Genomic DNA, 144,179 nt, shown 5'->3' on the forward strand with positions numbered 1-144,179 from the left:
TGTCTTATGACACCTAGTACTAGTGGTACCACTAAGACACTATCCTAGGGTTCTTCTTTATTTTGTACTTTGTACTTTCATTTGTTAGTAGTTGATGTGACGGCTTTCAGCGTTATGCTCCACGTTTATACCTCCTTCCGCTTCCTTGAGCCTACAATGGTATCAGAGCACGTTCATTGCTCTAGGCACTTGCTACCCTTACTTTGCCTCGACCCCTGCTGCTCTTCAAGCTCACGCCATACATCCCTGTACGTACTCCATTTGCAACAGCAGTCATCCATACAGACGTACAACGTACCTGCATCAACCGTACCACAAAAGCTCGTACAACCCTGCGTACATATCTGTTGCAAATCTGCATCCTTGCGTGGACGTGTCATACAGATTCGTGGCTCAGCGTTGGTCATCCATACACATGCTTCTGGGGTACATTCCGTATAATAGGTGCCGTACAACACGTTCACTCTTGCCCGTACGGATTTGTTGCCAAGGTACGATCTGCGTTCACGCTGCCCAGTGCCACACACAAAGGAACTGCTCATTGACGCTTCTGTTGCCACCTAGCATGAGTTTCAACCATCTTTGTGCAAGCATCGATGCCATCTCTGTGCAAGTCACCATACAACAGCGTGTTGACGATTTCTACATGAAACATGTCATACAAGTATTATCCTTGCTTGCAAATCGTCATACTATGCAATCAACATAGCAACAATCATCAAATTTGGGGCTTTGCAATCAACACAGCAGAATTGTAAAATTTTGGGGCTTTTGGAGTATTTGCCCTTCGTTGGTTCAATTTCATTCCAAATTTGGGGCTTTTGAGTGCTTTGACGTCCTATTGCCAATTTGCAGCAATTTTTGGAGCCTTTTCCTCAATTTGCCCTATTTTACTGCAATTTGCCCTTTAGAAATTGGGGCTTTTTACATTGAGCTTTAACTTTGCAAAGGACAAGGCCTTTGGCAGATTTGCAGGTACTTTTTCCCTCAATTTGAGTGAGAGAATCTGACATTTCCTATCCCTAGCAGTCAGATTGGTCTATTTTGGCAGTTTTGCAAGACATTGCAGTCAGATTGCAGGATATTCTCAGATTTGCAGGTTATTTTTCCACATTTGCTCAAATAGCAATGACATTTACCTGCTTTGATCTGAAATTGGCGGTTTTCGACAAAATTGACAAGAAATTGCAGGACATTTGGTCACATTTGCAGTTGAAAGCCTTGAGGCTATTTTTGCATCACTTAGTCAGTGCACTTTTACTTGTGCTTTTTACAATGGCTGCCAACAACAATGATTTGTTTGGTGTTCTTCGTGAAGATGATAAGTTGGATGGCACCAAATATCCTAGGTGGTCCTACCTTATGAAGCATATCCTAGTTGTGCAACAAACTTTTGGAATATTGTTTCAGGTATTGATTTGAGGCCAGCCAATGCTCAAGTGGCTGCCTCTACTGCTGGCACTCCTCCAGGGGGGAATCTTCCTAACTCTTCTTCCTCTAGTACTCCTGTCACTACTACTACTCAGGATCAGATCAGATGGGACTCCAGAGATGCAAATGCACACTCATGTATTGCCTTATCATGCAAGAGAATCATTATTCCACACATCCGGTCATGCAGGACAGCAAAGGATGCTTGGGATAAGCTAGCTTCTCTTTATCAAGTTCGCAATGAGGCACGGGTTGCATATTTAAGAAGACAATTGCAGGAACTCAGCATGCAAGAAAGTGACTCAATGGATACATATTCAACAAAGGTCAAGGACGTCATGGAGCAACTTGCAAATATTGATGAAGTGGTGCCGAATTCTCAGCTTGTTAGCACTACATTGAATGGACTGCCATACACATATCACCGGAGAGTGGGAATGGATTGTTACAAGGAACCAAGAGAAGAGCCTTCCTGTTTTTGGTTACAAGATCAGTAGCGCCAAAATGTTCCACATCAGCTGTAGACGTTGTGAAGACCTTCCAGGGCCCCTCATTGGGGAGAGTTATCAAGTTTCCATTGATTTGTAGAGGGTCTTCTGGCGGAGGCTTTGGAGATCCCGAAGAAATAGAAAGGTCACTCTATTTTTTTTATTTCTATTCATGGAGGGATTGCAGTGAACATGTGGAGGTCTAGATTTGGGACGGACCCCACTAATCCTAGGTGCTCGTCTGCTGATGAGTCGATTCATCATTGTCTATGGGACTACAGGCATGCGAGAGCCTTGGATGGGAATTGCCATGGTCCTCAGTACTTTTGCTCCTCCTCGTTTCTTCATGACCTGTGGATCAGTGACTTGGCTCTCCCTATCAAGACCTCAGATCTTCTATGAGTGGCAGGATGCGTCTTGGGCCATATCGATTCAACCTCACCTAGTCGCTTTCTGGAGGATATGCCTATCTCCCGCTATAGACCGGTACATGCTGATGGGGATACCGCTTGGGAGATACTGGCTAGCATCACTGCTTGGCAGATTTGGAGGGCCAGATGCACAGAGGCCTTAGACGGATCTTGGGTCCATCCCTCGCACACCCTGGCCAGCATTTGGGCTGACACCATTCACACACTGATGGCCAGTTGGGCGAGCATGCAGGGTTCTTCCCGGGCAGCCTCAGCCAGATTCCTTAGGGAATGGAGGGGTTCCCCCTTTTTCTTAGAGACTACAGCAGGGTTGAGGTGGCACTGTCAGCCTCAACCTTGGTTTCTTTCCAGCTCATTTTGAGTTTTCGATTTCCTTTAGGGGGGGTTTCCTCATGCACAACATGATGTATTTCCGCTTTGAGCTTGCTCACGCAGGTATTTTTCATACTTAATAGAAGTCTTTTTCATGGAATATATATATATATATATATATATATATATACACCGAGTGCTCTTTACCCCTTAGACCTCTAATCCAGATGGCATTTCTTAACCTTAGCCTTCACCTTCCACCAGAGGTTAATAGCCTCACCCTCTAAGGTCTCCCCTAACCTTAGGGCTAGCTGCTCAGCAACCGATGGTTAGCCAAGGATGTAACACAAATGCAGATATGCAGCATGCCTATGTGCAAGGCCAGATGTCTGCATGTCCAAACCAAATATGCCTCCAAAAACATTCCACCTTGTTTCTTCCTATGCACCAGATTTTAAACAGACCATCCAACCACTATACGTGCCAAAGGAGCAGCTATTATAACTGGCTAAATGTTGTGATTGTGCTGGTTACAAGAGAAAATAAGCTCTCAAACCTGCAAAGGAGACAGTTTGCAGGGAAAAATACTCGAGAAAAACAAAGGAAGTCGAGATGGGTGACTAGAGAGACGCAAATTGTGCACGGACACATACATGTTATATCTACAAAACACATTAACACTATACATCTGCTAAATGCTGATTGCAATTTTGTGTAAATCCTTCAAACCAGTACCATGTTTCCAGAATACTTCCTCAAATACTCCATCCAGACCACAGGCAAGGAATGAGAATTATACCTGACAGGAGAATGAGCTGTGATGTTTCGTATGACTATGTTGTTAGACGACTGCCCATAAGCAATACCATATTGATCCCATCCACTCTTGATAGCTATACAATCATCCCCGACACTGATGTAGCAGTTCTCGATCAAAACGTTTTGGCAAGAATCTGACAATAAAAGCAATGCTAAAAACTATGAAAATTGAGCATTCCAAATGAGTTGCATCCTATCACGAATTGCAGTGTCAAACTAGAAAACCCCAGCGAAGAAATAAGTTATATTTTCAAAGCATCATCATCTTTGTCGTGAGAAAAACAAAATGTTGGCGACACTGGAAGCAAACAACCTTGAAACCAGTATGTCCAGCAGTGTTATGGACATTACCTGGGTCAATCCCATCAGTGTTTGGAGAATCGACAGGACTTAAGATCGTTACACCTCGAATAGTAACATTGCTGCAATCATAGGGGTGAAGTGTCCAGAATGGAGAGTTTTTAAGGGTTATATCTGAGATTTCTATATGCCTGCAAAACATTAACTGGACCAAGCGACCTCTTGTATACTGGAGCTTTTTTGACTTGTGCTTGCGCCACCAAATCCTTCCTTGACCATCAATGGTACCATTGTGCCCTGCCACAAACAATATCCTCAGTCTATAAGCAGTGCACATTTGATCTTCAAATATAGATATGCCCTGCAACTGCAAGTTGTCTGTCAGACAGGCACACCAATGGCTATCAATGAAAGTGACTTTGCACTCCCAAGCAGGAAGTGCTTCAAGTTTTCACCTCTTTGGAAGAGCACAGACAATTAATAATGCAAAGAACAAGAAACAAGGAGAGGGGAGTTGCGTGAATAGGCATTCAGGTGTCTCCCTAGGAGCATGATGCACATAGTCTTCAATAAGTATTTAGTACATACATACATGTCCCTGATAGCTTCAATTTACTTCGGATATTTTACTCTTTGTAAATTTATAAATGACTTCAAGAATTTCTATGATGACAAAGCCACAGGTTCGCACAAAAGAGCTTGGAATAAAAAACCAGCAAGGAAAGCGCCAAGTGCATGCAGTTCCAAGGAGACCTACATAGCTTTAGACAAAAAAACAGAGAGAGACAAAAACACAGAAAAAGCGTCAGAACATGCGAAAAACGTACTGAATATCTCACCTGTAATAACAACATCCTCGAGATGCTGTCCATGGAGAAGGCTCCCATACCGAGGACCTGGGTATTCTCTACCTCGCCCATAGGATGGCAATGGAGGCATCAATGGCCAGTAGGACTCGTCCTGCGCAACACATTTCTACTTTAAACAAAAGAAGGCTTTTGAACACTCTCCCTTAGTACACATGTAAAGTATTCAGCAATAACATCAAAGAACACCTCTCAGAAATTATATGACGCACCTGAACCCCCAGAATCACGGAGCCTTCAGCAAGGAACAAAGTCATGTAGCTGGTAAGATTAAAAGGGGCAGTAAGCCACACTCCAGCTGGTACATTCAGCTGGCCACCTCCATCTTCTGCTAATCCTGCGATCGCAGCTACAGCCCTCTCGAATGCTTGCGTGTTTAAGGTCTTTCCATCACCCACAGCTCCAAATTCAGTCAGATTAAACACATGTGGACGAAGTATAGGAATGCGTCTCAATTCACGAGGAGAACCGAGAGGAAGAAGCAGATTTCTCTGCCAAAGAGCGACGGAGATGAAAGCAAAGAGCCAAACTGCGAAGAAGGCGCTGCGGTGCGATGAGTACATGCTTGAAACCCATTTTCTAATTTCAGATTTCTGATGACTTAACCGTGCCATCAGTGGGTCGTTACGCATTCCTCTTTGTTATTCGAGTATGGCACAAACTAATATCATTGTGCCAACACTGGATACACGACAGGATGTTGTTGGATACACGACAGGATGAAAACACTTATGTTAAGCCATCGCAATGGTGATCGTGAGACAGAAAAAAAGCTAGCAACTCGAAGTGAAATACACCGTGCCCACTGCTGTTTGATCTTTCCAAAACTGGCCACCGGGAACGCTCCAACCATCCGATCAATGCAGAGCACACCGGTTATAAACAGCCAGTTTTCTTCATGAGCTCCACGTGCCCATTACTGCCTTGGCATTGAGATCCTTTGAGAACACAAGCTTCGACCTTTGAGCTGGCCATTAGGCATCGGTTCACTCAAAAGCTGCTCTAATGCTTCATTGCCTACATCTCGCTTCGGCAACTGAGCTTAGCTGTGTTGCATCTTGCTTTTCTTCGTAATGTTGCCATCATCTCCTGCTGACATTTTGCATAAGGGTTGTTGCTGAATCGAGGAAGAAGCTCTGGTTGTTGACATTTTCCATCGCCGTGTATTGAACGTCTCCTCGGGACCTAGCCCACAAACTGTGAAAAGCTTCAACAATTAGAGTGATTCGCAAGGAAGTGTCAGCATACGCATCGTCTCTCGTGACATATCTCGTGGATAACGAACACATGCACAGATAGATTGTCTGTGCTCAAAAGATTTATAACTTCCCCTATTCAAATTTGACACCTTCTCTTTCATTTGTTGTTGTGCTACGCAAAACCATTGTATTCCATGGAAGAAGTGCCCACATGTCTTCTACATGAGCTCCACTCGCATTGCAGGAAGGCAATGTAGAGGTGAAATAATTTCTAGTTGCCCATATCGAAATTCTACGTGATGAAAAGTTAGCTCTTAAAGGTGAGCAACGCCAAGAAGAAAATTGTCAGGTTGCTTCACGAGAGGGTAGTAGCTCTCTTTGGAGTGGACCTCAAAGCTAGGCAATGAGGACTCTTTTAAAAAATACAAATGTTAGCTGCAAGTAAGCTATTCGGATTCTAGAGGGTGCTAATTTGGCAATTGCTCGAAAGAAATCAATGACTCAAACCTACCAAGACACCTTGTGGTTGCATACACCCTCTTAGTGTCTCCTTTACAAAAAAAAAGCATTCACACCATCTTGTTAAATCTATGTGGTTTGCGTACATGCTCCTTTCTATATAGCACATATTGTGGTGGGCTTCCTCCCATAAGCATTCTCATCTAACATTTTTAGCCACCTCTTAAGAAGGGAAAATGCATCCACGTTGCCATGGTTAACTCCACATGGTCCCAACCTTAGGATTGGAGGATGGAAGAATTGTGCAAAATAATACAACAACCATGGGATATAGTAGAAAATTGAATCAACAATTGTGATCATCTAATGGAGATGAAATTGCCTACTAGAAGTATCATGATAACTTTTGCTCAAAAGAGGCATCTTATATTGCTTCATCAATGCAGAATGCTTAAAGATGTGCATGCCCATATGTGCATACAGGTCAAAATCTATCAATTAGAGTGCTCAACTCATTGAAATAAAATTTCTTGTTGAAATCTGATTGAAGCATAAGGATAGTAGCATTCAACTCCTGCTCTTGTGAACTAAAGTGCTCAATTTGTTGAAACAAAGTTCTTGCAATGCCAATTAGTACATTGACATTCAAAAAAAGAGGAGTTAAGCAAGTGAAGGGCATGAAGATTGAGGAACTTTGAAAATCAGCTATTACTACGAAATACAACAAAGAGGCAAAGTGCAAAATGAAAAAGTAAGGAGTAAGAGGTTGCATGTCTTATACCAAATCCAGGTACTTTCAACTCACAACAATCAATCATGCACAATAACATCTTACTAGATGTCTTGTTTTACAAAATCTCCATCTTCTTAAGAAATTTGCCCTCTACATGATCAAGCAAATCTTCTTACCTCTACATGACGCATCTTGAGAACAACAAGATTAACCACCAAGCACGTCTATCTAGCAAGGTAGCAAACATGATTCATTAACTAATAAAAACAAGACCATCTTAGACAAACAAAACAAGGAAGCGCAAAGCATCGACCAAATTTTAGTCAAGGTTTGTCGAACATAAGTGAATATGCATTTTCTTCTAAGGCAATAACATGATTGTATGGTGGACCCTCCTATTGTGATCATGACATTCATGAGCACTCCTCAAGGATCTAATGGCCATTGATCTATCATTATTATCCAAAATGGATATGTCTTTAGACTTTTCCTCTTCAAATCTTTTACCAAGATTTCAAAAAGAATGTTGACTCTTGATCCCTCATCTACTCTAACTCTTAGGCACTACCTTGTCTACATAGGGTTGTCAATCATTGGGGTAGGTGGCTAGTGAGTTAATCATGGGTGTGTTCTATGTTCAAGTGTAAACTAACCTACAAAAAACTCGTGGTAGTCTGGGCTAGCTGCAATAGTTGCTCCGCCATTATGTTGAATGTTAGGCCTTTGAATGCTTCCCTTGCATGCATCACTTCCTTGCTTGAGTCTTCACCTTGATTTAGCTCCATTTTTTTTGGAGTGCTTCATGACACACTTGGTGATTTTTGTTTCTTGGTTAGGGTGGGGGTTAGTGTTTGCTTGAGTGTAACCATTTTTGGTGAGGTACAAGGAATTTTTTGCTTATAGGTATCTTGCGTGACCAATAACTTATGCATTGCTCAATGGATTTCGGCAAAGTTTGTCTTCAACTTGTAGTATGCATTCCAATCTTGAACATGAGACAAACAAAAAATGGAATAAAGATCTATAATGAGACCATTCAAGCATTACAAGTGCTATGTTGCATGTGAAGCATGTATCCTAAAGAGTATAGGATATAATAATTTATTCAATTATTCTACACATACATGCAACCAAGTAATCATTCAAAATTACACTACATGAACTTCTCCTCAACCCAAGGACACACCTAATTGAGAACCTTAGGTATTGTTTAAGGGGCCTCCAATGTTGTGTTAAAACTATTCGAGGGAAGGCAAGCTTTATAACGTTTTCTTAATTTGTTGAAAACCAAAAGGACCAACATGGCCTCAACGATTATACGTAGAGTGGGAGCAATAGCCATGGCAAGGGGGACATGATGGATGTGGTGTTGTTATTATGTGAGCTCTATTCAAATGCCAACTAATGTGCCCTCAAGAAAAGATTAATGATGCCCATGATGTTGTAACATGGCTCACAAACCAACCTCTCCACAAGGGCACAATCAACATATAGTAAACAAAGCTAAGGAATAGTGTCGTGCATAGAGTGTTCCATGAAGTGAAAGTGAATGAAGTGCGAAAGAGAAACAGACATGATTGTGAGGCCATTAAAGGAACTCGTAGTTTGCACATCATATTGGGCTTTCAAACAATCACGTGGTCAAAATAAGAAGACTTCTTAATTTTGCAGTGCATGCATCACAAGGATCATGAAAATTGTGAGGACATTGCAACTATGAAGAGATGGAAGATAGTTCAAGTTGTCCCTTTACGTGAATATGGAGTAACAAATAGTGGAGAGGGATTTGCTAGCTGTATAGCCCACCACTGTGGTCTTTACCCCCTGTTACAGAGAATCCCTAGGCAGTGAGTTGGGATCTTTGGCAACAGGCAGGTTTTCTTTCAGCCTGTCTTTGTTTTTGGCCATGATTGGCACCTTTCCGGTTTTGCCAATTTGTATGGTTGGATTTTAAGCATTAATAGAAGTTCCTTTTCTCTATTTTAAAAAAAACACCACCAAATACATGATTTTCAAAATCTGCCACAAATGCTTTGCTCTAGTTGTTATACCCAGTGAAATGTTTCACAACTAATGAAGTTTTTTATAATCATTGGAATTTTCAAATATCAACATATTCAATATTGGCGAAATTCCCACAATCAATGAAGTTTTTCCAAATTTAATGAAACCTTTCCCAATTTTAACAGAATCCACCAAATTTCAAAATTCCCAGAATGCAACTTTTGTTCCACTTTATCTCTAATACAATGTTCTATGGACTGACAATGGTGGGGAGTATCTCTCTCATGACTTTCAGCATTTTTGTGATAATTGTGGGATCAAGAGGGAGCTCACATCCCCTCATACTCCAGAGTGAAATCCAATTGCAAAATAGATGAAGGGCACCATTTAGGAAAGGTTGTAGTGTATGCTTTCCAATGCAAGTCTTTCTGGTGATTTTTGGGCTGAGGCAATGAAGACTACAGTACATGTGATCAATATATCACCTAGTAAGAGTTTGGATGGTGGTTTTTCTGAAGAGGCATGGAGTGGCGAGAAGCCCTCTTACTCTCATTTACGTATATTTGGGTGTGAGGCATATGCACATGTGCCAAAAGAGCTTTAGAAGAAGCTAGATCCTAGGTCTAGGAAATGCATTTCTGGATTATGGTGAAGTGGAGAGATGGGATATTGGCTCTAGAATCTAGAAGCAAAGAAGATCATACGAAGCCATGATGTGGTCTTCAATGAGCAGAAGATGCATAAGACACCCATGAGGGATGTGGAAATGAGGAGAATCACATTCCAAGATGTCAATCCACCCATATATGTTGATAGAAAACAAGTTATCCATGCATCGAATGTGCAAGAAATGGTGCCACCAGGTACTCCCATAGGTACACAATCAAGGGCAGATGATGGATCATCTATCAGTGGCAATGATGAGCCAAATGTGACTAATATGTAGGCAAGACAACAAGCTGAAATGCCCCTCAGAAGATCTTCTAGAGTGTCTAGACCACTTGAGAGATTTGTTCCAAGGGTAGACTATGTGATGCTTGTTGATTGTGGGGAGCCTTCTTGCTGTAGAGAGGCTAACATGCACGAGGATCAGCGCAAGTGGGAGTATGCTATGCAATCAGAGATGAGTTCACTAATGAAATACTTGGGACTTGGTTTCTTTGCCACATGGAAAGAAAGCATTGCCATGTAAATGGGTCTACAAGATGAAGGTCATAGGTGATGATGTGCCTAAGTATAAGGCCCATTTGGTTGCTAAAGGGTTCAAACAAGAGAAAGGTGTGAACTTTGATGAGATCTTCTCTCCAGTTGTGAAGATGACCACTCTTAGATGTATACTTGAACTTGTGGTGGCAGCAGAGGATATGGAGCTTATGCAGATGGATGTCAAGACAACTTTCTTGCATGGGGATTTGCATGAGGAAATTTACATGGTACACTTTCTTTTGAATGAATATTTAATATTATGTCAATAGAATGTGAATGAATGATTTTTAATTTGAGGATACAGTGTCCTGGGCTCACACATGGCTTCTCCTCATATGGGAGCCTTACAACTTGAGCACCTTGGACCACTGGTGGTTACTAGGAGGGTGGGGCATTGAGCATATCTAACAGCCCCCTTCAATATCCACCTGTAGGTGAACTACCTTCTCGGCCAATGCCGAGTCTCTGAAGATGACCCTGAAGCTGATCCTTCCCGAGTGCCTTGGTGAAGATATCTGCTCCATTTTGCTCTGTTGGATAGTAGACCAATTCCACTATCCCGTCCTCGATCAAATCACGCACATAGTGATACTGAATCTCTATATGTTTTGTGCACGCATGAAACACTGGATTTTTAGCAATGGCCATGCAACTTTGATTGTTGCACCTCAGCACAGTTGCCTCATCCTCTTGGAGGATTACCAAAAAGCGAGCGAAGAAAAGCGAGCGAGGCCAAATAAGCGAGCGTGGACAAACAACAATGCAAGGTGTTATCTGTTTAATAACAGCCACATCATATTCATCCAGGACAGCCAATTACCACAATTTATGCTCTAAGAAAGCTTAACCACTCGCCTGCATCTTGGCTAGCATGTTTCCAGAAGTACATGTTCAAATCATGTTTCCTTTGTTGTGAAAAAGTAATGATAAAATAAAACATTGAATGCTTTCAATAATGAGAATAGTAACATATTACATTAACTGCTCTTCATGTTGTCAGAAGTCACCTTTTTTCTAAAAGTTATTAACTCCATAGCACAAAAAGCATATGTCATACAAAAAAAAGTTGATAGAAAAATTTGATGCTTTAAAATATCTTCCAACCAACCCTTGGAATGATTGTACAAAATGTTTTTTTGTGCATTGCCAAAACATGGAAGCACACCTATATATATCATCCGCTTCCAAAGGAAATATAAAAAAGGCATCTAGGCTGCCTACTAAATGCTTCATGGGTTTCTTCCACCTTCAAAAAATACAACTTAGTGTAGCATCATGCAAGGAAGCACACCTACATATATTATCCGATTCTGAAGGAATTGAAAAAAAAGGGCATCCAAGCCATACACTACATACTTGATGGGTTTCTTCTACCACCCAGAGCTTGAAACAATTCAACTTTTGTCAATGCAGCCTGATGCATAAACTGATGCACCATTTCAGTTAAGCCCAAGACAACAATAAACACGAAGTATATGTGCTTGCAAGGCATGTAGGGACTTTTTCTTGCTTCCCTTTCTGTGAAATCAAGGCATGTGCAACGTGGGAACTCTGAAATCAAGACACTATATGTTAGCCCCTTAGACATTGATCCTGTTGTACGAACATGGAATACATGCACCTCATGTGGAATAATGATGTTCTCTCTCAGAATCGAACTTGAGCATGGTTATCCTCCACCTTGAATTCACATATTGCTATAGTTAATAGTTCCCTTATGAATGGGTCATACACATGAGCACCCATTGTTGACCATCCCCTCACTCGATGCACATGGTCAAAATGAACCCATTGTGATCCCAAGCTCCCACCAGGCCGCATGCGATTCACTAGATCAACTCCTGATCCTGGACCAATGGTCGACATTTTGAAGATATGTGGTTGTTGTTCATCTTGCAATTGTTCAGGAAATAGGATACTTTGTAGGTATGGATATTTGCATCTCCTCTTTAAATCAAGTATTGAATCCATTCCACCATCCCCTCCTCTAGCCTCACTTCTTGCGCTCTGCACCACTCTCTGAAGCCTCCTTCTCTGGGTCATTGGTGTAATGGTTTCAAGCACTTCTTCGAACTTTTGATCATCTAGCGGCTCCACAACAACCCCATCCTTTGCTAGCATCATCTCCATCACAAGGTCTTGTGTCACAGACACCTCGATTTTTTTGCAAGAGGAATTTCCATTCAACCTTGCACGCATTGAAATGAGATCATCTACTTGCATTTCCTTTGCTCGACTTCTACCTTTTTCAACTGGATGGTCATGGAAACCCACATGCACTACACATCTCGTTGTCTTCACTCGTTCATGGGGAAAGCAATAATATATAATAGCACTGCATAGGTAAACACACTCTGGTATTGCATCACAATGCTTGCACACAAGTGACCCCAAGGCTGGATCAATGGGACCAGGTAGAGGAGGTCTCCTAAGCTTTCCTTTCCATTGTGTATCATTTAAAACTCCCATTCGTTCAAGGAAAGGACAATCCAAATTACAACATCTCAAATAACCTGAACATCTACTCATTCTCACAACACCATTGAAGCAGTCTTGCGAACATGTGGAATATTTTGTCCAAACATGACCATCAGTATTCTGTTCCATTCCAGACATTGGTGAACCCTTAGGCATAGGTGGAAGTTCGAAGACAATATATCCATCATAAGTTAGAGGAAGCTCAGTAACTTTCTCCACTCGAACTGCAGATTTGAGCGCAACATGAAGAGAACTATTCAAAGGCATCCTCTCTATCAGTGAAACCACACTATTTAGTTCATGATTCATAAAGTCACCATGAGAACCTCTTTTATAGGGCATGTGAACTCTTAAGGTTGATTGTTGGCTACCACTAATCTTGAACCCTTTCTGACCATCCTCTAAGTTTACCACTGGAAGTACAATGGCAAGCTCATCTATTCCGATTTCTTGATGCAGCTCAATGTCCTCGTTCTCAATGTGAAAGTGTTCCTTAAGCTCCACCAATGAAACCTCCAAGAAAGGAGTGTCAAAACGAATGGTCAATGATTCGTGTTCTCCAAAGCGAATGAAAACTGAGAAAGGCATGATTCAAATGCTAGAGCCAAGATGTAGCACCAGACGACACCAACCAAAGAACAAGAGAAAAGCTAGCTACAGAAAGGGTCCGGAAGCAGGGAGGCAAAAGAAGAAATGGCATAGATGTGTTGGAGACCGAAGAGAATGGAGCAAAGAGAAGTGTTGAAAGAGCCACTGAGAGGGATTATGGGAGAGAAGAGAAGAAGCAGGTTCGTCTCTGTAAGTGTCAAATGCAAATGGATGTCACTATTAGCATCCAAGGTGGTCATTTAACTGCAAGTCTTTATTTGAACAAGATGCCTTCATGCATTTCATTTAGTAAGGGTGTACATTTAATATAAATGAATAAAAAGAGAAGTAACTTTCAAATTTATATAATTGAACGACTAAAATATCAAGAAAAAAATTAAAGATTTATAATTACTATATTTTACTAGAGTAATAGTTAGAATGAGTAGTATCTTCAAATCCATATCTAAAATGAAAACTATCAAAACGTGTTAGTTTACTTCACATTTGCATGAACGAGCAATATTACTATTTCCATCATGAGTCATTACAAGGTGTTCTCCTCACTATTACAAGGGTTATGCGGTTTCTGGCGTTACCCATATCCACGTCTTCTCCTACCGTCTAATAATGACCAGGCCTGCAAAATCTGATAAAATCGTTTCTCTAAAGGCTAGGCCTGCCATTGACTGAGCGTTGGGCGGGATGACAGGTCCATTGGAATTCGAGTGGAGTAAATGCTGAGTAAATGCTCATAAAAGAAGGAAGCAGATGCGAGGCTTCCTTCTTCACTTCCGCCAACCAATGGCTCGTCCACTTCACCTTCTTCAATAGCCGCTCAGCCACTCCACTTCCGCCAACCAATGGCTCGTCCACTTCCGCCAACCAATGGCGCCCGAATCTTCTTCGTCTTCATCTGTGTGTGTGATAACTTCTACTTCCTCAACTCCCCCTCAACCCCTCGTCTCTGCTCCCCCTCATCCGTTCCCTCCTCCAAGCTTACCTCCCCCAGCTCGCCTTCCTTGCCCTCCTCCCTCCTTCGCCTCGTTCTGATTGTTCATGCTCTTTCTTGGAACTCCAGTAAAGCCAGTTCCACTGTAAAACTCCCTTTGCTAGAAGACTCAGGAAGCTGCGTAGGAATCGCACAGTGGCGCACTGCTCAAAGGAAGGTTCACTACATCATGGTGAAATATTGGAGTTCGTTGACACACTGGTAGCTACCACTGGGCATCGGATTCTTAGAGCAACTCTTTTGAGGAGCCTGGACACGACTGTAAGAGGGTTGCGGCAAAACGTATGGTCTATCTCGCTTCCTTTTCCCAAAATGAACCTTCTCTACCACTTGGGATACTATTCACGACTCGGCTGTTTTTCAACTTGATTGTGATTTTTTGATTCAAGGAATAGGGGGAAAGAGTTTCCTCTTTTTCTGCACGAAGCCTTCTACTTAGATCCTGTTGCCATACCTTTTACAAGCTCTATCTATCTCCCTCCGTTCTTTTGATTGTTTGCTTGAATTTACTACGTGTTGTATGATTGTCTATACATACTTTTTTGTAGGGAGCTACGCTTGGAGGCTCTGATGTGAGATTTTGGTTCTCGACTTTGTTGAGAAGTCATCTACTACCAACTACTTTATAGCTTGCAAGTAGAGACGCAACGCTTCTCAAAAACTCGAAGATCAACAAGAGTGCCCCAGGTACCTTCCCTTTCATGCGCTCATGTTTTGGCGAATTTTATTACATGTGTGTTTTGTTGTTGGGCAGCTCGGAAAGAAATACAGAAGAAGGGTTGTGTGTTGACGATGCATTGCTGGGATAGAACTGGACATGAGTCCTCCCCTTGTAGACGACGATAGTCGCTCAGAGTTCACGAATGATCATAGTACCTTCCTGCCCTCTCTTGGCTGTGGTGGCAGTTGGACTGCCTGGGGCAGCAAAAGCAGCGCGTTAACGCGCACGCGTTAACGCGCTGCCTCTTTTGCTGCCCCAGGCAGTCCAACTGCCACCACAGCATTTGGAGCGGATTAGATTCTTGATTTGCTAGATTGGCTAGAAGGTGCTTCTAAGGCCGAAGAGAATAGGGAATAGTTGGGTTTTCGGGTTCTCTATCTGTTTCATAAACAATGGCTAATGAGCCGAGCACCTCGAACCCGCTTGACGAGAGAGATCCTGGAAGATCGAAGATCGACCGACCCCTGATAGATTACGCGCGACATCGAAGGCTGTGGTGGCAGTTGGACTGCTCTCACAATGTGAATCACGAATCAGAAATTAGTCTGCATGTAATAGCAACTAATTTCCATCGTTCCCAGAGTTATACGATACTCACGGATCTGGGAGCAGGGCAACAAGAGGAGCAGCAAACGAGCACAGAGGGGTGGGGGTTTTCGTTCAGGCGGTTCAAAAGGCAAGCCTTAGACGTGGGAGAGACTTCTTCTTCGGAACCCTCGAGCAGCAAGGGTATGAACAGTGCACGGTCATCATCTCCATCTTCGATGCGGAGGACATTCAAGAGACTGGCAGGCATGGAGAGAAGTGCACAGTTTTCGGTTGAGCGCCACAGCGAGTTCGCGCGGCTTGCGTATGTGCTATAGGGGATCGTGAATTTTCAGGAGAAGCGACATAGCCAGTCTCTTGCATTTTCCGTTGATGCGGAGATTCCTTCCTTGCATTTTCCATCGATCATTTCCACTGTCCTCTCTCTCAAGCTTCCGGTTCGTGATTCAGCAGTTTCCTGCCCCGAGTTTTTTCATACTGTGGAGAAGCGCCATAATAACTGTCTTGCATTTTCCGTTGCGGAGAGTCGCCTCCGCTCCTTCCTTACGTTTTGCATTGACCGTTTCCACTGTCTTCACACAGGATCTCTGAAACTCTCAAGCTTCTGATTCGTGATTCACATTGTGAGAGCAGTTTCCTGTTCCGATAGCTTCTTTTGTGCTGTGGTGGCAGTTGGACTGCCTGGGGCAGCAAAAGAGGCAGCGCGTTAACGCGCTGCCTCTTTTGCTGCCCCAGGCAGTCCAACTGCCACCACAGCATTTGTTCTTTCCTTTCGTTCTTTCCTTTCGGCGCCTCGCTTTCATCTCCCTTTCTCTGGTGGCTTATATTGTAATGCCCATCGTTATGATGGATATTAGCTTGTGTGCCGAGTTTTCACTTCCAGCACGAACAATTCGTAAAACTCGCTTTATATTCAATGCTCTACACACTCTTCCCATCTCTTAAAACCCCCCCAAATCCCTTCTTTGTTATGCTCCTCTCTTCATCTTCAATATCTCCATCTCCATCTCCATCTCTATCTCTTTAGCTATGGCCGTCGAAACTGCTGTCTACTTCCCTGATGTCCGTGATAAGGCCGTCATCTTCCTCGGTGAAGAATGTGCTGATAAATCTGCTGAGCTTTTCGAGACTTTCCACCTCCCCGGTGGCCTCCTCCCCCTCCAGGATATCGTCGAAGGTGGCTGGGTCGAAGACACCGGCTTCGTCTGGATGGTCACCCGCCGTAGCCAGGAGCACCACTTCAAGAAGGCCGACCGCCATTGCGTGTACGATGAGCTCGTCACTTGCACCATCACGGAGAAGCGGATGAAGGATATCAGAGGCGTCAAAGCCAAGGATCTGCTGGTCTGGGTGCCTATGAACGAGATTTACATCGACGAGAAGAACCCGGATAAGATCACCTTCAAGAGCATTATGGGTCTCTCGCGCTCGTTCCCGACCGACTCCTTCGCCAGAGGGGCGTAAATGAGTGAGGCAGAGTATATCAGAAACGGGAGAACAGGAATAGGATTTTCTTCGTCCCCGACAGGCACGGCTTCATTATCTTGGGGCGATTCCTTCGCTGACAAATGCACCTATCGTATGTTGCACCTATAATTCCTGAAGGATTGGAACTAATGGAATCTACATCTCGGAGGTGGTGGCAGTTGGACTGCCTGGGGCAGCAAAAGAGGCAGCGCGTTAACGCGCTGCCTCTTTTGCTGCCCCAGGCAGTCCAACTGCCACCACAGCATTTGAACTGTGGGAAGTGTGGGAAGGCATACACACCATAGCCTGGGGCAGCAAAAGAGGTAGCGCGTTAACGCGCTGCCTCTTTTGCTGCCCCTGGCTATGGGATGTACGCCTTTCTGTATAGTCTAATTAGTCTGCATTTTGGCGTCGGATTTTATCTCCTCGGGCTCTTCACGACTTTTTCTTGCTCCATTTTGTTTCGTTACTCCATTTTGCTTGCATTGCTCGGTGGTTGTTGCTTAGGACTCGATGGTGTTCACAGGTTTTTTGTTGACTTGGTTGTGTAGCAGCCCGAGGTATCATTTCATTTTATAAGACTCGCCGTCAAAAATTTGTGCCCATATTCTACAAACCATATATACGAGGCATGTATGTGGTTGCTAGAGTTACCCAGAGTCATGCAAGGGAGGGGAACTTGGACTGTGAAGGGCAGTAAAAGAGGCAGCGCGTTAACGCACTGCCTCTTTTGTTGCCCCAGGCAGCCGCTCCCATGTGAGGCATTCAAGTGATATTCAACTCTTGAACGGATGAAAGAAGTTCACAAAAAAAAACAAATGAGCGAGTGCAAGTCCAATGTTCAAGTGTAGAGAGATAAGAGGAAAACTTTTAGAAAACCTTGTAGACCATCGGCATCTAGGTAGCATTTCGAAGACAGTCCTATTTATGCTCTAGAATTGCATGAGAGACCAAAAGAGACAGCGCGTTAACGCGTTGCCTATTTTGGTCCCTCGGGCAGTCCAATAGTCCCCTCCTTGCATAGCGATCAAAAGACCATGTGACCTATCCCTCCAAGAGTCCAATAGCATTCCAAAGACCATAAGACCTGTATACCAAAGCATACTTGGAGACAAAAGATGAAATAGTCGAAGCAACCTCTTGTGAGTATTGATACATGGAGGATTGAGTAGAAAAGCCTTGCTGAAAAGCGTTCATCAAAGACAGCTTGAGATGCCAAAAAGGACAGCACGTTAACGCGCTGTCCTTTTTCGCTTCTCAAGGTGTCTTTTCATGAGGGTAAGGGGTAGGCATAGAAGTGCATATTTGCCACTGCAATTCCATATATCTAAGTGTATAGATACCACTGCAAGTTGATATACTATGTGCATTGGAGATGAAACTTTTTCTTTTAGGACACAAGTGGGTGAATGTTCCCTAAACTGGAAATCAATTGCATTGGTAGATACATGTATTTTTGTCTAGATATGTAAAATGATATTTATTCATAAGTGCGAGTTTACACACCTTTGCATTCATATATGTCAGCAGTTTGAGATATTTGTCTGAAGCTTTTTCCTTATGAGGTGTACACACTTCATTATCTGTTTGGGGCTTTGCCCTCGTGATATGTATTACATATGTTTTCATAAACAAACCCTTTATCATATATATATGTAAAAAAGCTCTCATGTTTTTTTGAGCATATGGAAAGATTTGAGAAGACCTTTGAACCTGCCATAGGTTATACTCTATCTGTTGTTACATGTTGTTTCTTGTTTTTAGTTTTGGTTTTTATTGAAAAGGTTTTGAGAACTATGATTGGAAAAATGCCTTGTTTTTTGTCTTTTCAGGATGACAGGAAAAAAAGGCAGAAAAGTTCAAGTGGCACATTCTACAAAGGTGACAAGAGGAACAAAAGTAGATCACAATGTTGAATCATCAGTAGGTGGAACCGAAGAGCAAGAAAGTGTGGTGGGTCTAGAGGTTGAAGTATCATCAACTCAAAGAGATGAAGGTCCAAGAGTGGAGGAGGATGAGTTGGATGATAGTGAAGTTCAGGTGGAAGGAGGAGGTGATGTGATTGGCAAATGTAGGATGCTTGATTCAAACCAGTGTCCTCGCATTCCCTTGTGTAGGTTGATACCTTATGCAAGAGTGAGAGGACTTCGTGATGATGTATCTTCACTCAAAAGTACATTTCAAGTGGAGGGCTATCTCCCGGAGAAAGGGTCTTTCATTGTATCTGTCTGCAAGAGTGATGGAGGGGAGATAGTTGTGACAGATGATATGAGGAAGAGTTGGTCTCCCACCTGGAGAGAGGTCGATGAGGAGTTTGAGAAAGATGTGATGTCTAACACTGACTTTCATTTTATGTCGCAAAAGATGTTATTTGTTTGGGAGGGCAATCATAGGACCACTGCATGGATGAGTGTTATCAAGGAAATCTTTCCTACAAACAAGAAAAGACATGTACGAGTGGTATGCACAATAATTGACCCAAGGAAAATTAGTGAGATTGCTCTCTTGGCAGGGCTACAACGAATGAATTCGTAAGTACATGGACTCTTTGAATCTTCTCCACATTTGTATTTTATGCTACTTTGCATTTATTGATTGGGTTGTGTACTTTATTGTTTGTTTTCTAGCATGAATGAACATGCCATTATCAAACCCAGTCTAAGGGACATACTCATAAATGCACACAACATTTGTGAGTGTGACTCTATGGTGTTTATGAAAACATTTTCTTTGAGTGAGATCAAATCAATAGAGAATTGGAGGGCTCAAGAGAGTAAAGGGAAGAAGCCATGGTTTCCATTGACAAGAGGTTATCTGGCAAGGCTTGTCTTCCAGGTAGAATGTTGCATTTGTATTGATGCTTACTTCTTTATCACTCCTTTGCTTTCTCTAATTGGAACTTATGTATGTAGGTTGAGTACAATACAGAGCTTAAAAAAGCAATGGACAAAATATCTACAAAGCTACCTTTAGATCAAAGGGGAGAGGCAGAAGGAAAGCAGCGTACCATAATTCAAAAGAGAATTGCTGATAGGATGGGAAAGGTGTGAATTGAATTTTCTATACTTTGTTGCATTTATTTTGAAGTTAAGTGACTGACATGTCATCTTTGGATAGGTGTTGAATTGTATAGATCCTGGTCTTGGAGAGGCTTGGTTGGAAAAGTTGTTTGCCTTGCGCTTTGATGGTGCGGACTCTTGCGTGACATTGGAGAAGCTCCAACTCATTGCAAAGTCTGATTTGAGATTAGAAAAAAAAAATATTTTCCTTTCTTTGTTAGAAGCCACTAAACCTATGCGAGACATGTACTTCATGCCTGTGGGCGACCTTGAGTACAGAGGGTGTGTTTCTTCTACCAATACAAATCATCTTTCATGGTGTTTGTTTGTTTCTTGCCAATAACATGACTCTTATTTTTTTATTATAAAATTGCGTCAACTTTTACTGTTTAGGTGGATTAGTAGAGAGATATTTTTGGAGAAGGTGGAGAGACAGTCATTGAAAGTGCTTGAAGATTTGAGGGTAATCACAACAATGGGCATGCCTTTGGATACCCCTAAGGATTACACATTGCAGCAATACATGGAGGATATAAAACTGGAGGGGAGAAGACATATGTTTGTGGTGCTAAGATCAAAGGAAACAAAGATGGAGAGCAAGGGTGGAAAAAAAGGAGATGGACTATCTGAGTTGGACATGGCTGCCCATAGGGTGGTTTATAGGTATGTTGTCAATTCATTCGAAGGTTCATTTTTCATTTGTCTATTTTTGTGCTATTGATTCATGTACTTACACAATCATTGATGGTTGTTCCACTTGATTTTTTGACCTTTTGATGGTTTGGGACATCCAATTTTTTTGTGTTTCTTGGTTGATAGATATCTCTCCCACTTGGCAATAGAGAAAAGGATCTCTGACATTCCAAATTTGTGCAAGAGTTGGGTGGAGATTGGTCATGCTGCATGCATGTATCCACCTGGCATGCACCGTCTCTCTCAATGGGAATTAGCACATTGTCCCTGGTGGATAGATTTTCCTAAAGGACAAGTACTGGTGCGAGAAAGAGACTTGTACAATACTTATGCTTCACAAAAAGCCAATGAAGCAAGTAAGGACAAAGTGGAGGGAAGCTCAAGGAGAGATAAGAAAGAGAAAGAGAAACAAGAACATCCTCCAGAAAAAGGTAAGGAAGATACAATATGATTGTTTGTTGATGCTGTCTTCAATTTGTTTTGACATTGCATTAATAAGTTTATGATTGTTCTCTTTCTAGATGAGGGACCATCTAGTCCTATGCGGCATGAAATGGATCACATAGAGAGTGCAGGTAAGGGTGTTGTTGTGTTCTGCATATGTAGTTGTTCCTTTAACACTAGTTTTACTTGTAATTAATTTGCTTTTGCATATAGGTGGAGAATCAATCTCGGGACTTGTGAAGCAATACGTGTTCCATCGATCACAGTCACCTGACATTTCCTTGGCCCGTGGCATCACACCTTTGTTTGCTTGTACAGTTGGAGATTACATTGCAATGGGCAAAGACTTTGCTGACTCTAAAAGAAATGATAAGTATGCTATTTTGCATGAGTTTTTTATTACAGTGGCTAGTCGAGATCAGGACTACAAGAGGATGGGTAAGAAGGTGAAGTGGGCTTCAGATTTTATATTGCTCGATTTTCCATCTGGCTATCCACTTGATGAGAGAGGATCCACTCCTACTTGGAATGTCTTGCTCGAGGACCATGTGCGGCATGGGCTTGCAGTTGCATCAGCTTCTTTGTCTGATAGTGGTTGGTTGGCATGCATATGTCCTTTGGCAGGTAAGGCACAATACCACAATTGACATTTCACATTTTTGTTTCCATTCTACTAGTTTTAAATAAAATTAATTGCTTGTAGGACAATGTATTGGTTGGATGGAACGGTTTGCATATGTCCAGGGCTTGGAGGTTGTCAGACGTGTGATCATTCATGACAAGTTTCCATATGGATTTTGTAGAGAACATGATAAAAGTGTTAAGGTAAGCTACCATTCCATGCATTCTATGTTTGCATTCCATGATAAAAGTGTCTTTGACAAATGTCTCCTCGTTGGTCCTATGCATGCTATGTTTGGAAGGATAAGTCCTATGCATGCTATCTTTGCCATCTTTCATGCTATAATGCTTGCTAGTTGAAGTCAATATACTATACATGTTTTTCTCCATGTGGTTTCCAGATGCAATCTTCAGTATTAGCTCTAATACGTAGAGCAAAGAAGAATCCAATAGTTTTTTGGGAGGAGAGCTTTCCACTTTTCCAACAGCTTTTGATTGATCCACGTGAAGATGTCTGGACTCATTACATACCTCCCTCTGCAAGGACAATCGTGCCTATGTCTTCTCAGCTAGCACGAGGTGGACTAGAGAGGAGTAGTTTTTTTGTAGGTTGCATTATGTCTCTTCTCTGTGTTCCTGGAGGGCTGGTTCTAGAGATGGGTTGTGGTACAGCCCCTCTTATGCGTGCTTGTCAGGCCATTGGCAGGCCTTGTTTTTCATTTGATTCAGACAACAATATTATGGCTAGCATTGTTGAGCCACTTGTGGCAGATCGTTCTGGAAAATGGATCATGTCAGAGCATGATGGAGAGGGGGAAGAAGAGAGAGTGGAACCTGTCACAAACCCCTTTGATGACTAGTATGCTACTGGCCCTGAGTTTTTTTGTTATATATTTTGAATGCTAAAATTGAGGACTTTGAAAGTGTTATTTAGCATCTTTATAATATGGTAGATAGTGAACAATTACGGGTGCCTTTGAATCAAGAAAGTACAAATTTTGATGCTTTGGATAGTGTTTGTAAGGCCTTGATCTAGCAATTGATTTTTTTTGCTTTTTGTTGGTAGCGAATTGTCTTTTGTATAACACATAAGGATGAATGTCAGGGGGATTAGAACATGGTTTAAAACACCATTTTGTTCATAGACTGATAGTTGTTGTGGTGAACCATGGATACATTTGGAAAGTTTTGGTCTAGTGCATTTTGCGGGTGAAGTGGTATTTCAATAGTCATCTATGTTATGAGTTTGGTAATTAGTTTATGTTCTTCAAGTGAAAGATAGGGTGGATTGTAAGTCTGATTATTGGTATGCTTATTATGACAACATCTTGCTATAGTAAGTTCGGTTTCAAATTTGTTCTCATCGGAGGAATTGTAAAAAAACTCGCTCGCTTCATTGGGCCCGCTCGCTTTTTCTCGCTTGCTCTATTGACTACCCCATCCTCTTGCACTCCCATGTGCCATAAGGTCCTCCTCAGCCACACTGCTTCACATGCAGCAAAACATGCTGCCTTGTACTCAGCCTTGGTAGACGACAATGCCACTGTTGGTTGTTTCTTACTGATCCAAGAGAAGATACCTGAACCTAAAGAGAAACAATATCCAGAAACTGATTTCTTGGAATCAACATCTACTGAGTCACAATGACCAGCCAAGGAAGTGCCCGTACCATAGGTGATGCCATAATCAAGAGTGCCCTTCACATACTTGAGCACCTGCATCCCTGCATTCCAATGATTCTCCCAGGGCTTATTGGAGAACCTGCTCAAAACGCCAACACTAAAATTGATGTCCGGTCTGGTGTTGCACAAATAGATGAGACTGCCAACCAACTTCCTGTACCTCCTGATGTTTGCTAGTGGTGAGGCATCCTCCATAGACAACCTCACATTTACCTTCATAGGTGTAGCTATCTCCTTGCACTCGGACATACCAAATGCCTTCAAGATCTCCCTTGCATATTTTTGGTGAGAGATGAAGATCTTGCTTGGCTCTTGTCAGACTTCAATCCCCAAATAGTAGTGCATCAAGCCTAAGTCTGTCATCTCAAACTCTGTACTCAAAGCCTTTCTAGTCTGCTGGATCATGTCTTCATAGTCACCTATAATAAGGAGATCATCCACATATAGAACAATAATAGCAGTTTCTCCACCTTTCCTTTACACATACAAGTTAGCATCTGAGGCACATCTTTTGAAGTTTAATTTATGAAAGAATTTGCCTATCCATTGGTACCATGCTCTCGGGTCCTATTTTAGCCCGTATAGAGCCTTCTTGAGCTTACATACCTTGTTCTTAGAAGGGGGGGCCTCAAACCCAGGTGGCTAAGCCACGTACACCTCCTCCTTGACGTCACCATTCAAGAATGCTAATTTAACATCCATTTGATAAACTGGCCACTTTTTATGAGCAGCCACCAATAGTACTGTGCAAATAGTGGTCATTCTAGCAGTCAGAGTGAAAGATTCCTGAAAATCAAACCCTTCAACCTACAAAAATCCTTGTGCAACCAATCTGGCTTTGTACTTTCCAAAGTCCCATCGGCCTTATACTTTATCTTCCAAACCCACTTGGTGCCAATAACCTTTCTATTAGGTGGTTGATCTACCAGCTCCCAAGTTTCATTCTTCATGATGCTGTCATATTCCACTTGCATAGCATTTTTCCAATCTCGGTCTGCAAGTGCTTCCTCCAAACTTGCAGGCTCCTTTACTTCTGCAATAATCTCAGCCATCAAGGCCATATTGACTATGTGAGCAGAAGCCCTCCTTTGCTCCTCGATTCTCTGAGACCGCCTTGGTCCATCTGCATGCTGCTCAACAGACATAGGCATCTGGTTATCATGATCGTAGAGCTACCTTACCCATCGCAGTAATGGCTTTTCCGGTGGTGTAACAACAGGTTGGTGACTTATACCTTCATCATCTGATATTTCCTCCTCCTTTATAGCTCTTGGGACAGGTCCATAGTGAATTACCTCTTCGCTTGATGATAAAGTGGAAGAGCTCTTCTCTACCTCCACTGCATGTGGTTTCTCCCTGAACACCACATCGCGGCTCGCTATGATCTTCTTTGCCTCTTGGTCATACAACTTATAGGCTTTCTTCTTATCACAATAGCCTAAGAAGATACATTTGGTGCTTTTTGGTTGTAGCTTGTTTCTCTCTTTATCTGGTACATGCACATAGCATTCACACCCAAACGTTCTGAAGTGGGAGACAGATGGCTTTTTACCGCTGTAAGCCTCATGTGGTGTTTTACCTTTGAGTGCCTTTGTATAGCTACGATTAAGGATGTAAACTGTAGTATTGATAGCCTCAGCCCAAAAGTGGTTTGGTAGTCTAGCATCTTTCAACATACACCTCCCCATCTCCACCGTGGTCTGCATTCGGCGTTCAACAACCAAATTTTGTTGAGGCGTATGTGGTGTCGTCATTTGTCGCTTGATCCGTTTTCTCTTGCAAAAATCTCCAAACTCTGTAGAAACTCGCCACCACCATCCGATCTAATTTTCTTCACTTTTCTCCCTATTTCATTTTCAACAAGCTGTAGCCAAGGTGTAGCCATTCTTTAAATTTACCAAAAGCTTGAGCCTTTTTGTGAAAAAAGTACACCCACATCTTCCTACTATAGTCATTGACAATCAATAAAAAATAGGAAGATCCCCCCAAGGCCTATGTAGGCATCTTACCGCACAAGTTAACATGCACCAACTCTAGAGGAGCGTTTGCTCTATTCTTGCTTTCTTGTGGGAATGCCTTTCTCTGTTGCTTGCCCATCATGCAAGCTTCACATGGTTCTTTGATTTTTGTGATTGCAGGTAAGTGAGCAACCATACCTTACTTCTTCATCTCCTTAAGCACTGCAAATCTGATGTGGCCGAATCTTTCATGCCAAAGTTTGCTTGTGCCCACTTAGCTCATAAAGGTTGTTCCTCCTTACTCCTCTGCCAACAAGATTGCCTGCACTATCCATAATTTTTGCTTCTGTCTTGTTGAATCTCACCTCATGGTCAAGGTAAGTTATGGAAGCAACGGATAGCAAATTTCTCTTGATTTGTGGAACATACAACACATTAGATAGTTTCATAACATCTCCATTTTCAGAAACAAATGAAACTGTGTACCCTCAACAAGGCATTTTGCATTATTACCAACCGTCATAGTGATGGGTTCCTGTAGAGGCTACATGGAACAATATAGACCCTTCTTGCTGGTCATGTGACAGGAGGCGCCAATATCCAACACCCATGAATCAGTGGTTGAAGCTTCTTGAACTGAGGAACACTCGTTCTCAATGGCCAGAAATAGATCCAGCTCTGCTTCCGCTGTGTTAGGTGTCTCTTTCCCATTATCTGTCTTCTTCAAGATACCATTCTTTTCATCTGCTTTCTTGACCCAGCAATCTGCAATCATATGGCCCTTCTTTTTGCAGTAGAAGCATTCTCCCTGAAACTTCTTCTTGCCGCCCTTGTTCTTTTTGTCACCACTAGTAGAGGACTCACCTTTGGTGGAGGAACCACCTTTGCCTTTCGCGATGGTAGAGAAGGCAGTATCCCCATTGCCGCCTCCCTCGAGCTTTAAGCCTAAATTCCTCCTCCATAAATAAAGCACAGAACTCCTCAAATGACAATGGTTGGGGTCTCACCTGAGTGTTAAGCACTGTTACTAGTCCATCAAACCTTGGTGGACATATCCGGAGACACCGCCGAGCTAGCTCTTCGCTAGTCTTTTGTATCCCAGCACCAGCCATCTGGTCATGCAGATTTTCGATTCGGGTTATGAACACCTCCGCTGTCTCTCCTTCATTAAACTTCTCAGCTGCGAGCTGATTCTCCAGGTTTTGGATCCTTGTCTGATTCCGCGTCTCATATTGACTCTTCAATATGTTCCAGGCCACAGTTGCCTTAGATGTATGCTGAATCAAGGTCAAAACACTATCAATAGTACTTGTAACCAGGGCACACAGAGCATCTGCGTTCTTGCATTTCCAAGCTCGTAGAAGGTTAGCATTAGGAGGTATCGTACTCCCCGGATTTATTGGGTCGAGGGTTCCTTGTGGTTCTGGGTCCAGTCCCCAGTACTGTCTCCAGAAGCTCATATGAATCCAGAATAGTAGTAATTTTAAACTTCCACAGAGTGTAGTTCATACCATCTAGCTTGCCTTTAGTGAAGGCTGGTGGGCAAATCCTCAACGCCTGGATTGTTGGTGTAGCAATAGCTATTGAACTCGAGCTGCTTCCTGTGGAGCCGCTTCCTATTGCCATCACTCTGTATGCTGTTGAAGCTCTCGCCTCTCTTCTATTCTTCGATCCTTAGAGCCGCCTGGGCTCTGATACCATGTTAAATTACACGACACAGTGAAACAAAAACCGAACAAAGAATAGAGAGTACACAGCAAACTAGAGAGGAACAAACTTTTCCTTCAATACTGATGTAGTACAGATGATGGCTCCGTCCACCCGTGCACTCCCACAATGGAGCTTAGATGGTGATCTAGATAGATACTAGGTGAAGAGCTACTAACTGGAAGATCTGATCTGATCTGAACTAATCTGATACAATGGACTGGGGAGGTCGCCTCTTTATAGCTTTGAGGGCGGTAGTCTGATCAATGTAGTCAGTGGAGTCGACCAATCGACCTAGTCGATGGAGCCGACCAGTCAATCTAGTCAGTGGAACCGACTAGTTGTCCATGGAATATTTCCTATACCATCGCCTCGGGGGCTCCCGTCCCTAAACCCCCACCAGGGGGGTCGCTGGCCCCCCTAGGACCCCCCAGCTAGGGGCCAGCTGGCCCCTACGCCCAAGCAAGAATAAGGGGCTCCCACACAATCACCTTTCTACCATCAACAGTCTCATTGATAAACCTCATTTGACATGCAAGTTAGGATCCATCTAGTGTCCCGGGCTCACACATTGCTTCTCCTTATATGGGGGCCTTACAACTTGAGCACATTGGACCACTCATGGTTACCAGGATGGTGGGGCATTTAGCATATCTATCATCTCCTCTGTAGAAAAAAAACAAAGGAAAACCATCGAGGTTGCCCAAGGTTGATAGTCCATCGTCAGCTTGTACTCCGCACAACAAAAAGAAAGGAACACCATTGAGAGTGCCTGAGGTTGATAGTCTAGTGACTCCAGTGAGGTTTCAAATTTAGGTTGCAAGTTTGTTGATTTTCTTCATGCATGATAGCATCTTTCTTTCAGAGAAAATGCATACACCTTCTCACAGCATGACTTCTTCTCCCACTGTGTGTTTGAGCAGATGAATCGGTGGCATCCTCTGTACATGGCATTCGAGAGGAAAAAAGTATTTTGCATGACTAAAACCCAAGCGCATGAGGTATACAACCTCTGCGACAATGGCCAAGATGCACGACTCCTTGGCAAGGATGATTTCACTATGCAAGATTGGTTGGTTTGTTTCGACATGCCCAAGAGAGGTGCCAAGGTTAAGTGCAGGACCATGAGGCTAGAGTTTTGGGCGAAATTCTATACGTTATTTATGTCTGTGTACCAAGAACCTTCTGGGAATTATGGTTTAGAGGTCACAAAATCATTTGCAAGGGGGTCTCTGTTTGAACATCTAAAGGGGCCAGTTGATTGGGCATCTTTCTCTGAGAGCGTACTTGCAAATATGGAACCTAGAAAGCTGATGCTAAAGCAACAGAGGTGGGTAGCTTTCCACTCTGTGGAGGCACCTCCTAACTCTCATCAAATGAAGGGTATGCCAGTTGAGGTAGGGGATACACCCACCTCATTAGATTTCTTAAGGTCGAAGAAGAAAATTTTACTGCCCTAACTCTTGCAGACTTGGATAGTGTGCTGGTCCAAGTCTCCAAAATGCATTCCTCAGCATTATTAGAACGAAATGAGGCGATGAAGGCACTTGAGGAACATAAGGCAGATATGCATCATGATGAGGGTGCAAGAGCATTGATAGATACTTTTATGGCACAACTGGAGACTGCTAAGGTTGCCTTGCAAGTGGAGTAGAGTGCTACGACAGTTGATGTAATCAAGATGGACCAACTGAAGCACACAATTGGGCAGTTGACATTGACCATTGAGACACTTGACGGTTCTTTCGTAGACACAAAATTTGTTGATGCTTTGGCCAGGAATTGAAAGACATGATAATAATGTGTGCAAAAGCCCAGATGTAGTTTGTAAAAAACATGCAGGGGAATAAAAGTCCTATTTTGTTAAGTGTTCCATGACCTAAGGTGCCATCTGCTGATGCTTACACGTTTGATTCATGTTATATTTGTACAGCTTGTGGGCTGTTGATGTATGATGCCGAAGAATTAGGCATGTTCTTGCTTCCATGCAAGCATGCATACCACATGTACTATTTTGCACACCTTGCTACCAGCTGGGACCAGTGTATGGACAAACAATGCAGCTAGATAGTTACACCAAAGATACGGTCATTGGTGCTCTTCGATAGTTGTGACGCATCATACGAAAGCTTTCATCAGGGTATGCTCACAAATCATCCAACTTGAAAATGTGTTTTGTATCCTACATGCTCTAATTATGTTTGTGGTACCTGGTGCAAGGTGCATGCCCATGAAGTTGTAGCTATCTAATTATTTGGCATGTGCTACCTAATAGGCCTTTCCATTTTTATAGTAGTTGCCAAGCACAGGAGGGTTGCTACATGCCCACCAAATGATACCTACCAGGCCATACCACAAATGTTGAATTCCACATACTAGGTGGCAAGTACTTAGCAATCTACTGCTGGCAATTGCTATCAGACACAAATTGGTAGCTACAACATAGCTACTGCTAGTGCATGGTGGATAGATAGCTACAACATAGTGTATGGTAGTAGTGAAGATCTCTGGGTTGTTGGCTACCTGCCCACCAAATGCTACCTACCAGGCTCTACCACAAATGCTAGCTAACACACACCAGATGGCTAAAACACTGTGGTAGCTACCTCATGCTCAATACATAGCTGTAACTTGATGTCTGGTAACTTCCATGTGGTGCATAGATAGCTACAACTTAATGAGTAGTGGTCACCATGGTAGCTACATCATGGTGGCTACAGCACCATGGTAGGTACTACTTGGTGGATACATAGCTATGATAGTGGATAGCTACTCCATGGAATAGGTAGCTACCTACTGTCCACCACATGGTGGATAGATGGCTACAACCCAGTGGTAGATACCTCATGGTGGTTACATAGCTATGATGATGTTTGGTACCTTCCACATGGTGCATAGATAGCTACAACTTAAGGAGTAGTGCTCACCATGGTAGCTACCTCATGGTGGCTACAACACCATGGTAGTTACTACATGGTGGATAGATACCTAGGTCACAGTGGTAGCTACTCCATGGAATAGGTAGCTACCTACTGTCCATCACATGGTGGATGGATGGCTACAACATAGTGGTAGCTAAACTTCCTTTTGTAGGTACCTCTTCACAGTGTTGGATTCTATTTATAGCTGTAGCTGCCTATAATGACATTGTTACATTCATATTTTTAATTTGGTTGGCAAGTAGATTTGTGTCTAATTGGTACTTTATGTGATACTTTGCCATTTCATATCTCACAACTATCTTCATGATTGCAGAATTGCAGACACCTACAAAAGAAAGCTATGAGCCGAAACCAGCTATTGTTGATGAGGGTCCTCAAAATGGTATAAGACATGACTGGTTATTCCTTCTTTTTTGACAACATGATTGAATGTATACAGATGTTACTTGAAGGAGTCCTTACATCTTTCGTTTTTTGCTGTTAGGCAGTGGGTGAATCGGTCAATACTGCTACGGTTGATGGAGATTTGCTTGATTTTCTCAAAAATTTGAGAAATGACATCCATTCAATTGAGCTAGATTCTCTTGACAAGGCAGATGGCAGTCACACATCTAGTGAAATGGAGAGAGCAGAAGCAGATGCACCAACTCCAATTTCTCATGCCGACAGCATGGGGGTGTTGGGAGACAATGTGATAAAGACCTCACAAAGACACTTGGTGGTTCAAATTCAAGAGATATGAGTGACGGGGTCCCTCAAATTTTTGAGAAGACATGTGCTGGTTCAAAATTGGGAAATGGAAGCGAGGGGAGCCCTACACTTGTAGAGACCTTGATGTTATTGTGAAAAACAACGAAACGGAAGTTTTGAAGAGGTGAATTCAGTTGACCTTTTCCTTTCTTTGGTAATGACGGACGCGTCTTCTGTCCATTTACTAATTGATTGTTCTTGTAGGAGAAACTACCATGACAATTGAACCTACCATGAAGAATGACACTGGCCAAGATGCAAGGGAAGGTGCTGCTACTTCCAAGGCCAAAAAATGCTGCCTTCCTAGTAGTTTCTCTCGGAAGCTAGTGTTGTAAAAAAAAATCTCTATCAAAAGACTGGCTACTTTTGGCTTTCTAAAATCCCATCGACAATCATTTTTAATGGAATTTTGTGTTCTTCAATGTCTTTTCTTTTAGCCCATTATCCAATAAACTTGTCTTGTGCATTGTAATTTAGCACTTTGACATATGTTCCTTGTACTCCCTATCCTATACATCATGAATATGTAACCTTGATTGTACAAGTAGTTGTAAGATAATGTCGTGTGTCCTGATACAGAGATTTATGTTATGGACTATTACTGGAAATTGCCATGGGGAGTGAAGGGCATGGCAGTGCTCTTGGACGCTTACAAGGACAATGGTTTTGGCTTGGACTTTCATCGTGTAGCCAGAGATATACTATGTGCCATAAAAGCTACAGCAATAGGGTGTGATACACATGGCTCATGAAAGGAACGTAGGGATGCATATCAACAAAGCAATGAAGAAGAGGAGAGTATTGAGGATTTCTTAGAATGTGCATAGTTTTTTACGCCATTATTTTCCTGGAAGTTTCCATGGGGACAGAGAGGCATGGCAATGGTCCTAGACTCTTGAAAGGACCAAGGTTTTGGCTTACACATGCTGCGTGAATGTAGGGATGCCTCAGTGCCATAAAATTTGTGGATGTTGGGTGTGATCCACCATGCACACGAGAGGGAGGCACGGTTGCATATCAGCCAAAGAATGAACTTGAAGCAATTATTGTCGATTCCCCAAAAATCTCACCAAAGAGTAAACAAGAGGCAAGTGATCATGATTCCCCATGAGGCACACTTGCAGTTGTGGTAAGGAGACTTGCTCATATTGCAAATGCCGATGAAATTCAGGAGCAGAGTGTGGTAGCACTTGCTTCTCTCAAAAAGACTATTCACATTGCAGACCCTAAAGTGCTAGATTTGGATATGAATGGTTTACTTTTGCTAAGGTATAGAAAAATTCGGGGCATGAAGGAGAATGTTGATTTCAAGGTAGCTACACTTAAATACAAGGTTCATCATGTAAAAATGCAATTCTGCACAAGCCATGCCTTCACTTACATCATCCGGCCTGATGCGAAGTAGTTTATTCATTCTTGTTCTAGCGAGTTTATTCTATGCTTATGGTCATCTTGCATGAAAAATAATATTCATCGCACATTGGAAGATTGATTTGAGAACTTGCATCCAAGTATTTGGAGCGATATCCTATCACAGGAGAATTGCATGGAGGCATCTTTCACACTTATGCAAGTGCCGGGGGCTTGGATCAAAAGGACCACAACAAGCTAGTCTTCATGAAATGTGTGAAGGACTTGATTGTGAGGCATCCTGAGTGGAGAACATATGAGGTGTTGCTAGTTGATGACACCAAGTACAAGAACATGCTGAATTCATCTTGGTCAATGATTTGTCTGACATCACTCGACCCAACGGATGATGAGCAGGCCCTTTCTTCCTCACCAATGCTCTATTGCCATGGCTGCTTCAATGAAAAGAAGTTGAATATCCAAGAGCATATGTGCAACACAATATGCTATGTAATGAAAAGGATATGGAGTCCATGTATGTAATGAAGCATTGGCAAGACTTGGAGTCATGTCGCAATGTAACAAAAAAGTTTGCAATCTGTTGATACTTTTTGTAATTGCTTTTTGATACACCCTTCTGGGGACTATGTGATCCAAGGCACTTTTTGTCTTATACATGAATAAATGGTGATTTTTAATATTCTATCAACATGTGGTCTTTAATATTCTCCTGAAGAAAGTGTGTGGTACATGGTTATACACAACTGATTGAAAGATTGAGAATTCTAGAATCTTAGGATTGTTTGTGTACATGCTTTTTTTGGAAGGGGTTTGAGTTAGTCAATCAATTAATTAGCTAGTAGATATTAGTTGTAGGTAGTTACCATCATAATAGTGAGCACAATTTTTGCCAGGTGGTGGCTACCGCCACAACAGAGAGCATAATGTTTGCTAAGTGGTAACTACCAACATGATAGGTGGTAGCTACTACAACACATAATTTTGATATAATGTGGGGACTATGTGATCCAAGGCAATGTATTTCACTTATACATGAATAAATGGTGATTTTTTAGTATTCTATCAACATGTGGTATTTAATATTCTCTTGAAGAAAGTTTGTGTTGCATGGTTATACACAAGTGAGTGAAAGACTAGAGTCTTAGGATTGTTTGTGTACATGCTTTTTTTGGAAGGGGTTTGAGTTAGTCAACTAACTACCAACATAACAGGTGGTAGATACCACCACACATAATTTTACCCAGGTAGTCAAGCCATAAAATAGCTAGTAGCTAGCATCATGAGAGAGATCACCTACTCTGGGGGAAATTGATAGCAACCACATACAATGACATTGCTCACAATATTAACCCTCTTCTTTGACACTAGGGTAGCATGAGGGTAGCATGAGGCACCTTGACTCCATGCATCTAAATGTGGATGCCTAGTCATCACAAATTTGTAAACCTATTCTACATTAAGTGGCCCATTTTCATGTATTGCAAATGAGATTAAAATCATGAAGAGAACCAATCGAAACAGAGAACAGAATGTATTTCATTTAATGGAAGTTATCAAGAAAGTAAGCAGTAGCCTACACTTGTTCCTATTGTTGATCTTCGCTAGCTTCTCAGATTATGTGATAGCATTGTATTACATGATGCTTGTTCTACGTATCAAATGGAATGTTGTTATAAACAGCTTCATACTCTTTAGAGGACAAAACATATGTTCTCACACATCCTTCCCGCTCCATTGGAAACTTAATAGCTCTAACAAGGTGGGACTCGATGAAGACTTCAAGCTCCAACCTTAAAAGCCTATACTCGTATGGATTTCCTTGAGTTTGCTTGTACCAAAATCCCCTAACTACAAATGAGCCTCGTCTACAAAATTCCCCCATGCATCTTTAGTGGAATGTCTGCCTTTTCCTTCCCTTTTGTGCATTTTAGAATATAGGAATGCACAAGCTCATCATTGTTAGGAGGAGCTATAACAGCAAAATTATCACCAACACAAAGTGCATCACTCTCGCATCACTCAAGGCATCATGGTGTCCTTTAAATGCTGGATCCTCAGTTTTCTCTTCATCTTCAATGATATTCTCTGAGGGTTGTAGGGTAACATACTCCCAAAAGGGCACGTGTGATGTATTGGAACACCTCCTCCATTTGCCCTACATGCAGGCATGCATGCAGGCACTACAAAAACATGAAAATTGCATGCACCTTAAAGTTGTTCCATTTGTTAAAGAATAGCCCGACACACAATGCAACTCACGTGAATTAGGCATAGCTTTACACTCCCAGTTCTTGCTTTTGTCCACATCACCTTCCTTGATTTCCCAAAACACTCGGGTAATGGGTTGAGCCTTTGAGGGGTATGTGGCACATACGTAATTTGGACAAAGATTGTAACTTTGTTGGAGTGCCAATGCATGGATTGGATCTCGTTTTGTTCTTTGAAAGTGCAATTTTCTGCAAAATCCACGACAGATACCACCACTTCTTCGGGGATGCAAACAAGAAACTTCTTGAATTGCTTTGCCTGCCATTTATAGACAAAGTTATGCTTTATAAACTTGTTCAAGTGGTCCATAAACATTACCAAAAGCTCCCTGCATTGCATCTCTTTGAATGAAAGAACTTTCCATTTTTTCTTTTTTCCATCAACTGTGGTTCCAACTTGGACATCCTCAAATATCTTTTTGGATGTTATACGTGCTATAAATGATTCCTCCCTTGGGCAACATGCCATTTTTCCTGCTCCACATGAAGAGCATTGTCCCATCAAGCACTTAAGGGCATGGTAGCTGGAATAAATTACTTTCAAGAAAAGGATAGATTTCTAAAGCACAGTTATACCTGTGAAAGTTTTCACATGTGCGTTGCAACAACTATCACCTGAACTACAAATTTCACATCTACAATTGCACTCTGCTCCATGCACACCGAAAGAGACCTATCGTAAGTGGTTTACAACATCCTTCAAAAAAGACATCTGCACATGTGTGATGCAACAACAAGTGTACCGAGATCCTTAAGCTTGCACACAAAGTAAGGCTTCAACTTCTCAAAGTCCCTTTGGTGAATATGTACCTCTGGGTGGCTTTGCTTAAAGGCAAGAAAGAACTCCACCTACATTAAACATATTAGTTTCTTAGTACTCGTTAAAGTTATTGGAAAATGTTAATAGATAGGGAGTTTCAAGTTTGCCTACGAAAAGTAAAAGGATGAAAGAAGGGATACTTCTCTTGTTGTTGTTGTATGTACTGGCAAAATAATACCTACCATTGTTCTGTTAGTGGCAAGCAATTGTAGTTGGGAAGTACCACTATGCCAGTGCCTCCAACAAGCACGCGAGTAGCTATTATTCTATCATGCAAATTGAATATCTGTAACCTAAATTAAGTGCCATGTATTGAGTGAAAACAGGTACTCAATCAATGTAGCTGATGAAAGAATCTTGAGTGCACTGTGCTCCATCCAATGATGTTTAATCTAGTCACCTTTGGAGATGTACAGATAAACCCTTTGGTCACCATACTTCACCAATCCTATGGTCATAGTCCACCAATTACCTATCCTTAATAGATAGGGTGTTTCAAGTTTGCCTATGACAAGCAAAAGGATGAAAGAGATATTTCTATTGTTGTTGTATGTACTGGCAAAAGAATACCTACCATTGTTCTGTTAGTGGCAACCAATTGTAGTTGGGTAGTGTTACCTAGAAAAGAAATCAGGATAAGAGGCTAGACATTAAGCATGGCGACGCTCAAGGGCCATAGAGGAAAGGAGAACGTGAGGGCAAAACATTATCATGGGTGGGGAAAAGGGATTAGAAGGGGAGGGAATGAAGAGGGAGACTATGGCACAAGGGGAAAGGGAGAGGGGAAAGAGAAGCATGTACATGATGGGAGGAGGAATGTAAAGATGGAGACATCAAGGGAAGAGGGCCATGCTTTATTTGAAAGGAAGGGAAGGGGGGAATCAAAGTACTAGCTAGGTGGCTTTACAAGAATGAGCGTGTCCCATCAAGGAATAGCCCCCTCCTTTTATAGCCAAGAGAGGGGGTCTCTCCCAATAAATGCATCCTCCCACATGCATGGTGTGTGTGGAAGAGTGTCCCATGTGGGTTAGGCGATTACACACTCTCAATTGTGTGCAACAACTGTTCGCCTCATTTTTCCACATACATCAACCCCCATATCCCAAGTCTTAGATACTCCCTTGGTCTCTTCCCAATTTTATAATATGTTCAAACATCTAGGAGGACAAGTGGAGGGTTGGCACAAGGAATCTTGCCACCTTATCCTACTTTCCCATTATTTAACTTGCATCCTTGGACTATTTATAACCCCCCCACATGGGCCTATCCTACATGGAGGGAATAATCCAATATAATATCCATCTCCACCTATTTTATATTACTTCTCTCATGGACTTTAGGCCATATCTCACTAAATGCGGGCATGGGACCGCCTAGGTGGAGGGGTGGCACATGGAGGAACCATGCCACCTTACATTTTATAATATTACTACCATGGATTATGTACATCACACCTTATGGGTCCTCTTACGTGGAAGGGTGGCACATGGTCATGCCCTACCACCTCAACTCTGGGCCCTATGCACACCATATTTTATTATACTATTGCCATACATACAAACACACACACATATTTATGCCTTTTTCATTAGATAAATTTATCCATAATAGTAGTACCACTATGCTAGTGCCTCCAACAAGCACACGAGTAGCTACTATTCTATCATGCAAATTGAATATCTGTAACCTGAATTAAGTGCCACATATTGAGTGAAAACACGTACTGAATCAATGTAGCTGATGAAAGCATCTTGTAAGTTAAATTTTTAAATAAGTGTTGAATCTTGAGTGCACCATGTTCCATCCAATGATGTTTGATTTGGTCACCTTTGGAGATGTTTAGATAAACCCTTTGGTCACCATACTTCAAAGCTGAATTTGTTCTTGATTACCAACTAAATTGTCTTTTTGAGTTATGGCTACTGTCACTCAGTGGTAGCAAGTAGTAGCTTCCACTAAAATAATTGCCTCGCTTAGTGGCAGCAAGTGGTAGCTTCCACTAAAATAATTTCCTCGCTTAGTGGCATCAAGTGGTAGCTTCCACTCAAATAATCAATGTACCTGATGAAAGCATCTCCAAATTTACATTTTTAAATAGGGTTTCATTCTTGAGCGTAGCATGTTCCCTCCAATGATGATTAATCTTGTCACCTTTGGAGATATACAGATAAACCCTTTGGTCACCACATGTCAAAGGTGACTTTGTTTCTGATTGCCAACTAAATTGTATTACTGAGTTAAGGCTGTTCTCGCTCTGTGGCAATAAATGGTGGCTTCCACTTTAAAAATTTCCTTGCTTAGTGGCAGCAAATGGTCGCTTCTAGTAAAAGAATTGCCTGCTACATGGTAGCTACCACACAATCATTAGGTAGCTACCACATGGATTCAATGGACTGGTAGCTCTCTTGGCATTGTTGCTAGTGGTAGCAAATGATAGCTCTACTGGTGGAAATTGGTAGCAAGTGCTACCAAGGGTTGCATTTTTGTTGCTCTAGCTTAGTGTAGCAGCAAGTGGTATCAAGTGCTACATTTCTATTACTACCACTTAGTGGTGGGCTTTGGTATTCATGACCATCATCATGCTCGGCCTCTTTAGAAACAACTCTTTAGAGCTTTTGGGATTTTTCATGTACTTGAGGGTGTTCTGTGTTGGAAGACAAGCTCGGGTATGCTTTCCCACAGATATGTTATAGATAGCTGGATATGCCTATCGGCACTATGATTGGTGTGTTAGTAGCTAGTAGTAGTCAGACCATGGTTCATATCCATGGTTAGTTCTTATCAATTCAGTTAGGTCTTATCTTGTGGTTTTAGTTCTTTTTAGTGTTTTCATTTGGTGGATGTACCATCTTTTTGTGAAGATTGTGGGAGAGAGGGAAGGAATCTCACTTGCAGCTTTCTCACATGCACAATGGGGGAATACACACAAAGGTGGAGGCTGAAAACAGTTTTCCTCTTCTTAGTTGTGAAAGCCAAAAAGAACTCTAGTACAAAGAAATAGAAGAACCCTATATGTGGGTCTCAAACCAAACTCAACTAACTAAGGTGGCATACTAACTGAGCCACGAACTAGTGTAGATAAGGATAGCTATCATCCAGCTATTATTCATGGGCGGTGTACCAACCGCATCTCCAGCTAACAAGTCGGTGACATAAATGCACAACAGTCACCTTGGCATATCGCGAGTGGAGCTTGATATCTCAACACTCCCCCTCGAGCTCAATCCCAAATCCTGCACACCAAGCAGGTCTCTGAACTTGCGTAGCTTCTCTGTGCCCAATGCTTTCATGAATATGTCAGCTACCTGATCCTCTGTGCTGATATAAACTAGATCAATAAGACCTAGTAAAACCTTCTCCCGCACATAGTGATAATGCACCTCAATGTGCTTTGTTCTAGCATGAAAGACTGGGTTCTTTACCAAATGTATACTACTCATGTTGTCACAATAAATGACAACCGGCCCATCTGTAGACTGATGCATATCATAGAGTAGCTTATGCAACCAAGCTACCTCACATGCAGCCATTGCTGCACCTCTGTACTCAGCCTCTGTGCTCGACAAGGCAACTGTAGGCTGTTTCTTGCTGCTCCAAGTGACTGCAGCACTCCCAAAAGAGAACACATATCCACTGGTAGATCACCTATCAGAAATACTACCAGCCCAATCAGCATCAGTGTATCCATGCAACTGTATCTGAACCCCAGCCTCATAAAATAGTCCATACTGCAATGTGGACTTCACATACCTGAGTATGCGTCTAGCCGCATCCAAATGCGGTTTCCTTGGAGCCTGCATAAACTGACTTACCAACCCAACAGCATAGCTCAAATCTGGCCTGGTAATAGTCATGTAAATCAAACTTCCTACTATGCGTCTGTACATAGTAGGGTCCTCCAGAAGCTCACCTGCATCTGCGCTCAGCTTCACATTCTGCTCCAAAGGAACTGACATAGGCTTACAGCCTGTCATCCCATATTTGGACAGCATGTCCAATCCATACTGCCTCTGCAAGAGCTGTATCCCACTTGGTGATCTAATCACCTCAATGCCCAAGAAATAACGTAGCTCTCCCAAATCCTTCATCTCAAACTTCTGCCTCAGTAGCATTTTCACATGAAGGATATCTTCATCACTATCACCTGTGATGATCAAATCATCAACATAAATGACCAGCAGCATAATCCCTTTCTCTGTTTTTCTCACATAGTGTGAGAAATCTGCCTTGGAAATCGGAAAGCCAATAGTGACAAGATACTGTCCTATCTTGTCAGACCATGCTCTAGGTGCTTGCTTCAAGCCATACAAGGCTTTCTTCAACCCTGCAAACAAACTCGGGATGAATAGCATGAACATAACCTGCTGGCTGCTCCATAAAGACCTCTTCTTGCAAATCACAATGCAAAAAGGCATTCTTTACATCCATCTGATGTAAAGACCATCCCTTTGATGCAGCCATAGCAATGGCTGCTCTTACGGTTGCCATCCTTGCAACCGGGCTGAAAGTTTCTTCATAATCAATGCCATATGTCTGTGCATACCCCTTGACAACTAATCTTGCCTTGTATCTATTCACAGAACCATCTGCATTGTGGTTGATCTTATAAACCCATTTACAGCCAATTGCATTCTTGCCTTTAGGCAAAGGCACCAATTCCCATGTAGCATTAGCATCCAAGGCATCCATTTCTTCATCCATGGCTTTCTCCCATTTTCGATTTCCCATGGCTTGCTCAAAAGAAGTGGGTTCTGGTTCCTGTATCACTTTGACCATATAGGCATAGTGAATGGCTGTAAATCCATCATATTTCAGCCTATCCACAGGATACCTAACCCTGGTAGACCTGCGCAAAATAGGCTCACTTCCAGGTGCTCTCAAAACATCCCTGGTCTTCCTTACTCCAGGTGTAACAACAGAAGGAATACCCAACTCATCATCTATGCTCTGTTCTGAGCTATTGGATTCACCATCCACACAAGAGTGACCTGCATTCACATCAAACATGGGCTGATCTACCTTCTCTTTTCCTTTTCGTGATACCTACGTACCACTCTCTGCATTGCTTTGAGGGGATTCTCCTGATCTCAATCTACCTGTCCATGGTGAAGTATGTGAACCACTGGTAGAGGACACTCCAGGTCCACTGATATTTTGTGATTGCTGCTGTGCATTCTGTGCAGCATTACCATTTTGTGCATCTACATCAATCATCACATTTACTGGTTTATACCAGCTGCTCATCTCATCAAAAACAACATCTCTGCTCACTGTGAACTTACGTGTAGAAGGGTTATAGCATCTATACCCTTTCTGCTGCAGAGAATAACCAATAAAGACGCACTTCTCAGCTTTTGGATCCAACTTGGACCTCAACTCATCTGGCACATGGACATAGGCAATGCAACCAAAAATCTTCAAATGAGAAATATTTGGTTTCCTACAAGTATACATCTCCTCTGGCGTCATGCCATGTATTGCTGCAGTGGGAGTCCTGTTCATTATATAGACTGCTGTAGCAACTGCTTCAGCCCAATAATAATCTGGTAGATCTTTTTCATTTAGCATAGCCCGAGATACCTCTCCAATATGCCTGTTTTTTCTTTCTGCAATTCCATTTTGCTGTGGGGTATGACAGCATGAATATTGCTGCTTTATACCATGCTCCTGCAAGAACCTTGCAAAATCATTTGAGAGGTACTCTCCCCCTCCATCTGACCTTAGGCATTTTATTTGCAGGCCTGTTTCTTTTTCAACCATAGCTTTGAAAGCTTTGAAGTGCCCAAACACTTCACTTTTCTTTTTCATAAAATACACCCACAGTTTTTTGCTGAAGTCATCAATAAATGTGAAAATAGTGACAGCCTCCAATAGATGCAGCGTTTGTAGTCCACACGTCAGAGTGGATTAATTCCAATGGTTTTTTTACTCTCTTGAACATGCCTAGGAAAAGGTTTCCTTGCCTGTTTCCCAAATTGACAGGCTTCACAAACCTTGTGCATTTCTGCAACCTTGAATTTTGGCAATCCTGCAACAATATTTTGGGCTTGCATTGATTTAAGCCGCTGTATATTAACATGACCAATGCGTTTGTGCCAGATATCAATATTTGCAACTACACCGGTCCCATGTGCAAACATTGCTGCACTCAATTCAGGCATGTCCGCATCCAACGTAAACATCCTGCCCTTCTTCTTTCCTTTTGCTATCAAGCGACCATTATTTTTCATATCCTCAACAGCTTCCCATAGAGACAATGCTCACAAAATTCAAAATCAAAGAAACTCAAATGCGGTACATAACCCAAACGGCATAAGAGTTTCATTCCATTCTGGCTCATGTGCCCCAACCTGCAATGCCACAAAGAAGTGCTTGGCTGCTCGGTTATTGCAACAACATGATCAAATACCCCTGATACATGTAAGGGATACAAAGTTTCACACTTGGCACCCCTGGCCAAAAGCATAGAGCCCTTCTGAATTTTCCAACTCTGAAAGCCAAAAGTGGTGTGAAAACCGGCATCATCTAGCTGACCCACTGAAATAAGACTCTTGGTCAGCTTAGGCACATGTCTCACATGTTTCAAAACAAATGCAGACCCATTTGCAAAAGAAAACTTTATGTCACCTGCTCCCACTATGTCACATGCATAGTCATTTCCAAGATGCACACAACCTGTCTTTCCACTATCATAAATGGAGAACCATTCCCTATGGGGAGTAACATGGAATGAAGCACCAGAATCCAAAATCAAATCCTGGAAATATGCATCATCTGAAGTGGTAAGCAACTATGCAGATAAAGTAGACATGAAGAGAACATCATTATCACTATCATGTGTGACTGCATTGATCTCCTCGATCTTCACTTTTCCTTTGTCCTCCCTTGGACTCTCTTCCTTTTGATTTGCACCCCAATTTGCATTCTTTTTCTTATCCTTTTGCTCTCTTTTTAGCTTGTAGCAATCCTTTTTCATATGGCCCTTCTTCCACAATGGTAACACTCAATGTTCCGTGCCTTGGATTTGCTACGAGACTTCCCTCTTTCTTGGGACTTCCCCCTGAACTGTGATCTGCCCCTTTGCACATTTAAGGCTGCATCCTGCTTGTTGCCATCCATAGACTTCTATCTAATCTCCTCGGCCAACAAGCTACCCACAACATCATCAAATTTCAGTACTCCACCAGGTGCAGAGTTACTGACAGCTGTACGGAAGGTATCCCATGAGGATGGCAATGAACATAAGAGAAATATTGCCTTAGTTTCCGCATCAAAATTCATCTTCTGAGCCTGAAGCTGGCTGAAAATAATATTGAATTCATTCAAGTGAGAAGCAATGGAGACCCCTTCCTTCATCTGCAGCTCAAACAAGCTCTTCATGAGGTAAACTTTATTAGAGGCAGTTTCCTTCTCATAAGTGGCACACAGTTTTTTCCACAAATCTTCAGTAGTCTGCTCATTTACTACTGTGAAATAAACTGACTCTGCAAGATGAAGTCTAATAGTAGACTTTGCTAATGCATCCAACTCATTCCAATCATCCTCAGATATATTTGCACGCTTAGCTTCAATCCCTGCCAAGGGTTTAATCTGCTTCTTTTGAATAAGCACATCTCTTATTTGTTCTTTCCACAAAGAAAAGTTTGTCCCATCAAACTTTTTAATGTTGAAAAACTCCTTTTCAGACATGGAAGAGGATGCCATGATGCAAATAAAGCAAAATCCCAAATGCTAGTGCCTCAAGAGAGAATCACACCAAATACCAGGTGCACCCAAATGTGTATGCCACAATAGACTGAAATATCACAAAAGACTCAAAGCTCAAAGCATCAAAAGATGCATCTGACTCATGTGCATATACTATGCATCCATATGAGCAAATCTGGCCCAAAAGAAAATGCCAATAAGTGCCAAATGACTCAAGCATAAACACCGTCCACTGGCATATGCATCAATTATATCTCATCCAAGAGAGCATAGCACTATCAGTGCATCACCAACAATGTGTCAAAGCTGTCCCTCAGCATAAAATAGCATCCATGTGCAAAGCGTCCATAAAAAATAGCATCCCACAAGGCAATTTGGGCCTATCAGCGCATCCAACAAGGACCGCAATGCATCCAAATGGCCTATAAATCATCCACTACAACCCAATGCATACCATGAACGAGCGCACACTGCTCAAACTGCAACCAGAGTGATCTGCATAAGGTATGCTCAAGAAATCATAGTCCCACGGTAATACCGCTACTGAAAATAGAACTTGAGATGCCTCAAAACATGGGCACCATTGCATAATCAGACTCAGCAAAAAAATCTGCAAATATCTCTCTTCTGCCAGAACTCTAAAATCCCAACCGATGAGTGAGAAATGGGAGTCAACACTTATCCACTGCCATGTGGCATAAATCTAAGGTTTCAAAACCTTAGAATGAAAAATGCATAACAGAGAGACGAAATCGAATACACAGAGATCTATAACTCTGAAAATCCTCCACCGAATTGCACAAGAGCTGACAGGTAGGGGTTTTTGGGCATCCGGAACGCAATGGGACAGACGGTTTTGGAAACCGTGGTCTCAATCACTGGGTCCAACACATGGACTGAAAAACGTTTTTGGAAATAGAGCTGTTTGTAAACTCAACTGGAGTGCGAATGGTGAGTAACATAGACGTTTTAGGACCTCCTGAGTCCACCGGAACTGACAGATCTGCAAATGGTTGCTCCAAACTTGAGTTTTAACACTCGGGCAAAAAACGCAGGAACTGACACAGTGAGTCAGAAATCCAATGAAATTATCCCAGATTCAAGAATGAAGGTGTTTCCAAGCTCTTGAAGTGAAGTGGACACCAAAAGCAAGCAATAGTTGCCTCTACAAGTCAATATGGAGTCTCTGTAGTCACACGGAACAGAGAGAAGCTCAAAAAACGACTTTTTCTTTCAAACCACTTAACAGGCTCTCAAAACAAAGTGACTTTTACAAAGGTTCCTCCAAGGTCTCTACACACTTGGATGCAAGTAAAGTCACCCACAAAGCTTCCCACAGAGCTTCTCCTTCCTCCCACAGAGCTGCTAAGCTTCCAAGCATTCACGCACGCTCAGCTAGATCACCCGGGCTCTGATACCAGTTGAGAGTGCTCTCAACGGAAGCAAGAATGGAAGAAGGAGAGAGAGAGACAGAGAGCCACACAAGTTTGGTGGGTGCAGGACCACCCTAATCTTCTTTTTCATTCATTTATATATGTGTTTGAGTATTGTACATAACCGGGGTGGTTAAGGCACAGTGACCTATAGCCCCCACACATCACATAGTCTACCCGTGAAACAAACCTATTAGGCAGTCTAGACACTCTAGATGATCTTCTCAAGCGCATTTCAGCTTGCTGTCCCACCTGCATATCAGCCACATTGGCTCATCATTTCCACCAATAGATGATCCATCATCTACCCTTGATTGTATACCTATGGGAGTACTTGGTGGTACCATTTCTTGCACATTTGGTGCATGGATAGCTTGCTGTCTATCAACATATGCAGGTGGATTCACATCCTGGAAAGTGATTCTCCTCATTTCCACATCCCTCATGGGTGCCTTATGCATCTTCTTCTCATTGAAGACTACATCATGGCTTCGTATGATCTTCTTTGCTTTTGGATCCCAGAGACGATAGCCCATCTCTCCACTTTCACCATAACCTAGAAAGATGCATTTCCTAGACTTACGATCTAGCTTCTTTCGAAGCTCTTTTGGCACATGTGCATATGCCTCACACCCAAATATATGCAAATGAGAGTAAGAGGGCTTCTTGCCACTCCATGCCTCTTTAGGAATACCACCATCCAAACTCTTACTAGGTGATCTATTGATCACATGCACTGCAGTCTTCATTGCCTTAGCCCAAAAACCACTAGAAAGACTTGCATTGGAAAGCATACATTGCAACCTTTCTTGAATGGTATGATTCATCTTTTCTGCAACTAGATTTTGCTCTGGAGTACGAGGGGATGTGAGCTCCCTCTTAATCCCACATGTATCACAGAAATGCTGAAAGTCATGAGAGAGATACTCTCCACCATTGTCAGTCTGTAGGCATTTAAGCATTCTACCTGACTGATTCTCAACCAAGGCCAGCCATTTCTGAAATACCTAGAGCACATCACTCTTTCGAGCTATAGCATAAGCCCACACTTTCCTAGTTGCATCATCAATGAATGTCACATAGTATTCAGCCCCGCCTAAAGACCGTGTACAGATGGGACCACATACGTTTGAATGCACCAAATCAAGCTTTTCAAACTCTTTCTTTCCCCTTCTTTTATGGGCTGATTTAGTCTACTTCCCATAGAGACATTCCCATAGAGACAGTGCTCACAAAATTCAAAATCAGAGAAACTCAAATGCAGTACATAACCCAAACATCATAAGAGTTTCATTCCATTCTGGCTCATGTGCCCCAACCTGCAATGCCACAAAGAAGTGCTTGGCTGCTTGGTTATTGCAACAACATGATCAAATACCCTGGTACATGTAAGGGATACAAAGTCCCACACTTGGCACCCCTGGCCAAAAGCATAGATCCCTTCTGAATTTTCCAACTTTGAAAGCCAAAAGTGATGTGAAAACCAACATCATCTAGCTGACCCACTGAAATAAGACTCTTGGTCAACTTAGGCACATGTCTCACATGTTTCAAAATAAATGCAGACCCATTTTCAAAAGAAAACTTTATGTCACCTACTCCCACTATGTCACATGCATAGTCATTTCCAAGATGCACACAACCTGTCTTTCCACTGTCATAAGTGGAGAACCATTCCCTATGGGGAGTAACATAGAATGAAACACTAGAATCCAAAATCCAATCCTAGGAATATGCATCATCTGAAGTGGTAAGCAACTCTACAGATAAACTAGACATGAAGAGAACGTCATTGTCACTATCATGTGTGACTGCATTGATCTCCTCGATCTTCACTTTTCTTTTGTCCTCCCTTGGACTCTCTTCCTTTTGATTTGCACCCCAATTTGCATTCTTTTTCTTATCCTTTTGCTCTCTTTTAAGCTTGTAGCAATCCTTTTTCATATGGCCCTTCTTGCCACAGTGGTAACACTCAATGTTTCGTGCCCTGGATTTGCTATGAGACTTCCCTCTTTCTTGGGACTTCCCCTTGAACTATGATCTGCCCCTTTGCACATTTAAGGCTGCATCCTGCTTGTTGCCATCCATAGACTTCCGTCTAATCTCTTTGGCCAACAAGCTACCCACAACATCATCAAATTTCAGTACTCCACCAGGTGCAGAGTTACTGACAGCTATACGGAAGGTATCCCATGAGGATGGCAATGAACATAAGAGAAATATTGCCTTAGTCTCCGCATCAAAATTCATCTTCTGAGCTTGAAGCTGGATGAAAATAATATTGAATTCATTTAAGTGAGAAGCAATGGAGACCCCTTCCTTCATCTGTAGCTCAAACAACCTCTTCATGAGGTAAACTTTATTAGAGGCAGTTTCCTTTTCATAAGTGGCACACAGTTTCTTCCACAAATCTTCCGTAGTCTGCTCATTTACTATTATGAAATAAGCTGACTCTACAAGATGAAGTCTAATAGTAGATTTTGCTAATGCATCCAACTCATTCCAATCATCCTCAGACATATTTGCAAGCTTAGCTTCAATCCCTGCCAAGGGTTTAATCTGCTTCTTTCGAATAAGCACATCCCGTATTTGTTCTTTCCACAAAGAAAAGTTTATCCCATCAAACTTTTTAATGCTAAAAAACTCCTTTTCAGACATGGAAGAGGATGCCATGATGCAAATGAAGCAAAAATCCCAAATGCTAGTGCCTGCAAGAGAGAATCACACCAAATACTAGGTGTACCCAAATGTGTATGCCACAATAGAGTGAAATATCACCAAAACTCATGTCTCAAAGCATCTGACTCATGTGCATATACTATGCATCCATATGAGCAAATCTGGCCCAAAAGAAAATGCCAATGTTGGCTTTTTCCTACTGCTTTCATAGGAAGAGCTGGGTATTCTATGTTTGCAGGGTTCCGAGGCTTTTTGTCACCTATAGATATATTGGGATTGTCAGTTGTAGTATATGTGTAGCTTAGGACCTCGAGTCGTGTTCCGGTGAGAGACGTAGGCTTAAGTGTGGTAAGCAAACAAAGTGCATGCATGTGTAAAAAGAACATAAATCATCTTTGTTGAGGTAATGAAGGCTTTCATCTTCATTGGGGGTTGTAGGGTTTAGGAGGAGCTTAAGGGTTAGAAGGAGGTTCCAGGGTTAGAAGGAGGTTCCAAGGTTCAGAAGGAGGTTCCAGGGTTCAGAAGGAGTTCCAGGGATTAGAAGGAGTCCAAGGTTAGAAGGAGGATCCAAGGTTCAGAGTAGAGTACATGGTGGAGAACTCGTCTCCCTTGTAGATCATGGAGTTTAAGGGTTGAGGAACAAAGGGTTTAGGGGAGCATAGGAGTGGGAGAGGAAGAAGGTGTAAGAGCATGGAGGAAAGAAGGGAGAGGAGGAAGGAGGGGGAGGGAGGAGGAGGAGAGAGGAGGAGGAGGAGGAGGGAGGAGGAGGACAGAGGAGGAGAGAGGAGGAGGAAGAGGGAGGAGGAGGAGGGAGGAGGAGAGGGAGAGGATGGGTTGCAAGGTTGGAGGAGAGGGGAGGAGGAGTTGCAAGGTTAGGACATGCTTTTGGATGTGCAGTGCAAGGGAGCATGGACACTTGAGACAAATGCTTGGAATACCAAAGTAGACTCAACACAATGCCCCAAAGAGTGTGGGCTTCATTCCATTATGGGGTATTAATACAAGTTGGAGAGCTTCTCTCTCTGCATGTAACACAAAGTTGTAACACAAAGTCATATCACAAAGTTGTAACACAAAGTTGTATCACAAAGTTGTAACACATTCTCTCTCTACATGTAGAAGTTGTAACACAAAGTTGTTACACAAAGTTGTAACACAAAGTTGTGTCACAAAGTGATAACACAAAGTTGTAACACAAATTTGTATTTAGAAGTTGTAACACAAAGTTGTATTACAAAGTTGTATCACAAAGTTGTATCACATTCCCTTTCTACATAAGTTCATGTTGGCACAGAGTCAACATACTCCCGGATCCATTTTATTACCCGTCCTTGGGTTATGGCTTATTTTGATTTCAGAGTCGGGATGCCATGTGCATAATCCAGTGGCTGTTTAGCTTGTGGCTCGGGGGGGTCACTATCTATAAACCCTCTATATCACGTGCGTTCAAGGTCTCTTTCTAAAATCCCTTATCTGTAAATTCTTTACTAATAAAATGTACCCTTTTTCTATACAAATCTGTAACTTTTTTCCAAAATTGTTTTAAATACTCCCTTATGTAAATTAACTTCTGTAATATTTAGAAATTAAAAATATCCTTCTGTTGAACTCACGTGATAGGGTTACATATGATGAGTGATCCCCCTGAGGCTTGTGGCATGCGACTCGGTCCTGTTGTAATGCTTTTGCACCATACAATTTGTAGTCAATAGTTAAGAAGCTTATCTCCTCTTAAGGAGGGGTATGACTGTGAATGTCAGAGGTGATCTCATTGCTGAGGTTGCAGACTCTACCATCAAATCTTCTTATGAAGAGGTTTAGCGGGGGTCTCGTTGTTGAGGCTAGCATTTCTTGCTATCTTGCATACATGTTGGATGCGATTGCACCCGTAGCATTGAGCTTGTAGATAATTAGTATGCAAGTCTGATATTTTTGCATATAGGAGACAGCTGTGATGTTTGGCGGGGGTCTTGTTGTGGATGATTGGTATAAAAGGATGTTGGTCAAGAAGCTTATCTCCTCTTAAGGAGGGGTAGATGAGGCTGTGAATGTCAGAGGGGATCTCGTTGCTGAGGTTGCGGACTCTGCCATCGAATCTTCTTGGGAAGAGGTTTGGCAGGGGTCTCATTGTTGAGGCTAGTATTTCTTGCTATCTTGCATACATGTTGGATGCAATTGCACCCGTATCATTGAGCTTGTAGATAATTAGTATGCAAGTTTGATATTTTTGCATATAGGAGACAGCTGTGATGTTTGGCAGGGGTCTTGTTGCGGAGGCTGCAGACTCTTTTGCCAATTCATCTTGAGTTTTGGCATAGCTTCGTGTACTGCTTGTGAATTCATTGCATGCTTTGAGAGTATGGAATGAAAGTGTGTGATACTATTTTTTATGCAATCTATTATGTGCCTATGCAAAATCATGTGAGTGCATGTGATGTGTCTAACTATATGCTTATTTGTGGGATTTGATAGGGAAACTAAGACTCAAACATCCCTAATGTGCAAAAAACATGCATATGTAGTGAGTGTGCGTGAAACAATCTAGTGCAAACTATATGTGCAAAAACGTGCATATGCGAGTGAGTGCTTGTGATATAATCTAATCCTAACTAAGGAAGACTTGGTTTCCCAAATCTTTGTTTTTGTCGGGGATGGCTTGCGTGCTGATGTAGTAGCGCTTGAATTGGCACCCATTTATTGTTGTGTTGAATTGGACTCCATCTAATGTTTCAAGTAGCACAGCTCTGATGGGATTCATCTTTCGTACTCGGTATGGTCCTTGACCTAGATACTTTAGTTTCCCCTTGTGTACTTTGGCATTGTATAACAGGACTAAGTCGCCTTCCTTGATGTCTTTAGCTTTCAAATTCCTATCAAACCATGCCTTTCTTCTATGTTTTTCTGTTGTCATGGCATGGTAGGCGACTAGTCTTATCTCTGTATGCTTACCAATTGACAGAGCCTTTCTTTCAAGGATTCATGGTCACCCATGCGTTCCTATACTGCAATGCGTAGACTTGGTATTACAAATTCGAGTGGGACCACAGCTTCGAGGCTGTACACCAATTGAAAAGGTGTGTTCCCTGTACTGACCTTGAATGTGGTTTGGTATGCCCATAAGGCTGCATTCAGTTTCTCTACCCAATCAAAACGTTGTGGCTCTACTACCTTAGTGAGGATAATGCATATGATTTTGTTGGTGGATTCTGCAAGTCCATTCCCTTGGGGGTAGTAGGGTGTGCTTTCTCTATGGATTACCATGAAGCCAGACAAGAGTGCTTGGATTACCTCATTGACAAAATGTGTGCCTCTATCCGACACAATTTCAATGGGGCATCCGAATCGGGTGATCACATTTTCATATAAGAATCTTGTTGTGCTTCTGGCATCTGCCTTTCTGACTGCTTTAGCTTCAGCCTATTTTGTAAAGTAATCAGTGGCCACAATGATGTAGCGTGCCTGTGTTCCTTTTGCTGCTGGATGTATGGGACCCAAATAGTCAATCCCCCATTTTTCAAATGGTTGTTGTGCAACAATTGGTGTTAGGGGATTGAAGTCTTTGTGTTGTGATTTAATAGTCCGTTGGCATACATCACAGCCTTTTACATATTCATAGGCATCTACCCACAGTGTTGGCCACCAATAGCCTACGAGGAGAACTTTTCTTGCTGTGGCTTCCCCTTGGAAGTGTCCTCCTACAATGCCTTCATGGACTTCACTCAGGATTGGCAGGGCTTCCCCTTGGAAGTGTCCTCCTACAATGCCTTCATGGACTTCACTCAGGATTGGCAGGATCTCATGAGGCATTACACATCTTCTTAATATCTGGTCCTTGCCCATCTTGAACAGTTGTCCTGCAATGAGTTGATAGGGTGTAGCCTTTAGAATCAATTTTTTGGCATCTACTGCTTTCATGTCAGGGGGTGGTCTTCCTGCCATCAAGTACCCAATGATATCTCCACACGACTCTAGAACAGCATCTATTTGAAATAGTGTGGCATCTGGTAAGTCGTCTTCTACTCTAGTGGCTTCTTCTCCTGACTTGACTTGAGACATGTGATCGGCAATGTAGTGTTGGACACCTTTGCGGACCATGATTTTGAAGTTGAATCCTTGCAGCAAGAGCAGCCATCTGGTTATTCTTCCTGTGGTTCACGGACGGTTCACAAGACAAAGCAATGCTTGATGGTCAGTGTAGCAAACAAAATCATTTGTGAGTAGATAGTGCCAAAATTTCTTTACACTATACACCATTGCTAGGGCTTCTCTTTCTATGGTTGTATAGTTGATCTCTGCATCATTGAGTTGTCGACTGGTGAAGTAGACGGGGTAGTCTTTCTTATGTTCACCAGGTTGACAAAGCACACTCCCAATTGCATACTTGGATCCATCAGTATGAACATGAAAATCAATATCCCAATTGGGAGATATAAGGATGGGTGCTATGATTAGGTGCCACTTTAAAAGCTCAAAGGCTTGATCGCACTCTTCGGTCCATAAGAACTCCACTAATAATTTGTAAAGTGGTCTAGCTATCAAGGCATACCACAATATAAATCTTCTATAATAGCCAGCATGTCCCATAAAGACCTGTACACCTTTGGAATTTGTAGGAGGAGGCAATTCCATGATGATTTTGATTTTGTCCATGTCAGTTGCGATCCCATGTTGAGAGACGATGTGTCCCAAAACAACTCCGTGGGTGACCATGAACTGGCATTTTGTTGGATTTAAGGAGATGCCATACTCCCTGCATTTGATTAGTACTTCTTCAAGACATTTGAAGTGGTCCTGTTTATTTGAATGGATGCACAAATCATCCAAGAACACCTATAAAAACTTATTCAAAAATGACTTGAAAGCTGTGAACATGACTCACTAGAATGTGGTCGGGGCATTACAAAGGCCAAATGGCATGACTCTATATGCAAAAATACCCCATTCTATAGCAAATGCTATTTTTGATTGGTGTTGAGGAGCAATTTGTACTTGGTTATAGCCACTGAAGCCATCCAAGAAGCTATATATTTCAGATCCTGTCACCTTTTCCAACACTGTTTCTGTTAAGGGTAGGGGATAGTGATTCTTAATTGTGGCGGCATTCACATTTTTTAAGTTTACGCATATTCTGAGCTTCTTGTTGCGTTTAGGTACAATGACAATGGGTGAAACCCAATCAGTGTGCTCTATCTCGTAGATGAATCCGGCATCTAGGAGTTTTTCTAGCTCGTCATAAGCCATGGTGCCATATTTAGGATTTGTGCGATAAGGTCCACATACCTTAAGGTGAGCACCTTCCCTTATAGGTATCGTGTGTACTGCCACTTCTAGTGAAATTCCTTTCATCTCTTTGTATGACCATGCTAGGCAGTCACGGTATTCCATTAGGAGGTCTTTGAGTTTGGTTTCATCTTCTTGACGGAGCTGTTTCCCAATGAAAACCAATTTTTCTTCCTCCCCTTCAAGGGCGAGGTTTATTGTGCATGTTTTTGCCGGTCCCTCATAGATTGGAGTTTCTCTAATGCTATCAGTTTCTTGAACTTCAGATTCTCTAAGTGGTCATGGCATTGCTATTGGCGCACTGCCACTTGTATAATTCTTGAAGTATTCTGGCACTTCTCGAAGATCGGCCTCTGATGGGGCTGAACTAGCTTGACATGTGTCATTTGTATTGGGTGGCATAGTTGCATTTATTAATTTGTTAGACTCTTCTTTTCTTTCTTTTTCTAAAGTCTCTTGATCGAGCTTCATCCGCACATGTGGCTTATATTTTTGAAACTTCTTACGTTGGGAACTATGGGGTAACTTTTCCACTGGTAAGGTGTTTCCAAGTAAGGGCTCATGTGCTGCACATACTCCTTCCAGTCCCTCAAGGGACTATTCAAGAGGCAGTGGTTCTGATTTTGAGGGAGCTGATTTTGCAAGGTACAATTCGACAATCCTTGTTTGGGCTTGTTCGAATTCATTAAAGTGCTCGGCCTTGGCTTTTCTGCGATTTCCTCCTTTAGCTTTCTTGTAGGATCTTCTACTGTTATTCAACTATGGAGGTTTAACTTTTGGGAGCTCGACTGCCATTAGGGCATGCAGAATGGCTAAGTCATTATCAAAGATTCGATCTTCAAAGCAACACACCAACCAATAAGGGCAATCAAGGTGTCCAATAATGCCTCACAATATTCCAACAGTCAATCACTAGCAACTCATAGCATGAGCAAACAACAATCAATATGTAGTCGGGATCAGGCATAAAAAGTATAACCACTTGCTAGGCATCAAGATCCTCAAACCAACCACTGTATCACAGCAAGATCAAAGGCATATGATCCATTGCAAATATACCAATATCACTGCAAAATCATGCATCAACCATGGACCATATCAGGCCCCAAGATGCATCAACGAATAGTATGTCACTAGCATAGGATCACCCAGCAATATGATAACAGATAAGCATAACCTCATGCATAGTAAGGCATCAACCACTCTCTCTGTAAGTGTATGTACCTGCAAGAAAACCTACCCCCAAGCACAAGTCTACCACCCCTATAGCGGTGGGCTATGCCAATCCTTGCACTCAAAATGAATAAGAAAAACGAGTGTAGTGTAGAGAAACAAGGCACCTGTATTTCTTTTTCAAATATAAGTGGCAACCAATCTCTTGAGAACCTTCAAGAGATCTTGTTCCCTCAGCCTCCAAGCTTTGATAGATAGTCTTCAACAAACTTGAGCAGATGCAACTTCCACAACTTCAATATGCCAAATTTCTTCACAGGAATTTTAAAATAGCGATTCGGGGATGTAAATGATTGAATTCGGCCAAAAAACAGCAAACCCAAGTCCAACAGACTTGAAATTACTCAAAGAGGTGAAATTGAGTAATGTACAGTATTCATTTGCAAAATTTCGATGTCGTGACCAAAAACTACCTATAGAAGGGAGAACAAGCCAGGAATTCTTCAACACAGGCTTAGCACATCTCTCTTATCCTCAAAAACGATCAGGGTTCTGCCTCAACACAGAGCTCTACCACAACAGCTCACCCATAAGCATTGAAGTGCTCTAATACCATGTCAAAGAAGACAGCATAGCGGAAGTGGGAACACCCAAGTATGAGGAAGAACACCAGGAGGGCAAGCAGCCTCCAACACACAATCTATTCCATACTAGAAGGAAAAAGTGTTGAGATATTGAGCTCCACTCGTGATATGCCAGGGTGACTGTTGTGCATTTATGTCACCGACTTGTTAGCTGGAGATGCGGTTGGTACACCACCCACGAATAATAGCTGGATGACAGCTATCCTTATCTACACTAGTTCATGGCTCAGTTAGTATGCCACCTTAGTTAGTTGAGTTTGGTTTGAGACCCACATATAGGGTTCTTCTATTTCTTTGTACTAGAGTTCTTTTTGGCTTTCACAACTAAGAAGAGGAAAACTGTTTTCAGCCTCCACCTTTGTGTGTATTCCCCCATTGTGCATGTGAGAAAGCCGCAAGTGAGACTCCTTCCCTCTCTCCCACAATCTTCACATGGTATCAGAGCCTTGTTCATGGTAAGGAGCTCAAGAAAGCAAGCCAAGTTCGTGGTGTCCTGGTAAGAGGGCCAAGCCCATAAAAGAAGGGGAAAGAAAGAGTTTGAAAAGCTTGATTTGGTGCATTCAGATGTATGCGGTCCCATGCCTACACGGTCATTAGACGGGGCTGAATACTATGTGACATTCATTGATGATGCAACTAGGAAAGTGTGGGCTTATGCTATAGCTCGGAAGAGTGATGTGTTCCAGGTATTTCAGAAATGGCTGGCCTTGGTTGAGAATCAGTCAGGTAGAATGCTTAAATGCCTTTGGACTGACAATGGTGGAGAGTATCTCTCTCATGACTTTCAGCATTTCTGTGATACACGTGGGATTAAGAGGGAGCTCACATCCCCTCGTACTCCAGAGCAAAATCCAATTGTAGAAAAGATGAACCGTACCATTCAAGAAAGGTTGCAATGCATGCTTTCCAATGCAAGTCTTTCTAGTGGTTTTTGGGCTGAGGCAATGAAGACTGCAGTGCATGTGATCAATAGATCACCTAGTAAGAGTTTGGATGGTGGTATTCCTGAAGAGGCATGGAGTGGCAAGAAGCCCTCTTACTCTCATTTGTGTATATTTGGGTGTGAGGCATATGCACATGTGCCAAAAGAGCTTCGAAAGAAGCTAGATCGTAAGTCTAGGAAATGCATCTTTCTGGGTTATGGTGAAAGTGGAGAGATGGGCTATCGTCTCTGGGATCCAGAAGCAAAGAAGATCATACGCAGCCATGATGTGGTCTTCAATGAGAAGAAGATGCATAAAGCACCCATGAGGGATGTGGAAATGAGGAGAATCACTTTCCAGGATGTGAATCCACCTGCATATGTTGATAGACAGCAAGCTGTCCATGCACCAAATGTGCAAGAAATGGTGCCACAAGTACTCCCACAGGTATACAATCAAGGGTAGATGATGGATCATCTATTGGTGGAAATGATGAGCCAAATGTGGCTGATATGCAAGTGGGACAGCAAGCTGAAATGCCCTTGAGAAGATCATCTAGAGTGTCTAGACCGCCTGATAGGTTTGTTCCAAGGGTAGACTATGTGATGCTTACTGATTGCGGGGAGCCTTCTTGCTACAGAGAGGCTATGATGCGTGAGGATCAATGCAAGTGGGAGTATGCTATGCAATCAGAGATGCAATCAGAGATGAGTTCACTTATGAAGAATAAGACATGGGACTTGGTTTCTTTGCCACATGGAAAGAAAGCATTGCCATGTAAATGGGTCTAGAAAATGAAGGTCACAGGTGATGATGTGCCTAGGTACAAGACCTGTTTGGTTGCTAAAGGGTTCAAGCAAGAGAAGGGTGTGGACTTTGATGAGATATTCTCTCCGGTTGTGAAGATGACCACACTTAGATGCATGCTTGAACTAGTGGCATTAGAGGATATGGAGCTTATGCAAATGGATGTCAAGACAGCTTTCTTGCATGGGGATTTGCATGAGGAAATTTACATGGTGCAGCCGGAAGGCTTTGAAGAAAAGGGCAAAGAGCATTTAGTTTGCAAACTGAAGAAGAGTCTCTATGGTCTTAAGCAAGCACCTAGAGAATGGTATCAGAAGTTTGATGCTTTCATTCGGTCCCAGGGTTTTAGAAGGAGTGAAATTGATCACTGCCTCTACACTAAAAGGGCTAAGGATAGTAGCCTGATAATCCTGGCACTATATGTGGATGATATGCTATTGGCTAGTAAGAATACTTATGAGCTAGATGCATTAAAGGCCAAGTTGCATGAGGCCTTTGATATGAAGGATTTGGGATTTGCAGGTCATATTCTTGTTATGCGCATCACGCGTGATCGGAGTAGGAAACTCCTTTGGCTTTCACAAAAAGAGTTTGTTACAGAAGTATTGCAACGTTTCAATATGGAGGGGGGGAAGGCAGTGAGTACTCCATTGCCTCCATATGTGAAATTGAGTCATATAGATAGTCCCAAATCAGATGAGGAAAAGGCCATGATGGCCAAGGTTCCTTATGCATCAGTAGCTGGGAGTCTTATGTATGCTATGATAGCTACTAGACCAGACATTGCATTTGCAGTGGGAGTTGTTAGCCACTATATGGCTAATCCAGGAAAGAGGCATTGGGAGGCAGTTAAGTGCATCATGAGGTACATGAAGGGTACCAAGGAGATGTGCATCTGCTTTGGTAAAGGAGACATGCGTGTACTTGGGTACACAGATTCAGACTATGCAGGGCATGTGGATAGTAGGAGATCCACTTCTGGTTATGTGTTCACCTTTGCAGGTGGTGCAGTGTCATGGATGTCTCGCACACAGAAGTGCATTGCTTTGTCTACTGTGATGCCAAAAATTGATATTTTTAATTTGGCATTGGTATTGTTTTCTCTATGTTTGATAAGAGTGTGAGTATCAAGTGATAGCCTAGCGGCTCTCACTTATCTCTATTTTCTATGATATTGTATGGGATTGAGAGGATGAGTGGAATGGCTCATTGTAAATACCATAGGTATGAATTATAAATACCTTGGTATGGGGTGAGAGTTATTTGTGTATGGGATATTATGAGTTTTTTAGAAAATAGGAAGAGTGAGTCATATAAAGAGGTGGGCTCATGTCCATGTGTTCCAATAATATAAGAGAGGCCACATGCCAAGCATGTGGAAGGCATGTGGAGGAGTGTGAAGTCAAGAGGAATCCTTCTAGAACTCCTATGTGGAATAAGGAGGATGTGGACATGTGGAAAAGAGAGGGTCCCTATGGGCTCCATGTGGGGAGACTCTTGACTTTCTCAATATTTTAAGAGTCTTGAGCATCTTTTGATGGGACACATGGCAAGAGTAGCGAAAAAGGACATGGATGGTGACATACGTGCTTATGTGATTGATGGGGAAAGGAATCTACAGGCAGCAATTGTAAATGGGTGAAGGAGGGTAACAAAATCTCTATAAAAGGAGCCCTCCTCTCCCTTGTTCAGTAGAATCTCTTCCACCCTTGGGCCTTATGTTGCTGTAGTTCTAGTCTCCCCAAGCCTCTTCCATGAACCTTCTCTTCCTCTTGTAGATATTCTCTTATGTAGACTCTTGAGTCCTTCTCTCTCTAGTGTATTCTCTCTCTATGAGTAGTCTTGGAGCTTCTGCTCCCTCTTGTATGTATGAAACCTTTTCTTCTCCCTGGTGTTTGTAGTGTTGAGGTGGATTCTCACTCTATTTGTAATGAAGGTCACTTCAGGTTCTCTCTCTCTCTCTTGAGTGTCTCTTCCCTTTTCTTTCTTTCAAAGCCTTAAAAGTTCTTTCTATTCGGCTGCTCACTGTGCACACATGGTCCATTTGTTTCCCGAGCCACTATGCAAACTTCTTCCCCTCTTCTAGGCAAAATCTGTGAGGGGTGGATCGTTGATGAAGGTGGAGTCTTGAGGGAGCATCCTGCTCAGGCGAAATTAGCCTGGCTGGAGGGTAGTTTTCATGACAGTTTGACCCCCTATTAGTGTTTTGCTCATAAATTTTTGCTCGATAGTCCGATTGTAATGAAATTTATATCAGCGCAAAGCTCTCTTCAAGGCGCATGTTTGTATTGATCAGCTCTTGAATCAGATACTGCTACAAAAAGTTATGAGTCTCTGTGTTTGATAGTCTATTTTCATGATAGTTTTTATCACCTTCCAGTAAACTGTCCATATCTCTTCAACCGTCTGTCTGTTTTTAATGAAAATTATATCAACACGAAGCCCATCTCAAGGCGCATCTCTTTGTGTACTTGAATCTTTGATATTATGTCTCTACTGAAAGTTATAGGCCTCTGTGTCTAATGACAATTTGTAGAGTGTTTTGAGCTAAGTATAAAGGTGTCTATGAAGGAGGTGCAATGTTTCCTCAGAATCTACCCATCCGACCTAATCAGCCCCTTCAAACTCCTCGATACATATCACTTCATGTCATGTTGAGCCGCAAGATCTTCTTTAAACAACGTATCGCTCTTCTCTTTGGTGCAGACCGGCTCGCTGAGATTATGGCCTCTGCTGATCCTTTCCTTCTCCCTATGCTTGACTACAACATCACTTGGAATGTTACCATCTTCATTCTCATCTAAGGGAGGAAAGTATGGTGTGGTATCTTGGCATAAAAGCTTCTTTCTAATGCCTCATTCTCAATGATAAGTATCTTTGGCAGTCAGTTTGAATGCTGCAGGAAGTGAAGAGGTGCGTGAAGTTTATTACCCCCAACTTCATGTCACATCTTTTGGTGGAGACGTCGGGTACGTTTGGTATTGGATTCATCCCACCTTACTAAACGGTCTCGGGTGTACTTGATTGCATGTTATGCCTAAAAGAGGCATGTGTTTGTATGAGATAAAGAAGATGCCTGGAAGAACTCCGTTAGAAGAGATTGCAACCCGTTTAAGAGAACTTGAAGATTGTGAAGGTGATGCTCAAGCTATTCGCATAGTCACCATGATCATATAATTTATGTTTGCATTGTTGAATATGTTGGTGAATCGACAACACCGGCAGCAGGCACAATGATAAATTGGGGATTGATCCATGCACTGGCAGCTTGGTGTGAAGAAGAGTTGAGTCTTTGGGTAGTTTTTGACTATAACAGTGGAGTGGTGATTCTTAATGCTTTCAACTTCTTTTGCTATGCAAATGATGAAGATTACAATATCTTGAAGCTTTTATGTGCACTTCCTATTGTGAGAAGGGTGATTCTAGAATGCATGTATACACAATGTTTTCATGGTGCCGGTTGGTCACTTATTTTTGAAGATTTTGTTGAGGATCACATTGTGGAGGGTTTTCAACAAGTGGTTATACATAATAAGTTGGTCTTGGTATACTAAGGCTCTGTGGGATCTTGTTCGGATCTTGTTTGGGATATTATTTGAATCTTGGTGTTTTCTTTTTGTGTTTCATCATGGTGAAGATTCCAGTGTTTCGAGGGACCCAAGGGGAAGACCCGGAGTCTTATCTTCAAGATTTTGTTCGAGGATGCCGGCTTTCTGGATGGTCCATGAAGGATCAGGTGGAGATTTTGCCTGATTTTCTTGAAGGTGTAGCCTTGAGTTGGCATGAGACCTTGCCGGACTCTACCAAGGAGGACTGGGACCAAGTGGTGGCAGCAATGAAGCAGAGATTTGGGGCAGTGGAGTTGCCAAATGCTTTAATGTTGCAGTTGGACCGGTTCTGTCAAGGAGAGGGTGAGTTGGTCTCTGCGTTGGCAATCCGATATGAAACTTTATGGACAAAGTATGAAAGGGCAGCTTTGCAAGCTGTGGCATCTGCATCATCGGCCCCTCAAAGTCTCTCAAGGATGGAGCACTTAAAGATGAGCAAATTTGTTATGGCTTTGGAGCCTCGTCTTCGTTCAAAGGTAATGAGTAAAGATCCAACAACATACGTGGAGGCGCTTCGCATTGCGACCAAGAAAGAAGCTTCTCTTAAGATCGAATCCTCTTTTGTGTCTTCAACAGCTTCAACTTCTAAGAAGGTGGAGGTAATGGGCACTCCTCAGGTACCAAAATCCTTTGAGTTAGATCATAATATCTCCCAATTGATGGCAGAGTTTGCTGATTTGAAATTGCATTTGGTTAATGCACGACAACCTAGAGCACCAAAGAGTGAAGATAGGCCTCGAGATAGGAGTGAGGTCACTTGCTATGAATGTAATGAAAAAGGTCACTATCGCCCCGAGTGTCCTAGATTGAGAAAGAAAGAAGAAAAACAAGTATCCTTGTTAGAAGCTTCTTCAGGGGATGAGGAAAGAGAGGTAATGATGGCTAAACGGGGGCGTGGTAAACCAAAAGAAGAAGAAGAAAGCAAGGAAGAAGTAGATGAGGAACATCAGGAAGAGGAACACTGTAGTAAGAAAAAGAAGGCATCTAGAAGGAGAATTAGCCAGTCAGACTTTCCTTTAGGACAAGGAATTGGAAGCTATGACTTGTTGTCCGACCTTAAAGAAAAGGAAGCTCATATCACCTTTGGTCAATTACTTGCTTTGTCTCCAAAACTACGGAAGGAATGGGGAAAACTAGCAAGCACAAGGGTGCCAAAGAAGAAAAAGAAGAAAAGTGCCAATCCTGTTGTTCAAAAGGTAGATATAGATGTTGGTGATGATGTACCTGTGGTTGATGTGATCATTGATGGTCAAGTGATTTCTAATGTGTACATTGATGGAGGTGCATCGATTAATGTCATGAGTGAGAAAACCATGATTGATGCTGATTTAAAATACTCTAGTACTACCTCTCCTTATCACATCAAATTGGCTGACAACACTAGGGTTAAGACCTTGGGAGTTGTGAAGAATCTAGAAGTGGATGTATGTGGAATTTCTGTGCCGACTACTTTTCAGGTGATCCCTACCAAGCCAGATGCATGTGCCTATCCATTGATTTTGGGAAGGCCTTGGCTATGCAAGGTGAAGGCTGTTCAAAAGTGGGATACTGGAGAATTGATTTTGTAGGGAAATGATAAGAAGGTGCGCTACAACATCAGAAGCCGCAAAAAGGAAGTTGTCAAGGAGGAGTCTTCAACATCAGAGAGTTCAAGAACCGATGAAGAAGAAGAGACAGGGTGTAGCTCCGAGGAGTCCAACTCAGAGGGTGAGGTGGAAGGAGTGGCCTTTGGTCTTTGTCTTGGTGCTGATCGGGATGAGTCAAGAAGGAACAAGGTGGTGGTGCAAGAAGATCCTGTAGAGACACTTCATGTGGAGGATGTGGAGCACATTAAATACGCCAATGCAATGAAGAGCTTCTTGGTGATTCTCTATCAGGTAGTGAGAAGCTCCAGTACTTAGATATGCTAGATGATTTTCCATGTCTCTTTGCAACAAGCTATTCACAGGTTCGACCAGTCTCTCTTGTGGAGCACAAGATTGAGTTGAAGCCAGAAAGCAAGCTAGTTGTGCAACGCTTAAGGCGATTGGGGGTGATCCAAGCTGAGGCACTAAAGAAAGAGGTAACACAACTACTTGAGGTGGGATTCATCTTTCCTATTGATGATTCAGAATGGATATCTCCTGTAGTTGTCACACCAAAGAAAGGAAATAAGTGGCGAGTTTGTGTGGACTTTCGTCCTTTGAATGCATGCACTAAGAGGGATCATTTTCCTTTGCCATTCCAAGATGAAATACTAGACCAAGTAGCAGGGCATGAGATGTATTCTGTATGTGATGGGTATTCTGGGTACTTTCAAATTCGTATTCGGGAGGAAGATCAAAAGAAAACATCATTTGTCACACCTTGGGGAGTTTTTACTTACAGAGTGATGCCTTTTGGGTTGACCAATGCACCAGCTACATTTCAAAGGTTCATGAGTCAAGTCCTGGAGCCTTACTTGGGAAAGTTCATACGGGTGTTTTTGGATGATTTTTGCATTTATTCTCGGTGCATAGATCACATGGAGAAGTTAAAGATGGCCTTAGCTAGGATTGATGAAGCAAAAGGGTGTCTAAATCCTAGCAAGTGTCATTTGGCTCAAATAAAAGTAGTCTTGTTGGGGCATATTGTGTCTCAAGAAGGCCTGCAAATGGATCCTGACAAGGTTCAAGCAATCATGGCATTGCCAAGTCCTGAGAGTGTCACTGGTGTTCGCAGAATTCTAGGAAAGAGCAAGTATTATCAACGCTTTTGTGATGATTTCACAGAGATAGTGCATCCCATGAACTTGTTGACAAGAAAAGGAGTTTCTTTCCAATGGGGTATGGAGCAACAAGAGTCTTTCCAGCAACTTAAGGAGGCCATGAGTAAGGGCCCAATATTGAAGCCCCCTGATTGGTCTCAAGACTTTTATGTAAATCCAAGTGTATCTTTGCATTCAGTTGGTGCTGTATTGCTACAAAAAGGAGAGGCAGGTAGAATGCAACCCATCTATTATGCCAACCGACAGCTTACAGATGTCGAAACAAGGTATGAAGAAATGGAGCAGCAAGCTCTCTCTTTGTTTTTTTCCGTCAGAAAGTTTCGCTCCTATTTATTACCTCGACCATTTTTCTTCCTTACCTCTCAGTCTGTATTAGCATATCTAGTTCGCAAGCCTAATCCTGGGGGGAGATTTGCAAAATGGTTGTCAGAGCTTCAAGAGTTCTCTTTCTCTTTTCTCACTGAAAATACCACTAGGTCCACTATGGCAGATTTGCTCACAGGGCGGGAGGATCTAGGAGAAGAAAAGAAATGTAAGGAGAACATTAAAGATGAAAGGGATACACCACCGACAGCTTTTGTTTTGTATTTTGATGGGGCTTTTAGTCCTTCATGCCAACAAGGAGTCGGGGGGATAGTCTTGATGAATCCTGAAGGTCAAGAGGTATGGGCAAGAGGACAAGAACTTCTAGGTATCACAACTAACAATGCAGCTGAGTATAATGCTTTGATTCTTGGTTTGGAGGGTTGTCTTCAAAGTCAAGTTAAAGAATTGGAAGTAAGAGGAGATTCTCAGCTTATTATAAAGCAAATGTAAGGGCATTACCAGACAAGAAGTCCTCATTTGAAGGAGCTTAATCAAAAGGCTATGGCACTATGTAGTCAGTTTGATTTTTGCAAGTTTGTTCATATAAATAGAAAAGAAAATCAAAGGGCAGATGAGTTAGCTACTCAAGCCATTGTAGTACAAGACCGGGGGGTGGTTTCTTTGGTAGACACTGGATGGCCAGAACTGCAAGATGTTCAGCAATATGTGGAAGAAGGCATGTTTCCTCAAGGGTTAACTCCACAACAGAAGCAGAGATTGGTAAGGAAGGCTTGTCCCTATACTATTGTTGATGACATTCTTTATAAATTGGGAAAAGATAAGGTGCTCCGTCGGGTGGTCCATCCCATGGAGACTAGGAGAATCCTAGAAATGTGTCATGAATGCTCTGGTCATTTTGCTTCAGCAAGCACAGCTAGGAGAATTCTTAATGCAGGATACTTTTGGCCATGCCTCCATAAGGATGTATATGAATGGTGTCGAAGTTGTAAAGTATGTCAAAAGTTTGGAAGGCGACAGTTGATTCCTGGGCCCTTGAAGCCTATTCTAGCATATGGACCATTTGAGAGGTGGGGGTTGGACTTTGTGAGACCACTCCCTCGCTCATCTCAGGGTAAGCATTATTTATTGGTGGCCACAGATTATGCGACTCGATGGGCAGAGGCCAAGGCCACAGTCAATAGCAAGGCAAGCACAGTTGCAAAATTTCTCTTTGATTAAATTTGTTCACGCTTTGGTTGTCCTTTGGAAATTCTCACTGATGGAGGAACCTCTTTTAGAAATGAACTAATTGAAGATGTGGTGCATAAGCTAAAGATAAATCATAGCATGTCCACGCCATACTATCCCCAATGTAATGGCTTGGTTTAGAAAACAAATGGATTGTTGTGCAATTCAATGGGAAAGCTTGTTGACACCAAGAAAAGGCATTGGGATAGGAATTTGGCAGAGGTTTTATGGGCTTACAGAACCACACACAAGCTAGCTTTTGGGTTTACACCATTCCAACTAGTGTATGGAATAGAAGCCATTTTACCCATTGAATTGGAGATACATAGTCTTCGCACAGCTGTTGCAAGAATAGAAGGACAGGAGGATGCCTATGCTCAACGCTTGGTACAGCTAGAAGCCTTGGATGAATACAGATTACAGGCCTTACAAAACTTGGAATCTTCTCAAAGAAGGCGCAAGGCCCGTTTTGACACCAAATTACACAAGAAGAAAGATATTGCAGAAGGAGATTTGGTAATGAGATTTGATAGCCGTCTGGACAAGCAGCTAGACAAAAAGTTTATCGGCCGATGGGAGGGACCATATCGAGTCAAAAAGAAGTTCACGAATGGAACCTACCAGCTTGAGGATGTTGATGGCATGGTGATACCCGGACGCACCAATGAGTATCGCCTTAAATTCTTCTATGCTCGACCACCATGAGGGCCAGTAGACCCTCTCTGTACTAGAGAGGATCTGCTGGGGGGGGAAAGATGTGACGCCAAAAATTGATATTTTTAATTTGGCATTGGTATTGTTTTCTCTATGTTTGATAAGAGTTTGAGTATCAAGTGATAGCCTAGCGGCTCTCACTTATCTCTATTTTCTATGATATTGTATGGGATTGAGAGGATGAGTGGAATGGCTCATTGTAAATACCATAGGCATGAATTATAAATACCTTGGTATGGGGTGAGAGTTATTTGTGTATGGGATATTATGAGTTTTTTAGAAAATAGGAAGAGTGAGTCATATAAAGAGGTGGGCTCATGTCCATGTGTTCCAATAATATAAGAGAGGCCACATGCCAAGCATGTGGAAGGCATGTGGAGGAGTGTGAAGTCAAGAGGAATCCTTTTAGAACTCCTATGTGGAATAAGGAGGATGTGGACATGTGGAAAAGAGAGGGTCCCTATGGGCTCCATGTGGGGAGACTCTTGACTTTCTCAATATTTTAAGAGTCTTGAGCATCTTTTGATGGGACACATGGCAAGAGTAGCCAAAAAGGACATGGATGGTGATATACGTGCTTATGTGATTGATGGGGAAAGGAATCTACAGGCAGCAATTGTAAATGGGTGAAGGAGGGTAACAAAATCTCTATAAAAGGAGCCCTCCTCTCCCTTGTTCAGCAGAATCTCTTCCACCCTTGGGCCTTATGTTGCTGTAGTTCTAGTCTCCCCAAGCCTCTTCCATAAACCTTCTCTTCCTCTTGTAGATATTCTCTTATGTAGACTCTTGAGTCCTTCTCTCTCTAGTGTATTCTCTCTCTATGAGTAGTCTTAGAGCTTCCGCTCCCTCTTGTATGTATGAAACCTTTTCTTCTCCCTGGTGTTTGTAGTGTTGAGGTGGATTCTCACTCTATTTGTAATGAAGGTCACTTCAGGTTCTCTCTCTCTCTCTTGAGTGTCTCTTCCCTTTTCTTTCTTTCAAAGCCTTAAAAGTTCTTTCTATTCGGCTGCTCACTGTGCACACATGGTCCATTTGTTTCCCGAGCCACTATGCAAACTTCTTCCCCTCTTCTAGGCAAAATATATGAGGGGTGGATCGTTGATGAAGGTGGAGTCTTGAGGGAGCATCCTGCTCAGGCGAAATTAGCCTGGCTGGAGGGTAGTTTTCATGACAGTTTGACCCCCTAGTGTTTTGCTCATAACTTTCTGCTCGATAGTCCGATTGTAATGAAATTTATATCAGCGCGAAGCTCTCTTCAAGGCGCATGTTTCTATTTGATCAGATCTTGAATCAAATACTGCTACAAAAAGTTATGAGTTTCTGTGTTTGATAGTCTGTTTTCATGACAGTTTTTATCACCTTCCAGTAAACTGTCCATATCTCTTCAACCGTCTGTCTGTTTTTAATGAAACTTATATCAACGCGAAGCCCATCTCAAGGCGCATCTCTTTGTATACTTGAATCTTTGATATTATGTCTCTACTGAAAGTTATAGGCCTCTGTGTCTAATGACAGTTTGTAGAGTGTTTTGAGCTAAGTATAAAGGTGTCTATGAAGGAGGTGCAATGTTTCCTCGGAATCTACCCATCCGACCTAATCAGCCCATTCAAACTCCTCGATACATATCAGTTCATGTCATGTTCAGCCGCAAGATCTTCTTTCAACAACGTATCGCTCTTCTCTTTGGTGCAGACCGGCTCGCTGAGATTATGGCCTCTGCTGATCCTTTCCTTCTCCCTATGCTTGACTACAACATCACTTGGGATGTTACCATCTTCATTCTCATCTAAGGGAGGAAAGTATGGTGTGGTATCTTGGCATAAAAGCTTCTTTCTAATGTCTCATTCTCAATGATAAGTATCTTTGGCAGTCAGTTCGAATGCTGCAGGAAGTGAAGAGGTGCGTGAAGTTTATTACCCCCAACTTCATGTCACACTACCACAGAGGCTGAGTATGTTGCAGCCACAGAGGGTTGCAAGGAGGCTATATGGCTTGATCGGCTAGTGGGAGATTTGGGGATTCATACAAGTGTACCAACATTGCATAGTGATTCCATGAGTGCTATTCAACTAGCACGGAATCCGGTCTTTCAGGCAAAGACCAAACACATTGAGGTCAGGTACCATTTCATTAGGGAGGTACTTGAGGACAAGCGCATAGAGCTTGTCAAGGTTCATACAGATGATAACCCTGCAGATATGCTGACGAAGAGTCTACCTAGTCAGCAGTTTGAGTATTGTCGTGTATTGATGGGCATTGGATAGTATGCTCACTAGTTATTCTCCCTTAAAGGCACATTGTCCTTTAAGTGGGAGGTTGTGGGGGTTAAAGGTCACTGTGCCTTAACCCCGGTTATGTACAATACTCAAACACATATATAAATGAATGAAAAAGAAGGCACCCACCAAACTTGTGTGGCTCTCTGTCTCTCTCTCTCCTTCTTCCGTTCTTGCTTCCGTTGAGAGCACTCTCATGATGCTTACTGATTGTGGGGAGCCTTCTTACTATAGAGAGGCTATGATGCGCGAGGATCAACGCAAGTGGGAGTATGCTATGCAATCAGAGATGACTTCACTTATGAAGAATAAGACTTGGGACTTGGTTTCTTTGCCACATGGAAAGAAAGCATTGCAATGTAAATGGGTCTACAAAATGAAGGTCCCAGGTGATGATGTGTCTAGGTACAAGGCCCATTTGGTCGCTAAAGGGTTCAAGCAAGAGAAGGGTGTGGACTTTGATGAGATATTCTCTCTGGTTGTGAAGATGACCACACTTAGATGTGAAGATAGTGGGAGAGAGGGAAGGAGTCTCACTTGAGGCTTTCTCACAATCACAATGGGGGAATACACACAAAGGTGGAGGTTGAAAACTGTTTTCCTCTTCTTAGTTGTGAAAGCCAAAAGAACTCTAGTACAAAGAAATAGAAGAACCCTATATGTGGGTCTCAAACCAAACTCAACTAACTAAGGTGGCATACTAACTGAGCCACGAACTAGTGTAGATAAGGATAGCTGTCATCCAGCTATTATTCGTGGGCGGTGTATCAACCGCATCTCCAGCTAACAAGTCGGTGACATAAATGCACAACAGTCACCCTGGCATATCGCGAGTGGAGCATCGCGAGTGGAGCTCGATATCTCAACACTCCCCCTCGAGCTCAATCCCAAATCCTGCATACCAAGCAGGTCTCTGAACTTGCGCAGCTTCTCTGCGCCCAATGCTTTCGTGAATATGTCAGCTACCTGATCCTCTGTGCTGAAATAAACTAGATCAATAAGACCTAGTAAAACCTTCTCCCGCACATAGTGATAATGCACCTCAATGTGCTTTGTTCTAGCATGAAAGATTGGGTTCTTTGCCAAATGTATACTGCTCATGTTGTCACAATAAATGACAACCGGCCCATCTGTAGACTGATGCATATCATAAAGTAGCTTATGCAACCAAGCTACCTCACATGCAGCCATTGCTGCACCCCTGTACTCAGCCTCTGTGCTCAACAAGGCAACTGTAGGCTGTTTCTTGCTGCTCCAAGTGACTGCAGCACTCCCAAAAGAGAACACATATCCACTGGTAGATTGTCTATCTGAAATGCTACCAGCCCAATCAGCATCAGTGTATCCATGCAACTGTATCTGAACCCCAGCCTCATAAAATAGTCCATACTGCAATGTGGACTTCACATACCTGAGTATGCGTCTAGCCGCATCCAAATGCGGTTTCCTTGGAGCCTGCATAAACTGACTTACCAACCCAACAGCATAGCTCAAATCTGGCCTGGTAATAGTCATGTAAATCAAACTTCCTACTATGCGTCTGTACATAGTAGGGTCTTCCAGAAGCTCACCTGCATCTGCGCTCAACTTCACATTCTGCTCCAAAGGAACTGACATAGGCTTACAGCCTGTCATCCCATATTTGGACAGCATGTCCAGTCCATACTACCTCTGCAAGAGCTGTATCCCACTTGGTGATCTAATCACCTCAATGCCCAAGAAATAACGCAGCTCTCCCAAATCCTTCATCTCAAACTTCTGCCTCAATAGCATTTTCACATGAAGGATATCTTCATCACTATCACCTGTGATGATCAAATCATCAACATAAATGACCAGCAGCATAATCCCTTTCTCTGTTTTTCTCACATAGAGTGAGAAATCTGCCTTGGAAATCTGAAAGCCAATAGTGACAAGATACTGTCCTATCTTGTCAGACCATGCTCTAGGTGCTTGCTTCAAGCCATACAAGGCTTTCTTCAACCTGCAAACAAACTCAGGATGAATAGCGTGAACATAACCTGCTGGCTGCTCCATAAAGACCTCTTCTTGCAAATCACCATGCAAGAAGGAATTCTTTAGATCCATCTGATGTAAAGACCATCCCTTTGATGCAGCCATAGCAATGGCTGCTCTTACGGTTGCCATCCTTGCAACCGGGCTGAAAGTTTCTTCATAATCAATGCCATATGTCTGTGCATACCCCTTGACAACTAATCTTGCCTTGTATCTATTCACAGAACCATCTGCATTGTGCTTGATCTTATAAACCCACTTACAGCCAATTGCATTCTTGTCTTTAGGCAAAGGCACCAATTCCCATGTAGCATATGCATCCAAGGCATCCATTTCTTCATCCATGGCTTTCTCCCATTTTTCATTTCCCATGGCTTGCTCAAAAGAAGTGGGTTCTGGTTCCTGTATCACTTTGACAATATAGGCATAGTGAATGGTTGTAAATCCATCATATTTCAGCCTATCCACAGGATACCTGACCCTGGTAGACCTGCGCAAAATAGGCTCACTTCCAGGTGCTCTCAAAACATCCCTGGTCTTCCTTACTCCAGGTGTAACAACAGAAGGAATACCCAACTCATCATCAATGCTCTGTTCTGAGCCACTGGATTCACCATCCACACAAGAGTGACCTGCATTCACATCAAACATGGGCTGATCTACCTTCTCTTTTCCTTTTTGTGATACCTACGTACCACTCTCTGCATTGCTTTGAGGGGATTCTCCTGATCTCAATCTGCCTGTATGTGAACCATTGGTAGAGGACACTCCAGGTCCACTGATATTTTGTGATTGCTGCTGTGCATTCTGTGCAGCATTACCATTTTGTGCATCTACATAAATCATCACATTTACTGGTTTATACCAGCTGCTCATCTCATCAAAAACAACATCTCTGCTCACTGTGAACTTACGTGTAGAAGGGTTATAGCATCTAAACCCTTTCTGCTGCAGAGAATAACCAATAAAGACGCACTTCTCAGCTTTTGGATCCAACTTGGACCTCTACTCATCTGGCACATGGACATAGGCAATGCAACCAAAAATCGTCAAATGAGAAATATCTGGTTTCCTACCAGTATACATCTCCTCTCGTGTCATGCCATGTATTGCTGCAGTGGGAGTCCTGTTCATTATATAGACTACTATAGCAACTGCTTCAGCCCAATAATAATCTGGTAGATCTTTTTCATTTAGCATAGCCCGAGATACCTCTCCAATATGCCTGTTTTTCCTTTCTGCAATTCCATTTTGCTATGGGGTATGACTGCATGAATATTGCTGCTTTATACCATGCTCCTGCAAGAACCTTGCAAACTCATTTGAGAGGTACTCTCCCCCTCCATCTGACCTTAGGCATTTTATTTGCAGGCCTGTTTCTTTTTCAACCATAGCTTTGAAAGCTTTGAAGTGCCCAAACACTTCACTTTTCTTTTTCATAAAATACACCCACAGTTTTCTACTGAAGTCATCAATAAATGTGACAAAATAGTGACAGCCTCCAATAGATGCAGATTTTGTAGTCCACACATCAGAGTGGATTAATTCCAATGGCTTTTTACTCTCTTGAACATGCCTAGGAAAAGGTTTCCTTGCCTGTTTTCCAAATTGACAGGCTTCACAAACCTTGTGCATTTCTGCAACCTTGAATTTAGGCAATCCTGCAACAATATTTTGGGCTTGCATTGATTTAAGTCACTGTATATTAACATGACCAATGCGTTTGTGCCAGATATCAATATCTGCAACTACACCGGTCCCATGTGCAAACATTGCTGCACTCAATTCAGGCATGTCTGCATCCAACGTAATTATCCTGCCCTTCTTCTTTCCTTTTGCTATCAAGCGACCATTATTTTTCATATCCTCAACAAAGCATCCATGAGGATTAAATCTGGCCTGCAAGCCCTGCTCAACCATCTGACCAACAGAAACCAGGTTCTTGGTGATGTTCGGGACATGAAATACATCAAACAAGTATTTCTTTTTCCCATCCTGCATAGACAAAGGAATTTTGCCAATCTGCACAATAGGATGTGCAGTATCATCACCAGTCTCCACAAATCCTAGCTTTTCCATTTTCCTTGCATCTTGCATCCATTCTGCATGACCTATCATGTGGTTTGACGCACTTGAGTCAACATACCACACATCATTTTGTTCTCTGCACTTGTCACAGAATTGGTCATATGCTGCACCATAAATAGATGCTCATTTCTGTCATCACCCTGCCTGCTAGAATATGCATAATTGCCTTGCTGCAATTTCCATTCATAATGTCATTCTGCTTTTTGTAGCAGTCCTTAGCCATATGACCCATTTTGCCACAATAGTAGCATTCAACATTGCTGTTTGCATTTTGGCTTCTCTGCCATCCACCACGGCCTCTTTGGCTCCCCGTGCCTCTAGAGTTACCACGTCCTCCTACATAGGACTGGTTTTGTTGCGTTTGCTGCATATTCTAATTTCTAGCACGGCCTGCAGATCGGCCTCCTCTACCTCTGCCTCTACCTCTGCCAGCATTTGAGTAGAAGACAGTTTCTTTTGAAGTTCCTGCTGAAGAAGATGCACCACCATTTCTCTGCTCTTCAGAAATTAGAAGAGCAATCAGCTCCTCAAAATCACGAAATTTTTCACGGACGGCAATGGATGTCCAAAACTGTGCATAATCCTTTCCTAGACCATTCAAGGTCACAGAAACCAAATCATCATCATCCACTGGCGACCCAATGGAAGCAAGTGCATCTGCAATTTTCTTCACTTTCATGTGGTAGTCATTTATGCTCAAATTTTCTCTCTGCACATTGTGCAACTCCTGTTTGAGTTGCATTTTCCTGGCTTGCGTATTTGTGCTGTACATTTTTGCCAAAGTATCCCATGCCTCCTTTGGCGTACTTGCATCCTGAATATGCACAATCATGGAGTCCGAAATACTGATAGACAGCCAGTACATAACTTTCCTGGCTCTCTCATGCCATCCTTTGAATGCCTGCATTTCCTGTTGACTGGGAACTTTAGGAAGAACAGGTTCTTGTTCATTTCCTGTAATGAATTCCCAATAGCCTTTTCCCATCAAGAAATTCATCATTCTAAACTTCCATGCCTGGAAGTTGTTCTTGTCAAGCTTTTCAGTGACAATCTGTGAAAGAGAATCAGATGCCATTACAGAACATTGCAAAATATTCTGTTACTGCAAAAAACACAGCTTTTGCCTTACACGGGCAGATCTGCAAAACTGACGAAAGTGGTATTTCACCACACAATCACTTCCTAGTGACGATTTTGCATCAACAGGCAACAGGCATGAATCTACAACTCCCAATATCTCTGCACACAGGCATACGATGCAATTTTTGCGGCACCTTTCCACCGACTAGCCGCGCAGTGGTCGCACAGCAAAAAACATGGCCTTTTTCTGAGTGCCTACGAAGAACTTCCGCCTTCAAAACGGGCCTTGAAACGGCCTCAAATCAAAAAAATAAAGTCACTAAGGGCTTCGCCTTCTCCCACAGCATATACTACACTCTCGCCACACCACGAAGGGCGTCTCAATCTGAAACAGTGCACTCCTGCACTTCTGGCTGTGCTACCTACAGAGATTTGCTCCCAAACTCGAAATAGGAAAGCAACACTGGTCCTCTTACTAGGACACCACGAACTTGGCTTGCTTTCTTGAGCTCCTTACCACGAACAAGGCTCTGATACCATGTGAAGATAGTGGGAGAGAGGGAAGGAGTCTCACTTGAGGCTTTCTCACAATCACAATGGGGGAATACACACAAAGGTGGAGGCTGAAAACAGTTTTCCTCTTCTTAGTTGTGAAAGCCAAAAGAACTCTAGTACAAAGAAATAGAAGAACCCTATATGTGGGTCTCAAACCAAACTCAAATAACTAAGGTGGCATACTAACTGAGCCATGAACTAGTGTAGATAAGGATAGCTGTCATCCAGCTATTATTCGTGGGTGGTGTACCAACCGCATCTCTAGCTAACAAGTCGGTGACATAAATGCACAACAGTCACCCTGGCATATCGCGAGTGGAGCTCGATATCTCAACATTAGATGCATGCTTGGACTAGTGGCAGCAAAGGATATGGAGCTTATACAGATGGATGTCAAGACAGCTTTCTTGCATGGGGATTTGCATGAGGAAATTTACATGGTGCAACTGGAAGGCTTTGAAGAAAAGGGCAAAGAACATTTAGTTTGCAAGCTGAAGAAGAGTCTCTATGGTCTTAAGCAAGAGCCTAGAGAATGGTATCATAAGTTTGATGCTTTCATTCGGTCCCAGGGTTTTAGGAGGAGTGGAATTAATCACTGCCTCTACACTAAAAGGGCTAAGGATAACAGCCTGATAATCCTGGCACTATATGTGGATGATATGCTATTGGCTAGCAAGAACACTGATGAGCTAGATGCATTAAAGACCAAGTTGCATGAGGCCTTTGATATGAAGGATTTGGGACTTGCAGGTCATATTCTGTTAGATATCAATGCTCCACTCTTGTGTAACTATGCGGGAACCAGCTAACTCTACTTGTAAGCCCCCCATATGAGGAGAAGGCATTTGAGTAGCTTGGTTATTCGGTAGGTCCTAGTTTGGGGGGGCCATGTGTGGCTTGATGGTTGGATGGCTTCAGATAGAGTTGGCACACTACCAACTAGGCTACATGCAAGTGCGGGAAGGCATCCCTTGACTGACCGCATTGAGGGTAGACGGAGCATTTCCCGAGGCAGCCCACTCTCGAGTTGTAGGGCCCGTTTGGAGCCTCAGATGATCTCGGATGGCTGTGGGCCGAACGGTGTCCATAGGTCAATTGCTCTGTTTTGCGCACTGGTTCTATCGTATGGTCGGTGGCCTATTTCGGGACTGACCCCTAGTTGACCGTTTTGGGTGGACTGGGTCGGCCATCCAATTGAGCCTAACCGACTATGACTGGTGGCTATATAAGAGCAAGCCCGTGAAGCCCATTTCATCACTGGCTACAGCAACCATGATTCCTTAGCATTTAGCCTCCGTCTTCTACTGTTTCCAGCATGCCATCGAAGCTTCTTTCATAGGAGCACACGGCTGGGAGGCAGCACCATCTATTGTATCAATTCTACAATAATTAAATTTTTGATTCTCCATACTATCTTGTTTTCTCTCTTGCGTACGAGATCCTGTTATCTGTTGAGCATAGACGTTGTATTATTTTCTTACATGGTATCAGAGCCTGGACTCTAGCAAGAAGATTTGGTAGTGTGTTTCTGTTTGCGAGCAGATTGTGAGAGATGGCCCAGCCCACAAGACTGCGAATCCCACCGTTCGACGAAAGCAGAAAGTTGGATAGCTCTAACTATCCTCTCTGGAAGTTCAAGATGAAGACCATCCTAAGTGCATATGAGCTTTAGGAAACTACTACTGGGGTGGACGTGAGGCCGGTTTCGAGATTGAATCCAGCCAATGCAGGACAATAGATAGTACCAACTGTAGATGAGATTCTCACGTGGACAAGAAGAAATGTAGATGCACTGTCTTCTATTGTCTGCAGTGTTAGTAATTCTGTCATGGCATTAATTCAACATGTCACCACAGTAGAGGAGGCATGGACGGTCTTGAAAAATCAGTACGAGACCACAAATCAGATGCAGATTCAGAATCTGGAGACTCAACTCGTGAATGAAAAGTTGTCTAAGTCTGAAGCAGTAGAGAATTTCATCACCAGGGTGAAGAATCTGCGTGATCAGATGACTGCGATTGGCATCACCGTCACCAGCGAGAATCTAGCACGAAGGTGCATACGGATTCTGCCACTAAAGTACGATGATCTTGTTACGGCGTTGAATACGTAGAACAGGAATTTGCCCCTCAACTTTGAGGATTTCAGTGCGATGCTTCTGGAGAAGGAGATGCATCAAAAGATGAGGACTGGAGAAGATTCAGCTTTCTAGACCGGATCAAAGAAAGGTAAGGGTAAGGACTCTGGTAACCCATCTTCTTCTTATGATAAAAAGAGAAAGAAGAAGATCAAGTGCTTCTATTGCAACAAGGCAGGGCACAAGCAGAATGAGTGTCACAAGAAGATTGCAGATGAGAAGAATGAAGTAAAGAAAGAGTCCAGCAATAGCAAGTAGGCAGTACCAATAGAGCTGTTCGTAGGAATTGAGGAGATTTGCATGGATGTAGTTCATGTACTTGCAGATGAACCTTAAATCATTGATAGTGGTGCATCATGCCACATGCCCAGTCAAAAGGATTAGTATACCTCTCTACAGCCAGTAGGGAATGACATCATGGTAGTAGTCGAGACAATGATGCAAAATGTCCAGCAAAAGGAAAAGGTATGATTGCTCTCAAGTCAGATGGAGTTGTAAAACAGTTGTCAGATATCAAGAACTTGTTGTCCGTTTCTGTGATCATGGATTGGGACCTCAAAAGTTCAATTTGATAAGAATGGTGCACAGATCCTGGATCTTCAAGGAAAGCTCGTTGATAAAGGTACACGATGCAACAACATTTACGAACTCTCAGCTTTCAGTGCTCGAGTGGATGTGAAGGACACTAAGCTGTGGCATGAGAGGTTTGGTCATCTAAACCTTAGTTCTTTGAAGGAGATGCATAAAAGTGAAATGATTGCAGACCTGCCAGAAATTTCAGATCTGCCCGATGTATGTGAAGCTTGCATGATGTGGGCAAGCAGCATCGGCAGCCCTTTCCTAAAGAGGTTAGCAGAGCAAAGGCTCCTCTAGAGCTCGTTCACACGGACCTCTGTGGAAAGATGGAGACGAAAGCTTTGGGTGGTTCCTTCTACTTCATGACACTAATCGATGACTACAGTAGAAGGATATGGATATACTTCTTGAAGATGAAAGATGAGGCTTTCAGTAGGTTCAAGGAATGGCATGTAATGGTCGAGAAAGAATCGGGGAGGAAGGTGAAGAAGTTGAGATCAGACAGAGGTGGAGAGTTCACATCGACTGAATTCAAAAGTTACTGCAAAAGTCATGGAATCAAGAGGCAGAAACCCCTGCCACATACATCATGTTGGTAAGCTGAAAGGAAAGCAAAGAGTGGACACAAACTCAGAATACTTGCATTATGGAATGAAGAAGAGTGAGGTCCTTAAGTAGGCACCTCATACATGCTCACTGACATCATTGATGACTTCAGAGCTCCACAATCATCTCCTCAATCTGCTGCTAGATTCTCTCAATCATCCTATGTGGCTCTCCACCTCCTAACTGTGCTTGTGGGCACCTAATTGTGCCTCTAGCACTCACACATAGAAACCAAGGTGTGCCTGAGGCATACACCTTGAGATATCCCATCAAACCCCCCCTCAAGGGAATGCCTCAGGCTATGTCAAGGATACATCTAGTCTCATAGTTTCTCATGCCATCTCATGGTGGTCAAGGATAAATCTATGGCTAGGTTCTCATGCTAGCAAGGGTTCCCTTGGGTGTAAGGTAAACAAAAGGGAATACAAAAAGACCTTCCAATGGTTATCTCCCCTGCATGTACATGCACACAATGTGTGCAGGAGGTACCATGGAGCAAAACATACACATGGCCTACATCATAAGGTGACCAGAGGTGTTTACAAAACACACAAAACACAATAGTTTATTTCATTCATTTTGGAGGACTATCCAGCTGAGTACCTTGACATAAAAAAGAGGGATCTGGAGCATACATAGAGATGATTTAAAATGCATAATCTTCATGGGATGCCTCATCTTGTGGAGGCAAAATATCCATGTCAAGGCAAGGTCTTACCACATGGGCAGTGTCTAGTGCCTTATAAGATTGTACTATGATAGAACAAGTGGATCTGAAAATCATATCCTTCAAGAGAACAATTATCTTGTCATCTCCATAGTTGTGTAGAGAAGCATATCTTAGGGGTGCGTACATATTATGAGCGGAAACCCTTGAGCGGATTATCCGAGCAACACTCAATGGAGTTATACTTGAATGAATGTTTTTTTATGGAATATCTTTTTTTAAAAACCTCAATCGACAGCGCTCATATTAACTGCATGCATGTACCAAGGTACAAAGAGCCAAAGACATATACCCTTGGTTTGAATGCTCTCATGATGCAGTTGTGTGTATTATATTTGCACATTCATTGTATTTTCTATAAGCCTCAACATGCCAACAAAATTAGGACTAGTGGCATTGTTCACTTTTAAGTAGATATGCTTATTAATACCTCCCCTCAAGCTTGTGAGATTGCCAATAATTATTTGTTTTTAGTCTTTCAAAACTCAATAAAGGGACGGATATATATTTTAACAATCAAAGATGTAATCTATGAATTCACCTAAAAATTCAAACCTAAAAATTACAACTTGCCATACATTTCCAAAACAACTATGACATGTTCATATTATTAGGTCAAAGAACATTAAAATCACATGATTCAGAAGCCATAATCTATCAATCCATAAGAAGTTAAGGTTTGCATAAGAAGGTAATGGCTATCCATCCATAAGAAACCAGGTCTACATGAGATGATAATGAAAACATGAGAAATTAAGTTTTGCATCAATCCATAAAAAGCCAGGACATGCTCTCTAGACCTCATCAGCCAAGTCATCTATGTAGTCTAGACGTCCATGATGCCTCTCCACCAACTCATAATCGAATGTGCTATCTCCTGCCATTTGGGTAGCCACATATTCTACATAGCAAGGTAGAACACTAAGCTCAATTAGTCAGTATCTAACCATGCTTAAATTATACACATAGATCAAATAAATTACTCACTAATCAAGAGGTGCATCAAAGTCATAGTCTGTCTCCTCATCATCTATCATGAGGACTGCTTGATTCACACTTGAAGGCCCTGCCTCTGTGAAGTTGTCTCTAAGCATGCCTTCTAAGTATCCTGTGCAAATCTCTTTGTCATTGTCCATTGCCATGCATGGACGTCCTGAGTGAATTGCTGCTTTCATCCCAGGTGCTGTACCTGCACCAAGCTCAAGCACAGAGCCTCCAATCGGACACAACAACTCCATGAACATCAACATCATGGAGCTACTCTTCTCCAACCCACCACGCCACTGTCCACCCTTTCCCTCTTTTATGCACCGTACACTTGAAGGCAAGTAATGAGTGATGAAATAATTGTCCATGCACACCTTAAGGGATTGGGAAACTTTATTTGCCCTATCAAGATAGTGATGTGCCTTCTTGCCAATCCTAGAGAACAATAGGATTTGAAAGGCAGTAATCTACATGAAACATAGATTAAAAAAGTTAATGGAGAATACTAAAATACGAACAAACAAGAACATGACAATCATGTAAATAGCCAAATGACATACCTTGACACCAAAGCCAACATTATCCGCAACATCAATGCAATCTCCCGTCTCCACGATCCATCTACATGTACTAACTATAAGATACCAATAGCTAAATGCAATTCACATAAATAGACATTATCAACTGTGATATATTGCTCACCTAGAAGAAACCTCTAGTCTCATTTGTCTTGCCAAACGCTCAACGAATGAAGTGGATACAGGTGAACACATCACCAATGTCCATCCATAATCATCCATCACAGATGAAGCAATAGCAAGTGAGCATGAGATATGCTCCTCATTTAGAATGTTCCATCCAGGGATTCCACCCTTGATTCCACTCACTATAGATCCTGTAGGAAGGTCAATCAAGCAAAAATCCACACTCCATGCAGCATTTTTTCCATTGCGTGACTTCTTCATGCCACCAAGTTCATGGTAAAAATTTCTTATGATTTGAAAAGCCCCATCGTACTTGTATTGCTTAACTTCTTTTCCAAGTGATACATAATCATACTCCCAAGCTTTGTAGTTTTCTTGTGAGATACGAGTTGCAAATGATGAGAAAGTGGACAAAGGAACATAAACCATATCCGTATTACACACTTTCTTACTAAGAAGAGACTCCTCCTTTTGTGGATCATCGTCTACAATAACAAAGAACCCTAAATTAAATTTGTAGGAAGCTTCTAATCACTTTGAAACATGAAAGAAAGAGTTATAAGAAAATAGACCTGTGTTAGAAGTGCCCGTTGGTTTAGGTCTTCCACCACGTTTGTTATTTGGAGTCACATGACTTGCCTTTTGCTTTTCTACTATTGCTTTTTGCTCCTCTTCAAGCCTCTTCTTTTGTGCCTCATCCATGTTGCCCGACGAACCCGAGTTTGACTTGCACTCACCTTTTAAATGGCAATCATAAGTTTCCTTCTCTTCCTCGATACATGTTCCAGCCTTCATCTCGATCCACCAAGGGCAGTGCTTCCTTTCCCACTCCGTAAGCAATATATGACCATCCTTATGCTTATTCTCTCTAAAAATATGAGAGGTGTACATGCAATAAGTAGCAGGTGCAAGCATAGTCCAAGCCTTGCAAATGGATGGTACCACCTTAAGACTCTTATTTGCAGCCAGATAATGGAGATACCTAAATGATTTTAGGATAATATAAGAGAATGCAAGGTATTACAAAGATATCTTTCCATTGAAAACGAAAGCCAAAACGCACCTGTAAACCAATCGTCTGCTGGCATTTGTAAGATCAACTTGCTTGGATGGAACAACAGCAACTGTCATCAATGAAGCTAAAGGATCAAACAAAAAAGGCCTGTGTCTCACTATAATGCCATCAAAGTATTCCAGAATAGAAGAACTGTCTGGAAGTGTAGCTGCACCCTCAATGCTTGATGATTTCATCACTTGGTCAAGCAATCGCCCAGCATCTGCCAACACACATCTGCCAACACATGGTCCATCCATACTTCTTTTGCAAGCCAAGGTATGAAACCATGGTCAGTCATAGGCATCCCATAACTCTCCTTTAGATTGTCATCTGCACCAAGAAGAGAAAGAATAGATAGTTGCTTTGCCTTGGAACAGGTTGCAATTGATACTTGGTAAAGCTTCTCCAAAGTGATCTTCATTGATGTATCCTCAAATGGTAAATTCCAAAGGATATTAAACCACTCCTTGCCATGGGAAGGATTGACTATTGAAAGCATCTGCCAAATAGTAAAGTTTTAGAAGAGACTTTGATACACACAACAAACCATATATTAAGGTTTTCAAAGTACAAACTAAAAATTTGCAAGTTGTAACTATAGATTTATAATTTTCAAATCATATATTATGGTTTATGAGTTGTAAAATTAGAATTTGAAAACTATAAATTCAAATTTGCAAACTATAAATTCAAATATCTGAGATATAAAACGTAGAATTTTGTGGACTACAAATTCAAATTTGTGATCTATAAATACAAAATTTGGTAAATTGAAAACTTACCCGTGTAATTTTTCTTCGATATGTTGCTCCCACAGTCTTTTTAATCTCATGAATCTTGGACTCTCTCTCATCCTTTGGCATGGAAGAATGCAATTTCTTGCATTGAGCCTCAAAATCTGATTTCCATTTCCCCTTTCAACATAAACAGATAATCTCATCATAATGTTATTGGAACACAAAGCAAAATATATAAACTAAAGAACTAATACTTACAGCAAATACCTTCCTCCCAAGAATAGTTTGGGTGAGGGGATACCACACCCTTCGTCCACTTCCAACCTCTTTCTGTCTTGCCAACTCAATAGCTTTTTTCTCCTCCTCACTAAAATCCTGAGTAAAATATTGAGCATCACAGGATACGAGTGTGCTTGTGTGGTACAAATAATCGTTGAGATTAGTAACAATAATTGCATCTTCATTAAGCCTGCAACCATTGACTTAAATGGATCAAAATTGGTTTCATTTACAAGCACTTACCATCTCAAGGATTATTCAAATAATCCAACCCTCTTGCTCAATATAGTAAACATAAACAACAAGGCTTACAAGTTAAATCTTTGTAGAGCAGCAACAAGCTTAAGCTCATCCTTTGCTTCCGGTTCAATAATTTGAGCTTGCACTCTAATGTGTCTAGACTTGATATTTGTGTAAAGCTCTTCTATGCTTTCCATCCAAGATGCCGTACGATGATTTCCTTCCCACACGAAGAACATTTTGTTTGATAGAAAGCTCCATGGTGTGCCAATTATCTCTAATTCAAACTCATCATTAACTAAGCTCCAATTCTTGTCCCAACGTTCTCTTGTGACATCATCAACATCCTTGGAAGACCCATCAGGCATTTTGATAGATAGAATAAAAGATCCTTTGGTCGGAATGTATCCCTCTGTTTCAAATGCTCTTTTCAAAATGGTCAAATCATTTCTAATTTGACGCACAACTGGGTTTATGAGACAACGACACAAGGGAATTCGAGGAGGTGGAATTTCTTTAGTTACTGTAAGAAGCTCTAAAATATCTGCACCTGAAGGTCTCTCAACAGACTCTGGAATGATATCCTCCACATCATCTTTAACTCCTACTTTGTTGGATGGATCATCTATAGTTTTATCCTTGTTGTCCCCAGGATCCTCAATATCATTTTCAATGTCAACTTGCTCAAGCTCCTTCAGTTCATTCTTGACCTCTGACTCTTGCTTCTTCCTTTTACCACCTTTTCTTGTGATAGGACTAGACACATCACGTTTCTTTCTCTACACGTTCGAAGAACTCAATTACAAGATTTGCAAAAATGCAAAGGTGAAATGCAACTAGAAAAAGAGAAAGAAACCAAACTTACTGGAGGCATTTGTTGCACAACTTTCAATAAGCTCACCTGCACAAGAAGAAAAACAAATAAATGACATAGTGAAACCATCTTTGAAATGATTAAATGAAAAATGACAGAGTGTAACCATCTTTCAAATGATTAAATAAAAATGCCATTCATAGTTTTGCCAAAGGAAACTTCTTTTAAATGATTGAAAAAAATGGAGTTCCTCAATACATTATTCTGATAACAAAATGCAAGTTAAGAATAAACATTTCGTGTTATGGGTGAGGCTCCCTTCAACTATAACTAGCACTGTGTGAAGAAGACAAGATCATACTTTCGCTGGCGAAACCATAGCCGAGAATAATCGAGAAGTATTTGAATAACGTGGGGAGCATAAATTACCAAGTACTCCATCTACAACATTCGACATTCTCTCCAAAGTATTTGAACCTTATCAAGGTTTTGCCTCCTAACACCCCCTTCAAACCAAAGATAGGGATAATAGCAACATACTGTCCAAATGACTCTACCCCAAACAAACCAATGAATGCTCACAACAAATAGCTTCATAAAACAAAGTCTAAGTATAGGTTCAAAACAGGTGAACACTCAAAGAAATTTATCTCACAAAACATGGGGATTAAGAGTCTTGTATTGTATCACAGTTGCAAAACAAATCCCTAGATCACTCGTTGGTCCGAGTGCGCCCAAGAATGCCGAGAGAGCGATTCGAAGAGTAGCTATAGGGAAAGGAGGGCACAGGCAGAGAGAACATGGGGGGAGAGAGCGGGGCAGCGACAAGGTGGTGCTTGGGGAGGGGGGAGGGGCAGGAGGAAGAGAGGATAGGAGCAACGCATGCGCTAAAAGAGTCATGGAGAAAAGTAAGGGCATCCTCATAGAGAGCCAAACTAGAAAATGACCTTAAAACAAGCATACCATCCTCCAATCCCTCCCCAATCCTGCTTTCGAACGAGCATCCGTCCTCCAATTGCAATCCCAAGGACTACACATGGGGCGTGTCGACTATCGGCTTTCAAGAGGGAGATTCTTGAGCCGGAAGAAAAGCAGTATCATTTTGAAAAAGCAACAACTTACCGATACACATCTCTCTCTCACTCCCACTCTCAGACCTTCTCCTCCTCCCAATCCAACCCAATCCATTCTCTTCATCTCAATTCACCACAACCCACCTCCTCCATCCCTCCTATCCTCACACCTTTGGTACCCCCCTCCCTATCTCTCTCTCTCTCTGTCTATGTCTGTCTGTCCTTTTGTCTCTCTCTTTCTCTCTCTCTCTCTCTCTATAGCTCTTTGTTTCGTCCTTAGTCCTCATTCCAGCTTCTCGCTCTCTTTAGATCATTTTCCCCATCCATCTCCTGCTTTGCACGTTGTTTCACCACCCTTGCCAAGTCTTTTCCCCAAGATGCACGCGCTTCATATGACTCGTGATGAATCGTTTAAATCTGTTATTTAGCACAATTCTATCTCTGTATTGCTCTTGTCATGTGCCCAACGAAGGCCTCGTGTTTCTCTAAGTATGCGTTTTCTCTAGCAGTTCTCCGATTATGAAATCATGCTTCATTTACAGGAAATGAAAGCTACGAAGCAGTGACGCTCTTTCTTGAAGTGCGCCCATCGATAGTAGATTGACATCAATGAGTTAGGACATTACGTGGAGACTCTGGACGTCGGAGCCATGTCTACCATGGTGGTGAATGTGTCTGACTACGAGGTATTGGCAAACAAAAAATTGCCAAAAAAGCATCCAATTCAAGGAAGGAAGGGAGACCGACAAGCGAGGTTGGGAGCAAGAGAAGCCCACGACTGCAGCAGGGATGGCAAAGAAGCAGAGGCGACACTCAGCTTTTTCGATTCAAAATTTCCGCCTTGGAGACCGAAATCGAGAAGCAAACTACAATTTTACTGCAAAGCTTTGAAGACTTACGCCTGCTCCAAAATTTTGCCTCGAAGAAGATGGGGGGGAAGCTCCCAGCAGTTCTCGAGCGGCAAAATCCTCGCGAGATGTTCAAGGAGGGGAAGAAATGGCGGAGATGTTCCAGGAGGGGAAGGGATGGCGGCAGAGGGTCGAGACGGAGGCGGATATAAAGGCGGAGATGAAGGTCGAGACGGAGGCATTTGGAGGCGGAGATAAAGGTCGAGGAGGTAGAGATAAAGGTTTGGAGGCGGAGATAAAGCTTTGGAGATAAAGGTCCAGGAGATAAAGGTTTGACGCAGGCGGAGATAAAGCTTTGGAGATAAAGGTCGAGGAGATAAAGGTTTTCGAAACTAGTGAAGACTAGTTTCGCCAGCGAAACTTGGGAAGAGGGGTAACTCGTAAAAGCCGAATGGCCTTGATTTGAAGTCGATCTTTCCCGAAATCAGGGGAAAGGTGCTCTAGATAGTTGGGCAATCATGTAAGGAAACAATAGGCTACAACAATGCCATTTGGGACTGTCATTTTCCTCCCAGGTGGATGCACTGCGGACACTGCCTTTCTTCTTTGTTTATGTGTGTACAGTGAAAATTCTGAATCGGTTCAAAACACTAACCTCGTTCTCATCACTCACTGAGCTTGATGATTTGGATTCCCCGTGATAATGACAGTACTTCGCCACGATCTCTGGCATGCTGTTCGCAAGAAAAAGCTTTCCATTTTGTCAGAACTAACAGGTGAAAGTAATATCTTTTTTTCTCAAAAGAAATACTTATAAATGGCAAAGTTGGTTGTAAATAACGGAACCGTGATATGGAGATTTGAGTTTATTGAAACGACCGTGTCCGACCTTGAATCGTTGTAAGACCAAATTATTTGAAGTCTTCACTAGTTTCGCCAGCGAAACTAGTGAAGTGAAGACTAGTCGAAACTAGTCTTCACTAGTTTCGCTGGCGAAACGAAGACTAGTTTCGCCAGCGAAACTAGTTTCGGAAACTGGCGAAACTAGTCTTCACTAGTTTCGCTGGTGAAACTAGTGAAGACTAGTTTCGCCAGCAAAACTAATTTCGCCAGCGAAACTAGTTTCGTTGGCGAAACTAGATTCGGAAACTAGTTTGGAGGCAGAGATAAAGACGGAGATAAAGGTCGAGACGGAGGCTTTTGGAGGCGTTTGGAGGCATAGGCGGAGATAAAGGCGTAGGCATAGGCAGAGATAGAGGCGTAGGCATAGGCGTGGGCGTTTGGAGGCATGGAGGCGTAGGCGGAGATAAAGGCGGCGGAGGAGGTGTCATCCTAGGGTAGTCGAAACTAGTCTTGACTAGTTTCGCTGGCGAAACTAGTCTTCACTAGTTTCGCCAGCGAAACTAGTTTCCGAAACTACTTCACTAGTTTCGCTGGCGAAACTAGTTTCCGAAACTAGTAACTAGTTTCGCCAACGAAACTAGTCTTCACTTCTCTGCCTCTGCCTCCCCTTCTCCCTCTCCCTCTCCGTTTCCCTTCGACCTTCCTCCTTCGCTAAGCCCCTTTTTCTGCCCCGTTTAGTTTCGCCAGCGAAACTATAGTTGTGAACTCCAAATGAAATGGCTTCCAATAGTGTTTCACCAGCGATGTCTTTACTTTTTCCTACCACCTTCAATCCATTAACCTTCTTGAGCTCTATTATTTCATTAGATCTAATGATGGCATCATGTCCATGATTTTTCTCTCGCAACTATTCCATCCTTTGGTATGATTGTTTTTAGAATAAAAATTAGACTAGGGATACACCCATTTAAGGCCTCTTCGGCAAAGGTATCCTAAAGATGATGTTTTCCATTGTTTAAAGTAAAGTACTGACATTTTGATATTTTTCATTGCCGAAATTGTAAGAGAGATAAGCAACAGCTCCCATAAACTTGAAGATTGCTAGTGTAGTGAAATCGACAAACCCTCCATCCAAGCTTCCGTCAGCACCTCCCATCCATTCTTTGAGCTAGTTGCATCTGCTAATATAGTTTCGCCAGCGAAACTAATTTGTAGTGGTTCTTTTTCGTGTGCATTAGCCTTGGAAAAATCAACCTTGAGTAACATGGCTCTTTTATGACTCCCCATCGTCTCCATCCTAGAGAAAGTTTCAATGAATGATAAATGGGGTGCCAACTTGAGTGCTTGGAACGTGGGCGGTCAGACTGAATGTTGTGAATTGATTATATGAGTAGATTCTTCTGAATTGGTGGCTACAAGGACTTGTGTGCTTGGGACGTGGCGGTGGCAATGAATGTGGTTATATTATGAGTTTGATCGTCTAGCTGATTTAGTATCAAAGAACAATGATGGCCTCTTTCTATGCTTTTGCACTACAAGTGCAGAGTTGGTCAGTATAGAGTTCGAAAGGAGACAAGTGCGTGAACTACTGTTGCTCACATGCTTGCTCACTTGTGCCTCGTTTGCTTGCAATAGATCTCAACACTAGTAGGGAGATTGTGTTCCACAAGCTCCATGGATTTTGCAATTGTGTCCAATGACAATAGGTCGAAGACACTGCAAGTTGCAACAACTAATGGTGTTGCACGCATTAGTAGGGAATACCTTCACTTAGCATTTGGACTTTCACCGAGCTCAATCTCTTTGCATCAACTACTTGATAGCAAGTGTGATGACTTGTCCTTTGAGGTTCCCTTTGTAGGTGAGGAGTCCTTGTTTCATCTTGACACTCAGTTTGGAACCACCTTCATTGTTAGAGGTGTAAAGCTTTTGACAGAAATCAGTAAGGAAGTGTCGGATAAAAAACAAGTAGATGAACAATCCGATAAGACTATGAGTTTGGTTCCTCTCTTGAAAAACCTTCCTGCAAGAAGTGAACTCAAAAAAGCTATGGACATTGTAACAACAATACAAGAAGTTGATGCACTTCCAGTAAAGTATGATGGCAATATTTTGTTTGAGCTTCCCGCTTCGGACCTCCCTAACCATGCTGAGGGGACAGAAACCAAATACGACAGCCATGTTTGGACGGATGATATAACAAGTAATATGACAGGATTTGATGGTTTAGTTAGAATTCGATGATGTGGTGGGCATCTACAATGCAAAAACATATTTTGTCCTCACTTGGAGAGAACCAAAGAGGCCAATGAGAAGCATTGGCAAGGGAGACTTTCACGAGTGTGTCCTCAAAGATCATATGTTGGCGAAAATAGTACTCTTAAGTGTTTGCATTGTGGTGCTCGTCCTTTCTGTGAGCAAGAGTGCCCATGTAGGCTATTCGTATGTTACCCACACCCCAAGGGTGATACACAATTTAAGAGGTGTGTTATACACTCAGGGTATCATTTGCATCCCATTGGTGAAGGAAGTTCTAGAGGTGCTGTGAAGGAAGTTAAGGCTAGGTTGACTAAGCTCATACAAAGAGATGGGATGGGAAGACCTAAAGCCTTGCAAAAAACATTAGCAAAAAAAATAATATTGGATGCCGTCATTCAAGATGATCCGAAAGCCATGAGTGATGCTGAATTGACATCATTACTAGAGAAGATTACCCCAACTTTGGACAAGAGAAGGTATGTGCATACTTGTCCTCTTAATGTGATTAAAAGTACTCAAGTTTTTATGAAAAATGAGTAATGGGATTTTGATGCTACATGTTCTTAACTGTAGGCTCGCACGTTGGAAAAGGGAGGCCCAAATTGAAAGTGGATCCTTTGCAGATGGTTATGATGCTCTTTTACAACTGAAAAGAAAGTGTGTATATGATTATTTTCAGAGCATGGTGTTCCCTGGACAACTTGAATTTTCTTCTTTTGAAAGATGTCATGTTTTCAAGATGTCTACCAAGGGACATGGTAGTGGTGTTGATCTAGTGAACAAGATGAGGCCAGGTGGAGAGTTAGGATCGTGCTGGGTTTGCTTTGATTTTGTCAAACGTATGCATGATTGGAATACAATGGCATGCCATGTTTACAACCCTTTTGTTCAAGAGCTACAAACTATTGCTATTGGGGATTTCAAGGTTGAGGATACAGAAGCCCAGATCCTTTTTTGGGAAATGTTAAATAGAGTCATGGAGAAGGAGGGATTCCCAAAGCCTCAATTTAAAGGGTTTATGGCTGATGAGGCACAACCAAATTGGCGTGCAATTAGAATGGTATTCAATGGTGATGCCAATAAGGTGCTCAAAGAAAAAGAGAGATCTTGCTTATTCCATTGGGAGCAAAGCTTGGAAAACCATGCTAAGTTCCTTCCATCATTTGATCGTGAGGAGTTCAAGCTAAGGTGTAGACAGTGGAAGAATGCTCCATCTCAAGAAGCTGCGGACATCGAGTTGAAAAACCTCCGTTCATGGTTCAAGCATCATGCACATAAGAAGGACATCTCCATTTTAGAAACATGGATTGTGTGGTGGCATGCAAGAGTGGCTCATTGGGGAGAATACATTCTCAAGGTAGGTCTATTGTTATTTCATTCACAACTTTATTGTTTTTTGATTATTGGAAACTAATCTATGTTGTGGCACACACAGGGCATGGAGGGATCTGACCAGTTTTTAGTTCCTAGAGCCAACCTTGCAGAGTCAGTCCATGGAAGTTGGTTGGCATCGAATGACGGAGTGAAATATGTCACACTAAAAAATGCTTGTGAGACAGATATGACGGGTGCTTTACTGCAAACTGCAAGATACATAGAATATCTAAAGGGACTACACTTGGGTTGTGGACCTAGTTTGGAAAAGCTATCTCGAAGGCACTCTTATGGGGACATAGGGAGCAACTCATGCAAGTTCATTGATCTCAGTAATGAGGTGGCTAGCAAGGTGGATGCAACTATTGGAGGTCAAGATTGTATGGGTGATTTGAAGACTATGAGAAGGAAGCAGTCAAAATCTTTCTCAGAAGCAGTGTATGCAAATGATTCACATCGTCCAGAATATGAGTATGTAAATCAGCCAAGAAAGAGAAAACAAAATACCACACCAATCTTGAAAACAAGTCAATATGTTGAAGAAGAGGTAGTACACAAGACTATGTGGGCTATAAGAAGATCTAATGCAAGTAGTGAGGTGAGATGTCAAGGATACTTAGAGGACAAAGGAATCAAATGCCACAAATTGATAGATCACAAGGGTAGGACGGGAAAGAGAGGTGTTCCTGCACCTAGCTTTTTTGGGAGAATCAACACCAAAGCAGGCATTCGAAGGCAATTGATTTGGTTTTGTGGGGATAACATGGACCACACATGGACACCATCAAATTGCATTGAAGGAAAACCACCTGAGGTGCCGAGGGAGTGGCCTATTGAGAAGGGGACAAGCCTGGATGAGGAAGAAATGAGGTTATTAGTAGCTGGAGGATTTAGATTAAAAAAGCAATGCACTAGGGCCAAATCTGCTGATTTAACAAGTAGACCGAGCACAAGGGATGGCATGGTTGTGGAATGGGTAACTGAGGTGACATGTGAAATGAGAACAAGGATAGCTAAGTCTATTTCCTTGGAATGTGTTGTTCTAGTTGTCCCTAGAGAGCATGTGGAGTACCTAGTTTCCACTCTAGGATCACGTAGAAAAGGGAGCAAGTACAATGTTGTGGTTTCAGTGTTCCCATCATGCACATGTCTGGACTTTATGGGCCATTCTCAAGGGCAAAACAGATATATCCCATGCAAACATCTGTATTACATTTATATGCAATACTTGGGTCTAGATGAGAAGATACACATGTTCATTCACCAATCTGCACTAAGTAGGCAAGAACTCTACCAAGCTCTACCTGCTTGCTAAGAAGGGCGTTTATCTCTACTTGTGGTTATATCAAAGGAACTTGCATAGGTGCATACAAATATTGTATGACCATTGTAGCTTGTGTTGACTTTTTGGGTGCATTTTGATAGTCATTTGCTTGACACAATATAGCTATATGTATGTAAACAGTATTTTGTTGGCCACAGCTTCTTTAAGAGTTGTGTATGAACAATGTATTACTCACCACACTATAGTTTTCGGTGACCTTTTGGTGTGTTTGAATGGTCCTTTTATAGAAATCTATCCATGTCTCTCAATTCAATCTTCCTGAGATTCTAGACCATTTGATTATAAATTGTTTGGAAGAAATATTATTTTTACTTTATTTTTTTGTACATGATGTTTATTGAAAAAATATATATATTGAAGGTATCAAATTAGACTTAACTAAAGGTCCACTGCTCAGATCGCTCGTACGTTTTTGCTCGGAAAATGCTCGTCCCCCATATCTTAGGATCTGACCTTCATCTTTTTCTTGTACTTGGAGTCAAATAAAAGTGCCATGAAGGGTAGATCTCTAGCTTTGTAGTTGCTTCCTTTTTGGCAACCATTGTTTTGGCAATCTTCAACAAGGAAGTCAGGTTGGCATTTTCATCCTTTGTAGCATAACAAGACATTGCTTTATGTTTTGGCTTTTCACATATTTTTCATAAGCAAGCCATGAGAGGGTCTAACCCAAGTATTGGGCAGTGTCTTCTCTCTTACAAGGCTTAGAATAACAACTGAAATGCTTCAAAATATAAGCATTTAATGTAGCAAAGTCTTGTGACCAAATTTCATTCAATGATGCTTTTTCTTACATGCTTCATAGAGGTGGCTAAAATGTATACTTTCCAATCAAAACCAGGTCTAGCAATTCAAAGCAAAATTGAAGCCACACTTGTACTAATGTTATTGAAAGTTTTAAAAACCAGAAATGCTAGAATAGCATCTTATGTAGCATCATCTTTAAAAACTTGTCAAAACTGTCAAAACCAAAAGGCTGAACTTGGAGGGCTTGTAGCTTATTCTTCAGAGCAAAGGAAAAGGGGGTTTTTGAGCAAAAGAGAGCTGATATACCACAAAAGGTCCTTTGGGAAGAGAAGGCGCAAAAATGCGTCAGAACTCCATAGCTTGCCCCTTTAAAGTCGACTAGTTTTTCACTGATTTCTCCTTGAATATGCAGCCATTGCTGCTCAGATTTCAGCATAAGATAGCCCAAGGCATGGAGAATCTACCCCTGAAAGGAATTAGAGGAAGATGAAGTATGCTGAGAGAAAACACAGAAGCAAAAATCGATGATATTCATATAATGGCGACGAAACGAGGGCGTCTTTCTCTGATTCCTTTCAGCCAGGGGTTCACCCCTTGGAGGTGGATCTCTAGCAGGAAGGACGTGGGAAATGGTTGAGAACTGGAAAACAAGCTTAATCAAACTTTGGGAAGAGGAGGAAGAGATGGTGAAGAAGAAGAAGAAGAAGAAGATGATGATGTGGCAGAAATGGGCTCAAGGGGGATCAAAGGGCTCTGATACCATGTTGGTAAGCTGAAAGGAAAGCAGAGAGTGGACAAAAACTCAAAATACTTGCATTATGGAATGAAGAAGAGTGAGGTCCTTAAGTAGGCACCTCATACATGCTCACTGACATCACTGATGACTTCAGAGCTCCACAATCATCTCCTCAATCTACTCCTAGATTCTCTCAGTCATCCTATGTGGCTCTCCACCACCTAACTGTGCCTCTAGCACTCACACATAGAAACCAAGGTGTGCTTGAGGCATACACCTTGAGATATCCCATCACATCACAAAAAAATGGAGTAGCAGAATGCAAGATGCGCATCATCTGTGAAATGGGTTGAAGTATGATGAAAGGGAAAGATTTGCCAAAGACTTTCTGGGCTGAAGCATGTAACACTGCAGTTTACATCCTAAATTATAGCTACATGAAGGCTGTGAATGGGATGACTCCACTGTAAGCCTTTTCTGGTAAGAAACCTTCAGTTGCACATTTCAGAGTTTTTGGAATGTGACTGTTTTGTGCATGTCCCTGATGCTACTAGGACCAAATGGGAACTGAAGAGCCGGAAGTGTATTTTCTTGGGCTACAGTGAAGAGGCGAAGGGTTACCGTCTCTATAACCCTGTTACCAAGAAGGTATTTGTAAGTTGCAATGTGGTCTTCTCAGAATAACCACATTAATTGGAGGAGGATGCTTTCTTCCCAGACAACCAGGACCAGGATATCCATCCAGTATCGCCACCAACAGCAGACCGAACTCCCCCAACGGTGCTTGGGAGGATTCAAGACAAAGAAGATGAAGAAGAGCCTATAAAACCACAATGGCAATGGCCATTCCCGAAGTGGGTAAAGCATCTTTTGGACGACAGAGAACCTCCAGCCATTGAGGAGGAACCATCCAAACACCATTGGTTCAAGAGATTAGAGGAGCAAAGAAGGGTGCAAGAACACTTGGTCATCTATGCTTTGATGATAGAAGTGATCCATGTTGATGAACCCAAGTGTCTTGAAGAGGCACAAGGCGATGATAGGTGGATGGAGGCTATGCAGTCGGAGTATGGCTCCATAATGAAGAACAACACTTGGGACCTTGTGGATCGACCACCAAAGCGCAAGGTAATCGGAACCAAGTGGGTGTACAAGATCAAGTACAAGTCTGACGGCACATTGGATAAGTACAAGGCTCGGCTCATGGCAAAAGGATTTGCATTGGTACATGGTTTTGATTATCAAGATACTTTTGCTCCCACAGCTCGACTAACCACAATTTGTAGTGTTTTGGCTTTAGTTGCCGAGGGAAGTTGGCCTGTGTTTCAAATGGATGTGAAATCTACCTTTCTGAATGGAGATCTCAAGGAGGAGGTATACGTGGAACAACCACTAGGTTTTGAGATCCTCGGTTCAGAAGGTAAAGTCTGCAAACTAAGGAAGGCACTTTACGGGCTGAAACAGACCCCACGAGCATGGCACTAGTGAATTGATGCCTACTTTCTGCAAAATGGGTTCAGGAGGAGCCCATCTGATGCAAATTTGTATGTCTTCAAAGAAGGAGGCAAGTGTATGATCGTGGTCCTTTATGTGGACGACCTTGTCATAACAGGGAACCATGAAGAGAAGATCTCACAGACGAAGCATTTGCTAGGAAGAGAGTTTGAAATGACAGACCTCAGACTGATGCATTCCTGTTTGGGGATTGAAGTTTGGTAGGAGCTGAAACAGATCTTCATTTCACAGCTGAAATATGCTCGAGAGATACTTAAAGCATTTGGCATGGCTGAATGCAAAACGGTTGGTACCCCTATGGAGGTTGACGCGAAGCTCTCAAACAAGGATTCATCACCACTGGCGGATGAAGCGAAGTACAGAAGGCTTGTGGGCAGCTTGATCTACCTGTGCAACACACGGCCGGACATCAACTTTGCGACTGGTGTACTAAGTAGGTTTTCCAATAAGCCCCAGGAGAACCATTGGAGGGCAAGGATGCAAGTGCTGAAATACATCACACTTGATTATGGCATCACCTATACCAAGGGCAACATCTTGACCAAATTCTGTGACTCGGATTGGGCAGGAGACATGGACAGCAGGAGATCAGTGACAGGGTACTATTTCTCACTTGGATCTGGAGTTGTGTCATGGGTCAGCAAGAAGCAACCCACAGTTGCTCTTTCTTTTACCAAGGCCGAGTACAAATCTACATGCTTTGCTTCTTGCAAAGCAGTGTGGTTGAGGAGGATTTTGGGGGACATGGGTGCAGTGCAGAACAAGCCTATGCAGTTATCGTGTGACAATCAGAGTTGCATGGCCATTGCAAAGAACCCGGTGTTCCACGCTCGCACAAAATACATTGAGATTCAATATCGCTTTGTACGCGAGCTGATCATGGATGGAGAGGTCGACTTAGTGTACTATCCGACTACAGAGAATGTTGCAGGCATCTTCACAAAGGCTCTTGGAAGAGACTTGCTGGAGAGGCATCTTCATCGACTTGGCATTGGACCAAAAAAGTAAGTTCACTTGCGGGTAAACATTGAGGGGGGGTGTTAGATATCAATGCTCCACTCTTGTGTAACTACACGGGAACCAGCTAACTCTACTTGTAAGCCCCCCAATAAGGAGAAGGCATTTGAGTAGCTCGGTTATCCGGTAGGTCCTGGTTTGGACACCAGATGGGGGCCATGTGTGGCCTGATGGGTAGACGGGTTCAAATAGAGTTGGCACACCACCAACTAGGCTACATGCAAGTGCGGGAGGCATCCCTTGACTGACCGCACTGAGGGTAGATGGAGCATTTCCTAGGGTAGCCCACTCTCGGGTTGCAGGGCCCGTTTGGAGCCTCAGATGATCTCGGATGGCTGTGGGCCGAATAGTGACCATAGGCCAGTTGCTCTATTTTGTGCACCGGTTCTATCGTATGGTCGGTGGCCTATTTCGGGACCGACCCCCAGTCGACCATTTTGGGTGGACTGGGTTGGCCACCCAATTGAGCCTAACTGACTATGACTGGTGGCTATATAAGAGCAAGCCCATGAAGCCCATTTCATCACTGGCTATAGCAACCTTGATTCCTTAGCATTCAACCTTTGTCTTCTACTGTTTCCAGCACGCCATCGAAGCTTCTTTCATAGGAGTGCACGGCTGGGAGGTAGCGCCATCTATTGTATCAATTCTACAGTAATCAAATTTTTGATTCTCCATACTATCTTGTTTTCTCTCTTGCGTACGAGATCCTATTAGCTGTTGAGCACAGACGTTGTATTATTTTCTTACATATTCTTGGTATGTGCATCACGCGTGCTCGGAGTAGGAAACTCCTTTGGCTTTCACAAAAAGAGTATGTTACAAAAGTGTTGCAGCATTTGAATATGGATGGGGGGAAGGCAGTGAGTAGTCCATTGCCTCCATATGTGAAACTGAGTCATAGACATAGTCCCAAATTAGATGAGGAAAGGGCCATGATGGCCAAGGTTCCTTATGCATCAGCAGTTGGGATAAGACTACTTTCCAATGAAGCATGCACAAAACTACATCCAAATTGACACTATTAGCCGGAAAAGAAATCAAGACAAGAGGCTAGAGGATAGGTATGGCGACTGTCAAGGGCCATAGAGGAATAGGGAACGTGAGGGGAGGAGCGTTAACATGGGTGGAGAAAAGGGATTAAGAGGGGAGGGAAAGAAGAGGGAGACTATGGCACAAGGGGAGAGGGAGAGGGGAAAGAGGAGTATGTACATGGGTGGAGGAGGAATGTAGAGATAGAGACATCAAGGGAAGAGGGTCATGCTTTATTTGAAAGTAAGGATGAGGGGAAATATCAAAGTACTAGCTAGGTGGCTTTACAAGAATGAGTGTGTCCAATCAAGGAATAGCCCCCTCCTTTTATAGCCAAGAGAGAGGGTCTCTCCCAACAAATGCATCCTACCACATGCATGGTGTGTGTGGAAGAGTCTACCATGTGGGCTAGGCGGTTATGCACTCTCAATTGTGTGCGAAATATGGAGTGCATAGGGCCCAGGGTTGAGGTGGCAGGGCATGACCATGTGCCACCCTTCCACGTAAGAGGACCCATAAGGTGTGTTGTACATAATCCATGGTAGTAATATTATAAAATGTTAAGGTGGCATGGCTCCTCCATGTGCCACCCCTCCACCTAGGCGGTCCCATGCCTGCATTTAGTGAGATATGGCCCAAAGTTCATGGGAGAAGTAATATAAAATAGGTGGAGATGGATATTATATTGGGTTATTCCCTCCATATAGTATAGGCCCATGTGGGGGAGATATCAAAGGTCCAAGAGTGCAAGTTAAATAATGGGGAAAGTAGGATGAGGTGGCATGATTCTTGTGCCAATCCTCCACTTGTCCTCCTAGATATTTGAACGTATTATAAAATTGGGAAGAGACCAAGGGAGTATCATAGACTTGGGATATGGGAGTTGATATATGTGGAAAAATGTGGCCAAGCATTTTATACTATTGCCACACATAAATTGCCACACATACAAGCACACACTCATATTTATGCCTTTTTATTTGAATTCCACAGTCCCATCCCAATTAAAATCTGGATAGATAGATGATCTACATAGATAGACCCATCTATCTATCGATCGGGAGGTCCATCTCACTCATCCTTTTTATTATGATTTCCATGGAACTAGGTCCCGGTGCAATAGTCGGAATCGGGCTAGTAGTGATAGGTGTATTCCTGTATGTCTCCGCAAAGAGGGAACCTAATGTATCTAGAGGTGTGGTCCCAAATGTACCCGTGCAACATCTCTGCGATTTTCAGCATATCTCTACCCAGGGGATGTGAAACTTGAACTGGTGTCGGTAGTAATAGTTCCCCCCCCCAGGCAGGGAATGCATAATAGTTCCCCCCCCCAGGCAGGGAATGCACAGCATTTCCATGCCTGGGACCATCAAGCACAAAGAAGGGCTTGAGATAACGCTTGTTGATCACCTTCTTGCCATATGGCTCATGCAGCTCCTAAACTTGTACAGACCCATTGCTACGTTCCTTGAATTACAGATAAGGGATTTTAGAAATAGGCCTTGAACGCACGTGGTATAGAGGATTTATATATAGTGACCCCCCCGAGGCATAGAGTCTCTTAATAAGCATAGTTTTAATTCCGCATGTGAATCCCTGTGCCATATCATCAAGGCCCCCTCTTCTTCACAGAATATTTAACAAGCCATAACTTGCAATCCAAGAAGAATTTGTACATGCTCCAAAAGGGAAAAGTGATTGTCTTTTCGAGCTCTACGCGCCTGTCAAGTCATAATCATTGTATGCAATTAGACATTGCCCATATTGAAAGAAATCAATTGGTAAGACCTTTGCAACAAATGACAAATCAAAGCATGAATGCAGACATCATTGTCATAAGCATGCTAAAAGCATAAGTGCATGAGATGACCATAGCACGAAGCATGGCATCGACACATAAAGCATCAAGGCACATGGAAGAACAAAGCATCATGCATGAAGCTACACCAAGCAAAGAAACAAATTCTATCGTCATCAAGCCATGAGCCAAAAGGTGACATCAATGGAATGTATTGAGAAGAGGGAATAACCCAATATAATATCCATCTCCACCTATTTTATATTACTTCTCCCATGGACTTTGGGCCATATCTCACTAAATGCAGGCATAGGACCGCCTAGGTGGAGGGGTGGCACATGGAGGAGCCATGCCACCTTAACATTTTATAATATTACTACCATGGATTATGTACAACCCACCTTATGAGTGCTCTTATGTGGAACATTTTATAATATTACTACCATGGATTATGTACAACCCACCTTATGAGTCCTCTTACGTGGAAGGGTGACACATGGTCATGCCTTGCTACCTCAACCCTGGGCCCTATGCACTCCATATTTTATTATACTATTGCCACACATACAAGCACACGCTCATATTTATGCCTTTTTACTTTGGTCAAATTTATCCATAACAACACACTCGCTGGTGACAAAGAGTCCACATCCCAAATCAGTACATCCAAGCCAAGAGTGTCGCATGAGCTCTATGTTGTTGTTGCCGTTATGCCATCGGCAAAAGCTCCACATCTTTGCTCGTCTTCTTCTTCTTCTTCAATCGGTTTGGTGAATCACACAATCTTTCTCCTTCCCTTGTGATTCTTCGACCTTTTTCTTCTTTCTTTTTTGTTGTTGTTGTTCATGCTTCGATTGATCTGCATCCTTTTGATTTCCATCCATCTACCACTTTACGACACCTACTCAAATGCCTCCTACCATCCCCCATGTTCCTCAGCGTTCGTAACAATTCTTGCCGCTGCTGCATTCCTGACTCCTCCCTCATGGCCCTGCATCATCCTGCTGAATCCATCCTGCAGTACATCCATCCCTTCAAAGTTCACTCTACTGGTCGATCAAGTCAGGTCTGTGTCAATTCCACTTTTCCCGCCCCATCATTACAACGATCTGCCTCCCCCTCTCTCTGCAGTGCCATGTCGAAATAAAATTCCCTCTCTCTGCAGTGCCATGTCGAAATAAAATTTGAAAAATTTGTGCATCGTCATTTGCAAGCATGTATGCTGTTGTGAGATGAAAACTTGTGCAATTGTCATTTGCTGCATTATTGCTTATTTCCATGGCAAATCACAATTCTTGCATGAGCCTGTATGGACGGTGCACTCTCGGGCCTGATCGAGGTGGGGAGGGGGAGGTGGAGATGGAGGGGGGAGGGGGAAGGGGGAGGTGGAGGTGGAAATGGAGGGGGGAGGTGGTGGTGGAGATGGAGGGGGGAGGTGGTGGTGGAGATGGAAGGGGGAAAAAAAAAAAGAGCACAAAAACTTGACGGACGGAAATCGAAAAGGAGGGAGAAGTGGTCACCTGAACGCTCTCCAAGTCTTTCTCGATGTAACGGGATTGTTGTGGAACAATGGACGGTGGGTGGAAGGCTAGGTTATCGCTGCGAGAAGGGCTCGAAAGTCACTTACAATGCGAGGATAGGAGTACGGGGGTGGTCGATGGAGAGGGAGGAGTGTCTTGCGTGGGGCTCGGAATGAAGAAGAGAATGGAGGCAAAAAGTGAAAGATGAAGAATGAGGGGGTGGAGTAGGTTTTTATAGGATTTGATTTTAGATTTAGGGCTTAGGTTTAGGGTTTAACCCTAAACTCTTCCCTAGCCATAACTCTTTATGGAGAGCTCGGTTTGCTTTTCTGTAAAAAGGTAAAATGATCGAAATTGCAAGCTCTACGCATCCCGGAACATTTCTTAAATAGAAGCCACATGATATACAATTAGGCTAGGTAGTGGACACGGATGCGTAGAGCTTGCAATTTTGATCATTTTACCTTTTTATAGAAAAGCAAACCGAGCTCTCCATAAAGAGTTATGGCTCGGGAAGAGTTTAGGGTTAATAAACCCTAAACCTAAACCCTAAACCTAAAATCAAATCCTATAAGAACCTACTCCACCCCCTCATTCTTCATCTTTCACTTTTTGCCTCCATTCTCTTCTTCATTCCGAGCCCCACGCAAGACACTCCTCCCTCTCCATCGACCACCCCCTTACTCCTATCCTCGCATTGTAAGTGACTTCGAGCCCTTCTCGTAGCGATAACCTAGCCTTCCACCCACCGTCCTTTGTTCCACAACAATCCCGTTACATCGAGAAAGACTTGGAGAGCGTTCAGGTGACCACTTCTCCCTCCTTTTCGATTTTCGTCCGTCAAGTTTTTGTGCTTTTTTTTTCCCCCCTTCCATCTCCACCACCACCTTCCCCCTTCCATCTCCACCACCACCTTCCCCCTCCCCCTCCACCACCACCTTCCCCCTTCCATCTCCACCACCACCTCCCCCCTCCATCTCCACCACCACCTCCCCCCTCCACCTCCCCCTCCCCCCTCCCCCCTCCATTTCCACCTCCCCCTCCCTCTCCCCCCTCCATTTCCACCTCCACCTTCCCCTTTCCCCCCCCTTCATCTCCCCCTTCCCCTTCCCCCCCCCCTTCATCTCCCCCTCCCCCTCCCCTCCCCCCTCCATCTCCACCTCCCCCTCCCCTCTCCCCCTCCCTCTCCATCTCCACCTCCCCCTCTCCCCCTCCTCCTCCCCCTCCCCCTTCATCTCCACCTCCCCCTCTCCCCTCCCCCTCCATTTGCACCTCCCCCTCCCCCCTCCGCCTCCATCTCCACCACCACCACCACCTCCCCCTCCCCTCTCCCACCTCCACCACCCCCACCACCTCCCTTTCACTCTCTCTCTTTCTTTCTCTCTCTATCCCTCCCCCTTTCTCTCTCTCTCCCCCCTTTCTCTCTCTATCTCTCTCTTTCCCTCCCCCTCCCTTTCTCTCTCTCATTTTCTCCCCATCCCCCTCTCTCTCTTTTCTCTCTCCTCTCTCCCCCTTTCCCCCCCTCTCTCTCCTTTCTCTCTCCTCTCTCCCCCTTTTCCCCTCTCTCTCTCTTCTCTCTCTCCTCTTTTTTCCCCCTCTCTCTCTCCTCTCCCCCCCTCCCCCCCCTCTTTCTCTCACTCTCTCCTCTCTCCCCCTCGTTCTCTCCCCCACCCCCTCTCTCTCTCTCACTCTCTCCTCTCTCCCCCTCATTCTCTCCCCCCTTACCCTTGTCAACCCCACCCCCCCACCCCGCCCCCCCCTCTCCTCTCTCTCCCCCTTACCCCCTCCCCCTTACCCCCCCTCTCTGTAAACCCCCCTCTCTGTGACCCACCCCACCCCCCTCCCGCGGCAGCGCTCCGTAGAGCCGCCGCCGCGCACCCCCCAACCCCTCGCCCCCGTGCACCCCCCAATCCCCCGCCCCGCCAGCGGTCGAGCTGCCAGCGACGGTGCCCACGCGCCCAACCCCATCCCCTGACCGTCCTCGCTGCCCCGCCTTGTGGCCATGCCACGGCCGCCTTTGCCGCCCCGCCCCGCGCACCCCCCAATCCCCCGCCCTACCAACGGCCGAGTCGCTAGCGGCGGCGCCCGTGTGCCCAACCCCATCCCCTGGCCATCCCCGCCGCCCCGCCTCGCGGCCATCCCCCGGCCGCCCCTGCCACCCCGCCCCACCAGCCACCCCCGCCCCTCGGTCGCCCCTCTCCACAGCGCCCCACCCCCTCCACACACCTCCGCACGCCCCCCCACCCCCTCCGCTCACCCGCTCCCCACCCCCTCTCTGCAGCGCCCCACCCCCTCAGTTCACCCGCCCCCCTCCCCCGTCCCGCCCCGGTCGCCCCCCCGCTCTCTGCCCCTCACGGCTACCCCTCTCCCGCGAACCCCCTTACGCCCGCCCCTCTCCCCCTCTCCCCCTCCCCCCCGCACCCCCTCTCCCCCTCTCCCCCGCCCCCCTCTCCTCTCCCCCCTCTTCACAACCCCCCCCCCTGCGCAACCCCCCCGGCGAAAAAATCCCCCCTGCGCGAAACCCCCCCCCCTGGACGCCGCCGTCGGGAAGCCCCCCCACAGGAAACCCCCCCCCAAAAAAAAAAAAAAAAAAACCTAACCTAACACTAACCTCAGGTTAGTGACTAACTGCGGTTAGGTTAGTTAGTTTACCCTAGGCTAGTTAGTCTAACTCAGTTAGGTTAGGATAACTAGGTTAGGTTAGTATTAACCTACGGTTAAGTTTTCACTACAATTAAAGTAGGTTAGTTAAACTAGGCTAGGTTTGGTTATTTTTCACCTAGGTTAGTATTAAACTACGTTAGGTTAGTTTTAACCTTAGCTTAGTTAGTATAACTGAGAGTTAGTTACCCTAACTAGGTTAGTTGAACTAACTGTGGGTAGTTTAACCCTAACTAATTAGGCATCTAACTTAACTTCATCTAACTAGATCAACTTGGTGTCAACCCCTCGGTTGGACTTAAAGTCCATTCACACCACCATTAGGACCCCCCAATGCAAAATTTACCCCTACTTTAACCCCTCGAAACTCATTCGTTTGGGACCCAAAATGAACCCCGTTTGAACCTAGATTTCACACATGGAAACACCACATTACGGGGTATTTTTCCAGCCCATTGCACACCATTTCGGCATCCCTAGCACACGTTCATTCGCACCCCCGTGTGGGCCTTATTTTGCACAAATTCACTCGTATTTTCACGCCGTGACCTCTGATTAATGATCCGTCTGCACCGGCACATTTCCCTACACACGTAGGACAATCTTAGGCACATTATTAACACGACGGTCCCTACACAAACTAACACTAACAAAATATGAAGAGGGGAGAGGAGAAGAGTGGAGATGAGGAGAGAGGGCACAACTAGAGAGCACACCACAAATGACTAACTGTACACTAGATTTAGTTGAAAAAATAAAATATATACAAACCCTTTTAGGGTTAGGGTTAGGGGATCTAACCCTTTCCTTTATAGCACTCTATAAGGTTAGTGCTATGCACATATGATCACGTGATGGTGCTATGCACACATGATCACATGATGTTGAGCGTGAACTCTCAACACCTTCCCTCAAGATCAACATCATGAAGTAGGCCTTCCCTCAAGATGATGATTTTGGGGAATCGAAGAAGGACATTCCATCACACCCCTTTAATGGGAATGTCCTTCCTCTACATCAAACCAAGAGCTAGTCGGTGTTTCTCGAATAGCTCTTTACCGAGTGGTTTGGTAAAGATGTCTGCAACATTCTCTTTGCTATCACAATGCTGCAGTGTGATGTCACCAAGTAACACTCTTTCTCTGATGAAGTGCTCTCTGACATCAATGTGCTTTGTCTTGGAGTGATATACTGGATTTTTGGCCAATGCTTGAGCCGATTGATTATCACAGTATATTGTTGTTGGCTTTGACTCATCAAAGTAATCTGTTTTTGACATAGGCTTCTGAGCCATATATCTTCACATGCACCTGTAGTGAGTGCTCTATATTCTGCTTCAGTCGAAGACAAAGAAGCAGTTGGCTGTTTGTTTGACAACCATGATATAGCACCTTGACCAAGGAAAAATGCATATCCCTGTGTCGATCTCCTGGTCTCATGATCTCCAGCATAGTCACTGTCACAGTATCCATGCAACCGTGGATGACTTCCTCTGTATTCTATCCCAAACTGTCTGTACCTCTGATGTATCTCAAGACTCTTTTGGCTGCATTCCATTGAGACTGTTTTGGATTTGCCATAAACTGTGCTAGTGAGCTTACTGCATAACAAATATCTGGCCGTGTGATTGTCAGATATATAAGAGATCCAATGAGTTGCCTGTAGTATCTGTCATTGACTGTAGGCTTTTCTGAATCTTTAGTAAGTTTCAAACTCTGTTCCATGGGAGTGGCTGCAATCTTGCAATCTGCCATATGAAACTTCTTCAAGAGACTGTCAACATACTTGAGCTGACTCATGAATGTGCTATCTGAATCTCTCCAAAACTCAATTCCAAGACAATAGTGCATAAGTCCAAGATCTTTCATGTCGAACTCTGCAGATAAGTCTTGTTTTAGTTTTCTGATGAAGCTATCCTTGCTTCCTGTCACAATCAGATCATCTACGTACAAAAGTGCAATAGTAATATCTTCCCCTTGAACTTTGTAGTAGAGAGTATGATCTGCATTGGACTTCATGTATCCCAGATCAGCAAAATACTTTTCAATTCTGCTGTACCAACTTCTGGGTGCTTGCTTTAAGCCGTAGAGACTTTTCTTGAGATGGCAAACCTTGTTCACCTTTCCTGGTTCAACATAACCTACGGGTTGTTGCATGTAGACCTCCTCGTCTAGATAACCATTGAGAAATACATTCTTGACATCGAGCTGATACACATTCCATTTACTGAGTGTCGCTAGTGATATCAAGAACCATATGGAATCCATCTTTACTATTGGAGCATAAGTCTCATCATAATCTTGGCCATATTGTTGTGCAAATCCTTTTGCAACTAATCTGGCTTTATATCTTTGAATACTGCCATCTGGATTGTACTTCACTTTGTATACCCATTTGTTGGCTATGGCCTTCTTTCCTGGTGGAAGGTCACATAATTCCCAAGTGTTATTTTTATACAAAGCATCCATTTCTTCATTCATAGCAGTTTGCCATTCTGGCTTATCTACTATGTCTTTGAAGTACACTGGCTCTTCTGTAGCCATGATGGTAGTCATAAGAGCATAGTTGGTGGTTTCCACCTGAATTGCTTTGCCTTTCTGAGCATATGTCAATCTGGCTTGTGGTCTGCTTTCCCTAATAGACCGTCTAAGCTGCTGTGGTGCTGCTTGGGGTGTTGCTGCTTGGCAATTCTTGCTCTTCTTCATCAACCTGTTCTGTAGATGACTGTGAAGTCGATGCTTCTATCTCCTGTGTAGGTGAGGTTTTCCATTCTGATTCCTCATCGAAGATTACATCTTTGGAGATAATGACTTTACGGTTGATGGGATCATACAATTTGTATGCTTTGCTTTCTTCACTGTAGCCAACCATGATGCATTTGCATGACTTCGGATCCAATTTCCTGTGATGATCATCATGTATGTGGGCATATGCTATGCAACCAAATATGCGGAGATGCCCAATGCGTGGCTTGTGTCTAGTGAATGCTTCATAAGGAGTCATACCTTATATCGGTTCGGTAGGAAGCCGATTAAGCAAGTAGTTAGCTGTAGCTATTGCTTCTACCCAATACTGATTTGGAAGATGCTTTTCACTAAGCATTGCTCTAGCACTGTCTGCTAAAGTCCCATTCTTCCTTTCAGCTCTTGCATTTTGCTGAGGAGTATCTGCACATGTGAATTGTCTTCGAATGCCATGATTTTTGCAAAAGTTCATGAATGCTGAAGACATGTATTCACCTCCTCTATCTGATCTCATGACCTTGATCTTTCTGCCTGTCTGGTTTTCTACCATGGCTTTGAATTCTTGAAATCTGGCAAACACTTTAGATTTCTCTTTCAAAAAGTAGACCCAACAATATCTGCTATAGTCATCGATGAAGGTCAAGTAATAAAGTGAACCATTGATGCTGCGGGTCTGGGCATAACCCCATACATTTGTATGAATCAAATCAAGAATACCTCGTGCATGAGAGGTACTTCTGACAAAGTTGGTTTGCTTTTGTTTGCCGAAGCAGCATGCTTCACAAACTTTTCCAAGAAACTGTAGCTTCGGAATCCCAATTGCCATATTTTGATTCCTGAGATCTAACAAGTACTTGAAGTTGACATGACCATATCTCTTGTGCCATTTTGCAGATAGTGGCATCTGTTGCATTTGAGCTGACATGGCATGCTTATCTGGTACTGTAGCTAGCATCCTGTATAAGCGTCCTTCCTTGACACCTTTTGCTACTAGCTGACCTCTTTTGGATTTGTCTCTGATAGTGCATTCATCACCGTCGAAGATGACTTTGTAGTTGTGTTCCGTCATTTGACCTACTGACAAAAGGTTCTTGCTGAGCTTCGGAACATAGAGCACATCTTTGACTAATCCTTTTGTACCAGTGAAATTGTTCATAGGGATAACACCTGTCCCTTGAACCGGATTCGGTGTATTGTCTGCTGTGTAGATGACATTCTTTTGACCTTCTAATGGCTTCATTTCTGTGAACCATTCCTGATGATTTGTCATATGAGATGATGCACCGCTGTCGATGTACCAAGGATCCTATTCCACTTGGTCGACTTGATAGCTGAAATCCTCTTTGGGATTGAAATCAGTGGTCTAGGTGCATTGTATCAGTCTGATGCAATTCCTCACTTGCAAGTAACATATTTCCATGTTCATTTGCAAAATGAATGTGACTAGAATGTCCACCACGATGATTTCCTCTTCCTCGAGAATTCCCTCGATTACTGTTGGATTGACCGCCTTGGTTGTACTGCTTCTTGCGGCAATCTCTTTCATAGTGTCCAAACTTGTGATAGTAATCACACTGGATGTTTGACACATTGGTGGATGCATTCCCTCGTCCTTGAAATCTTCCTCGGTTGGAATGATTTCCTCTTTGCTGATTCTGATGTTGCTGAGGATGATGCTGATGCTGATGCTGATTTTGACTTTGATTTTGTTGATGATGACCACTTTTTTGATATGATCTACCTCTGTTTCTGCCTTTGCCTCTGCTTTTGTCTGAAGCTGTGAATGCCTGATCATTAGAATGACCTTTACGTGCTTGAATGGCCTGAGTCCTAAGTTCTTCACCAAGTAGAACTGACTGAAGTTCTTCCAGTGTTGGAATTTGCCGTTGGATGGCAATACTCTGAACTAGATTCTCATATCCTTCTCCTAGTCCATTCAGGATTACTTGAACCATTTCTGCGGGATTCATAGTCTCTCCTGCTGCTGCAAGTTGATTGTTGTAGTCTTTGATGCGGAGTACATAAGCATGACCGGTTTCATTGCTATTGCGGAAACTCTGGTTGATTGGTTTCTCAGGGTGAGAATCCTGGATGTGTTCTTGGACTCGTAGAGAGCTGTGAACATATCCCATGCTTCTTTTGATGTCTTGACTGTGTTGAGCTATCCTAGCATGACATCTTGCACATTTTGCTTGATCAGGTGATAGGCATACTTGTCTTTCTTATCCCATTCTGCTTGAGCTCGGGCAATGGCAGGATCTGCTACTGGTGCAGAAACTGTTTGTGTAGATGTAGATCCCGATGTAGATCCCGTTGCTGGTGCTGTGACAACAGATGTAGAGCTACTGGTGGCTGGATCGGCCAATGGTCTAGGTATAGATCCATCGACATACTCCCATTTGTCCTGAAGCACAAGAATGGTCTCCATTCGGTATTTCCATGTACCGTAACTGGAGTTGTCTAACTTAGCAGATGCCTCCAGATTGAGGTTGCTAGTCGACATGGTGCAAGAAATGTACTCAAAAAAGTGTCCTGGAAAACTCTGTATGAATCAATTGCAAATACACTGAAGATGCCAAGTGAAATCTCTGTACCGTCGGTGAAGATAGAACTGCAGTATATAAGATCTGATCTGTGTTACAAGGCTTGTGGCAATGATGCCGAGAATAGCCAAGAGGCTTTACAAGGCTGAAAATGATGTGCATGATGCCGTGAGATAGCCAAATAGGCTTTACAATGGTGGCATGTGTGTGTGAAATCAAGTGCTATTTGCCCACTGAATCAATCTCTGCAATGCCTCTGAACTCTGAAGTCTACTCACTGAACTGATGAATGTAAGGTTTCAGGTAATGTAATGATGTGAAATCGGATGTGAGTGTATGGACTAACTCCGAGTAGAAGGTACTAGTCGGGAATTTCGGGCATGGCTTAGATTGGCAATTTGGGGAATTCAAAGCGTCCCCTCTATGGCGATCTAGTCTACTCTGATCTAGATCCAAACCAACCGTCGATCGATGAAAGAGCAGCAAATAATTCCTTTTCTTTTGTTCTTTTTAAGTGCTGGGTCAGATGCGTCGATGTAGAGGCAAATGTGCATGAAGGAAGTGGTTTTCGAATGAGGCTCAAATGTGAGTGTAACTTACACCAAAATGTGCATGTGATGTAACAAGTGCGTAGAGCACAAAAAAACGAGCGACTTTCCTTTTTGGAGCACCCTCAAATTCTTCCTGGATCAAGAGATACGACTTGATCTAGGTGGAGGGGCAAAAGGAGTGCAAATGGTGCTCAATGATGATGTGTCACTGTGAGTCACATGCAGTGATGATGTGGCACTGTGCTTAACAAGAGGTGTGCCAGTGAAGCTCTGTGCTGAGGTGGCAAGAGTGTGCACAGTGTGCCTGGCAAGGGACTGTGCCTACAGGGGTCGGACTGCTGAGGTGGCAGTGCTGAGGTGGCACAGATGATGTCAGCAAGGTGATGTGGCAATGCTAACGTGGCACTGATGACGTGTCCCTGATGACATGGCAAAGGTGATGTGGCTGATGATGTGTCACTGATGATGTGGTAGGTGACATGGCTGATGACATGTCACTGATGATGTGGCAGGTGACATGGCAGTCGGTGATGATGTGGCCTGATGACATGGATTGCTGACGTGTCAATGTGGATAGGTTGATGATGTGGCAACCGGTTGCCATGTGTCAGATAAGATTATGTGGCACTTGGAGATGAGATGCCACATGTCCAACTGTGGGTCAACCAGTTAACCCAAGGTGATCTTCACCGGACTGTGGTTCTATCCTATCTGCCACGTGTCGACCAATGGTGCACCGGAATCTATCCAAGATTCTGACAAAATCTTGGAGATTCCGTCGTCTTCTCCCTAGCAGTCCCATGAGCTCTTGGAGATGGCACTGTTGCGACGCAAGCTGCTGAGCCGTCACGTTGCTGTGGCTTTGGAGCTCTGCTATCAGGTGATGGTTGGTGAGGCATCCGTTGGCGAAGCCTCAAGCGATGTTGGCTGGGGAGAGTCGCATTTCTTCACGACTGCCCAGCAATCAACGGACTCGTTGCAGATGGTGGAGCAAGAGCTTGGAGGCGCTGTGGACTGGCATCGCACCGATTGCGGTGTGAGCTAGAGCTTTGGTTGTAGAGGCAAAGGAGCGGAGAGACTCTGTGGAGGCATTGGAGCAGTTGTACGTGAGGTAGAGCCTGGAGCAGTTGCGGCTCTCGTAGGTAGAGCCTAGAGATGTGGAGCAAAAGCGTTGGGCTGAAGCTGGCTGGAAGAGCTAGTGCTGCGACCGTTCATTCGTTGGTGTTGATGGATCCAATAGTGCACCACTGAACGTGTTGGAGCTGCCTGTGATGCCTACTATTGGAGAGCCTTAGTTGCTTGTTGTAGAAGGACTAGAACGAGCCAAAGTCGAAGGGCTCGTCTCCAAGGTAGCCGTCTTGGAGCTCGGTTGATGGCCCCTTGTCACGAGAGAGGCTAAGGTGCTGCTGTCGAGTGGCTGTGTAGGTGGTCAGGACAGCTAGTAGAGGCTTGTGGAGCGGTGCAATAAAGTTTAGAAGAGCCTTGGAAGCCTTGGCTCTTGGCAATGATGGAGTCGTTGTAGCTAGTCGGCCGCCCTTGCTGCTTTGGGGTCTCTCTTTCTCTCTGATATGGAGGCTCTTTCTTCTAATCTCTCAGAGTCCTCTATTCCTCATAGAAATTCTCACACTTTCTCTCAGCATGAATGGATTTCAATCTCTTACTCTCACAGAAAGAAGAACTCTCTCTCTCTCTCAAGGATGGAATTCTCTCAAGCAAGAAGAAGAGGAGTCTCTCTCTCTCTCATAAGATTATGAAGAACTCTCCCTATCTTTCTCACAAACATAATGGATGGACAATCTCTCTCTCACTCATAATGGAAGTCCTCACAAAGAATGAACGGAATGAATAACTCTCGAAGGAGATGACGGAAATCTTCTTTCAATGGACGGAATTTTCTCTGAACGGAAGTGGACTCTCACGGAGAACACTCAAGAGAACTCTCAATCTCACAATCTCTCTCACACTCTCAAGAATTGCAATGCCTAAGCGGAAGGCAAGGGAGCTCTGATACCATGACAAAATATGAAGAGGGGAGAGGAGAAGAGTGGAGATGAGGAGAGAGGGCACAGCTAGAGAGCACACCACAAATGACTAACTGTACACTAGATTTAGTTGAAAAAATAGAATATATACAAACCTTTTTAGGGTTAGGGTTAGGGGATCTAACCCTTTCCTTTATAGCACTCTATAAGGTTAGTGCTATGCACATATGATCACGTGATGGTGCTATGCACACATGATCACATGATGTTGAGCGTGAACTCTCAACAAACACCACTCTAACTCTCCTAACAACACCACCTCCACACCCGCACTTGGGGTAGCGAAACCCTTGGCAAATCACGCACAATCTGCATGCAGTTACGTTCCGGCCAACGATTTTGACTCCAACGCTCGCCCCATCCACAACTAACTCCACTGCAACAACCGCCCCCGCCAATCCTCTACCCCGAATCCCCCCCTGAGATTCAACAACTCCCTTTAACTCCTCCACGCCCCAACATGGCTGGACGCCGTCATGACCATGATGGGGATATCGAGCTCGATGCAGAGGTTGACAACTTCTTCAATCGACGCAATCACAACAATCAAGGCCGACGCCCCTTGGGAAAACTGGAACTTCCCAAATATAATGGTAGGGGAGACCCAGCTCGCTTCCTCCAGCATTTTGATGTTGCATGTCGAGCAGGTGGTGATCAATCCCATGAAACCAAGGTGGCTTGGTTTCCAATGGCCTTAACTGATGAAGCATCAGAATGGTACCTCAAAACATCTCGTGGAAGAACATGCCACATGGGACCTACTTCAAACCGAATTCAAATGACGCTTTCAAACAGAGAGGCTACAAGACGATCCCGCTCTCCAACTCAGCAAGATCGAACAAGGCCGGAGGGAAGATGTATGCACATACGTGGGAAAGATGAAGAGATTGATTGCCAAATGTGACCCATGCCCAGATGCAAAGTACCTCACGACCTGGTTCATAGCAGGTCTAAGAAAGAAAATCCACAAGGATATGAAAAAGATAAGTAGCTATGAAACATTCAGTGCTGCTCATGCGGCAGCCATTGACATCTAAGATGGCATGATAGACTCAGACACTAGCAGTGATGATGCCAGATCAAATACACGAGATAAACGCTCGAAAAAAGGTAAATCAAAGGACACTGCCAAAACATCCAATGAAGATCGCCTAGAGGAATCAAAGTGTTTTTTCATTTTATCTCAAGTCTATATAACTGTTGTTGTAGGTAATTGGAATTGTCTTTTTTGATGTAGAGAGATATGCATTCAAATCATGCTTGAGTAGGTACATACCAGAACGAGATCCATTCAGACCACCAAAGTTACCTATCCCTATCAACAAAGTATTCTGGATCAAAAATGTGACTTTTGAGGTGCATGAGTCAACCATTATAGGTGCTGGCTTGGGCTTGTTTGTGCATGACTTCATCAAGATAGGGACTACTATTCTCCATTATGGAAGTGACAAGTACTCCTACAGAGACCGGAAGGAATTATGTTAAGTTCATCCAAGGCTAAAGAAGTACTCCATCCAAGAGGACCCTACTATCCCTATGAAGGATATGGTGCATGTTTTGGTGATGTTCAATATAGCAATGTGGCAGGGTTTATTAACAGCAATGGAAATACCGTATGCAAAGCCAAATGTTAGTTATGTATTTTCTCCTAACTTTCCACCTTGGTATGACCCCATGATGAACATAGATATTGCAGAATATGGTCATATTTGTATTGAATCCATAAATGATATACATGTAGGAGAGGAGCTACAATGAGTTTTGAATAATAACATTGTATTTCTTTGTGCAATCATTACTTATGGAAATTACTACTTTCTTTCTAGCTGTGTAAATTGGTGCATAATTGTTGTCTGTGAATAATATGCAAACATGTTCATAACTACATTCATAATGGAGTTTGACGGAGTGTCCCTCATGCCAATCTTTCCAATGGATTGTGCAGAGCTGGCATGGTGCCATTCTCCCCGCCGGGGCTAGAAATTGAGAGTTTCTTTGTAATCATGATTTATTTCAAGGCTTTCAATGGTGCATCAACAAGCTGTTATGTTTTCATCCTAAAGTGTATTTTTTCCTTCGCAATGAGTAATAAACATGACATGTAAAGTTATCCTTTTACAATCATGCTAGTCAATCTAAACATTGAAAATGCATGATAAATGATTGTCATTGCCACCTAATTTTACATTAAATGCTTGTCGTTGCCCATTGATTTTACATCAACTACATATCTTGCATTCAAATGAGAATGCTCACAACAAAGCGAGTTTCAATATCAATGGAAATTCTAGAGAGCTATTATGAAGGTGTTTTTGAACACCACTATGGCTCACGAGATGAATCTCACTGAAATGGATTTCAAATTTTATTATTTTCTTGATGATAACGTAGTTGAGACACTGATATTCTATTTATTATTTGAGAATGTAGGAGGAATGTAGTAGATATTACATACTTCATGAATGGCAATCTAGTCTATTTTCACATATTCCTCCTATTTTTTCATGGAGAAAGGCTACAATTTCTTCCAAAACTGCCATTTTGGGAATTAGGTTTTTCCCGAATTATCTAATACTGTCTTGGAAAAAAAGAAAAAGAGAGAAAGCATATGCTTATGCTTATGCATGAGCATATGAGCAGGAAAAAAGAGAAGGAAAAAAGAGAGGGGAAAAGCATATGCTTATGCTTATGCATAAGCATATGAAAAGGAAAAAAGAGAAGGAAAAAAGAGAGGGGAAAAGCATATGAGCATATGCTCATGCATACGCATAGGCAAATGCATATGTTTATGAAAAGAAGAGAAAAGAGGATGAAAGAGAGGAAATAAGAGAGGGAAAAGAAGAGAAGGAAGAGGAAGGAAGAGGGAAAAAAAGAATGAAAAAAGAGAGGGGAAAAGAAAAGGGGAAAATAGCATAAGCATAAGACGGAAAAAGAAGAGGGGAAAATAAGAAAAGAGAGGAGAAAAGAAGAAAAGAGGGAAAAAAGAGAAAAAGAGAGATAACATATGCTTATGCTTATGCATGAGCACTCATGCATAAGCATAAGCTTATGAGAGAGATACATAGACAAATGAATATGATTATGAAAGAAGAGAAAAGAGGATGAAGGAGAGGAAATAAGAGAGAGGAAAAGAAGAGCAAGAAAGAGGGGAAAAGAGAAGGAAAAAAGAGAGGGGGAAAGAAGAAAAGAGAGGAAAAAAGAGAAAAAGAGAGAAAGAATATGCTCATGCATAAGCATAAGCATATGAGCATAAGCATAGGCAAATGCATATGCTTATGAAAAGAGGAGAAAAGATGATGAAAGAGAGGAAATAAGAGAGGGGAAAAGAAGACAAGGAAGAGGAAGGAAGAGGTGAAAAGAGAAGGAAAAAAGAGAGGGGAAAAGCATATGAGCATATGCTCATGCATAAGCATAAGCATATGAGCATAAGCATAGGCAAATAAATTTGCTTATGAAAAGAAGAGAAAAGAGGATGAAAGAGAGGAAATAAGAGAGGGGAAAAGAAGAGAAGGAAGAGGAAGGAAGAGGGGAAAAAAGAATGAAAAAAGAGAGGGGAAAAGAAGAAAAGAGAGGAAGAAGAGGAAATAAGAGAGGGAGGGAAAGAGGGGGGAAAGAGGGAAGAAAAGAGGAAAAGAGGGGAAGAAGAGGGAATAAGAGAAGAGAGGGGAAGAAAGGGTTCCTACGCCCATCACTATAGCTAGTGCTTAAAGTGCTAGCTGTAGGCCAATTCAAATAACGAAAATAAAAAAAGGAAAAAAGAGGAAGCACTTTCTTACCTATAAAGGTACCGCTCGGTGTTTCGTGGACTGGCCCTACAAAAGAGAGGAAACATACCATTTTTCAAATAACTAGTTAGAGGAAGGAGGAGTTTGGAGAAGCAACTTTCTAGAGGGATTGGAGTGAGAGGACAAGAATAAGCCTACAAACAAGAATAAAGCACAAAAGAATGGGAAAGAGGAGGAAGAGATATACCAAAAAGAGAAGAGGTGAGTCTTCTTTCTTTCACCAAATCTCATTTTTTGTCCTTAATCTCTGAAAATCAATCATGAAAATTAGCACATAGGCTTAGCAATGCAAGGAGAAACATGCTTCAACACTTACAAAACGAAATCTCACAAAAAATGAGCCTACATTGCTTAAAGAGACACACCTTCTTGAAAAACTTCCTTTCACACAAGTAGAGAGGGAGAAGGGTGGAGAGGGAGCACAAGTGTTAGGAGAGGGGCTTGGTAGGGGTGAGGAGTGTGGGGAATAGAGGAGGAAAGCGAGGTCACCGAATATATCATGGGAGGAGAGATTTTTTCTTTTCTCACAATAGGGTTGTGAAAGACGGCGTCGCGTGGGGTTTCAGGTTTTAGTCCCCCAACGTCACTATATAGCGACACTGGTCAGTCACTATATAGCAACACTTACATCCTAAAAGTGTTGCTATATACTTATATCCCAAAAGCATCGCTATATAGCAATGAAATAGGACAAAGCGTCGCTATATAGCGACGGTTTAGAGCACTTGATCTAAGAAGAGAGGGAAGGAGCTCATGGATGGCTATTTTTTGGATCTTAATGGATTTCCTTGCATTTTGTGTTGTGATTTTGGAGGTGTGCAAATGGAAGGGACGATTGGAAGCTTGTTAGATTACGCGCCAATGCCCGAGAGCGTAGAGTGGCTTATGAAGAGGTTGTATTGTCATTGCACTCATTGCAAGCGAGAAGTATGACATCAATGCCGTATTGTCATGTGCCACTTGATGACATATGGGGAGGAGCCCAAACCAGTACCCATCGTTGGTGGTGCACGTGGTGATGGATCATCAGAAAGTCAATGCTATTTGAGTTCGTGATTAATATTTGCATGCATACACGACATGAAATCTTGAGACAAGATCTTATATTTACACGAAACCTTGAGACTAGATGAGGAGGGTGGTGAGGGTGTGAGTATACCTTCATACTTTGAGAAGGAGCATAGTCTCCCGGATGTGCCAGATGATGATGAGGGTATGGTGGACATGATGGATTCTATTTTTAGGGCCAATGCACACGTGATATCCGAGTATGAGGCCATGAAAATTTTTTTTTTTGTCATTGGGTAAAACTATCTTTAAAGGTCGGTATGGGGAAAAACACTCTTTGTAAAACATTGCTATATAACGACCTTATACAAATCTAGCAAGTGTCGCTATATAGAGACACTTTTAAAACCCGCTTTGCATAATGATGATTAGCACCCCGCGAATGCTAAACGGCGATGCTTAACTATTGAAATAAGGCTCGTGTGTAGTAGTGTGTGTAGAGTTTCTTCAGGCAAATGTGAATCGACAATATCTCAAGCATATTGTAATTGTTGCAAGGGGACTAGTGGTATAATGGGTAGTTGTAGTACCTTGAGGTAGAAGTTGAGAGATGCCTTCACTTTGATAAACCAATCACATTCTAATGTGATAGGAAACAATTGTGAAGGTAGTACATAGACTTCATGGAAAAATTGTATTGTTGCTATAGTGGTTGATTGGTTGGAGTCCTAAAAGAGATGAGATAAGGGGGGCAAGATGTGTCGGAAGTTGTAGTTGAGTTGCTAGAGAGATTTTGGTCATTAACTCCACTTTTGAACGATAATATGTAGCCTGCCCAAGACCTTGTGCTTGTAGAAGTAGGTTAGACTTCAAGCTTTGACATGCATATGCATATGTAGACTTTAACCTATTAAAGTAGTAACATAAGAAGGAGAAATACAGACACAAAGAGAGTAAGATGTGGAGAGAGAGAGAGAGAGACAAATAGATAGACATACAGACATATAGGTAGACAGAGAGATAGAGAGAGACAGAGACAGAGATAGAGAGAGGAAGCAAAGGCAATTCTTGATGTCAGGGAATCAAGAAATATTGGACTTGAAAAGAGGATCTATAAGGAATGTAGGAAGATTACTTGGCTGCATGATAACCAAATGTACCTAGAGCATGGGTTGAGTGAAGGCGAGCTACCATATCCAGCGCTTGATTCAAAAGATTGAAATCTGCAATTTTTGCCATAAAATTGTCAAAGAGAAGAATGTTACTGGATTTGATGTCTCGGTGAATGATTGTAGATTGCACCTTTTCATGAACATATTCTAGGCCCCTTTTAGCCCCCATAACAATTGTTAACCACTTCATCTAGTTAAGAACAGAGGCCTTGGTTGAGCACCTTGCACACCTTTTTGACCTGCACAATGCCCATTGCCATATACATTGGTGTTGCAGTGCAAAAATAGTATAATCTAGGTTCACCTATGCAAAACAGACTTTGACAGGCAAGAGTGCCATCTCTAAGCTCTTGGAAAATATAAGAACCAAAAATCCATAAGCTATTCTTGAAAATGTCTGTGCACAAGTGAAATTATTATGGAAATACATATAAGAATGGACTAAAACCTATAGCTGAATGTTTGGCACTGCTATATGCAAATTCTAATATGGGCAAATACTATTCCCAATTACTTTGCCATTTACTTACATATTCTCAAAGCATATCCTCAGTGATCTGATTGACCCTTTTAGTTTGACCATCACTCTATGGATGATCAGCGTTTCTCATATTCAATGAAGTTTCCAACCTCATAAACACAATCTATAAATATGCGTCACAAATAGACTAGCTAATTCTGGAGTTTTAACATATTCATTGACAGTAATAAAATAAGCCATCTTGGCCAACCCATCAACAATTACCCACATAGGGTTGTGCCCCCTCTATGTCCTAGGTAATCCCACAAGAAATTCCATGGAGATGCTTTCCCACTTGCCAGATGGCATCTCCAATGGGTGTAGGAGACCTCCTACCTTAAGGCATTCAGCCTTATTCACCTATAATTTTTGGCACTTCAATAAATAATCTTGGACGTCCTTACGTATTCTAGGCCAAAAGAATTTCCTTTTTAGAAGCGCATATGTCTTCTGAATTCTCGGGTGTCAAGCACTCGAACTATCATGACATTCAAAAAGAATTTGGAGCCTAATGTCATTATTATATGGGACACATACTCTACCCTTGTAGAGTAGGTAGCCATCCTCAATAGTATATTTTTTCCACTCGAGTCCTTTATCACGAACTTGTGGTGTGCCTCCTGGGAGGCTCCTCTTGCCAATTTTATTTGGGCCATAACTTGGTCAATCGCACTCCAAATATGGTCATGTTTGTAGTCAAAATTATCTAAATAATATGAAGGAATCCATTTATCATGTTAGAGTGTCAAAATTATAGAGCTTTAGAAAGTTTCTTTGTTTCATGAAGGCTAAACCTTGTCAAACTCTATATTTTCTTAATTTGTTCTCATATAGAGTTCGGGTCCTTGGTTCCCTCCCTCCATCCCATAGGTATATACATGGTCATGGACATATAAAGGTAATCCATATTTTATTAGCAACATGGTCATAAGGTGATCAATAATTTATTTGCTCCATAGTTAAAATATTTTATTCATGTGATCATTTCGTGTACAAAATGGATCAAATCATAGGGCTAGCCGAAAAATTGATGCGCTACAAATAGTCTTTTGTGAAGGATTTTTATAGGAGAAGCTTCTATATCATGGGTGGGACTATTGTTGTTTGTATGTAAGTCCACAAAATAAAGAAACCCGTTCAACTCACGTGCTACCTTACATAATCTTGAGTGACTAACTTGATGTGTAAAAATTGATGCATTTTCCCTTTTGTATCTATTGAATGACTTCTAACTTGCATGATTGAATAATAGGTTTCCTTTTTATATGTTGCCACTAATTTTTCATTGGGTATTCATTGAATCATTGCTGACTTGCATGGACTTATGAGCTATCCCCAATAGTAAGTTTTATCTTTGTATATGTTGCTAATAATCATAAGAAAAATAAGTAAGAATAATCTCTAATAGTGTCATGTAGATTCAATCATTTCTAGTAAAAAACTATTCCTACCATAGGTTTAGAAAAAGTTTATCACAAGCATCGCTCAGACTCTGGACTCACTCAAACACAGTCGCTCGATGTTTCAACTTACTCGTCAATTAGAAGGACCAACTTGGCTCTAGTGATTGAACATAGAACAAAAGTAATGCACGATCGTCCCGATCTGAGAAGTCTGTGGGCTTCAACAGAAGGCAAGAAAAGTAGAGACAACTTAAGTGCAGAAGTCATTCCTAGAGTGATGACATTTTGGCATGAAAATGCGAGAGTTTCTAAAAAGAGAAAAGACATATGTAAAAAGCAGCTAGGATGCAAGGTGTTTGAGGAGCACATCATACAGATTCTTGATATAATGCAGGTTAGTGTTGCCTAAACCAGCCGAATGGTTGTTTGTGATTGAGGTTTGGGATAGTTTACTTGTTTTGTTTCTTAAACTAGGCTTGGACTAAATGTAATTTTCCTAAACCAACCCAGTGGTTGGAACATGATGCAACCTAAGTTGGTTCAGCTCAATCACCAGTTATGTGTTTGTCCTAAAGTTCCAACATGGTTGAGCAAACATTGGTTGTTGATAGCCTTGTGGCATGGTTGAGCAAAAATTAATAGCAATATATTTTGCAACAGAAAAGTAATATATTGTTATTTTACTAAACTAGCTGGTGGTTGGAACAGCATGCAACCATGGCTGCTTCACCTCAATCACCACTTATGTGATTTTTCTGAACCAGTGTGGTTGAATAGATATTAGTTAAACCATTTCTACTTCAGCTCAATCCCAGTTATGTGATTTTCCAGAACCAGCATGGTTGAATAGACATTAGTTGTTAACGAGCCAAGTGATACATAGGGTTTCTAAGTAGTGCACCCCCCAAGGAAATAGCCCATGTTGATGTTTTTTAGCAATTTTAGCAGCTTTAATAGACACTAAAAAAATTATATTAAGTGAGTTTTGTGGGAAATTTGTACAATAATGGCTTTAATATATAGCTTATCTAAGGAGCTTTGCCTCAAGAAGATATGGTATATGGCACCAATTTCTCCTTATGGAGTTTCATGGTTAAAGGCCTACTAGTTTCCAGATGTTTATGGGGACTTCTAAATGGGGATGAAACCTATACCACAAATGCTGCTCTCATTGCTCCAATCGTACCTTATACAAATGAACCCTATCCTACAGATGTTGCTCTCATTGCTCCAACCATATGTAATACAAATGGGGCTGCAATAACTTTGGTTAGGCCTACATTTGTAGTAGTCATAGCTACTATAGATGAGTGGAATTCCCATGATGCACAAGATCTAGCTTTGATTTTTTTGTCAATTAATAGGCTCATTATTTTTCACATCAATTGTTTGACCACTTTATGTGTGTTTAGTCTTTTGCAAACAATGTAGCATGCTAACAATGTGGCAATGGTATCATTTCTCAAGAGAACTTGAATATGCATGAGGGAGACATTATGTCAAGGAATTTGACTAAGGTCTAGGGACTTAGATAGGAAATCCTCAACATTGATGAAATCATTTTCAATGAACACTTCATCTTTAGGACATTGCAATCATTGCCGATTTCCTACATAAGCTTCCATAGTTATCTCTCTTTGAGAGGTACAAATTAACCTATAGAATTTGAGGAGCTAGTGGGTTCATTATTGGAGGAGTAGACAAGGGATAAATCTCCTCATCTCATAATAGTGATCAAGAAATTGCAATTTGTGAGGAAAAAAGCATATCCTTGTGTGGATCTCTTGGTCTCATGACCTCCTACTTAGTCACTATCACAGTATCCATGCAACCTTGGATGACTTCCTTTGAATTCTAGATATTCCAAACTGCCTTACACCTCTCATGTATCTCAAGACTCCTTTGGATGCATTCCATTGAGACTGTTTTTATTTTCCATAAGATGTCCACGTGAACTTATTGCATAACAAATATCTGGCCTTGTGATAGCCAGATATATAAGTGATCCAATGAGTTGGCAATTGTATCTATCATTGATTGTAGGCTTTTTTGGATCTTTTGTAAGTTTCAAACTCTATTCCATGGGAGTGGCTGCAATCTTGCAATTTGCCATATGAAACTTCTTCAGGAGACTCTCAACATATTTTAGCTGACTCATGAAGGTGTTGTCTGAGTCTCTCTAGAACTCAATACCAAGATAGTTGTGCATAAGTCCAAGATTCTTCATGTCAAACTCTGTAGATAATTCTTCTTTCAACTTCTTGATGAAGCTATATAGCATCACTTCTTGTCACAATCAGATCATCTACATACAAAAGTGCAATATTAATGTCTTCCCCTTGAACTTTGTACCAGAGGGTATGGCATGCATTAGACTTAATGGATTAGCAAAATACTTGTTGACATTGCTATCAAGCCATAGAGACTTTCCTTGAGATGGTAAAGCTGATGCTATTTTCCTGGTTCAACATAACCTACTCGTGGCTACAAGTAGACTTCCCCATCTAGGTAACCATTGAGAAAAGCATTTTTGACATCTAGCTATACACATTCCTTTTGTTGAGTGTCGCTAGTGATATCAAGAACCGTATGGAATCCATCTTTGCTGTTGGAGCATTTCTCATCATAGTCTTAACCGTATTGCTGTGTAAATCCTTTTGCAATGTGTTTGGCTTTGTATCTTTCAATGTTTCCATCTAGATTGTAATTCACTTTGTTCATCCATTTATTTGATATGGCCTTCTTTCCTAGTGGAAGGTTGCATAATTTCCAAGTGTTGTTTTTGTACAAAGATTCCATTTCTTCATTCATAGCAGTTTGCCATTTTGTCTTGTCAACTCCATCTTCAAAGTACACTAGCACTTCTGTAGCCATGATGGTAGTCATAAGAGAGTCATAAGAGCATAATTGATAATATCAACTTGAATTTCTTTGCCTTTTTTAGCATATGAAAATCTGGCTGGTGGTCTACTTTTCCTAGTAGACCATTTAAGTTACTACTCTTTTGGAGTGTCTCTGGCAATTCTTGCTCTTCTTCATCAACCTTTTCTGTAGGTGACTCTATAATTGGTGTGTCTATTTCTTGTGTGCTTGATGTTTTCCATTCTGATTCTTCATCAAATATTACATCTCTCGAGATGATTACCTTTTGGTTGATAGGATCACACAACATGTATGCATTTCTTTCTTCACTGTAGCCAACCATGATGCATTTTTGTGACTTCACATCCAACTTTCTACGATGGATTCCATGTATGTGGGCATATGCTATCCAACCAAATATGTGAAGATGCCCAATGCATGGCTTGTATCTAGTGAATGCTTCATAAGGTGTCATAAATAGTGATTGCTTCATAAGGTGTCATAAACTGAATCGACTTGATAGGAAGTCAATTAAGTAAGTAGTTTGTAATGGCAATTTATTTTGCCCAATACTGATTCAAAATATGCTTCTTGTTGAGCATTCCTCTAGCAATATTTGTACTAAAATATCGTTCTTCCATTCCGCTCTTGCATTCTATTGAAGGAGTATCTGCACAAGTGAATTGTCTTTGAATGCCATTACTTCTACAAAAGTTCATGAATGCTAAAGGCACGTATTCCCCTCCTATGTCTAATCTCATGAGGTTGATCTTTCTGCCTGTCTGATTCTCAACCATGGCTTCAAATTCTTGAAATCTAGAAAAGACTTTAGATTTCTCTTTCAAAAGCTAGACCCAACAATATCTATTGTAGTCGTCGATGAAAGTCAATTAGTGAAGTGAAACATTGATGTTGTAGGTCCCTGCATAGCCCCATACATTTGTATGAATCAAATCAAGAACACCTCTTGCTCAAGAAGTGTTCCTACCAAAGTTGGTTCGCTTTTGTTTATTGAAGCAACATGCTTCACAAAATTTTCCAAGAAACTGAGGTTTTAGAATCCCAATTTCCATATTTTGAATTCTTAGCTATATCAAGATTTTGAAATTGACATGTCCATTTCTCTTGTGCCATACTGCGGAAAGTGGCATTGGCTGGTGCTCAGCTGACATGGATGTAAATATGGTGCTGATGCTAGCATTTTGAGCAAGTGTCTTTCCTTGACTGCTTTTCCTACTAGTTGATATCCTCTAGATTTTTCTTTGATCATGCATTAATGCCCATAAAATATGACTCAATAGTTGTGTTCTGTCATTTGCCCAACTAACAAGAGGTTGTTGCTGAGCTTAGGAACATAGAGTACATCTTTCACTAATCCTTTTGTACTAGTGAAATTGTTCACAAGGACAATGCCTTTCGCTTAAACTGGATTTGGTGTGTTATCTGCCATGTAGATAACATTCTTCTACCCTTCTAATGGTTTCATCTATGTGAACCATTCTTGATGCTTTCTCATATGAGATGATGCATCACTCTTGATGTACCAAGGATCTTGATCTGCTTAATCAAGTTGGTAATTGCATTCCCCTTTTGAATTACAATCAATGTCAAGATACATTGCATCACAACATGTTCTAAGGTTCATTGGCAAAATGAATGTAACTTGAATTTCCACTGCGATGATTCCCTCTTTCATGGAAATTCCCTCGATCATGGATTGATCGCCTTGGTTGTACTGCTTCTTATGGGGCAATCTATTTCATAGTATCCAAACTTATTATAGTAGTCGCATTAAATGTTTGACATGTTGGATTCATTTCCTCATCCTTGAAATCTTTCTCTATTGTAATGATTACCTCTTGGTTGTTGTTGATGCTGATTTTGATGATGAATTTGTTGTTGATGATGACCTCTTCACTGAAATGCTCTATCTCTACCTTTGCTTCTATATGAAGCTATGAATGCCTGATCATTGGAATGCATGCATGAATAGCATCATTCCTGAGTTCTTCACCAAGTGACATTGATTGTAGCCTTTTTAGTGTTGGAATTTGTCATTGAAAGGCAATACTCTAGACTCAATTCTCGTATCCCTCTCCTAGTCCATTTAGGATGACTTGAACCATTTTTGTGGGATTCATGGTCTCTCTTGATGCTGTGAGTTGATAATTGTAATCCTTTATATGAGTACATAAGCATGACCAGTTTCACTATTGTTGTAAAAAATTTGGTTGATTTGGTTTCTCAGTGTAAGAATCCTAGATGTGTTCTTAGACTTGTATAGAGGGGCAAACATATCCCATGCTTCTTTGGATGTCTTTACTGTGTTGAGCTATCCAAGAATGACATCTTGTAGTAATTCTTTTTTATCAAATGATATGCCTATTTGTATTTCTTGTCCCTTTTTTTTTGTGCTCAGGAAATGGAAGTATCTACTGCAGTGCTAACATTGTTGGTGTAGGTGTACATCCCACTACTTGTGTTGCGGCAATGATAGGAGTGTGTCCGATGGTCTAGGTGTAGAACCATCGACATACTCCATTTGTCTTAAGTACAAGAATGGTCTCCATTTGGTATCTCCATGTATCATAATTGGAATTTTCTAGCTTAGCAGATGCCTCCAAATTGAGGTTGCTAGTGGTAGACATGGTGCAAGAAAATGTACTCAATCTACTATGAAAATCACTATCTGAATCAACTACAATCTGAAATGTTGGTGAATATGGAACTGCAATATATAATCAATTTGTTACAAGGCTTGTGGAAAATGATGCCAAGAATAGCCAAGAGGCTTCACAAGGCTCAAATAAAGTGCACAATGCTAGAAAAATAGTCAATAGGCTTTACAATGATGGCATGTGTGTGAAACGAAATCATGTGCAATCTACCCACACTAATCAATCAATCAATGCCTTTGAACACTCTACATTCTACTCACTAAACTGATGGTGGTCATGTATAAGGAAATCTAATGATGTGAACCTGTATGTAAGCAAAGGGACTACTAACTTCGAGTAGTAGGAACAATTTAGGAATTTTTAGGCATGGCTTCAATTGGCTATTTTGGAGTTCTCTCCTCTAAGGATGAAATTTGTCACTCCGATCTAGATCTAGACCAACCATCAAGCCATGAAAAAATAGTAAATAATTCATTTTCTTTGTTGCTTTTAGGTGCTGGGTCAAATGCATTGATGTAGAGGCTCATGTGCATGCAAGAAGTGGATTTGTCATCGTGATTGAAATGCGTGTGATACTTGCATTGAAATGTGCACATGATGTGATGACCATGTAGAGCATGAACATCCCAATTTTTCCTACAAAAGTATGTTCTTATGAAAAGATGAGATATATGCCAAAATCACCATCATTGTGTCCTTGTTTGATGTGATAAAAAGAGTTTTATTTAAGGTCGACCAACTCTAGAAGTCTCAAAATCAATAAATTTAATGCAAAGTATGCAAGAGGTAATGTGCAACAATAGAATATGTATTGTTTCACATATTTGTGGTTATTGCTCTCACTAAAATAGTGTGGAAAGTCATTCCTATCTACATAATAGAGCCATTGAATTGGAATGCCATTGTTTTGGGTTCTTCTAGGTGATGGTAACAAAGAAAAAACGTTTAAAAGGATAGAAATCAAAGCTCATCATGTTAGTTCACATAGAATTCCATAAATGATCTCTTTTTTACATAAAGATATATGGACCAACTCAAGAAGCCTCAGAATCAATAAATGTAATGCATTATGCAAGAGGTAATGTGTAGCTATTGAAGATATAGAAAATGTATTGTTTCACTTATTTGTGCTATGTACTCTAGCTAAAGAGAGTGGAAAGCCATGCATTTCTCCATAATAGATCCGTTAAATTGGAATGTCATTCTTTTGTGTTCTTCTAGGTACTGCTTACAAAGACCAAAATGTTTGAATAGGTAGAAGTCAGAGCTCGAGCTCATGCAATTTAGGTCACATTGACTACCTTAAATGATTTCTTTCTTAATGATAAAGGTATTGAATCTAAATCTACCTTTCTCATGTTCTTGGTTACTTATGAGGAAAATTAAGTGATGGAGTCTCTATCATAAACCATGAGATAATGAAGTATCTTCTCCAAAATGACCAAGATTTACACATGAAAAAGACATGCCTATCACATGAGTTCAATATAAGGTATTGCTAAATTCACTTTCTTGATGCAAATTTATAGAAACATAATTACATAAGGAGCATTTTAAATGGAATTTAGGGAAAAGTCACATGCCTGTATAAAAAAAGAGGCCATCACCCCCTTGTCAAGACGACTGCTGAGACACTTGCCATTGTTGAGATATCGAGCTCCACTCATGATATGCCAGGGTGACCGTTGTGCATTTATGTCACTGACTTGTTAGCTGCAGATAAGGTTGGTACACCGCCCATGAATAATAGCTAGATGACTGCTATCCTTATGTACTCTAGTTCGTGGTGGTTCAGTTAGTATGCCAACTTAGTTAGCTGAGTTTGGTTTGAGACCCACAAATAGGGTTCTTCTATTTCTTTGTACTAGAGATCTTTTGGCTTTCACAACTAAGAAGAGAAAAACTATTTTCAGCCTCCACCTTTGTGTGTATTCCCCCATTGTGTATGTGAGAAAGCCACAATTGAGACTCCTTCCTTCTCTCCCACTATCTTTACATGGTATCAAAGCCTGGTTCGTGGTAAGGAGCTCAAGAAAGCAAACCAAGTTTGCGGTGTCCTGGTAAGAGGACCTGTGTTGTTTTCCTTTTTCGAGTTTGGGAGCAAATCTTTATAGGTAGCATAGCTGAAAAGTGCAAGTTTAGTGCATTGTCTCAGATTGAGACATCCTTCGTTGTGTGACGAGAGGGCAATATATGCTGCGGGTCAGCCCTGAATGACTCTAGTTTTTTGATTCGAGGCCATTTCGGAGCCCATTTTGGAGGCAGAAGTTCTCCGCAAGCACTGAGAAAAAGCCTCTATTTTTGTTGTGCGACCATTGCTCTGCAGGTCGGTGCAAAGTTGCCGCAAAAAATGCACCGTATGCTTATGCGCAGAGATATTGAGAGTTACAGAATCATCCTTATTTCCTGTTCATGCAAAATCGTCACTAAGAAGTGACTGTGTGGTCAAATACCACTTTCGTCAGTTTTGCAGATTTGCCCTTGTGAGGCAAAAGCTATGTTTTTTGCAGTGACAGAATATTTTGCAGTGTTTTGTAATGGCGTCTAATTCTCTTTCACAGATTGTCACTGAAAAGCTTGACAAGAATAACTTCCAAGCATGGAAGTTTAGAATGACGAATTTCCTTATGGGAAAAGGCTAGTTCATTACAGGAAATGAAGAAGAACCAGTTCTTCCTAATGTTCCCAATCAACAGGAAATGCAGGCATTTAAAGGATGGCATGAAAGAGCCAAAAAAGTTATGTACTGGCTGTCTATCAGTATTTCATATTCTATGATTGTGCATATTCTGGATGCAAGTATGCCAAAGGAGGCATGGGATACTTTGGCAAAAATGTACAGCACAAATACGCAAGCTAGGAAAATGCAGCTCAAGCAGGAGTTGCATAATGTGTAGAGAGAAAATATGAGCATCAATGACTACCACATGAAGGTGAAGAAAATTGCAGATGCACTTGCTTCCATTGGGTTGCCAGTAGAAGATGATGATTTAGTTTCTGTGACCTTGAATGGTCTAGGAAAGAATTATGCACAATTTTGGACATCCATTGCCATCCGGGAAAAATTTCCTGATTTTGAGGAGTTGTTTGCTCTTCTAGTTTCTGAAGAGCAGAGAAATGGTGGTGCATCTTCTTTAGGAGGAACTTCAAAAGAAACTGTCTTCTACTCAAATGCTGGAAGAGGTAGAGGCAGAGGTAGAGCAGGCCGATTTAGAGGCCGTGGTAGAAATCAGAATATGCAGAAAACTCAAGAAAATTAGTCCTATGGATGAGGATGTGGTAACTCTAGAGGCAGGGGGAGCCAAAGAGGTCGTGGTGGATGGCAGAGAGGCAAAAATGAAAACAGCAATGTTGAATACTACTACTGTGGTAAAATGGGTCATATGGCTAAAGACTGCTATAAAAAGTAGAATGACATCATGAATGGAAAATTGCAGCAAGGGAATTATGCATCTTCTAGTAGACTTCTAGTAGACAGAAATGAGCATCTGTTTATGGTGCAGCACATGACCAATTCTGTGACAAGTGTAGAAGAAAGCAATGATGTGTGGTATGTTGACTCAGGTGCATCAAACCACATGACAGGTCATGCAGAATGGATGCAAGATGCAAGGAAAATGGAAAGACCAGGATTTGTGGAGACTGGTGATGATACTACACATCCTATTGTGCAGATTGGTAAAATTCCTTTGTCTATGTACGATGGGAAAAAGAAATACCTGTCTAATGTATTTCATGGCCCGAATATCACTAAGAACCTGGTTTTTGTTGGTCATATGGTTGAGCAGGGCTTGCAGGTCAGATTTAATCCTCATGGATGCTTTGTTGAGGATATGAAAAATAACAGTCGCTTGATAGCAAAAGGAAAGAAGAAGGGTAGGATGTTTACATTGGATGTGAACATGCCGGAATTGAGTGCAGCAATGTTTGCACATGGGACCGGTGTAGTTGTAGATATTAATATCTGACATAAATGCATTGGTCATGTTAATGTACAGTGACTTAAATCAATGTAGGCCCAAAATATTATTGCAAGATTGCCTGAATTCAAGGTTGCAGAAATGCATAAGTTATGTGAAGCCTGTCAATTTGGAAAACAGGCAACGAAACCATTTCCTAGACATGTTTAAGAGAGTAAGAAGCCATTGGAATTAATCCACTCTAATGTGTGGACTACTAAAGCTGCATCTATTGGAGGCTGTCATATTTTGTCACTTTATTGATGACTACAGCAGAAAAGTTTGGGTGTATTTTATGAAAAAGAAAAGTGAAGTGTTTGGGTATTTCAAAGCTTTTAAAGCTATGGTTGAAAAAGAAACAAGCTTGTAATAAAATACCTAAGGTCAGATGGAGGGGGAGAGTACCTCTCAAATGAGTTTGCAAGGTTCCTGTAGGAGCATGGCATAAAGTAGCAATATTCATGCAGTCATACCCCACAGCAAAATGGACTTGCAGAAAGGAAAAGCAGGCATATTGGAGAGGTATCTAGGGCTATTCTAAATGAAAAAGACCTACCAGATTATTATTGGGCTGAAGCAATTGCTATAGCAGTTTACATAATGAACAGGACCACTGCAGCAATACACATGACGCCAGAGGAGATGTATACTGGTAGGAAACCAGATATTTCTGATTTGAAAATTTTTGGTTGCATTGCCTATGTTCATGTGCCAGATGAGTTGAGGTCCAAGTTGGATCCAAAAGCTGAGAAGTGCATCTTTATTGGTTATTCTCTACAGTAGAAAGGGTATAGATGCTAGAACCCTTCTACTTGTAAGTTTACAGTGAGCAGAGATGTTGTTTTTGATGAGATGAGCAGTTGGTATAAACCAGTAAATGTGATTGATGATGTAGATGCACAAAATGGTAATGTTTCACAGAATTTGCAGCAGCAATCACAATATATTAATGGACCTGTAGTGTCCTCTAGTAGTGGTTCACATACTTCGCCATGGATTCGTAGATTCCGACTTCTTTTGAGCAAGCCATGGGAAAAGAAAAATGGGAGAAAGCCATGGATGAAGAAATGGATGCCTTGGAAGCAAATGCTACATGGGAATTGGTGCCTTTGCCTAAAGACAAGAATGCAATTAGATGTAAGTGGGTTTATAAGGTGAAGCACAATGCAGATGATTCTGTGAACAGATACAAGGCAAGATTAGTTGTCAAGAGGTATGCATAGACATATGGCATTGATTATGAAGAAACATTCAGTCCGGTTGCAAGGATGGCAACTACAAGAGTAGTCATTGCTATGGCTACATCAAAGGGATGGTCTTTACATCAGATGGATGTAAAGGATGCCTTCTTGCATGGTGATTTGCAAGAAGAGGTCTTTATGGAGCAGCCAGCAGGTTATGTTCATGCTATTCATCCTGAGTTTGTTTGCAGGTTGAAGAAAGCCTTGTATGGCTTGAAGCAAGCACCTAGAGCATGGTCTGAGAAGATAGGATAGTATCTTGTCACTATTGGCTTTCAGATTTCCAAGGCAAATTTCTCACTTTATGTGAGAAAAACAAAGAAAGTTATTATGCTGCTTGTAATTTATGTTGATGATTTGATCATCACAGGTGATAGTGATGAAGATATCCTTCATGTGAAAATGCTATTGAAGCAGAAGTTTGAGATGAAGGATTTGGGAGAGCTACGTTATTTCTTGCGCATTGAGGTGATTAGATCACCATGTGGGATACGGCTCTTACAGATCAGGAAATATGGATTGGACATGCTGTCCAAATATGGGATGACAGGCTGTAAGCCTATTTCAGTTCCTTTGGAGCTGAATGTGAAGCTGAGCGCAGATGTAGGTGAGCTTTTGGAAGACCCTACTATGTACAGATGCATAGTAGGAAGTTTTATTTATATGACTATTACCAAGCCAGATTTGAACTATGCTATTGGATTGGTAAGTTAGTTTATGCAGGCTCCAAGGAAACTGCATTTGGATGTGGCTAGAAGCATACTCAGGTATGTGAAGTCCACATTGCAGTATGGACTACTTGTGAAGATAGTGGGAGAGAGGGAAGGAATCTCACTTGCGGCTTTCTCACATACACAATGGGGGAATACACACAAAGGTGGAGGCTGAAAACAATTTTTCTCTTCTTAGTTGTGAAAGCCAAAAGAACTCTTGTACAAAGAAATAGAAGAACCCTATGTGTGGGTCTCAAACCAAACTCAGCTAACTAAGGTGGCATACTAACTGAGCCACGAACTATAGTAAATAAGGATAGTTGTCATCCAGCTATTATTTGTGGGCGGTGCACCAACCACATCTGCAGCTAACAAGTCGGTGACATAAATGCACAATGGTCACCCTGGCATATCATGAGTGGAGCTCGATATCTCAACACTCCCCCTCGAGCTCAATCCCAATTCCTACACACCAAGCATGTCTCTGAACTTGCGCATCTTCTCTGTGCCCAATGCCTTCGTGAATATGTCAGCTACCTTATCCTCTGTGCTGACATAAACTAGATCAATAAGACCTAGTAAAACCTTGTCTCGCAAATAGTGATAATGCACCTCAATGTGCTTTGTTCCAGCATGATAGACTGGGTTATTTGCCAAGTGTATACTACTCATGTTGTCATAATAAATGACAACTGGCCCATCTGTACACTGATGCATATCATAAAGTAGCTTATGCAACCAAGCTACCTCACATGCAGCCATCGCTGCACCCCTATACTCAGCCTCTGTGCTCGACAAGGCAACTGTAGGTTGTTTCTTGTTGCTCCAAGTGATTGCAGCACTCCCAAAAGAGAACATATATCCACTGCTAGATCATCTATTAGAAATACTACTAGCCCAATCAACATCAGAGTGTAGCCATGCAACTGTATCTGAACCCCAGCCTCATAAAATAGTCCATACTGCAATGTGGACTTCACATACCTGAGTATGTGTCTAGCCGCATCCAAATGCAGTTTCCTTGGAGCCTGCATAAACTGACTTACCAATCCAACAGCATAGTTCAAATCTAGCCTGATAATAGTCATATAAATCAAACTTCCTACTATGTGTTTGTACATAGTAGGGTCTTCTAGAAGCTCACGTGCATCTGCGCTCAGCTTCACATTCTACTCCAAAGGAACTGAAATAGGCTTAAATCCTGTCATCCCATATTTGGACAGCATGTCCAATCCATACTGCCTCTACAAGAGCAGTATCCCACTTGGTGATCTAATCACCTCAATGCCCAAGAAATAACGTAGCCCTCCCAAATCCTTCATCTCAAACTTCTGCTTCAATAGCATTTTCACATAAAGGATATCTTCATCACTATCACCTGTAATGATCAAATCATCAACATAAATGACAAGCAGCATAATACCTTTCTCTGTTTTCCTCACATAAAGTGAGAAATCTGCCTTGGAAATATGAAAGCCAATAGTGACAAGATACTATCCTATCTTCTCAGACCATGCTCTAGGTGCTTGTTTCAAGCCCTACAAGGCGTTCTTCAACCTGCAAACAAACTTAGGATGAACAGCATGAACATAACCTAGTGGCTGCTCCATAAAGACCTCTTCTTGCAAATCACCATGCAAGAAGGCATTCTTTACATCCATCTAATGTAAAGACCATCCCCTTACATAGCAATGACTGCTCTTACAATTGCCATCCTTGCAACCGGACTGAATGTTTCTTCATAATCAATGCCATATGTCTGTGCATACCCCTTGACAACTAATCTTGCCTTGTATCTGTTCACAGAACCATTTGCATTGTGCTTCACCTTATAAACCCATGTAGCATTCTTGTCTTTGGGCAAAGGCACCAATTCCCATGTAGCATTTGCTTCCCTGGCATCCATTTCTTCATCCATGGCTTTCTTTCATTTTTCTTTTCCCATGGCTTGCTCAAAAGAAGTGGGTTCTAGTTCCTGTATCACTTTGACCATATAGGCATAGTGAATGGCTGTAAATCCATCATATTTCAGCCTATCCACAGGATACTTGACTTTGGTAGACATGCGCAAAATAGGCTCACTACCAGGTGCTCTCAAAACATCCTTGGTCTTCCTTACTCCAGGTGTAACAATAGTAGGAATACCCAACTCATCATCAATGCTCTGCTCTGAGCCACTGGATTCACCATCCACATAAGAGTGACCTCCATTCACATCAAACATGGGCTGATCTACCTTCTCTTTTTCTTTTCGTGATACCTGCATACCACTATCTACATTGCTTTGAGGAGATTCTCCTGATCTCAATCTGCCTGCTGTCCATGGCAAAGTATGTGAACCACTGCTAGATGACACTATAGGTCCACTAATATTTTGTGATTGCTGCTGTGAATTTTGTGCAGTATTATCATTTTGTGCATCTACATCATCAATCACATTTACTGGTTTATACCAGCTGCTCATCTCATCAAAAACAACATGCTACTGTAAACTTATGAGTAGAAGGGTTATAGCATCTATACCCTTTCTGCTACAGAGAATAACCAATAAAGATGCACTTCTCAGCTTTTGGATACAACTTGGACCTCAACTCATCTGACACATGAACATAGGCAATGCAACCAAATATTTTCAAATGAGAAATATCTGGTTTCCTACCAGTATACATCTCCTCTGGTGTCATGCCATGTATTGTTGCAGTGGGAGTCCTGTTCATTATGTAAACTACTGTAGCAACTACTTCAGCCCAATAATAATCTGGTAGGTCTTTTTCATTTAGCATGGCCCGAGATTCCTCTCCAATATGCCTGTTTTTCCTTTCTGCAAGTCCATTTTGCTATGGGGTATGACTGCATGAATATTGCTGTGTTATGCCATGCTCCTGTAGGAACCTTGCAAACTCATTTGAGAGGTACTCTCCCCCTCCATCTGACCTTAGGCATTTTATTTGCAAGCTTGTTTCTTTTTCAGCCATAGCTTTAAAAGCTTTCAAATGCCCAAACACTTCATTTTTCTTTTTCATAAAATGCACCCAAACTTTTTTGCTGTAGTCATCAATAAAAGTGACAAAATAATGACAGCCTCCGATAGATGCAGCTTTAGTAGTCCACACATCATAGTGGATTAATTCCAATGGCTTCTTACTCTGTTGAACATACCTAGGAAAAGGGTTCCTTGCCTGTTTTCCAAATTGATAGGCTTCACATACCTTATGCAGTTCTGCAACCTTGAATTTAGGAAATCCTGCAACAATATTTTGGGCGTGCATTGATTTTAGTCACTGTACATTAACATGACCAATGCATTTATGCCAGATATCAATATCTACAACAACACCGGTCCCATGTGCAAACATTGTTGCACTCAATTCAGGCATGTCCGCATCCAACATAAACATCCTGCCCTTCTTCTTTCCTTTTGCTACCAAGAGACCGTTATGTTTCATATCCTCAACAAAGCATCCATGAGGATTAAATCTAACCTGCAAGCCCTGCTCAACCATTTGACCAACAGAAACCCAGTTCTTGGTGATGTTCGGGACATGAAATACATTAGATAGGTATTTCTTTTTCCCATCCTGCATAGACAAAGGAATTTTACTAATCTGCACAATAGGATGTGCAGTATCATCACCAATCTCCACAAATCCTATCCTTGCATCCTGCATCCATTCTACATGACTTGTCATGTGGTTTGATGCACTTGAGTCAACATACCGCACATCATTTTGTTCTTCTGCACTTGTTATAGAATTGGTCATGTGCTGCACCATAAATAGATTCTCATTTCTGTCATCACCCTGTCTACTAGAAGATGCATAATTTCCTTGCTACAATTTTCCATTCATAATGTCATTCTACTTTTTGTAGTAGTCTTTAGCCATATGACCCATTTTACCACAATAGTAGCATTCAACATTGTTGTTTGCATTTTGGCCTCTCTGCCATCCACCACGACCTCTTTGGCTCCCCCTGCGTCTAGAGTTACGACGTCCTCCTCCAAAGGACTGGTTTTCTTGAGTTTGCTACATATTCTGATTTCTACCATGGCCTCCAGATCGGCCTCCTCTACCTCTGCCTCTACCTCTTCCAGCATTTGAGTAGAAGATAGTTTCTTTTGAAGTTCCTCCTGAAGAAGATGCACCACCATTTCTCTGCTCTTCAGAAATTAGAAGAGCAAACAACTCCTCAAAATCAAGAAATTTTTCACAGATGGCAATGGATGTCCAAAACTGTGCATAATCCTTTCCTAGACCATTCAAGGTCACAGAAACTAGATCATCATCTTCCACTGGCGACCCAATGGAAGCAAGTGCATCTACGATTTTCTTCACCTTCATGTGGTAGTCACTGATGCTCATATTTTCTCTATGCACATTGTGCAACTCCTGCTTGAGCTGCATTTTCTTGGCTTGCGTATTTGTGGTGTACATTTTCGCCAAAGTATCCCATGACTCCTTTGGCATACTTGCATCCTAAATATGCACAATCATAGAATCCGAAATACTGATAGATAGCCAATACATAACTTTTCTGGCTCTCTCATGCCATCCTTTAAATGCCTGCATTTCCTGGTTATTGGGAACATTAGGAAGAACTGGTTCTTATTCATTTCCTGTAATGAACTCCCAATAGTCTTTTCCCATAAGGAAATTCATCATTCTAAACTTCCATGCTTGGAAGTTGTTCTTGTCAAGCTTTTCAGTGAAAATCTGTGAAAGAGAATCAGATGCAGTACAGAGCATTGCAAAGAATTCTGTCACTATAAAAAACACAACTTCTGCCTCACACAGGCAAATTTGCAAAACTGACAAAAGTGGTATTTGACCACACAGTCACTTCCTAGTGACGATTTTTCATGAACACGTAGCTCGGGGGGGTCACTCATATATGTAACCCTATCACGTGAGTTCAACAGAAGGATATTTTTTATTTTTAAAATTTATAGAAATAAATATACATAAGGGACTATTTAAAATAGTTTTGGGAAAAATTTATAGATTTGTATAGAAAAGGGGTACATTTTATTAATGAAAAATTTACAGATAAGGGATTTTAGAAATAGGCCTTGAACGCACGTGGTATAGAGGGTTTAAACATAGTGACCCCCCCGAGACAGGTAGAAAGGATGATTCTATAACTCCCAGTATCTCTGTGCATAGGCATACGATGCAATTTCTGTGGCAACTTTTCACCGACCTACAGAGAAGTGGTCGTACAGCAAAAATAGGGCCTTTTCCTTAGTGCTTCAGAGAACTTCCGCCTCCAAAATGGGCCCTGAAATGGCCTCGAATTAGAAAAATAAAGTCACCAAGGCTTTGCCCTCTCCCGCAGTATATATTGCCCTCTCGCCACATCGCGAAGGGCATCTCAATCTGAGACAATGTACTCTTGCACTTCCGACTGTGCTACTTGCAGAGATTTGCTCCCAAACTCGAAAAAGGAAAGCAACACTGGTCCTTTTACCAGGACACCATGAACTTGGTTTGCTTTCTTGAGCTCCTTACCACGAACAAGGCTCTGATACCATGTGAAGGTGGAGGCTGAAAATAGTTTTTCTCTTCTTAGTTGTGAAAGCCAAAAGAACTCTTGTACAAAGAAATAGAAGAACCCTATATGTGGGTCTCAAACCAAACTCAGCTAACTAAGGTGGCATACTAACTGAGCCAACCGCATCTGTAACTAACAAGTCGGTAACATAAATGCATGATGGTGACCCTAGCATATCACGAGTGGAGCTCAATATCTCAACACTATTTTATGGGACTGGGGTTCAGATATAGTTGCATGGATACACAGATGCTGATTGGGCTGGTAGTATTGCTGATAGATGATCTACCAGTGGATATGTGTTCTCTTTTGGGAGTGCTGCAGTCACTTGGAGCAACAAGAAACAGCCTACAATTGTCTTGTCGAGCATGGAGGCTGAGTATAGGGGTGCAACAATGGCTGCATGTGAGGTAGCTTAGTTGCATAAGCTACTTTATGATATGCATCTACAGATGGGCCAGTTGTCATTTATTGTGACAACATGAGTAGTATACACTTGGCAAATAACCCAGTCTATCATGCTAGAACAAAGCACATTGAGGTGCATTATCACTATGTGTGGGAGAAGGTTTTACTAGGTCTTATTGATCTAGTTTATGTCAGCACAGAGGTAGCTGACATATTCACGAAGGCATTGGGCATAGAGAAGCTACGCAAGTTCAAAGACCTGCTTGGTGTGCAGGAATTGGGATTGAGCTTGAGGGGGAGTGTTGAGATATTGAGCTCCACTCGTGATATGCCAGGGTGATCGTTGTGCATTTATGTCACCGACTTGTTAGTAGCCGCAGATGTAGTTGGTACACCGTCCATGAATAATAGCTGGATGATAGCTATCCTTATGTACTCTAGTTCGTGGCTCAATTAGTATGCCACTTTAGCTAGCTGAGTTTGGTTTGAGACCCACATATAGGGTTCTTCTATTTCTTTGTACTAGAGTTCTTTTAGCTAAGAAGAGGAAAACTATTTTCAGCCTCCACCTTTGTGTGTATTCCCCCATTGTGTATGTGAGAAAGCCACAAGTGAGACTCCTTCCTTCTCTCCCACTATCTTTATAGCCGTGACAACACAACACCACCTAATCCTCCCATTGCCTCTACTGCTACTGCAACAAGCGCACATTCGAATGCTTTCTCTACTGACATAAATAGTCTACTCCAACCAGGGTCTCCTTCTCCCTCCTGCTATCCCAAGCACGATAATCCTTGGAGTAGTATGTAGGTTCGACACTGTGGCTCCCAAGGAAGAAGAAGATGATTTCTGAAAAATGTTATTCTTATTTGCTATATGGTTACGTTGAAAGTTGAAAGTTCTGCTCTGAATCTTACTTCAAAACATATGATATGACCAGCCTCCCTTTTTGGTTTATCAGGGAAGAGATATAGGTATGTAATTGATACAATAATTTTTTAATTTAATACAAACACACCCTCATTTTTGGAAAAAAACAAAAAAAGGGGCCATTTTTTAAAAGCCAAAATTCATAAATAAGGGATTTTTTATCTAGACCCCTTGAATGCACATGATAGTCTAGTTTTCTAAATAGTGAACCCCCACGATGTTGATAATATCTCAGGGTGGATAGTCTACAACCTCTATTATTTTTTTCTTTAGCTTGCATTAAGCCTTGCTTTATCTTAACATATCTCTGTAATGCTATACGCTTTTGAGTTTTGTAGATGTAGAGAAAGTGGTAGAGATCCAAGGACTAGTTGTATACAAATACAAGATGATGTAATTTCATCTTTAATGTCCATGGAATTCGTACTATTGGAGTAATTTTATTGCATAGTGCCCACCTTTCATGTACAATGAGCACCCCCAAGTGATGAGTTGTGGTTTCTATTTAGAATGTAAGTCTTCATTATAGTGCTTTGTTCACGTCATTCTAGCACTCAATTGTGCAAACAAAAGATTTTGAATTTCAATTTAAACTCTCTATGTAGGATGGTAATCCCAAAGGCACCACCTTGCACTTGTTAAGCACTAATAAGTGGATGTGAAGGCCACATGTCAAAAGTAGCTCCATGCATAAACAAATCATGTACCATCAGCTTTTGCTAAAGTTAAACACATGCAAAAAGCAAGTCTCATCATCATTTGACTAAATTCTCTCCTCTCTTTCATACATATCTCACTTCTAATCTTATGATTTAACATCTTTTAACTTTTTACTTCATTGACAAAAAAATGTTCCAAAGAGCAATTAAACTATTTTAATGGCTTGGCTTATGTATTCCCTAGACAAGGCAAGCTAGCCCATTGACTCCTATTCAAACAAGGGCCATAAAGTGTTGAGAGCATTTCCTTTCTCCCCTTTTATATAGCAAAGAGACTGGGACTAGCTTAAAAGGGAAGGCTGCTTAAAAGCTAGGGATAAATATGTGTGCACAGAAAAAGCAAAGGTATGCATCTTAAAACCTAGCAAAAAATAATAAGAACTCTTGTTCATAAGGATGACCTTAGCAAAACCACACATTTTCATTACCACTACCTTAGGGCGGTGCTAACACTAGAATGCTCTCGAGAGCATCCCTTGCCATTATAGGACTTCAACATGTTTAGTGAAGAGGAGTATGCACCATCATTGTGTCCTTGTTTCATTTAACAAACAGAATTTTGGTTAAGGCAAAACACTTAATGGCATGGATCTGCACCAAAACCCCTCTCTCTCTCTCTCTCTCTCTCTCTCTCTCTCTATATATCCTTGTGTCAAACTTAGAGTTTCAAATTTGTATCGATGCCATGTCCCACGGAAGGAAAATTTAAGGGTGCTAGCTTGCTTTTACGGAATGCCCAGCAAGTTTGTGAGCCCTTGCTGTCCACCATCATCTGCCCAAAAATTGTTAGAAAACTTGCGATCGTGCAAAGGATCTTACTTACCCGATTAGATGTTTAAGCTCTATATCTGCCATGACAAGATTCGAACGACGTGTGTCGTGTATTCAAATATGGTCAAAATCTGATCATTTCGGTGAAATGAAAGAAACAAATTTACAAAAACACGTCGGGGTTGAAAGGCAGCCATCACTCATTGACGTGACGTCCAAATTCGTATTTCTCAACCGCAATCCGCTCCACTCTTTGTCTTGTGCTATCACCACTATGGCACTACGTTATACATGAACCGTAACTGGGCGCAATGTTCGGATTCCAGTGCGCTCACGATAACGACGCGCACCAAAGATAATTATTAAAATGCATTGTGCGAGTAACAGTGAGTAGCATTGCGCTCAGGAGTCTTCAAAAGATATCGTTGATTCAAGTTGAGCTGGTTGCTAATAGAATCTGGATTTCTGCTGATGCAAATCGGATTTTAAGGAGATGCTTCTCTAGTGTAATGAACACACAAAGCCCGGGATCTTCCGATTCTCGATGCTTACGTGCACGGAATCCACCGAAAGGAGGTGGAATCCAGAGCACGAAATGCCACGTTATTGCTTTGCGTGCATGGAAGACCTTTGTAGGACCTTTGTACCATGCTTTCAAAAAAGAGAGAGCAATAACTCATGGACTCGCATTTTCCAATTCTTTTGGACTACCTTTGTACCGTGACCTCAACAAAGAGAAAGCAACAATTCATTCCTCGTATTTTCCAATCCATCCCATTAACCCAAATCCTTTTTGAGGCGAGGGAGCAACTCTTACCCTTTAAAAAAGGAGGGAAGCTGCTTGGGGTGGCTTTTACTAGGAGGAAACTGGTGACCGGCCGTTACACCCGGAGTTGGTTTCATCAGTTTCTGACCGATGAAAGGCCAATTGACAAAGACTTCCACTTGTCAATGGATCTGGGAGATGGAAGGACACGTGACATATATCCGATTATTCTCCTAACATGGAAATCAATCGAAGGGCATGCATTTGGTGTGATTTTCTAGTTGCAAAAGGTACATCCAACGGCTCACATTAAACGTTGTTTTTGAGCAGTAAGACCAAATTCTTGGATCTTGACGTTTCTTGACCATTAAATTTAATGGTAAAGGTATTAGCCTTGGATAGTGCTTGCAATCATCTATCAATCGAGAGTCCCACAACTAGTTGTCAGTCTTTAATTAGTCGATGAGTTTTGACTAGATGGTAGAATTTTTCAAAAGTACCCAGTCTTATGTTTTATGATTACAAAACGATGTTGATGCAAATGGTCATGCTTACGGAACAATGTTGATCCAATGGTTACACTTTCTCTCCCACCGACCCTAACCATGGACGGAGTAGGGAAACGAGGAGAGGAGGCATCTCTCCTAATCTCTAAGGGAGAGAGGCCAACTTTCTTAACTTTTGTGCCATCAAAGGCTTGGGAGGTGGGAATAACTTGATGATAACTCAGGTTACAAGCTTATTGTGGCTCGTGAATTGGTGGCATTAAGACAGGCTAGCCTTGAGATAGTAAAATAGTCTCGGGGGGTTCACCCCCAAAAAATTTAGTGTAGCATGTGCATTCAAAAGGAGGGGTATTTAATCCCACTTTTGGGAAAAATTGAACAGGATTACAATAACAAGAGGGAAATTTTAATTCAACTTTCAAAAAAAATCCACCAGTTCATAAGTAAAAAGGGGTGGTTTTATTGGGAAAAAATTTTAGTTAAGGGGTTTTTTAAATACCTCTTAAACGCACATGATACCTAGAATTTCTTAGTAGTGCACCCCCCAGAGAAAACAGTGTGACAAGGATTGAGTAACCACATGATAGGTGCAAATAACCATTATAAAAGAGTTACAACTAGACGATGGTGTGGATTTAAACTCCATGGATCCAAAACTTTGAGGAACTGGGAAAATGGTTGGTGGGACAAGTAGCTATTTTCCCATTTCAAAGTCCTAGGGAGGTATGCATTCAAATTACGCAAATATAATGATGCATTACATGGGTCTAAGTAGCTACGATGTATTTAATTTTAGCAACAATCTGGCTCCATGGTATTAGTATGCTTTCAAAAGGGTACTAGAGTTAATGCATGCATAGATTCTAATGCACACGCTTGAGACATATTTGCAATATATTTCAAATCCAAATGTTCTCATTATGGGATCTAAACCTCAATATTCATCGCAACGTCATTAAGGCAATTCAAGCTTTTTATTTTGGTTAGAAAGCACATATCAATTTAAGGTTGGCTTTTGTTGTTACTAAATAAATGACAATAGCACATCAACCAAAGAGCACATGTTTCCTTGAATCTTGCATTTCTGTTGGACAAAGAAAAAACACATGTGGGCTAGAGATCAATGCACATCCGCTAGGGAATTCAAGACTAAATAGGTGAGTTCTCTCTCTCTTTCTCTCTCTCTCATCTTCTTTTTTGACTTTTGCCTCTGCATACAACTTTTGCAATTTCACGTGATTGAATTGCAACTGTAGTTGTAAACAAAAGCAAACCTATGTCTCAAAAATAAGCTCGAGGTTAGCAACAAATCCTGAGAATAGCAAATCCAAAAAAAGGACTGAGATCCTCTATTCAATAAAGAAAACTATAACAATGAAAGAGGGAAAGGAAAAGGTCCTTCAAACCCTTTCAATTGTGACCAGGGTGAAGCTCAACTAGAAGTTTTTCCTTAAAACCTAAGCCAAAATTGTACCACAACATAGATGAATGGATGCAAGACACCTGGGGCACCCAAGACAAGGCAAGATATCAAGGCTACCACATTAGTAGCCTCGAGAAAGAATTATATGAAGGATTTTTTTTGTTATACAGAAGCATATACCAATCCACGATAGTCTCATGAACAATGAGGTGGGCATTGTATTGGCCCAAGCATATGCTCCATCTAGTCATGGCACTAAGTTGGATTGGGACAAATTTCCCACCATCGAGAAACACATCTAAGGAGTGGTAGTCGGGATAGCATTTGTATTAGATATAAACATGCTGTAGGAACCCCATTGTAAGCCACTAAAAAGAACCATTCTCTGAAGACAAACCAGAATGGTACATTATGTGAGACCCTCAGGGGGGTCAATCATCATATGTAACCCTATCACGTGAGTTTAATAGAAGGATATTTTTAATATATCTAAATTTTACAAAAATTAATTTACATAAGGGAGTTTTTTTAATGATTTTGGAAAATTTTTAAAGATTATTATAAAAAAAGGGTACATTTTATTAATGAAAAAATTACAGATAAGGGATTTTACAAATAGTCTTTGAACACACGTGATATAGAGGGTTTATACATAGTGAACCCCCCCACCTCCCCACCCCCCCTTGAGGTGAGACCTTACTCTGGAACAACAAATTTTGATATCTAATTGTAAGACGAAGGTGAGAGAGGAGAAAATAAAATTGATGACAAAATTAGAGGTGGCTATTATCAGTGAGTCTAAGCCTCTAAACAAGTTAACTCCATATGGATACCATGGACTCGGTGCATAGCAACCTTAAAAATGCTACTAGCAGCACTAACAGGACGAGAATAAGAGATCTTAGAGGATTTGGCAAGGCTAGAAGTGGAGATGGAATCTACCACCAACAAAAGTTTGGAATTGCCAAGAATGCATCGTCCATATCGTAGAGAAATTAGAAGTAGAAGCTGGACCTACCACTAATATATAGCACTTGAGGGAGGAGGTGACACACTGTGGGTTGTGGGTTGTGAATCCTTGCACCAATCTTGTTGTATGTGGAGCCTTATCCTTTTTCTAGAGGTTGTTTTAGCCATGCTTTGGATCTAGGCATATTTATACCCACTCTATGAAGAGGGGATGCAAGTGGGACAACACCCATACTCCAAGAGCGTGATAACCAATCTGAAGAATTGCATGGATGGAAAATCCAAATTGTCATCTCAGTCTAAGTCTAGAGTTGCAATGCACCTGATGACATCATTAAGTATGTTTAAATGCTATTTTGTGAAGGAATAGACACTTCCTTGTAAGTGGTAAGACCTTCCTAATGGCTAACATGAGTAAGATAGATGGTCATTCTTCCCATATTTGGCTGACCAAATTCATTCTCATGAAGAAAGGTTTATGGAATATTGCTTGTGGAAAGAAGAAGAAACCTTCAACAAGAAAAGGTGAAATAGCATGGACAGTAAGGTCCTTGCTATCCTAGCATTGGGACTTAGTGACTCATGCATTCATCACATTGATGGGTGTGAGACTTCACATGAAGTTTGGGTGCAACTTGGAAAGGTATTTGGTGCACAAGTTTAAATCAAAAGTCTTCTAGATGAAGAGTATAACAATACTTTTACATCCAACTTGGTGGATATTGAAGCTTCTCTTTTGGAAGAGGAGAGAAATGAACTACTACAATTCCAAGGAAAGTGATGCATATCTTATGAAGAAGGGCCACATCAACAACAAAGCAAATCTGGTTGAAGAAAGAACTCCTTCAGCAAATGAAGAATCAAACTTTGTGGTAGAAGATAAAGATTATGCCTTTTGAGCACTTTGTCTTCTGAATTTATTTATCATCACTTGGTCAATTTCTGAGGCTCCCTGCCTAGAATAGTACTCCAAAAAAAATGTTATGTGTTTTGTCTTTTGTAAATCACCTGTGGTCACCATATGATGTAGGCCATGTGATATGTGTTTGGTCTATCCCATTTTTGTAAACCTTAACCCTTGAACACCTTTGCTAGCATGAGATCCTACCCATAGATTTAGCCTTGACCACCATGAGACGGCATGAGAAATTATGTGACTAGATGTAGCCTTGACATAGCATGAGGAAGGTTTTTACTATGCACAATGTGCTGATGAGGGCACTGTGTACAAGTTGGTGACTATGGTTGGGGTTCATGGTGCAGTTTTTTTTGCTTATGTTATGCCTTGGGATCCTCTTTTTGACCCAGCAAAGTGTCTTATGAATTTATGTTACTTTGAAGGCCTTGCTGGTACCTGTTCTACCTCATGTTTCTTCTATAGCATCTTTGTTGGGAAGAGTGTTACATTTCCCTAAGCAAGATTTCTTAGTCTCAAGTAGGGACATCCGAATTCGCATCTTGTGGGATATGGAAGAACCCATACCATCATGTTAACACATTGATTATGGTTTCCCACATCCTTTTTGCATTCTCCTACAGTTTGCTTCCTTCCCCAATGTGTGTTATAAATGTAAACAGATTGGTCATTTTGCTTGATATTGCCCCTCATCCTCACATCCATCGACTGATACTATGAAGGCCTCTTTACCTCTCCCTTTGGCTTCTCCTCCTCTCCTTTCTAACAAGTTGAAGCACCCCAACATAAAAAAGAATGGAGACAAGTGCATCCTTAAGAGAAACCTTTTGTTGTAGTGTGTCCAGTGACCTTGTCAAATCCCTTTCAGGCTCTTTCATTCAAGGATATCCTTATGCCTCTGGTCCTAAACCACAGATCTTCCGAATGGATACTCCTAATGTTCCACCTTCTTTTGCCTCTACATATTTAGGTGTTGATGTTTCTGTTCTGTTCGAGCCTTCATCAATTATGCAGACTCATTTTCTTGGAAAGGAGTCATCTCTAGCTTCTCCAGGTACTAAATCTCATTCATATCAGCTCTACTACAGGTGGATATATCTCCTTCAAATACAGTTAATGTTGATAATGAGGATACAAATTTGGCTTTTGGAGAGTCAATTATACAGGTTCCCTCTCATGAACCTAATGATGCTATCAAATCTGGCACTTGCCTCTTCATTTTCCTTGGACACTTTCCATCCTTGGTTGTGAAAGGTTTTTGACCCTGTGATTCAAAAATTTTGGGGCCTACTTATCTCAAAAAAATCACAAGGGTCAAAAACATCTTTGTTTTATTGATGGCGATGTAGTTCCTTTACGATAGTTTTTGCATGTAAACAATCTCACTATGGAGGATATCATGCTAGATGCCCCCCCTGATGACTTGTGAGCATTTGTCCAGTTTTTGAATATCCTCTTGGCTTTTCCCAGGAGCCTACTGGTAATCTTTCTATTTTTTTACTTCATGGTGGGTTTTTACCTCTTCTGAGGTTTCCAATAGAGAAATACAAGATTTCACCCAAAAAAAAATTTGTAGGAAATATTGAAGGTGAAAGATACTATTCACTTTTGCACTAGATCCTAGTGAGCTTTGGAAAAAGGGCAGTTGAGGAACAGGTGGGGAGTGCCTCTTGTGCTCTATAGCATCGTTTGCACCAACCATCTCCTTGGCCAATTCTCCTCTGTTAGCCATCCACACTGCTTTGTGCATAATTAGCCACAAAAGACAGGATTCTTTGGGATATTCTTATGCCATAGTTTCTCCAAACCTTGTGCACATCTTTTATCTGAATCTTATTTGACCAACTTTTGGTTAAGTTGATATGTCACAGTATCTGCATCCACAAAAATTGGAATCAGGAAAAGATGATTTTGCCTTGCTGATCTAAGGAGGGTTGTAGCCTTCCCCCCATCCAAAGAGGTTGTCCCTATTCTGAAGGTTCTTTCTTTCTATTAGGTCGTTCCCATGGCTTCTGCTGGAAGAGAAGGTTATTCTTAGTATGTAAGGTTCTGAGCCTTTTGTTCACCTATAGATATTTCAGTGTTGTTGTTGGTAGTATAAGTGTAGCTTAGGACCTCGGGTCATATTACGATGAGAGACGTAGGCTTAAGTGTGGTAAGCAAACATAGTGCATGCATGTGTGAAAGGGATGTGCATCATCATGATTGGGGTAGTGAAGGATTTCGCCTTCACTGGGGGTTGAAGGGTTTAGAGGGAGTTTGAGCATTAGAGGGAGGTTTAGGCTTTAGAAGGAGGTTCCAAGGTTTAGAAGGAGTTCCACAATTTAGAAGGGTTTCAGGGTTCAGGAGGAGGACAAGGGTTGAGGGACTAAGGGTTTAGGGGGAGCATAGGAGTGGGAGAGAAAGAAGGTGTCACAGCATGGGGGGGGAAGCAGAGAGAGGAGAAGGGAGGAGGAGAAGGGAGGAGAAGGGAGGAGGAGGAGAGGAGGGAGGAGGAGGAGAAGGGAGGGGAAGGAGGGAGGATAAGAGGGAGAGCATGGGTTGCAAGGTTGGAGGAGAGGGGAGGAGGAGTTGAAAGCTTAGGACATGCTTTTGGACATGGAGTGCAAGGAAGCATGGACACTTGGAGAAAATTGCTTGGAATACCAAAGTAGAACTTAATACAATGCCCCAAAGAGTGTGGGCTTCATTCCATTATGGGATATTTATACAAGTTGGAGAGCTTCTCTCTCTGCATGTAGGAATTGTAAGACATTGTCTCTCTACATGTAGAACTTGCATATAGAAGTTGCACGTAGGAGTTGCAAGTTGCATGTAGGAGTTGACAAAATATGAAGAGGGGAGAGGAGAAGAGTGGAGATGAGGAGAGAGGGCACAACTAGAGAGCACACCAAAAATGACTAAATGTACACTAGATTTAGTTGAAAAGATAGAATATATACAAACCCATTTAGGGTTAGGGTTAGGGGATCTAACCCTTTCCTTTGTAGCACTTTATAAGGTTAGTGCTATGCACATATGATCATGTGATGGTGCTATGCACACATGATCACATGATGTTGAGTGTGAACTCTAAACACGTTCCCTCAAGATCAACATCATGAAGTAGGCCTTCCCTCAAGATGATGATTCTGGGGAATCAAAGAAGGAGTGAGCATTACATTCCATCACACCCCTTTAATGGGAATGTCCTTCCTCTACATCAAACCAAGAGCTAGTCGGTGTTTCTCAAAAAGCTCTTTACCGAGTGGTTTGGTAAAGATGTCTGCAACATTCTCTTTGCTATCACAATGCTACAGTGTGATGTCGCCAAGTAACACTCTTTCTCTAATGAAGTGCTCTCTGACATCAATGTGCTTTGTCCTGGAGTGATATACTAGATTTTTGGCCAGTGTTTGAGCCGATTGATTATCACAGTATATTGTTGTTGGCTTTAACTCATCAAAGTAATTTATTTCTGACAATAGTCTTCTGAGCCATATAGCCTCACATGCACCTGTAGTGAGTGCTCTATATTCTGCTTTAGTCGAAGATAAACAGTTGGCTGTTTGTTTGACAACCATGATATAGCACCTTGACCAAGGAAAAATGCATATCCCTGTGTCGATCTCCTGGTCTCATGATCTCTGCCATAGTCACTCTCACAGTATCCCATGCAACTGTGGATGACTTCCTCTGTATTCTATCCCAAACTATCTTGTACCTATGATGTAT

At 42.1% G+C, this 144,179-nt stretch overlaps 3 protein-coding genes across 3 annotated transcripts in view; 1 reads left to right on the top strand and 2 right to left on the bottom strand.

The window, feature by feature from the left end:
• Window positions 1–6,170, bottom strand: part of LOC147884246 (putative polygalacturonase) — a 14,358-nt gene extending 8,188 nt beyond the window's left edge. The window contains exons 1-4 of the mRNA XM_087398426.1: window positions 4,860–6,170; window positions 4,621–4,741; window positions 3,833–4,078; window positions 3,462–3,615 (exon numbers count right to left, since the gene is read on the bottom strand). Coding sequence (XP_087254552.1) covers window positions 3,462–3,615; window positions 3,833–4,078; window positions 4,621–4,741; window positions 4,860–5,279 — 941 coding nt within the window. The 5' untranslated portion in view covers window positions 5,280–6,170. The remainder of the gene's footprint in view (window positions 1–3,461; window positions 3,616–3,832; window positions 4,079–4,620; window positions 4,742–4,859) is intronic.
• Window positions 6,171–16,604: 10,434 nt separating this feature from the next.
• On the top strand, window positions 16,605–17,057 carry LOC147884247 (uncharacterized). The gene has a single exon (XM_087399152.1). The coding sequence runs from the start codon at window positions 16,623–16,625 to the stop codon at window positions 17,055–17,057; it is 435 nt and encodes a 144-aa protein (XP_087255278.1). The 5' UTR covers window positions 16,605–16,622.
• An 18,273-nt stretch (window positions 17,058–35,330) lies between these two features.
• Window positions 35,331–78,490, bottom strand: LOC147884248 (uncharacterized). The gene is made up of 5 exons (XM_087398168.1): window positions 78,393–78,490; window positions 78,251–78,311; window positions 78,015–78,157; window positions 35,557–35,667; window positions 35,331–35,403 (listed from the first exon to the last, which is right to left on the bottom strand). The coding sequence occupies exons 1-5, from the start codon at window positions 78,488–78,490 to the stop codon at window positions 35,331–35,333; spliced, it is 486 nt and encodes a 161-aa protein (XP_087254294.1).
• Window positions 78,491–144,179: the final 65,689 nt, after the last annotated feature.

This window comes from Dipteris shenzhenensis, chromosome 27, assembly GCF_047967505.1.
Source record: "Dipteris shenzhenensis isolate YYH24624 ecotype China chromosome 27, Dip_SZ_1.0, whole genome shotgun sequence".
Taxonomy (NCBI): Eukaryota; Viridiplantae; Streptophyta; class Polypodiopsida; order Gleicheniales; family Dipteridaceae; genus Dipteris; species Dipteris shenzhenensis.

Coding starts and splice junctions, on each gene's coding strand:
- LOC147884247 (XM_087399152.1), top strand. CDS start 16,623: ATGGCCGTCGAAACTGCTGTCTACTTCCCTGATGTCCGTGATAAGGCC.
- LOC147884248 (XM_087398168.1), bottom strand. CDS start 78,490: ATGGATGATTATGGATGGACATTGGTGATGTGTTCACCTGTATCCACT. Junction 78,158..78,250: donor ATGTTGGCTTTGGTGTCAAG/GTATGTCATTTG, acceptor TGTTTCATGTAG/ATTACTGCCTTTCAAATCCT. Junction 35,668..78,014: donor TACTTGCCTTCAAGTGTACG/GTGCATAAAAGA, acceptor CACTTAATTTAG/GTTACAGATATTCAATTTGC.